At 40.4% G+C, this 142415-nt stretch overlaps 9 protein-coding genes and 1 long non-coding RNA gene across 15 annotated transcripts; 4 read left to right on the top strand and 6 right to left on the bottom strand.

Annotated features, from left to right (window-relative positions):
- Positions 1-12477: 12477 nt before the first annotated feature.
- ssr2 (signal sequence receptor, beta) lies at positions 12478-15555 on the bottom strand. Its single transcript, XM_003459806.5, has 6 exons — positions 15425-15555; positions 14711-14871; positions 14365-14463; positions 13853-13961; positions 13682-13759; positions 12478-13318 (listed from the first exon to the last, which is right to left on the bottom strand). The coding sequence occupies exons 2-6, from the start codon at positions 14869-14871 to the stop codon at positions 13208-13210; spliced, it is 558 nt and encodes a 185-aa protein (XP_003459854.1). The 5' UTR covers positions 15425-15555; the 3' UTR covers positions 12478-13207.
- Positions 15556-17044: 1489 nt separating this feature from the next.
- On the bottom strand, positions 17045-17526 carry LOC112843522 (uncharacterized). The gene is made up of 2 exons (XR_003215927.1): positions 17318-17526; positions 17045-17238 (listed from the first exon to the last, which is right to left on the bottom strand). It is a non-coding gene; the product is annotated as an uncharacterized LOC112843522 (long non-coding RNA).
- Positions 17527-19902: 2376 nt separating this feature from the next.
- LOC100694302 (sclerostin domain-containing protein 1-like) lies at positions 19903-26096 on the top strand. The gene is made up of 2 exons (XM_005465586.4): positions 19903-20153; positions 24486-26096. The coding sequence occupies exons 1-2, from the start codon at positions 19958-19960 to the stop codon at positions 24908-24910; spliced, it is 621 nt and encodes a 206-aa protein (XP_005465643.1). The 5' UTR covers positions 19903-19957; the 3' UTR covers positions 24911-26096.
- A 29181-nt stretch (positions 26097-55277) lies between these two features.
- tspan13b (tetraspanin 13b) lies at positions 55278-68285 on the top strand. Its single transcript, XM_003459807.5, has 7 exons — positions 55278-55367; positions 55538-55737; positions 57447-57614; positions 59138-59218; positions 60208-60321; positions 62713-62823; positions 67555-68285. Exons 2-7 carry the CDS (start codon positions 55675-55677, stop codon positions 67627-67629), a joined length of 612 nt encoding a protein of 203 aa, XP_003459855.1. The 5' UTR covers positions 55278-55367; positions 55538-55674; the 3' UTR covers positions 67630-68285.
- Positions 68286-70829: 2544 nt separating this feature from the next.
- agr2 (anterior gradient 2) lies at positions 70830-72948 on the bottom strand. Its single transcript, XM_003459808.4, has 8 exons — positions 72840-72948; positions 72364-72488; positions 72212-72275; positions 72072-72124; positions 71787-71863; positions 71566-71629; positions 71171-71254; positions 70830-71075 (listed from the first exon to the last, which is right to left on the bottom strand). Exons 2-8 carry the CDS (start codon positions 72473-72475, stop codon positions 71026-71028), a joined length of 504 nt encoding a protein of 167 aa, XP_003459856.1. The 5' UTR covers positions 72476-72488; positions 72840-72948; the 3' UTR covers positions 70830-71025.
- Positions 72949-76938: 3990 nt separating this feature from the next.
- On the bottom strand, positions 76939-87656 carry ppp1r10 (protein phosphatase 1, regulatory subunit 10). The gene is given in 21 exon segments (XM_003459814.5): positions 76939-78259; positions 78475-78657; positions 78660-78712; positions 78714-78834; positions 78973-79108; positions 79272-79478; positions 79586-79661; positions 80029-80275; positions 80368-80511; positions 80640-80796; positions 81102-81229; positions 81324-81427; positions 81572-81680; positions 82418-82543; positions 82625-82714; positions 82801-82852; positions 82938-83073; positions 83524-83610; positions 83713-83821; positions 86929-87210; positions 87383-87656. Coding segments are annotated over 19 exon segments (2424 nt in total). The 5' UTR covers positions 83820-83821; positions 86929-87210; positions 87383-87656; the 3' UTR covers positions 76939-78098.
- A 140-nt stretch (positions 87657-87796) lies between these two features.
- Positions 87797-90489, top strand: mrps18b (mitochondrial ribosomal protein S18B). The gene is made up of 7 exons (XM_003459809.3): positions 87797-88026; positions 88519-88687; positions 88789-88886; positions 88977-89045; positions 89596-89662; positions 89748-89807; positions 90171-90489. The coding sequence occupies exons 1-7, from the start codon at positions 87946-87948 to the stop codon at positions 90365-90367; spliced, it is 741 nt and encodes a 246-aa protein (XP_003459857.1). The 5' UTR covers positions 87797-87945; the 3' UTR covers positions 90368-90489.
- abcf1 (ATP-binding cassette, sub-family F (GCN20), member 1) lies at positions 90485-107711 on the bottom strand. Its single transcript, XM_003459810.3, has 25 exons — positions 107445-107711; positions 104945-104991; positions 104781-104858; positions 104316-104433; positions 104202-104233; positions 104017-104106; positions 102940-103011; positions 102094-102174; positions 101919-102014; positions 100341-100463; positions 99630-99730; positions 97324-97409; positions 97091-97230; positions 96343-96491; positions 96184-96267; positions 95423-95547; positions 95186-95298; positions 94692-94866; positions 93546-93620; positions 93047-93117; positions 92930-92962; positions 92293-92461; positions 92137-92201; positions 91974-92046; positions 90485-90876 (listed from the first exon to the last, which is right to left on the bottom strand). Exons 1-25 carry the CDS (start codon positions 107503-107505, stop codon positions 90710-90712), a joined length of 2424 nt encoding a protein of 807 aa, XP_003459858.1. The 5' UTR covers positions 107506-107711; the 3' UTR covers positions 90485-90709.
- Positions 107712-112193: 4482 nt separating this feature from the next.
- Positions 112194-120723, top strand: lg22h6orf136 (linkage group 22 C6orf136 homolog). Of its 4 annotated transcripts, none has more exons than XM_003459811.4 (7): positions 112194-112340; positions 113905-114122; positions 114843-115487; positions 119160-119248; positions 119356-119556; positions 119939-120008; positions 120426-120579. In XM_003459811.4, the coding sequence occupies exons 2-7, from the start codon at positions 114024-114026 to the stop codon at positions 120567-120569; spliced, it is 1248 nt and encodes a 415-aa protein (XP_003459859.1). In that variant the 5' UTR covers positions 112194-112340; positions 113905-114023; the 3' UTR covers positions 120570-120579. The 4 variants fall into 4 exon arrangements, with proteins under 4 accessions (XP_003459859.1, XP_005465647.1, XP_005465648.1 ...); XM_005465590.4 differs by having other exon boundaries at positions 112208-112340; positions 113902-114122; XM_005465591.4 differs by having other exon boundaries at positions 112239-112463; positions 113902-114122.
- A 1412-nt stretch (positions 120724-122135) lies between these two features.
- On the bottom strand, positions 122136-141138 carry bag6l (BCL2 associated athanogene 6, like). 3 transcript variants are annotated; one of them, XR_003215842.1, is made up of 17 exons: positions 140903-141138; positions 140418-140480; positions 139952-140247; positions 139659-139737; positions 138849-139153; positions 130909-131158; positions 130659-130828; positions 130249-130302; positions 130052-130154; positions 129553-129683; positions 129330-129464; positions 128802-128864; positions 126497-126682; positions 124330-124437; positions 123983-124129; positions 123200-123370; positions 122136-123166 (listed from the first exon to the last, which is right to left on the bottom strand). XR_003215842.1 is itself a non-coding variant. In XM_019355866.2 (16 exons), exons 1-16 carry the CDS (start codon positions 141093-141095, stop codon positions 123272-123274), a joined length of 2382 nt encoding a protein of 793 aa, XP_019211411.1. In that variant the 5' UTR covers positions 141096-141138; the 3' UTR covers positions 122243-123271. The 3 variants fall into 3 exon arrangements, 2 of the variants coding, with proteins under 2 accessions (XP_019211411.1, XP_003459863.4); XM_019355866.2 differs by having other exon boundaries at positions 122243-123370; XM_003459815.5 differs by having other exon boundaries at positions 122243-123370; positions 129559-129683.
- Between the last annotated feature and the right edge of the window lie 1277 nt (positions 141139-142415).

Genomic DNA, 142415 nt, shown 5'->3' with positions numbered 1-142415 from the left:
CGATGGAACCAGTACAGATTGGAATGATATTGATATGGTAACAGTAAAGAGAGTTATTGATGGTATAGTAAAACCATTAAAATATATATTCAACTTGTCTTTTCAAAAATGGGTTTTTCCACAAAAAATGAAAGTTGCTAAAGTTATTCCAATTTACAAAGCAGGTGAAAAGTATCATTTTACAAATTATAGACCAGTGTCAATACTCTCCCAGTTCTCTAAGATACTGGAAAAACTTTTCATAAAAAGATTTGACAGCTTTGTGGAAAAACATGAATTACTGACAGATAGTCAGTATGGGTTCAGAAACAACAGATCAACAACTTTGGCATTGATAGATTTAATGAAAGAGATAACAGAATGTATAGATAATAAGAGGTACGCACTCGGAGTTTTCTTAGATCTAAAGAAGGCGTTTGATACTGTTAATCCTGAAATTCTATTAAAAAAAACTGGAAAGGTACGGGTTTAGGGGAGTGGTTTTGGACTGGTTAAAAAGCTATTTAGGCAATAGGCAACAATATGTACAAATAAATGAATATAAATCTAATTTGATGCATATTGCTTGTGGAGTACCTCAAGGTTCAGTATTGGGTCCAAAAATGTTTATGTACATAAATGATATTTGCAGAGTCTCGCAGAATTTAAAGTTTGTAATATTTGCAGATGACACAAATATATTTTGTTCAGGTGTGGAATTGCCACAGGTTTTGGAGATGATCACACAGGAATTAACGATATTAAAGAAGCGGTTTGATATAAATAAATTATCATTGAATCTAGATAAAACCAAATTTATGTTGTTTGGAAACAACATAAATTTGGAAACCAATTTTTCATAAATTTGTAGTTTTCTTTTGGAAACCAAAAGAAAAATACAAATTGACATTCTCGTCAATTTGTAAAAACAGAGATGCAACTCTGTTGCAATATGTTGAAATATGTGTTGACAATGTATATTTAGAAAGAGTAAATGAAATAAAATTTCTTGGTGTGATCACTGACCACAAGGTCTGTTGAAAACCACATATTACTCATGTTCGAGGGAAACTGGCACGGGGCATTGCCGTCCTGGGGAAAGCAAAGCAAATATTGGATCAGAAAGCACTGCATATATTATACTGTGCTTTACTACTGCCGTATATGAGCTACTGTGTAGAGGTCTGGGGAAACACATACAAAAGTAATACACAAACAATAACTATAATACAGAAAAGGGCCATCAGATTAATCAATAATGCAGGGTACAGGGATCATACAAATGGACTATTTTTCAAAATGCAAGCTATTAAATTCCAAGACTTGGTGGAGTTTAGAACAGCGCAAAAAATATATAGCGAGCAATAAAATGCTTCCAAAAGAAATCTGTAAATTGTTTATAGAAAGAGAAGGTGGGTATCACTTAAGAGGGAAATGGAATTTAAAAATACAAAGTGTCAGAACAACTTTAAAAAGTATGTCTATCTCTATAGCAGGAATTAAATTATGGAACAGTCTAACAGAAGAAATTAAAGAAAGTAACAACATAAACCAGTTTAAAATGAAATATAAAAAACACATTTTTAACAAATATAAGAATGAAGAAAACAGGGTTAACCCAGGGCGGTAATGTTGTTCGTAATAGTGTTCATTTGTTTATCTTATAATTTGTGAATCTGCAAACATTCCCACTCAGTCCTTATCAGTGTTGGTCAAGTTACTTGAAAAAAGTAATCAGTTACTAATTACTGATTACTTCCCCCCAAAAGTAATCCCGTTACTTTACTGATTACTTATTTTCAAAAGTAATTAATTACTTAGTTACTTAGTTACTTTTTAAAAACACAATTTACAACCTGAATAGGTGATAAAGCGATAGATCTTTCAGCCCAATTCTACTTTTTCTGCATAATCCATCATACAAAATGTAATTAAAAACTTAATTATATGCAACATTCTCTTACTGGAAGAAATTTGTTTAACATTTAAACCTATTTTCTGCACATTCCAGCACATAAAATAAAATGTTTTTTTGTGTTTACACTCACTCTTTCAAATAGATGCAAGTAAAACACAGCAGAAAATAAATAAAATCAAAGACTCAGCGGTCCTGTTGCTTTATTTTCACCTGTTTAGCAGGAGTGGGGCGGGTGGAGGTTTGCCTGGTGCCACAGCGGTCATGTCAGTGGAGGGAACCGGGACTTTCTCTGTGAATTTCACATTCCCGTGGCAGCGCTTTTTATGGAATCAAACTCAAAATAAGGTCAGTACTTCCACGCTTTAAACGCTGCATGCTACACTCTGTCCCACACTCGATATATTATGATGTGCACACAGCTGTTGTCACGAACGTCGCACTCGCTTACGTCACTGTCATGGGACGTTCTCGCAAAAAATCACGGTTTTAGTAACGCAGTAACGCAGCGTTCCTACGTGAAAGTAACGGTAATCTAATTACCGTTTTTGCAATAGTAATCCCTTACATTACTCGTTACTTGAAAAAAGTAATCAGATTACAGTAACGCGTTACTGCCCATCTCTGGTCCTTATTTATATGAAAGTAGCTATATTGTGGTGGTTGTTTGTTTGTTTGTTTTGTCTTTGCTTTACTTTTACTTTATATGTTGTTTGTTTAATTTAAGGCTAAAAGAAAATTAAATCAATGAGAGGTAAAATTTGAGGGGGTAGGGACTAATGAGTGTATACTTCTGCCTACTCCTTTTCAAACAAAAGAATGGAATTATATTTTGTAATGATTGTGAATGCACATGTTTGAAATAAAAATGAACTGAACTGATGTTAAAATGACTTTACTTCACTTTACTTATTTCATTAGTCATATCATCCAATAAATTCTGCAGATCATCACCAGAGCAAAAAATTACAGATGATTTACAGATGATTAGGGAAAGTTTTGGATCACAAGCTGTTCCACATCTTGATGCATGCTCAATCATCCAGGTAAGTAAATCCCCAAAAGTCGTTCATCTGGACGTAGCATTTTCAGTGGGAGAAACATTTCGTCACTCATCCAAGTAACTTCTTCAGTCTCAGTTGACTGCAGGTCTGTTTATAAGAAGGGAAACTTGCAGTCAGCTGAGACTGAAGAAGTAACTTGTAGGTGAAGAATTTGTCTGGCAGACAGCTCACCCAAACAGAGAAAAAACATCCTTGCTAAAGGGTTGAATTTTGCTGTGACCAAGACAAATCCCACTATTGGAACTCTTTTCAGCCACAGAAACAGCAATTCGAAACAACAATATTGCAGACATGGAAGCAGGGCAACTACGGACAAAAGTTTCAGCCTGTTCCAGCATCCAACATCAGCATGGAGGAGAGGAAGGCACTCACATTGACAACAACATTATCATCCTTCCGGCAGACAAGGGTAGGTGCACAGTTTTGCTAAACCAGAAAGACTATCATGAGAAAATTTTGTCATTGCTCAGTGACAATAATACGTATGAGCCCCTGAAACGAGATCCAGGAAGTGGTTACAGGAAGAGGTTGATAGACTGTCTGAAGCAGTTAGAATAAGACAATGCTATTGACGGGACCTCATACCACAGGCTATACCCAGACGAATCTACACCAAGTCAGTGTGGTTTACTGAAGATACATAAACAGGGTGGACCTTTAAGACTGATTGTCTGTATGATCAACTCAGTCACCTATAACATCTCTAAGTTTCTGGCTTCGATCCTCAACCCATTGGTAGGCAGCTCTGAACACCACATCCAGAACACCTTGGATTTTGTTGAGAAGGTGAAAGATGTCATTATGGAGGCAGATGAAACAATGGTCTCATACGATGTTACATCTCTCTTCACTTGCATCCCAGTCATGGAAGCGTTGGAGGTAGTTCGTAAAAGATTACAGGATGACCCCAACCTCAGCAACAGAACCAATCTCAGCACCGACCAAGCGTGTTTGCTTTTGAAACTGTGTCTTCATTCCAACTATTTCACATACAAGGATCAGTAGTAGGGTAGTCTCTGTGGCTTTTAAACCCCAGAACACGCTGCGCCAAAAATTGGTCCACCCCAAGGATCGGGTCCTCCAACACAAACAGAGTAATATAGTACACTGTTACGTGCCAGGAGTATTGCCAGGATTTATACATCGGGGAAACCAAGCAACCTCTGGCGAAGCGGATGGCACAACACAGAAGAGCCACCTCGTCAGGCCAGAACTCTGCAGTCTATTTACACCTACAGGCCAGTGGACGCTCTTTCAATGATAAGGATGCACACATTCTGGACAGGGAGGAACGCTGGTTTGAGCACGGAGTCAAGAAGGCCATTTATGTGAAAAGGGAAAGACCATCTCTGAATCAAGGAGGGGGCCTAAGGGTACATCTTTCACCATCTTACAATGCTGTGATTACAGCCATCCCCCAACTGTCTGTGAATAGTACCCATGGCCATTGATTTGTGATCTTTGATCAATGAGCTTTGATCAGTGGTTGTTGATCAATGGTCATGAGAATTTGCATAATTATGATGAAGCAACTGACCTCCCAGCCCTTTGTTCCCCCAGTGGTGCTGGTTTCAGTCATTATGCAAATGTACTGTTTTTAATATTGGGGAAACCTGCAGTCAGCTGAGACTGAAGAAGTCACTTGGATGAGTGACGAAACGTTTCTCCCACTGAAAACGCTACGTCCAGATGAACAGAATCAACTTTTGGGAAGCTGTTCCACATCTTCTTGAGATACATTTAGTAGATATTGGGAAGTTCACCTTAATGCACAGGTTGGGTACTGGAGCTTGATCTTGGTTTCATCTGTCCAAAGAATGTTTTTCCAGATCTGTGCTGGCTTTTTATTTTAATGTTTTTTAAGTAATCTCCAATCTAGCCTTTCTATTCTTGAGGCTTATGAGTGGCTTGCACTTTGCAGTAAACCTGCATGAAAGTAAGCCCTGTATTACCTTTCATGCAGTCTTCTCTTTATGGTAGACTTGGATATTGATACCTCCTGGAGAGTGTTGTTCACATGGTTGGCTGTTGTGAAGGGTTTTCTCTTCACTATGGAAATGATTCTGTGATCATCCACCGCTGTTGTCCTCTGTGGACATCCAGGTCTTTTTGCATTGCTGAGTTCACCAGTGCTTTCTTCTTTTTTTTCCCCCTTTCTTTACCAAAATTTAGATTTTGCCACTTCTACTATTGTAGCAATTTCTTGGATGGATTTTTTTCTGTTTTTGGAGGTTATGGTGGCTTGTTTCACCCACGTGAAGAGGTTCTTTTGACAGCTGTTCACAGCCTATCACAGACTGTCTGTCAGCAAGGTCTTCCAAATGCAAGCACCACACACCTCAGATCAACTCAGGCCTTTTATCTGCTTAACTGATAATGACATAATGAAGGAACTGCCCATGTAAGACAATTGTCCAATTACTTTTGGTCCATTTAAAAAGAGGGTGGCACAGCTGAAACTCCTAAACCTCTCATCCAATTTAAATGTAGATACCCTCAAATGAAGGTGAGAGTTTACAGTCGTGGCCAAAAGTTTTGAGAATGACACAAATATTAGTTTTCACAAAGTTTGCTGCTAAACTGCTTTTAGATCTTTGCCTCAGTTGTACCTGTGATGTACTGAAATATAATAACAAGCACTTCATACATTTCAAAGGCTTTTATCGACAATTACATGACATTTATGCAAAGAGTCAGTATTTGCAGTGTTGGCCCTTCTTTTTCAGGACCTCTGCAATTCGACTGGGCATGCTCTCAATCAACTTCTGGGTCAAATCCTGACTGACTCCATTCTGACCCATTCTGCCATAATCACTTCTTGGAGTTTGTCAGAATTAGTGGGTTTTTGTTTTTCCACCCGCCTCTTGATTGACCACATATCTCAATGGGATTAAGATCTGGCGAGTTTCCAGGCCATGGACCCAAAATTTCAACGTTTTGTTCCCCGAGCCACTTAGTTATCACTTTTGCCTTATGGCATGGTGCTCCATCGTGCTGGAAAATGCATTGTTCTTCCCAAACTGTTGTTGGATTGTTGGAAGAAGTTGCTGCTGGAGGGTGTTTTGGTACCATTCTTTATTCATGGCTGTGTTTTTGGGCAAAATTGTGAGTGAGCCCACTCCCTTGGATGAGAAGCAACCCCACACATGAATGGTCTCAGGATGCTTCACTGTTGGCATGACACAGGACTGATGGTAGTGCTCACCTTTTCTTCTCCGAACAAGCCTTTTTCCTGATGCCCCAAACAATCGGAAAGAGGCCTCATTGTAGAATATGACTTTGTCCCAGTCCTCAGCAGTCCATTCACCATACTTTCTGCAGAAGATCAATCTGTCCCTGATGGTTTTTTTGGAGAGAAGTGGCTTCTTTGCTGCCCTTCTTGACACCAGGCCATCTTCCAACAGTCTTCGCCTCACTGTGCATACAGATGCGCTCACACCTGCCTGCTGCCATTCCTGAGCAAGCTCTGCACTGGTGGCACTCCGATCCCGCAGCTGAATCCTCTTTAGGAGACGATCCTGGCGCTTGCTGGACTTTCTTGGACGCCCTGAAGCCTTCTTAACAAGAATTGAACCTCTTTCCTTGAAGTTCTTGATGATCCTATAAATTGTTGATTTAGGTGCAATCTTAGTAGCCACCATTTTTATGCAACGCAATGATGGCTGCACGCGTTTCTTTGCAGGTCACCATGGTTAACAATGGAAGAACAATTATTTCAAGCATCCCCCTCCTTTTTTTTTTTTTCAGGAGAGTGAGAATAAAAGCATGAACTGTAGCTGCCAAATCTTTCACAAGCAGGAAAGAATTTAATTTTGTGAGCAAGATGGAAGAGGGTTTTTTGCCATGCGGTTTTATTTTCAGAGGCAAACTGGATGTAGTGATTGAGTTGTGTGCAGTGTCAAACATTAAAATGCTCGTTTTCATTCTGATTTAGCTAAAAGAAAGTTTATGTTTGATCCTCAGGTTTGAGCGCGGCATTAAGAGCATAAACATGGAAGGAGATATTATACTTTACAGGCTTCTGTCTAGACTAGTAGAGAAACAAACTGCCTTATCAGCTGAAAAGCTGATATTTTTTTTCTCCCTTTGTGGTAGGAGACATACCATGAACAGCACACTTCCTGCATGCCAACAACATCCTTGAGCCAGCCTAGGATGATGGAGCGATCAGCTGTGTCAAAGAAAGAAATGTAAGAATTCAGGACGTGTAGTTTCCTCTTGTAGAGATAAGAATAAATCAGTCTTACTTTTAATCATCACTGGAATCAAAATAGTTTATGAATCACATCTAAAGGCCTTTACACATCGAGTATATTGCATAAAATGACATGAAATACCAAATTTCTCAGATTGCAAAGTTGTTGTGTAACGTATAAACAGTGTGATGTTTTTGAGATTCTTTGTCCTCAAAAAATACACTGTGAAGAAAATCAAGTCCTCATCAAGCCATGATGGGCTGGTCTTGATGTTTCTAAAGGAAGAAACTGGGATTATGGGTTCATCCAGTTTTCAAGAGAAAGCAGCAGCAGGGAGAATTTCATAAAAGAGAAATAATTTCAGCGAGCCGATTGAGCTGGAGCAGTTTCTAGATGTGTGTCCGAGGTAAACTTGGTACAAAAAATGAGGGAATTTGTGTTTGTGTGGTTATTTTTTGTTGTTGTCACAATGCTTCTTGGCAATAAATCTTAGACTCATGGAAAATCTGTTTATTCCGCCTTAAATAAGGTAATAATAATAATAATAATAATAATAATAATAATAATAATGAGGACACCATTTACCAAACAGGGGCCTCAGTACTTTGTGGAGGAAGAATACAGTCACAGCAGCCTTTTCCTCTTCATGTTGTCTTTTTTTTTTTTTTTTTTTTTTTTTTTAACCTGTCCCGTTTGGTTCTTTTGCCATCAGAATTATTGTCTAATCAGAATTATTGTCTAAATCCCCCTCCTTTTAACATGTCAGGGGTCCGTTCTTCGTACCTCGCTTACTACATCCAAGATCAAATGACACATCCAAGATCAAATCATCGCGCTAACTTTGAGCTCGCTAATCCGGTTCTCCGAACACACCTGTTGTTGACGATTAGTATAGCTGGATGAAGTAATCTGAGATCACTGGGTGGCTTAAAAGGGGCTACGCATCGATAGTAGAAACATTGATCGGCAACCCTGTGATTGGTCGGCGAAGATGTCGAAGGAGTGCGCTCAGTATTTCACGGCAGCAGACCAAGAACTCTTGATTGAGGGATTTCAGGAGTTTCAGAGTCTAATTAAAACGCAGGGGAACACTGCAAAGGCTGCAAAAGCAAGGAGAGAGGGCTGGCAGAAAGTTGCTGACAAATTAAACTCGTAAGTGATCCATGATATTACATTATATCATGTGATATTATATTATAGCACATTATATTATATTACATCATATCCTCTTTCACATTAGAGCCACAACAGGACCCACTAACATGGGAACAAGTAAAAGTGAAATATAAGAATACTCTACAGAATGGTAATATTTATCACTTATATTGCTTTTAGTCTCTTGAAAAGAGACCCTGAAATAATCTGTTTGTTTGTTTATAACAGCAACCAAGAAAAGGGCAGAGCAAATAAAGACAGGTGGTGGTCCTGCACCCCCTCGTCACACCCCGGCTTTTTGTACTGTGACATTTATTGACATTGTGGGGTTTTTTGTGTGTAGTTTTATATAACACTCCATCACTTTTACCTGTTCCCATGCAAGGGGTGACTGAAGCATGCACAGTAAGTTGGGAGATATATATATATATACATATATACATATATATATATAGAGAGAGAGAGAGAGAGAGAAAGAAAGAAAGAAAATAATACCCTCACGGGAAAATCGATATCTCTCTATGAGCACACTGTCGCGCTGAGCTAAAGGATCCTGTCTATCCCGCAATATCCGCTGAATTCTGAAAACTCTCCTTATCAATCTTGCACCTTCCGCAATGGGTTGCTCGCGTACAAACGGACAGGACATGGCTGCAACAGACTTCCCAAATCCACCTTCGCTTTTATAGCCGTGGTCTCTCATCTTGATTACACGAAGTAATTTACTATTACTACTCTAAAATATGAATTACATCTGAAATAATCAAATACATGAAATAGAATGATTACTAGTACATTTCGCTTTTTTTAGGAAATGACCTGTATGTATCTGTATGAAATCAATAAAAGAATCAAATACTGCATTATCTTTAGTTACATTGATAATATTTATTTATGGAAAAACAGTGGAGAAATATCGCTGTTGCTTTCGTATAAATGAAGCGGACATACCGGAGTGGCCGCGATCTAATCCTGTTTACATAAAGTAAGCCTGCTCCCAAGCAGGTTTACGCTTACGGATCTGTTGCTATGACAGCAAGTCCCGGATGAGCTTCGGAGAACCGAATGATCCAAGATCACGTGAAATTGTCAACAATCAAATCCAGCTAACTTACTTAGCGAGGTACGAAGAACGGACCCCAGGTCTGCCATTCTAACCCAATCAGCCTGACATAATGATCTCCAGCCTTGTGCTCATCAACATTCTCACCTGAGTTAACAAGACGATTAACTCAGGCATGGGGCGATCGTGGCTCAAGAGTTGGGAGTTTGCCTTGTAATCGGAAGGTTGCCGGTTCGTTGTGTCCTTGGACAAGACACTTCACCCGTTGCCTACTGGTGGTGGTCAGAGGGCCCGGTGGCGCCAGTGTCCGGCAGCCTCGCCTCTGTCAGTGCGCCCCAGGGTGGCTGTGGCTACAATGTAGCTTACCATCACCAGTGTGTGAATGGGTGGATGACTGGTTGTGTAAAGCGCTTTGGGGTCCTTAGGGACTAGTAAAGCGCTATACAAATATAGGCCATTTACCATTTACCATTACTGAAATGACGTCAGCAGGTCCTTTAATGACAGCAATGGAATGCAGTGGAAAGGTTTTTTGGGGATTAAGTTAATTTTCATGGCAAAGAAGGACTATGCAATTCATCTGATCACTCTTCATAACATTCTGGAGTATATGCAAATTGCTATTATACAAACTTAAGCAGCAACTTTTTCAATTTCCAATATTTATGTAATTCTCAAAACTTTTGGCCATAAGTGTACACATTATGTCCATGTCCATTATATAACTATACTTGGAATATGTTTCAGTAAACAGGTAAAAAACACTAAACTTAGTGTCTGTGTCCAAATATATATGGACCTAACTGTACACTCTGGCTGTTAGCAGTGGCTCATGGTCAAAGTAGCCATTCATTTTACTGAAGCCTTGAATCTTTCCCTTCCTAATTATGTCCCTCCATCTATTTTCATCTTCCTCTGTCTCTTCCTCTTCCACAGATGGTGCAGCAGCAGCCTCCTGTGACTGTGAGGCCTGATTACAAGTTGTTCCTGGCTGTTGCTGGCACTACTGTTCACGGTGCAGCAGCCCTGACAGCTAATGTATCATTAATGACACATTTTTTTTATAGTTTTCTCTCAGTTTTTCAGCTCCACATTTTTAGACTGGTCCATCAGCCCAAAAGTGTGTTGGCCCACTGGGAAAATGCCCAGTATGCCAGATTACCAGTCCAGCCCTGGGGCCCGTTCTTCGTACCTCGCTAAGTAAGTTAGCCGGATTTGAATGTTGACGATTTCGCGTGATCTTGGATCGTTCGGTTCTCCGAAGCTCATCTGGGACTTGCTGTCATAGCAACAGATCCGTAAGCGTAAACCTGCTCGGGAGCAGGTTTACTTTATGTAAACAGGATTAGATCGCGGCCACTCAGGTATGTCCGCTGCAGTTATATGAAAGCAAGAGCGATATTTCTCCACTGTTTTACCATAAATAAATATTATCAATGTAACTAAAGATAATGCAGCATTTGATCCTTTTATTGATTTCATACAGATACATACAGGTCATTTCCGAAAAAAAGGGAAATGTACTATTAATCATTCTATTACATATTTGATTATTTCAGATGTAATTCATATTTTAGAGTAGTAATAGTAAATTACTACGTGCAATCAAGATGAGAGACCACGACTATAAAAGCGAAGGTGGATTTGGGAAGTCTGTCGCAGCCATGTCCTGTCCATTTGTACGCGAGCAAGGAAGGTGCAAGATTGATAAGGAGAGTTTACAGAATTTAGCGTATATTGCGGGATAGACAGGATCCTTTAGCTCAGCGCGACGGTGTGCTCAGAGAGATATCGATTCTCCCGTGAGGGTATTATTTACTTTCTTCCTCTCTCTCTCTCTCTCTCTCTCTATATATATATATATATACTTACTGTACTGTATATACTTACTCCCGACTTACTGTGCATGCTTCAGTCACCCCTTGCATGGGAACAGGTAAAAGTGATGGAGTGTTATGTCAAACTACACACAAAAAAACCCACAATGTCAATATATGTCACAGTACAAAAAGGGGTGTGACGAGGGGGTGCAGGACCACCACCTGTCTTTATTTGCTCTGCCCTTTTCTTGGTTGCTGTTATAAACAAACAAACAGATTATTCCAGGGTCTCTTGTCATAGACTAAAAGCAATATAAGTGATAAATATTACCATTCTGTGGAATATTTTTATATTTCACTTTTACTTTTTCCCATGTTCTAGTGGGTCCTGTTGTGGCTCTAATGTGAAAGAGGATATGATGTAATATAATATAATGTGGTATAATATAATATCACATGATATAATGTAATATCATGGATCACTTACGAGTTTAATTTGTCAGCAACTTTCTGCCAGCCCTCTCTCCTTGCTTTTGCAGCCTTTGCAGTGTTCCCCTGCGTTTTAATTAAACTCTGAAACTCCTGATATCCCTCAATCAAGAGTTCTTGGTCTGCTGCCGTGAAATACTGAGCGCGCTCCTTCGACATCTTCGCCGACCAATCACAGGGTTGCCGATCAATGTTTCTACTATCGATGCGTAGCCCCTTTTAAGCCACCCAGTGATCTCAGATTACTTCATCCAGCTATACTAATCGTCAACAACAGGTGTGTTCGGAGAACCGGATTAGCGAGCTCAAAGTTAGCGCGATGATTTGATCTTGGATGTGTCATTTGATCTTGGATGTAGTAAGCGAGGTACGAAGAACGGGCCCCAGGTCTTCAGCATGTGCAGCAAAATGTTGGATAATCCTGACTACGCTCTGGACCACTTACTGCAAAGGAAGTAGACTACTTTGAGGTAGTCCAATTCCACACAAGGTTGGATATTTGAAATCTTTTTAACCATGTGCAATAATTTTTTATAATACATCTATCCAGGAGAGAAATATCTGCTCTTAAATTTTGACATTTGATATTTAAAATTGTACTTTAATTTTTTTACCTGTTATATATTTGATTGATGTAACAAAACAGAACGCAACAAAAACACTAACCTGAATTTTTTCATTTATTTATGGAAATGATATAAACTGGAAAAAGGGGATGCAAACCCCCAGAAATGAATCAGGCTCAGCTTTTCTTTTTTTTCTTTTTTTTTTTTTAAACAAAAAAAAAAAAATTATGTACCTTGTTTTCATTTATTTTGAACTTAAACAACGGGCTCCAAATGTCATATCAGCTCATTAGAAACACACACTGCAAAATACAAGGAGCTGTTTACAGTAGTAACCCCCATTAGCCAGTTTCCCATTGTATGAGTTTAGAACATGTGTGCTGAAGGATTCACCAGACTCATGAGGTGCAGTGCACTGACAGCAATGGAAGGAAAGGAATATGGTTACATAATTCCATGTTTGTGTAGTCTCCTTTAGGCCGACTGCTGAATTGCTCTTTTTTGTCTTAGTCTAGTCGGTGAATTTCATGTTGCTGAAGGCAATGTCTGACAGAGATTACTACTTGGCTAACTTGTGATTAAACTGGTAACCAGCCAGCCTTACTCTCAAGCCCTCCACAATAATATCCACCATTTCCTCCCAAAAAGGGTCATGAAAGACACCTAACAGGTCCTGTTCCTCAGATCAGCTCACTGGGAAAACAGCATAATGTAATCATTGTTTGTGTAATCATTGTTTCCGCACATGGACCATTTGTAGATAAAGAGATGCCACACATGATTTTCACCTTCTACTTCTTGCTCCAAAGTTCTCTTAAATATTCTGTTCGATCAAACCGAAATCAAGTCCATTGGTCCCCAAGTTTTAGTTTTCACCCCGAGTATGGGCAATGTTTTTCACAAAACCCTTTTATTTCCCTTCCCACCCCCAACCCCATTCTCGAACAGAGCAAAGATGTTTCAGTTCTTCTTGCTCTTGGGCGAATCATATTTCCTCTTGCTGGAGTACCAGAGAAGCAGAGGGATGCCGATGGAGGGTAGAGTCATCACACCAAATGCAGCCCAGTCCAGCTAAAGACAGACACACGGAGCAGTGAGTGAAGTGCTAGAGGACTATTCAAGGAAATGCAAATGCTCCTGCAAAAACTTCAGTCTATATGCGATGACTCAAGACACTATGTGAACAGTGGTATCAAGGAACTCTGTTGTTGGGGAGACTAATTTAGTTTATGAATGTGCACTAGTTGTATTTCTTGTACTATACACAAAACATTTGTCAGTGAAGATAAAGTATATTACAATTTTAGCCTAACTACCCAATAAAGATCCTTAGAGGTTTACAAAATTCCACCAGCCTCAATTTACTTTGATCAGGATAGGCCAGTGCATTCAGGTGCCATAATGAGCGAGCCTCAAACTGTTTTTAACACTTACATAGTGTGGAGAGAAGCGTCGGTCAAACTCTCTCTGAGCCAAGATTCCTCCCTGTCCAGGAGCGCTGGTGTAGCCAACCTGCAGGAAGGGAAGGAGGGGACACTTTAGCTTCCATAATATTACTATGGACTGTAAATGCTTTGACTCACTAAGGACTTTAACTGCTTTTACCACAACTTGTCCTCCCTCCTGAACCAGGTAGCTGACAGTAGCCGAGGTAAAATTAAAGTATCCAGCCTTCAAGGGCCGCAACACCACTGTGTGAGAGACGTTGCTGGCTCTAAAAATTTCAGAGTTAAGAATGATGACTTGGAAAAAGAGCCGATCTATGGTTATTTAAACCAAGTTAAATCAAATTCCTGCAGTCTAATCAAGTCTGTAGTCTGACATTTCAGGAAGTGATGTTTGTGTGCAAGAGGTCCATTAAGGCCTCCGTCTTATGAACTATGAAGAGTGAAAACTTCTTTAGGTTCAGCAGCCTGAAAAGCTATCATTTCACTATTTGGTCCTACTGTGTAAGATGAAATAACTGTGTTGCAAAAACAAGGCTGCCATCAGAGACACCCAGTAATTTATGTTTGATCAAGAATTTAAGATCACACTCCCATTAAGCTACAATTAATGCGTCAAAATTAGCTGAAGTTTGACGGTGCCAGTGAGAAGTCATTTTACTGCAAGGATACGGTGCGATCCTGTCCCATTTCACATTCAGCATTCCGGAAACAATTCCAAAATCTTCAGGAGGAAAAGAATCATCGGATAGCTCCACCTCTAGAGCTGCACTGTAGAGACAAACCAGATGATGACATTTAGTCTCACACAGTGTGCACCAAACATTTTATCAGGTCTTGACAGGCTCAAGCAGTTCACATTTCAACAATTCTGAAAACTTCTTGATAATGTTCAAACTTACTGATAAACAGAAGTTTGTTAAGAAACAACTGGATAAAGAATTCTGTGTCGTTTGATTTTCTGTGTGCATTTATTTGTACAGTTATCTAATTTACAGCAGCTGTCCAGGTATCTGACCTGGAACCCACGTTGTAGATGCTGTACTGGAGGGTCAGGTCGCGGCCCTCCACAGCATAGCGGTTCAGGAGGGATTTGGAGGCCAACAAACGGGCGCCCTCTTCTCCTGAGCCCAGAGCCAGCAGAGAAAGGATTACAAACACGTGCAGCATCCTGGTCATCTGGTCAAACCAAACAAACAAACAAACCAAAAACAGGAAAATAAACTGGGGTTAGGAGGAGAAGACGATGGACTACAAAGTATTTTGAAACTATAGCCAGGAGTCCAGGCTGGTTTTGAAATAAACAATATGCGGTAATGTCCAGGTATCTAACTAAATATAGCATAAACAAAAAAAGAAAGGGGAAAAACATCTGCATAGTCAGTCTTTAAACGGAGACTACTTCCCATTTATCTTAGGTTTGACTTACAAAAGACGAAAGAAAAAACGCGAGTGGGAGGTAATTTTTAAAAGGCTGTTAAGATATGTCACTAATGAAGTGTCCGGCTTCAACTCAGAGTGCTCAACACTAACCGGTGCAGACGCTTACGTGGACCAAAGGAGTCACATCTTCATTTGCGTTAGTAAGAAAACAATAGTAAGTAACAACGCTTTATGTCTAACAGCCGTTTCATAGATTCATTGTATAATAACCATATGACCGTTCCTAAGATAAAACATTAGTAAATTATAACTCCGAAGCTTTAAAGAAAAACAGGAAGAGATTTCTTACCTTCCTCTAGTTCTCTTCAAATGGCAGAAAGTAAAGAAGATAGCCAAGCGCATGCTCAGAAGCTTAAAGCCTGTGTTTGCATGACGTGTACCGAGGGGGAGTTAAAGAAGGCTGCAAACTGCAGCGCCCCTGGTGTCCGGGAGGGAGATAGGAGTCATTCAAAAAGAACGTAGCTCATTATCCAGAAGTAGCTGGACTGCCTGTTCCAGCCCTGTACAAGTACATGTTGATCAGTTGAATTTTCATACTCATAAAACGGTTTGTGTAAAAAATATAATCAATTGAGAATAAAATTCTCACTGATCTTAATCTTAACAAACATGCCTGTATCCCCGACCTGAGGAATCATCTGAAAACTGTTCCAGTAAGGTCTTCTGGCTGCCTGCTGGGTTCTCCATATGTGATGGCTGAAAAAAGCCCTGGCTATCACATGGGACATTGTTTTGAGGGTCTGGGACCACCCTCAGTCAGTGTTTTTAACCCACTGAGATGGGGTTGGCAGCTTCCGCAGGCGATGCCTAACCGTTGCTATGGGGTTTGGTAGGTGGAAAGCCTGCAATTTGGTGATGCAACGGTTACAGACTTGATTAATTGTTTTGGTTATCGTAACAGGTAGAACCATTTGACAAACCACGGGTTTGTATTTATGGGAGGGGGTGTTACGGCCCTAGCAGGGCCTCCTGAAGTTGCCTGTGTGGGCGTGTCCTACCATCTCTCTTGCCACCTTTTTCTTTTGTACAGCTGCCTCCCATCAGCAATTAAAGGTATTTAAGCCCAGAGAAAGGTGAGCTTTGGTGCCAGAGAGCCATGTTGGTGTTTGCAGCTAGTGAGCTGTGTTTTGTGACTGTTTGCGCCTGCTCGGTGGAGAGAAGTGTATTTGGTGACTAACCCTTTTTTCTTTGACTTACTTTTCAGTAGTACTGACCGACATCTGAGTTTTGGTTTGTTTCTTCAAATGGTGATAGCGGCTTGTCTGTCTCTTTTAGTTGAGTTATTAATAGAAACCGTAATAAAACTCTTTAATTTAACCATTTTGCCTCTGTCTCCTTTTTCTGACCCAGACACTTTTTGTTACTTCCCCTTATCGCCTGGACCCTTTTAGGGGAACGTAACACTCACAGAGAAGACCCTCCATGAACACATGCATTACATTATATTTGCATATAGAAATGAAAAATGAAAATACGCAAATCAAAAACAAATGCAGGCATTCATCATGCCTTTGAATTCTATTTGTCAAACTTTCATGTTATTCATTCATTTGAAAATGTACTCATTTTTGTATCTTCAGTTGTGCTCTGCTGTGCTACCATGCCAACAGAATCTGGTGGTAATGGTCGGTGTCAATATTCGCATCAAGATGTTCCTTTCCAGCCACTCTGCTTTCATCTATTATCAGATGATAGCAGATGCTTATCTGATACCGTATCAGCATTTCCTGTAACACTCGAAGATGCCACCAAAAGTTTTCCAGAACTATCTTCTCCCTTGCCTTTAGATGCTAAATATATGAGTGTATACATTACAAATTTTCCATTACGTAAGAATACAGAAATTTTAAATACACAACATTTCTGGTTTTTGTCAGGCTCAGGAGAGACTCGGAGGCAGACTGTCACTAAAGTTCACAATTTATTTACACACAGACACCAGGTGCGGATATATACAGGTGAGGGGGCACAGGAAGGGGGTCTCCGGGGAACACAGGCACGGGAAGGGAACGGGCTATGTACACAATCCTTCACTGAAGCTCAGGTTAGCTCGGACTCCGGCTTTTAGCTCACCAAACGGCGGTCCTCAGGCTGGCGAGAAATCTGGCACAGGGAGGAAGAACAGGTGAGTTGCGGCACGAAAGAAACTCGGGAAAAAGCTCAGACTTGCAATGACACTGACGAGTGTTACACAATAATCAAGCACTCTCAGCAGCCGCCTTAAGAAGTGAGCGTGGTGATGAGTCGATTGCTTGCAGGTGTCCGAGCCAGTGGCTGGAGCCGTCATGACTCCGCCCCGGTAGAGCGCAGTGCGCGGGAGGGGAGAGAGAGACGCAACACAACAAAAACACTTGTAGCCATACAGAGTCAGCCGAGAAGGCACAGGGTCATGACAGTTTTTATGCAAGAATAAAATAAAATACAGTTGTTTGAGTTTAAAATTAAAATGAAATCATGTATATTTTATCAGATTTTGTATGTATGTAGTTTACACAAAAAACATGTAGTTACATGTGTAAAAAAAAATATGGACAATTTTTTTTTTTTTTAACCTAATAACACCTAGTATGGAAAAAAATATTATTGGGATTTATCATGTGAGTTTATTTGAAAACTCTTGTAATTTTATTCCATAATTAATGTAATAATGTTTTATCATCCATTCAACAAAAGTCAAAATACAAAATACTTTTGACTCCCAGCCCATTGTTCCTTCACTGGGCTGGTTTCAGTCATTATGCAAATGTACTGTTTATAAGATTGGGGAAACCTGCAGTGAGCTGAGACTGAAGAAGTCACTTGGATGAGTGACGAAACGTTTCTCCCACAAAACGCTAAGTCCAGATGAACAGAAACAACTTTTGGAGATCAAAATACTTTTATTAAACTAGTAACTGGGTTTAAAAATAAATTTTTTAATACACCAAGTGAATAATCGTTTTTTACATGTATTCTAACATAAAGTTAATGGATTAACCCTTTTAAAGATTACCATATAATGTTTTGTAATATACTGTTAGTTGCAGAATTACAGATCAATAGATCACTTTGCTGTCAGACTGCAGGCTTTCTTTTTGTTCCTATATTTATGGGAAGCAGAGTGTTCAGCTTTCAGGACCCTTTTCTGTGGAACCAGCTCCATAGGATTCCAAAGACAGACACTCTCGGTACTTTTAAGATTAGGCTTAAAACCGTTTTTGTTTTGTTTTTTGCTTAAATATATAGTTATGCTGTAGTAGACTTAGGCTGCTGGAGCGTTTCTTCTTTTCTCACTTCTTTCACTCACCATGTGTTTACAGACCACTCTGGCTTTAATCATGAGTTATTAATAATCCCTGGCTGTCTTCCCCAGCATGTCTTTTGTCCTGTCTCCCTCCCTTCACCGCCAACAAGTTGCGCCTCCTTATGCCTGGTTCTGCTGGAGGTTTCTTCTGTTAAAAGGGAGTTTTTCCTTCCCACTGTCGCAACGTACTTTAGAGGTGACTGTTGTTTGGGATTTGGCGCTGTTTAAATAAATTTGAAATGAATTGAATAGATCTTATCAAGTACCTGCTGATGGATATGAATAATGAAAGAGTTGAGCTTAATAAAACACTAGCTTTACTTTATATAATAATGTCATAATGCTGCTGCAATACAACATTAATACAGCTCACTTTGTTGTATTTGTCCTTATTTTTTTTTTAAGTTAACAAAAAAAAGTCAAATGCTGCTGTAAGACCACTTTCTCGCTTTATATAAATGTTCTGCTTAAACTACACTGTGGTTGAATGACATAAATTAGGGAATAATACGATTTTTTTACACTAACAAGTCTAAAACAATTAGGACACACTTACTTCCTGTTTCCGTACTGTTACCATGGGACCGGCAGGACAGGAGAGGAGAGCACATTCCCCAGAGAATACCGGAACTGGCTCGTTTTCCACAGGCATTCCATTCTCTTCACAGATCACATTTATAGATCAGATAGACAGGAAAAAACAACACGAGCAGCTTCATTCACCCTTGTTTTTGATCTCATGAAGATGCACAATTTTGGGGGGCATTTATTCAAAGTATAATGAACTAAGGAGAAAGCACACCCACCATATAAAGGTGATCACTCACAACAAATATACTGATATTCCGTAACTGCTCATTGAACCCAAACCATGGCAGTAAATTGCCAGTAGCATAACAAAGTGATCTGATTCACTCGCAGTTCAGGTGAGGGTTCAGGTTTTTTGGCACATCTTTGAAAATTTTTATGAAACCTAATCTTAACTCACCACTAGGTGGAGATAAATGTCTTTGTAGCCTTTGAAAATAAGCCAGAGGGCCGGCTCTGTAGTCCAGATCAAATGTCCTGAGACATTTCCAGAGATCTGTGCATTAGTAAGATACATTAAATTTAATTTTTCAAAATAAATTTTACAGAATGAACCATTTGGCATACGTAGTCTCTTGAACACATAATTGCCACGGCCTCACTCACTCCAGAATATTTCAACCTATTAACCTGAAAAGCTCTATCCTTTTTTTGGCCATATGTTGGGGATTTTTGTTCTGCTGAATAATGAAACTTTGTCCGGTAAGCTCCGAAGTCACAGTTACACCTCTGCAATCCTGGTGTTTCCAACATCTGTGTGATCATACATAAATGCGCCAATTCAGTTTGCAAACATGCATGTGGTTTTTGGCTCTCGACCTGCATTTTTCTTTTCTTATCTTGCTGTGCGAGTGGGTGTGTTCAGCTCATTCATAAAATGTCGCTGCCATTGAAGATATATAAAGCGCAGCCCTGCAGGTTACTTATCCATCAGATCGCTCAGGTGCAGTCATGCTTCGTTCTGTCGGCGCGCTTCGGCTCCTTGAGCTCCTACTGGTGCTGCTGAGCATGAGTTCAGCTGTTGAAAATAACGCCACAGAGTCCGTCAGTCCTCAGCTGGTCCTTGAAACTCAGGACCCGCCGACCGATGAAGACACAAACCAGGCGAGGAATAGAGGGAGACGGCCTTCTGACTCTCTGCGGGATGGTGAGTCCAAATGGCTAAATTGTCCTAAAATTAAATAATGTGATAATAAAAAATCATAAAGTATTATGTGACAATAATACAACTAAAATTTAAAAGAAAAAAGGTGTAGTTTGGAATAATAACGTTTATTTATTTATTTATTTATTATTATGATGGTGCAATCACTTTACACCTAGGGAAAAGTCATCTTACAATAGAAAAAACTACAAGATATCCATGTCTGGGATGCAGGATTTATTAAAAAACTTTTTAAAAAAATACGAGGCATGCAGTGCCGTGCACGGTCCACAGGGAAGGCCAAAATCCATTTTCAATACAGACATTTATAGTCGAACCAACAAAGAAATCCTAGCTGCTGGTGTTGAGATTTTTCCAGGTGCATGCCAGTGCTGTAAATGACTGTCTGTTGTAGATTATATAACACCTGACAGAACACCTTTGGGATGAATTAGAATGGAGACTGTGAGCCAGGTCTTCTCTCTCAACATGAGTCTGACATGACAAATAAGCTTCTGGAAGAATGGTCAAAAATTCCCATAAACACATAAACACAAGCTGTTATAGCTGCAAAGGGTGGGCCAGCATCATTTCAAACCCTGTGGATTAAGAGTGGGATATCACTCAAGTTCATATGCATGCGAAGGCAGACAAGGGAATACTTTCAGCAATGTAGTGCAGGGGAGACCAGGTCAATTGTCACATTGCTTATTACTCTCACATTAGAGGGCACTGTGGAATTCTCTCGATATCCCACATCTGACCTGATGATGGGAGGAGATATTTTGTAATTTTCACTTGTCATGGTAATTTTCTATGTTGTTGTTGTGGTTTTTGTATTACAACACCAAACCGATATTAATCATTTAAAAAGTGGACTATTATTAAAAAGCTGAAAGTAATACTTTCGGGTTGATTCAGTTTTTCACTAGGTAGCTAAAGCCCTGTGATAGCTAGGTTAAAATGTTTATAAAGTTTGGGTTGGTTGTCATACATGTAACAACCAACATAGCCATAGTTATCTGTTGGAAAACATTGAACAAAAAGACTGTCTTTTAAAAGACATAAGGAACATTTGAGCTTTTTTAATGATATCAATGATACATCAGTTCAAAATACAGTCATTGAGTATAAAATTAATTCTCAGTTGTTTTTGTGGCGTTAATAAAGGCTACATTATTAAAGCACTGTAAATTCCACAAGTTCACGGCTCATAAATCACAATAAAAATGGTTTAGAATTGTGCAACAAAGACTTAAAAAAAAACTCCTCTGAAGTTTCATAATACTAATGCTAAGTGGACAGAGTGAGGATAAAGTGACTTAGTGCAGCAAATATATATTTGGAAGTTGGAACTTATAACTGAACAATTCTGCCTGTTTTATTTCTCTGTGAAAGAAGGCAGGTTCTATTTATATAGTTTAATGAGTTTACAGCACAGTGCCGCTCCCTGTCCTAAAAGTCAATAGAGCTCACCCATCAGTCTCTTTCTCACTCTCCCTCTTGTTAATGATCATAACAGAATAACATGACATTTATTTAATTCAACTCTTGATTCCTGTGTTTAAGTGGGTGGATAGCATATATAAGGCTTCACAATGTATAGCAAAAATAACACTGAGACAATGGATGTTCTTCTATACATGCACATGTGCCCACTTATAATAAGTGGAAGAAGAAGTATTAAAAACATGACTTTTAACCCCAAAAATTTTAAACCCCAAATTATGGCTAATTTGTGTTGCCTTTTCTCCAAGGACTAAGAGTCATCTTAGAATCTAGTATTGTAGCTCATATAATAGTTAAAGCAGCAGCTGTGTCAAGTATGGCTATGTGACAGGCAGAGTCGGATCCAACTGCAGGACTCAGGGGCAAACATAACACACAACAGGATGGGACGCTGGGAGAAACAGACATGGAAACATGATCACAAAACAGAGGCAAGACAGACTGGACACGAACGGGGAACTCACATTATGAAAATAAGAACTATAAACAACAATCTCAGAGGCTCTAGAAGAACAACATATTCATAATTAATTATATTTACAAAGGAATGAATAAGTCCAGAAAAAGACTCAGGACCATGACAAGCTGATAGGAAATGGAGGAAATGTAATTGAAAAGGAGAATGCAATTGCCATTTTAAATGTTGGAAAAAAGTGTTTTCCTAATTTCGCTGTTTGAATCCATTTACTTATTTGTTTTCAATTTAAATTTAGAATTTTTTACAAATTATTTTTTTTATTGAGAGCTGAGTGTCTTTTTCTGTAAATGCCTTTTTCCATATAGAAACATTCATTTTAAAGTTGTCTTTTATTATCAGTTAAATTATGAAATAACAATTGATTAATAATTATTAATGTCTAAATAACAAAAATAAATTCAGCAGTAGTTTGTAAATACAGAAATGCATAATACAATATTAAATCACAAAATGCTTTTTTTCGATGTGCATGACTCTTGGTCCTCGATATGAAACGGGCAGATACTGATTTAAAAAAAGACAAACTGTGTCATGAAGTGACTAACATGAACATGTCATAAACTGGTATCATGGGACAGTTAGTGGTGTGAATTTTAAATCATGTTAAATTCTTTCACAACAGAAATATGAGTAGCTGTTTTCCTTTAACTGGGTTTAAACCAATTCTTTACTTTTAGTTTAAAGACAAATCATCACATTTGTAAATATTTCAGCTGTCATTTACAAATTCATATTCAGCTCTGCTGTTATTTTTAGCTTGCTGAAAGTACCAGCAGGACCATTTGCACTGATTTGCACCATAGACCTCAAATGTGCAGATCGACTCAAAATTGACCCAAATTTAACACTGAGGATCATTGGGGTGAAAGCTTAGTTTAGAAATGCACACGTTTTCTGGCCACATGAATCTATAAATCAAATGTTTACTCATCATCCATCCTACTCACCAGATTTGCCGCCCTCATACTCTGTTCTGTCATACATACATCACAGTTTCAAAGATTTTTTTTCATGTGCACAGAGAAAGACGTTTCCCTGCACAATTAAGTTCTTCATTTGTTGTACACAACAGTTTAAAAAAACACATATAAAATAGATAGTTAGAATAAAAGATCATATATCTATACAAATAAAATAAGTTAATTTTGAATGCTACATCAACTGTATATGCAGCGGACACAGTGAGGGTGCAATTATATGTGTGCAAACTGAAAAATGTAGACAGTCGTAAACTGAGGTAGACCAAGGCAATACACTCCCGCCAGGTGTTTAGAAGTCTAATGGCATTGGAGAAGCGTTCTTTAGCCTACACTTCCTAGATTTCACACTTCTGTACCTTTGGCCTGATAATAAAAGTGTGAAATCTGCTGTTGGGGGTGGGTAGGGTCCTTGAGGATGAAGGCAGCTATCTCACGGACTCTGTTCTAAGGTGAGAGGACAGTGCAATCTTAATGATCTTCCTGGGCCACATCTACACTAATCCGGATAAATTGGAAAACAGCGTTTTCATCTAAAAACGCTCTGCGTCCACACTATCATTTTCAGTCGTTTTCATCCACACTGAAAACGCTACGTTCTTCTACTGCCCATACATGAAAAGTAAGATGATTGAGCTGTGTCATTTCCGTCTGCCGTTTATTTACTTTCCAGCTCTTTGAAAAGTGGCGGCAAAATGTTGAGGAAAAGTGACAAGTTTTATCTAGAGCTCTCTGGAGCATGTAGAAACTGATATTAATCTTTAATAGGGCTGTCAAAATTGAGAGCAAACAAAACAGCTCCTGTACAATGCCTTCCACCATCTTAGTTGAATTGGTCACATGACTGCAGCATATGACTAAAATGCGTCACCATTTTCAAAAGCCTTTTTTTTCAAAAGAGTTTTCAAATTTATCCACTTTGGAGAGCGTTTTCTGAAAGCTCAGTTTTCTTTGACCAAAACGAAGAGAAAAAGATGCATTTTCATGAAAACGTATTAGTGTGGACATGGCCTTGGCGTATTCACCAGTCTCTACAGGCATTTGCAGTTTGTACCATTTGTGTTGCCATACCACACAAGATACAAGATACTCTCAATCATGACTGTCACAAAAAGCATTGTGACGCAGGCATCCTTATTCTCTAAGTCACACAGAGAATAATATAGCACACTGCAATACTGTCTGAGGTGGGCCTGTTGGATCAGTAGGTATATGGCCTACTGATTATACCATGTGCTGTTCTGAATGTGGGCCAGCACTACCCACTCGAAACAAAACAAAAAAACAATTTTAAAAATATATATATACTTCAGAATAACAAGAAGACTGATATAAGCTATACATATATGTAACTGACTTTTCATGTCTTAGGGCTAGACCAGAGCCAGGTGGGCTGCAGGGAGTTGAGGTCCACAAAGTACATCTCTGATGGCCAGTGCACCAGTGTCAACCCTATTAAGGAGCTGGTGTGTGCTGGGGAGTGTCTGCCAGCTCAACTGCTGCCCAACTGGATTGGTGGAACTCACACTGGGAGGTACTGGAGCCGCCGCGATGCTCAGGAGTGGCGCTGTGTTATCGATCGAACCAGGACCCAGCGGATCCAGCTGCAGTGCCACGACGGGAGCACGAGGACCTACAAGATAACTGTGGTGACTTCCTGCAAATGCAAGCGCTACACCAGACAGCAGAACGATTCACGACACAAGGACACATCTGGGAATACTGGTAAACAGAGGAAGAATCAGGGGAGGCCTGGAGTCCTGGAGATGAATGCTGGGAGGGAGTCTGCTAACTAAAACCTGATTTCACAGCTACAAAAGGAAAAGCATTCAGACTCGTGTTGTCACTATAAATGTTTTTGTATGAACTATAAATGTGCAAATAGTAATTAAAAATTTAAGAGACAAGATAGATATAAACAAAGGTGAATAGTATAGTGTTATCTTCATATTTAGATTACTTTAATACAGTAATTAGTCTGTAGAACAAATTTAGCTCATTTGTTCACAGGGAATATGTTGTTATCATCATCCAAATGACAAATATAAATAATCTGGCTAAAATAATAACACACAAACAGTTTGACAGCTGCAACAGACATTTGGGTGCAACTATTCAGAAAGCACTCTAATACCTGAGCTACAGCTGGTGACATTTGTCTAATGTTTCTGGAGAGAAGTGTTGCCTGGGTTGTCTCATTTTTTTGTTTCGTTTATTTTTCGGACAGCAGTGATTTCGTCACACTGACAGTATTCTTATTATTCTTATAGTGTGAATATGAATACATGTTATATAGTTTAGCTGTAGTTAGTTAATTGTAGAGATTTAGATTTGCTGTCATTGTTTGGTTTTGCCTCATTGTAGCATTCTAGTGTTATATTAGCAGGAGAGCCTCTTCTAGGAAGGGTAGTACTGGTAGGAAAGTTGTTGTGATCGAAGCATGATGGCTGCTTCTTGAGGAGAGCATACTTTGTTAGTAGATAATTTCTTGTGCTATTATTTATAAGACAGGGACGGGGGGTGTCAACAACCTATTCTCAACCAAATAATTGAAACATGTGCCTCTAAACAACGTTTTTAGCCTTTACTGTGAATTATTGCTCATTGTGTCCAAAAATTATATGAAAAGTGATGAAGTTAAAAACTCATTTTAAAAGTAATAAATATAGAAGTGGTAATTCCAGGATTACAGCTTTTCATGCAGCACCTGAGAGTCTCAGATATTGTTTGTAATGTTCTGATAGCAGTGAAGGCACAGTGTAATTAAATAGTTTATCAGTCCAGGGTTTTGGTTTGTGTTGGAAGTATGTATGAAGATTTTTTTATTAAAAAAAACAGAAAACAGTAATAAATTCTATGATTCATGGTCTCAAAAGCTTCTGGGGATGTAAAGTTAGACCGATATAATATATTTTGTACCAGAACAGTTCTGTTTTACATCTCTTTTGCCATTTTCTGAAATAATAAAAAATTTGTTTCAGGGCTGTGGTTCTGATATAACGCTGCAGGCATGCTAGACAGGTTTACTGCAAACAGGAACTCGCTAACAACAGAGGCATTAGCCAGTGATGAATATCTATTTTAAACAGCAGCCTTTACTTTGTTTTATTGTGTAGGGGAAACCTTCCCCTTCAGGCTAGTGGAGGTTCTTACAGCTGTGGCAGACATTTTTAATGGTGTTTTATTGTCTCATCTATCCATTCATTTTCCCTCCATTAAGAACTGTAGCCAAAGATAGACAGTTAAAAGAATCACCTGCACTAGACGGCAACAGGATGTTTAATTTGTGTTTTCCCCACAGGGATAAGGATTGATGCCCCTTTGTCAGTTATATCCTGTAGGTAGAGACTTTTAAACCAGATCACGTCTGGAATGTTGTTCAGCAGCTAGGCGGAAAACATGTTTCAACTTTTTTCAGGTTATCTTTTAACAGAATTTAAATATTTAGTAGCAGAAACTGTTGTGGAGAAAATAAATACATTTACTCAAATACTGTGGAGTTTATACTTTTATTGTTTTTAATTTGTTTTTTAAATTGTTTCAGATTTGAAATGGAAAGATCTGGATGGCCTGTGATTGATAGAACCATAAATTCTGCTTCCTACTAAACAATCCTGAAGGAGAATGTCTGGCTATTAGCCCATCCAGTGCAGCTTAATCGCACTTGGGTTATGTAGTAGGACAATGATCCAAAAAACAGCAGCAAGTCTACCTCTGAATGGCTCAGAAGAAGAAGAAGAAGAAGAAGAAGAAGAAGAAGAAGAAGAAAAAGGTTGTTCATGCCTGTGCCTTTCAAAATTCACCCTGACAATTAACAGCAGTTGCCAGTTACTGCAAACTGATTGCTTGATTGTAGTTCTTACAAGGTTTAAGGTTATCAGGTTAAGGGGGCAAGTACTTTTTTCACAGGCAGCACAGTGTCATGGTGGTTAGCACTGTTGCCTCACAGCAAGAAGGTCCTCCGCCATCTGGCCGGTGCCTTTCGGTGTGGACTTTGCATGTCCTCACCGTGTTTGCGTGGGTTCTCTCAAGCTTCCTCCCACAGTCCAAATTGGTGTTTCTAAATTGCCCATAGGCGTGAATGTGAGTGTGAATTGGTGTCTTTCTGGTTGTCTGTCTGTATCTCTGTGTAAGCCCTGCGACAGCCTGGTGACTGGTCCAGGGTGTACCCCACCTCTTGCCCAAGAAACGAGATGTAGATGCACTACATCTACTCCTTTAGGTTTCACTGTTAGACCTGTCTCCCTCTCATTTACATTTATACGAATGTATAAATAAAAGTCAGCACGTTCTACTGACTTTTATTCCTTTTTCCTCTAAAAGCATACCTCCTCCTCTCCGGGCTCTCTTCCATCTGCTTCCAACCCCCACTACAGATTACAGTATTATCTGCAAATATGACAGTCCACTCCTGCCCTACTTCAATTGTCTGCTTGTCCATCACCATCTCAAGCAAGAAGGAGCTCAAAGCTGATCTCGTACAATATTCAATATGTGGCAGTACCAGAGTTCCTCTCTTCGCATCCTATCATATACTTTCACTATGCTAAACACAAAGTGCAAGTCCTTCTCCATCTTCCCCAGCATAGAGCCATACTGCTGTTCACAGACTCTCCTCTTACCTTAATGTAAATTCATCTCTTTCAAATATCTTCATAGGATGGCTCATTAACAACATCCACAAATTACCCCAGCTCTGCACATCATCTGTTTTTGAACACCGCCAACATTACACTTATCCATTCCTCAGGCATCCTCTCACGAAAATGTGCATAAACATGCTTATTTATTCCCAATATTGTCACAATTATATAATATATTGTCGATATATTAGATATGCAAACTTCCTGTCTCTGTACGTCTGACAATCAGCCAGCAAAACAAAAACTACCAGGACTTGAAGCTAACATTATGCCAGCAAATGTTAGGATAGTGCCCTATAAAGTGCACTTTTCCACTTATAAAAGGTCTGATTACATTCTCACATGACATGAGTGTTCATTCAATAAGTGTTCAAGTCCAACAATGTTAGATTAAGTCTGTTCATTTTGGTACTGGCTCTCGCTTGTGTCACGTCCTGTTCCTGTTACAACACACACTGATGTTTTGTGTAGCTTATCTACATGTATGATAAGGTCTTGTCACCCTCCTTTAGCAATAACAATGATTGCAAGAAGTGTAGCCTAACTGCAGCTCTGGAGGCCAGGCTCACTGAATTGGAGACCTGTCTCCATACCCTGGAAAATCCTTTAGCAGGTCAGGCACCGGTTTAGGCAAAGGTTACTTAGTCAATATTATGTCTCCCCCAGCAGATTGTCCCGAACAGCTAGGAAACCAGGGTGGCTGGGTGATGGTGGCAAGGATGCATAGTCCTAAAGGAAGCCCCAGTACACCACCAAACCAACTACATTTCAAATCGTTTTGATTTCAGGTCGTAGTGATAGATGAGCTATATCAAGTGATGGCAACATCAGGAAGAAGTACTTGTTAAAATTTGGTATATGATAGGTTTGTAGCATAAACCTATTCGCTGGAACGTTCAGGACAATTTGCTACACAGCAAAAACAAGACACAAGTAGGCAAAGTTCTTTGTAGTACTCATGCATGAGGGAGGCCTGCCTGGAGCCAAGTGTCGTTCCACCCACTTGACCTCCGTCAGACTCTCAGCCAGGTTCCCCATAGCACTCCTTTTATTGAGGTTACATGAATATGCATAGGTTCATTAACATATAACATCTCATATAGGTATACATGTGGACAAAGAATACCTTGTCTGTGTGTGTGTGTGTGTGTGTGTGTGTGTGTGTGTGTGTGTGGGTGGGGTCAAGATATGATCCCATGAAGACTCCCCAAAGCTGGTGCCAGGAGTCTAGCGGTACATCTGAACAAAAGGCTCTTAGACTCAAACAGATATACGTGTGTTTGCTATACCGTATATCAGCAGGAGAAGATACGACCTCTCCTAGGAGGTGTGTGATCTATGCCAGAACACTCTGAAGAGGAGTGAACACACTCCCCTCTTCATGCTACACAGCGTTGTTACAGACCTCCTGGGATGAGACATTCTTTCAATATGCCATCAACTATATACTTCTAAACACAAATGATTACATGTTTCTTAATACAAATGACAATAATAAAATATAAACCCAACAGTATACATATCCAAAAACGTTTGAGCAGTGTAGCAGAGCTCACCATCCAATGTTGTTCAGGGAGTAAGGAAAATGTGGGTAAAATAGAACAGATGAATGACACTCTGTACCTGTAAACTAGGCACTTTGCTATGTGACCCAGGTCACTTGAGGCGCTACAAACAAATGCTCCTGTTAGTTCAAACAGTGCAGTGAAACATGCCCTGAAGCTACAATTACATGGCTATTGATCCACCTCTTAACCACAGGATTATAACACTTTATTTGAACAGATTCCACATCCTGCCAAACCCCTGTACCTAGGTGTCAGGAAGCTGTGTCCTAACAATCTAGAACAAGCAGCAATTAATCAAAAGAAAACATTGTCTCATGATCAGTTTGGTCTCAGCGACACTATTGCTTACTAAGCCCCCTCTAACATAAGAGTTAATCTTCTTCTTTCCTACATTATTACATTTCAGAGGCATTTTTATATATTCTATACATCAAAGAGAGGGTGAGAACCACATCAAAGCTGCAGAAATTCATCTTCTGCAAACATGCAAAGTAAAAAGACCAAAATAGAATCATACAAAGGTCCGTTTCATTGAGCGTCCTGAAGCCTGAAGCTGTGAAAGGTACCTGCTGCTGAAAGTCTGCGTGTTCTGCACTCAATAGCCTCAAATAGTCAAAGAGAGGTTAATCTCTCTCCTGCAGACACACCTGTTTTCCATTCAGCCAGAATGTTATCTAAGCATTCCTTCATAGCCACAACACTCAGAAAACCCTGGCCAGACAAAGATGTCTGTGTTTGACATGCCTTCTCTCTCTAGTAGACCCAATAATAATAATACTTTTATTAGTGTTAGAGTGGCTGAGCAGGTATAGAAGAGACAGAAAGACGCAACAAAAACTATAAATAGATAGATAGATAGATAGATAGATAGATAGATAGATAGATAGATAGATAGATAGATAGATAGATAGGTGTAGGTAGACTGGACATGATTGCATTCCTATTTCACTTTCACACAGACTGTTTATCTGTTGCCAGCTTTTCACTAAAAATAACAAAATGATTGTGATGTGTCTATACATTCTGCAAATAAATATTTAGGTATGTGGGTTAGGATTAACATGTCCTTTCCACAGGCTTTGCCCTCAGTCCGTTTATTTCATGATGAAAAATATATTTTGGCAGTGAATATTTCACAACTAATGTAAATGGTAAATGGACTGATTCTTATCCCTCTCGAGGCAGGCGTTGCCGATTTGCAACAGTTAAAAACTAACAACCTGATTACCCCACATACATATTTTATGAGTTTTTTTTACTCAAAAGTACTCATCCGCCCACGTCGTTGGTACCTCCGCATCTTGTACTACTTGATTGACCTATCATTGGTCAATGGCTGGCTCCTCTATCGCCGTCATCTCACCCAGAAGCAGGAGAAGAAGTATATGCCACTTCTTGACTTCCATGTTCAAGTTGCAGATGCCCTCATCAAGGTTGGCAAACAGGCTGACTTGAACAGCAGGAAAAGAGGACGACCGTCATTGGAAGATGATCCAACATCCCATCAAGCTGCCCCACCTTCACCTCCACTTCAGCGGATCGTTGCACCATCGGCTGACGTCAGACTCGACCGATGCGATCATTTTCCCATTCATGCTGAGAAACGTGGACGTTGCAGACTATGCAAGAATGGCTACACGCAAATGGCCTGCCTGAAGTGCAAAGTACTTCTGTGCTTTACGAAAGACAAAAACTGTTTCTTGGAGTACCACACCACAAAGTGACATGCCAACATGGCCTACTCAATGAGGATTTGAGATTTTGGATTTGGATCCCATATTGTTTTTGTTGTTGTTCTGTTACTGAAAAGCACTTTGTTACATTGTTTTGAAAAGTTGTATACAAATAAAGTTAATGTTCATATCATATTCAGTCTTCAGTGTCAATTTACCACACCGGGCCAATGTTGTAAATCCGCAACATCCCAGAACTCCTTGGATGTGAAGGTCTCACAAAAAAAAAAAGTCAGGATTCTATTGTACTACCCATATGATAATTTTCCCCAAATATCAGATTTTTCCTGTAACTAAAACTTAATTTGAGCCTGAGAGGGTTATATACGCTTTTCTACTCTACCGTACTCAAAGCTCTTTATACAACATGCCACATTCACCCAATCACACATGTTCACACAAGCACTTCCTTCTATGCTTTTAAGTGCTTACTAACTAACATTCACACTCATTCACACTCCGATGGATGCATCAGAGAGCAACTTGGGGTTAGTATCTTGCCCAAGGATACTTGGCATGCAGACTGGGGAGCTAGGGAGCTATTAAAACACTAACCTTCCGATCAGTAGATGACCTCCTCTTCCGCCTGAGCTACAGCCACCCCAAATCTAATTTGTGTACTGCCTATAAATGCTTTCTGTGGGGTATCAGCTCATTATGCAAAAATGAAGATTTCATGATAATTTTGTCCATAAGGACAGTTGTAAGCTCTATTTTACATGTTGTATCACAGATCCTATTAATGACTGGCACAGTGTTGGAGTAGTTATCATTGTCGCTTCAGAGCAAGTTTGCAACTGTCATGATTCGGCTGTGTGGCAGGCAGGAAGTGGACCCAAACGCAAGCTCGCGGAGGCAGGAATAAACTCAAAACACAGCTTTATTGCTGGACAGGAAAACGGCGAAGCAAACTGACATGAAACTAAACTGGGAAACAATACACTGGTACACGGAGAAACACACGGCCATGAATGAGGGAGAACACGACACAGGACTGAGGGAGACGCGGACCTAAATACACAGAGGGTTAACAAGAGGAGTGGGCGCACACGGGGAACACAGGTGACACTGATAATCATAACGAGACAGGGCAGGAGTGAACACAACATGACGCATACTGACGAGGGACTGTCAAAGTAAAACAGGAAGTGCACAGAGGTTCAGACAGGCGGAGAGAGAGAGAGGACAGACATAACGGGCTGGGGAAGACATTGAATGAAACACAAGGAGGGGAAATGAGGGCTCACAGATACACAGAGGGGCACACACATTGGGCGTTTATCAATATGAGTACTTGTGCGTACTTGCGTTCTCGTGTACTCGTGATACGTCATCAGTCGGAGACCAAGTACTGTTCCAATTCGAAGTACGCATCACGCCGAGAACGCGAAAAAGTCCCGGATGTGTTCTCGATCCGCCCATTTTATCGAGCATGCATCGGTGTAGACTTGGGACAGCTATATATCCCAGAATGCATTTCGTCCAAAACTCAACAGCGGACTCCCGGCACATCGTCCCCCCCCTCCCTCCCCGCCCGCTCGCGGTCTTCTCACTACTCAGGTTAAAGAAACCCCAGCAGCTGTCTATAGTATTGAGTGTCCACTAGAATAGAAATAAAAGCGTTCTAACATCTCACCTGCTTGTTTTTATTAAGGTATGTACACGTATGTACATGTACACTATTTTTATTAATAGAGGTTTCACTACTGAGGTTAAAAATGATATATAAGTCACTTAGATCACTTCTAAATGTTAATGTTTGGTTTATTTCAGTGTTTTATTTGTTCCTGAGTAAACCGGTTTGGCTGTGATTAAAGTTAAGCTTCATAACATGTTACTCACAGTTAACTTAAGAGTCCAGTAAAGAGGCAGTAAAAACTCCGGACCTGTGACATCATCACGTACGCTGGTACAAATCACGAGTCCGTGCTCGCGTTCTCGGCGGGTACGTACTCCCGTGCGTTCTCAGCGAGTACGTACTCACCGAGAACGCGAGTACGTACTCGCGTACTTGGGCATTGATAAACGGCCATTGACTGTAGAAAACATGGACGACGCCACAGCTCCCCAAAAATGAAGCCAAAACGTCTCTATCGCCCCCTGGTGTCTGGCTGCAGTATAGGTCATAAACCCCGCCTCCTCCATGTTAGCGGATGGGACTGGGGTCAGACTAAAATAAATTTATTCTCCTTAGATAATTTTTTTCCAAAGATTCTTTCTTTTGTTATCAATAGTTCTCATCATGCTCATTGATGTCCAAGGGGTCTCCTTTCCCATAAGTTTGATTCTAATTCCTACCGCGGCGATGTTAAATTGGGGTGAAACGTCATCATAGCAGCTTTGACTGGCAGCTGCAGTCACGGAGAAACTTGCGTATCTCTGTTCGGGAATAGCAGATAGAGCGTAGACTCTGAGAGGAGGGCCAGCGTTTACGCTATGAAAACACGACCGAGTGTTTTAACCTGACAGCCTGAGATGCAGTGTTGCCAACTTAGCGACTTTGTCGCTATATTTAGCGAGTTTTCAGACCCCCTAGCGACTTTTTTTCTATAAAAAGTCGCTAAAAAAAGACGTGAAAGCGCGTATCGCTTTTACTCTCAACAAGCAGCGGGTGCTGTAACGCAGTCAGTTCTTCTTTTAATCTTTTACTCTTATGCTGTTTTGTGGATCACAAGGTTTAAAACTACTTATAAACACACACAAACACAAAGTAACTCCACCAGAGTGCCTATTTCGGGTCACTTTTGCCGGTCCAAGCCCGGGTAAAGGAGCAGGGTTGGAATTGTGACATTAAAAAAACAATAATTGCTAAAAGAAATTTAATTTGTAGTTCTAAATAAACTCTAAATGCATTTAGGACGTTTTTTACTCACTTTATGTCTCTTCCACGATGTTATTTCTCTCTCCAACAACATAGGTTACAATTATATTAGCGTGACCAATTATGCAAATTAGGTGATGACATCATTTAGCGACTTCTAGCGACTTTTAGGACAGCCAATAGCGATTTTCCTTACTGAGGAGTTGGCAACACTGCTGAGATGTTCTTCAGTAAACTGGACTACCCGACAGAAGGACCCGAGGCCCGGCTGCACTTTTTCGGTAAGTTAATCGTGTTTGTAAGCTAATCCGTAACTACCGTCCTTAGCTATGTCCCGAGACCTAGCTAGCTAAAATGAGCACTCGGCTGTCAGGGTTCGTTTAGCTAATCTGTGCAGGTGAATGAATTTACTAAAGACATCAAGAGAAACGTTCCGGGCTAATCAGTCACTAATTACTGTACTTTTATTACAAGTATTATACTGTAAAAGCAACAGGCTGCACCCTGCTTCAGCTCCTGTGCAGAACTGAATATTAAATATGTGCAAACAACAGCATGTTTTCAGTCTCTTGCCACATCTGTAAAGACAGTAACATCTTTTTTAAAAGCTTGTACTTCAGTAACTCCTCATTAATCAGGAACTATGGATTAAAGTACTGTAGTGTACTGTAATACTGAAAAAAATGTAAGAGAAGAACTTCAGATCCTGAGTGTGTGAGGACAGAAGAATCAGCTTTATTTCAATTTTGAGGGATAAAATTTATATTTGAGTTTGATGGTTCTGTTCTCTTTGTGATTACAGGAGCTGCCCTCAGATTCAGACCTCAGCACCACCCAGTGACAGCAGACAGATCATCCAACATGTAACTGCAAAATGAACTGATGAAAACAGTACAAAGGTTAAAGTACCACATGTGTTGTAGTGAAAGCTGCAGCTTTATTGATAAAGTTAAAGACAAAAAAACAAAAGGATTAATCACTCATGTAACTGTGTCACTATATATCAGCATTAACAGGACCTCAGTTTGTATCTCAGACCTGCACAGCTTCTGCTTTAAACACTTGATGTACTCAGCTGCATGAAGAGCATATGAGATTTTCTCTGGCACAATTAAATAAAACCTGATGAAGATCAAACGTCATCACTTGTATGTTGAACTACAAACTTGTCATCTGGAATTCTTTCACATTTTTTTGCAGATAATGTGTTATTTACCATAAAGTGATTCAGAGTTATTCATACCAGAGTAACCAGAGAGGATCATATATTTTTAAATATATAACATTCTACAGGACTGAATATAATATCTTTATGTAAAAGTCTGGAGCCTCTGGGGAGTATCCGAGTACTTATAACATTACACAAACCAAAGGTCTCCATCACAGTGTTCATGAAATGCTGGGTTTATCCATCTCCTGGATCGGGCCTACGGAGGAGTGCTGAAGATTTCCCTGTGAGGGAGCTGCTGGTGAAGATCATGAGTCCTGCTTGATCAATGCGATGAGCTTCAGTCTTCCTGGTGTTTCTTAAATGAAGCCTCTTTCAGTAGGTCAACAGCACCTTTGGCACAGGACAGCTGTGATGAAAGAAAAGGAAGAAGTTTCTCCAAACCTCTGGACCCAGGAAACCCAGCTTGGTCCTGATGGTCTCCCTCACTAGTTTCTCTCCAGGGTGAATGTAGCTGTTGATATAATATGGACTCTATTATTAAATGAAAAGAACAAATTAGACTACACTACTGAAACGTTCTGCTGATGTTTTTAAAGTCTCCATGTTACCAGGCTGTAGAGGGCTCTGAAGATTTAAACCGTTTTAGATCCATTACACTCACAGTCTTATGTTAAAATCTCAAAGGACAGCATTATATGTTTGATATTAACAGTAACTCTGGGCTTCTGTAGCGTGTGCAGATGATCTCATCGCTGTCTAAAAATGGATAACAAACATAAGAAGTGCTGAATCCTTCAATAACACAGACTATTAGAGTATTAGGTGTGTAGCATCGCTAACTAGCTAACAACAAGCCTCCAACACAGTGCGTATGCTAGCGGCTAATCTAGCAAACGAATTAACAACAAAGTGATTTTAGAACTATAAGATGATAAGCTGTGCGTCTTTTTTTATAACAGTGACATGGTTGTATTTACCTTAATTAAAGAGTCGTCAGTCGCGGTAAACCAGCAAAAAAACTCGAGCAGCCGGGCTACGTAAAAAGTGTAGGGGGGCGTGTTTGCGGTCATGTCCAGCGGGTGTGTGGGCGGGAGCGTTACACAGTCGCTCCACCTCAAGTCACTACTGCGCAGACTCTGGCTCCAAATTTGCAAGATGGCAGCCTCCACAAGCGGGATATTTTGGCTTCATTTTTGCACAATGGTAGGAGGCGGAGTCGCGTCGTCCATGTTTTCTACAGTCAATGGGCACACAGGGGGTAAAAGTCACAAGGGGAAATCAAATAAGAAACAACTTAACAGAGCAACCCAGGAACCATGGCCTAAATAAAGAACAAAATACAAAAATACATGAAAACTAAGAATGCTGGGCCAACATGGCCCAGGATCATGACAGCAACACAATTAGATTAGGAGTAGATGGACAGATAAATGATAAGATGGCCTATTATGAATACACATTAAGAATACAGAGTTTCCTATCCACAAAGCTGTCTTATTGTAACACATGCGGAACCCCTGCAGTCAGAAGAACATAAAAGCTGTGCTGTTGTTTTTTTTCAGGTATTAGGTGACTCCACAGAATGCGCAAGGAGCATTTGATAGCCTTGTTTCTATCCTGATGATCTCATCCCCTCTATTAGAATTAACATGCTCCTAAACTACAGCTCAAGACACTACTACATGAAATATCTGTTCATCTGAGATCACTAACAGAAAAGCTTCAGTATATAAAACAGTTTAAGACGTTAGAATTGAGGACATTTGACTTTCCTCCAGTGTATACCTGAACTGTCTTGTTTTAATTCTAATTTGAGTCTGATGAGGTGAATGTAAAAATGCATAAAAACAACAGCGAAAACAATTTATTTTATCCCAGATTAAACACAAGTGCCAAAGGATCTAAGTATGTAACAGAGCATTTGGCTTGTCATTCGTCCACCAAACTTTGGCGGCACATAAAATATGAACATGATGATGAATCTTAAAACTCTTCTTGATTTTATCACCAATTCACAACACTTATAATCTGAAGGCAGGTTATGCTTTGAAGACTAAACAACATTATAAAAAAGAAAGAAAGAAAAGAAAGCGCCAGCAGTTCCATATGAGCTTATGACTTGCCCCAAAGAGAATTTTACCTTGCATACGAGACTTCCATTGAAAAGCATTGGAAAGTTTACTTTTAAAGTGTGACAGGTTACAGAGGACATACAAAATAACTTAACTCATTAAATTATCTGGGAACAAATCACCAAATCATTCTCCCCCTGACACTATTGCAGTTAAATTTTTTCCTGCAGCTTTGCCAACATGTATTGCATGTGACATGCATTTTTTTAATAGGATAGAAAATGTCATCTTCAGCATTTTGACTACTGTGATTTTTATTTTCATTTTAAATTGTTGCATTTAACTATTATACAACACCAGTACCTTAATAAATCAATAAATAAAAATGCTCAAAATTAGTATTAGTACTTAATTAATTAATACTCAGAATTCTGAAATGAGAAAAATGAAGTAAAACAGAACACTCTAAATTTGTATACCTGCAAGATCTGGGACAGAAAAGTGAGACCAAGCCTTGCTTTTCAGGCTAAAAACATGTTTGTTCGTAATGATTGTGTTTGTGATATTTAATTTACACATTTTCACTGGGTTTCATGCGGCCAGAGCTGTGTAGATGAGCTCACCATCATGACATATGTGTATATCCATTGTCACCACACAAAGCCTCATCTCGACCTTCATCCTGATGAAATTTTGCCTTGAAGAATCAAGGTGTCTGCTTACAAGCCTTTCCCAGGGATCTGTGACAGTGACTTTACTCCAGCTTTTTTGTACCTCTTTGATACCACTGAAAAGAAAAATCCACTCCATAACTGTCCTGTTCATGCCATTACTGAAGTAGGGGTTTTTTTCATCCATTTTGCACAAAAAATGATCTCCAATTACTCCAAAACGTCACGTTGGTAATATCACATCGTCGGCTAAACAGAAGAACCTGGAGGGCTTAAAGGAAGCCCATTTGCTAAATTTTGCATCTCAGAAACTAGAAATTTGAGATTGATCTTTTATACTTTTCTTCAGCCCAGACTAAGTGTGAAATCCAAGAGAGGGTAGTGGGGTCCTTGACAGCAGTCATACTTGCTGCTTGTGTCTATGAGAACTGTGACAGGGTTAGTGTATTCCCATGGGAGCAGAGGTGTGGAAAATGAAGACAATGCAGCAGGGAATACAGAGCTCTAAAGAAACTGAGTAAACTGAACAGGCATGAGAAAGTGGGGTCTCTTCTTGTACAGTGTTTTTTAAAATAGTCTAGAGCATCATTTACATTTAGCTAATGGACTGCAAGTACAGCAACACAGACGTTTGGTAAAACTGTCCTCAGTCATCTTCTATCAAGAACCAAAGACCCATCAAAACCAAATAAAATTGGATTTAACAGCAAAATTAACTAAGTGAGACATTAATGAAGCACCTCTTTCATCCTGGGAAAAGGACTTTGGATGTTTGTCAACCAGCGAGGACCAGTCTTGATGCTAATGGATAGTGCACTATTACTTTAGGACATGAAGAAATATGCATGAAATCCAAATATAAAATCTACAAATAAGTAGTTGTGTGCCACTGTGTCACAAGAGTTCTACACAGTTCTTTATTTATTTGCTTTAGCAGTAAAGTGTTAAAAAGGCTTTATACCTCTTGAACATTTCTATATTTTGTCACATTACAGCCACTAAATTAAACGAACTATCTGAATTTAATAAATATGAATTTTATGTTATAGACCAAAACAAAATAGTGCATAAGTGGAAGAAAAATCACCTTTCTCTGTAACTGGACTATAGTGCTTTTCTACTCTACCTGAGCACTCTATGCAACACACCGCATTCACAAAAGGACTTCAGCTCTATGCTTAAGAGGTTTCTATCTAACATTCATAGTCCAATAGATGCATCTCTACCAAGGATATTTGACAGCCAGGAATTGTACCACCAACCTTCTGATTAGTAGATAATCTGGTGCATTACAGCTGAGCTACAGCCACCTGAGATTTATAGGTGCAAGTCTTTTGGGTTATGTCTTGTTGTGGAAGTTTTCCACTTAAATAAAGCCTGCAGATGAGCAGTGAGCGGTAGCTAACATTCTTTAATTAATCAAAACACACAGAACAGACAACCAAGTTTGATGGAGAGCCTGCATGACCACGGGGCAGGGTCAGCAGAGTCTCACTGAGCCTAGCATGGCTCTCAGTTAAATACCTTCTCCAGGAACAAAAGGCAGTACAGCTGTTTCACACCTTAAGGTTCACACTCCCTTGCTACCTCCCAGAGTCCTCGAAGAGACAAAAGACTCTTCCTGTGGAGTTGTCTGCTTCCCCCCAACTTCCTTCTTACAGTATGGGTGTCAGACATGTTAAATCCAGTGGCACCAAGGCATTATACAATAAAATAATGTGATTAGTACATAAGTGAAAGAAATTCCATTACAATCTGTACCAGCTTTACAGATCTATAGACTGCAATTCTTGCCAACTCTTTTTCTCTGGAGCAAATTACCTCCAGTTAAGTCAGATTGGAGAAGCATGTGGGCAGCAAATTTTATATCTTGCCACCAATTCTAAATAGGACTTTGAATACGCCATCAAAACAATTCCATTGTAGTTCTGACTCTATGTTTAGTGCCAGTGTCCTGCTGGAAGGTGAGCCTCTAGTGTCTCTTTAGTGTCTTTTCTCCTATCCCCCAGTCATGTCTGTTCCGTCCTTTAAAAGTTTTAAAAATAAAATAAATAAATAATGATAATAATTAAAAAAGAAGGTGAACCTCTACACCAGTCTCAAGTCTTCTGCAGTATCTAACACGTTTATTGTAGTTAGCTCCGTGTGACTTTCTGTGAAATGTTACATATGTATGGAGATCCGTTACATGTCAGATTAGTTCACACCATGTTGAATTAGCCTATCAGCACCAGATAAATCTGTCTGTTGTTCAAATAAGTCAGTTTTAAATCCTGAGATTGCTTTTTCTCTTTGCGACACTAACGTTTGGTTAGAACCAGCATTGACACAGTGGTTGGAAAAGATTATAACAGCACCATCATAGCGTTACATCTCAGTAAGGAATTTTGATTACACTAATGTTGCATAAATTGCTTCTAAAATGATATTTAGGAGTGGTGCTCAAGGATGTAAAATAAAGAAAATTAGACATAGAAAAAATAAGACAGGATTGAGTTTCTGACATCAAAGCTGTGTTTGTAAATACCCAGGTAATCTAACCTGCTGGCTAAACATAATAGATTTAGATGATGACTCTGAAGGCATTTTTTTCAGAACATGCTTGATTTTGTCAGCTACCCAAAGAGTAATTGCAAACATAATTAACAACCAAATAACCTATTTAACTGTATCTTTTAAATCATATTTGTGTGTGTGTGTGTGTGTGTGTGTGTGTGTGGTCCCGAATTTCCTTGGATTACGGTGTCTGGCTTTAGAGGATATTTTGGTCTATTCCACTTTGTCAGGTAGGTCTGCATTTTGTGTTTACTGGTGTTATCTTTGTCTAATATTTAAATTTGTTTGATGATCTGAAACATTTAAGCGTGACAAACATACACAAAAATAGTAGATAAGGAAGAGACAAACACTTTTTCACACGTTCCCATATGTTCTTTTAAAAATTCAACTGACACACAAGTTTTCCATATCCAGCAATGAGTAGTTTGGATTTGGAAAACCAATCTCAGTGTGTTAACTAAACGGAAACCCATCCGGTTGTTCAGTGATGACGTGACGAATCCTACTTCCGGGCCTAAAGTAGTCTGCGTTTAATATGCCTTTTGTGTTGTTAACATGGTTAATGTTTTGTATTTTCTTCTATTTAATCTCAAAAAGCTCCTAAAACAGTCAGTGATCACTGTTGACCTCCCTCGGCTTTTATTACCGCTAATCATTTATTTAAGCTCAGTTTTTAAAACCTTACGATGTAACTACAGCACAGCCTATGCAGCAGTATATGAATGACTAACCTCGTATTGTGGATGGATTATCTCACTTGTTCTCCTGGCTGAAGTTTAGTCCTTTTACAGCATCCTGCCATGCGATTACATTTGTTCCTGACCACCGAGAACCCTCACGTTAACTTTTATCGAGTGGAAAAAAAGTTAGCTTGTTTATATTATGCTAACATAGCTGTATCGCTAGCGGTCACGTAGCACATCATTATATACCAGCTAGCCAAACTTCAGTAACCCTACAAACGTCACTGCTGTTTAGTTTTCTGTCTTCCTTTATGTTGGAAGTGATAGCAGAGCTGTACGTTTGAATTTGTTTCCAAAACCCCGCAGTCAGGACATGCTATATTGTATTTAGATAGAAGCTAACGAGCTAACTTACTGCTAACTTCTAACGCCGTTAAATGTCATAAATTCCATTTTCATGGATGCCTGGATGTTAAACTCAATTGTTACACCTGGTAGAGCAGAACACTGATCATTTTATTAAAGATGAAAGACTTTAGACAGTTTTTCAACTCTCAGTAATGCCACAGTGATCGTTTGATATATGGACCTGCAGCGGAATTTAGGCCCAGACACGGCCAGTGACGTCAGACTGAACAACCGGATACAGAAGCCAGATGGAAACATTTGCGGTACTATAAATTAAAAATAATAATCTTGGCTTTAACCCTAAAACTAACTTTCTTTCAGCACTGCACAGCTATACCCAGTGTGAGTACACCCTCAGAGGGTTTGTAATTGTTGTAATTGTAATTTTCATTGTAATCAGCTGATGATGAAGTTGGAGAAAGATTCCACCCGTTCTCCACCCAACCCATCCTTCAAATTTGTGGAAAAGCAGGCCGCATTTGGAGGAGCCTTTGAATTAGGACAGTGTTCGTCACCTTGCTGTGACATAATGGGCTTTCAAATGTGCCTTTTGAAGGATGCAGCCCCTGTGCTCCCACTCTTGACATTTTTGGCAAAATGGGATTTTCAGTTTTTTTGGAAAGATATCTTATTTGGACTACATCAGGATAACAACATAAACTCTTCTATATTTGTAATTAATTTAATTCTTTTTGGGGCCAAATGTTTGGCCAGATTTCATATTTACAATGTTCTGAACAGAAAGCCCCATTTCCTTACTTTCATGATGGAATTTCATAACTATATGACATATGACACTATCAGATTTTCCTCTAATAATAAAGCAGTTAGGACATTGTTGCTATACTCTCAATTAAATATTCAAAAGGGTCCTTGATACAAAAGGAAGAAGAAGAGGAAAATAAATTGTGATTGCTTTTTTTTTCTTTTTCATCTGCTGCAGCAAGAGTCCTGACAGGGACTAGAAAGAGAGAGCATATTTCTCCTGTATTGACTTCCCTTCATTGGCTCCCTGTTAAATCCAGAATTCAAAATCCTGCTCCTCACATACAAGGTCTTAAATAATCAGGCCCCATCTTATCTTAATGACCTTGTAGTACCATATCACCCTATTAGAGCACTTCGCTCTCGCACTGCAGGCTTACTTGTTGTTCCTAGAGTGTTTAAAAGTAGAATGGGAGGCAGAGCCTTCAGTTTTCAGGCCCCTCTTCTGTGGAACCAGCTTCCAGTTTGGATTCAGGAGACAGACACTATCTCTACTTTCAAGATTAGGCTTCAAACATTCCTTTTTGATAAAGCATATAGTTAGGGCTGGACCAGGTGAACCTGAATCCTCCCTTAGTTATGCTGCAATAGGTGTAGGCTGCCGGGGGATTCCCATTGAGTTTTTCCTTTCCAGTCACCTTTCTCACTCAGTATGTGTTAATAGACCTCTCTGCATTGAATCATATCTGTTATTAATCTCTTTCTCTCTTCCACAGCATGTCTTTATCCTGTTTTCCTTCTCTCACCCCAACCAGTCGCAGCAGATGGCCCCGCCCCTCCCTGAGCCTGGTTCTGCCGGAGGTTTCTTCCTGTTAAAAGGGAGTTTTTCCTTCCCACTGTCGCCAAAGTGCTTGCTCATAGGGGGTCATATGATTGTTGGGTTTTTCTCTGTATTTATTATTATAGGGTATACTGTACAATATAAAGTGCCTTGAGGCGACTTTTGTTGTGATTTGGCGCTATATAAATAAAACTGAATTGAATTGAATTTTCATCTCCCTGACACATCTATTTCCTTCTTCTGTTCTTAAGTTCTGAAACAATTTTCTACAGTATATGTTTAATAATAATCTTTGTTCTACTGAGGTAGCTACTGCTCTTGTACCTTGTTCTTCTGTCTTTAAGAAGTGGATTTCACAGAGACATTTCCACTTGTCACCATCATTCTGTAAGAATTTACTTAATATCATGCTTCTTAAGGATGATTTTAGCTTAACAAAGAGGAAAACAAAAGGATTTTTGCGCTTAGATGCCAACATTTGAAATGTGGGGGGAAAAAGAAAACAAAGAAAAATAGACAGTAGAACAATGTTGCCAGTTCTGCTGCACTATGTGGATGGTTGGGTCAGAGTTTGGCACTAAACATTATGAAAGTAGAGGATACATCCTCCCTTTTATCAGTGGTTCAGCCTTGTGTTGGTGGTGTAATGGTGTGGGGGCCCCTAAGTACCAGGTAAGCATTGTTTAAATGCCACAGTCTGTTTGAGTATTGTTGTTGACTGTCCCTCCCTTTACGCCCACTGTGTACCCACAGAGTGGCTCAGGAGGTAGTGCTGGCATAGTCATCTACCAATCTGTGGTTTAATCCTTGACTGCGTCAGATACTGAACCCCAAATTGCTCTCCAATATGTCCATCAATGTGTATCTTAGACAGAAAAACAGTTGAAAAAAGGACTTCTGAATGGGTGAATGTGCGCTCTGAGCGCTAAAGTAGAGTAGAAAAGAGCTATAGAGGATCAGTCTATTCTTTTTTCTATTCTTGACCAGACTATTCTGCTTGTTACTCCCAGCACCATGTCACAAAGCTAAGATCATCTGAAAGTGGTTTCTTGAACAAGACAGCGAGCTCACTCCAATAGAGTACCTTTGAAATGTAGTGGAGTAAAGGATCTGGATCGTGCAGCCAATAAATGATGGATGTGCCCTATCCTGCTGTATCTCTGTTACGACGAATTAGTCCAGGGCTGTATCCCAATTCAGGGTCTGCAGCCTTAAAGGCTGCATTTTAAGGCCGATTACGTCACAGCGGCGCGCCGAAGGCTGTCCCAATTCAAAGGCTGCTCGAAATGCGGCCCTCAAATGCGTCCTTCATTTCCCTGAATTTTAAGGCTGTGGCGGTGTAGACTTCGTGGCCCAACATATCCCACAATTCATAGTGCGGCAGTCGGTGTGGATAATTTTGCTGCAGACGGCAGAAGCGGAGCGGCCGAAGAGTAAACTGTTAAACGTAAGTACTTATTTATGTGCAAATGTTTAATAACGAAGAACATTAAAACATTACTGTTGGCCACATGTCGGCAAAGTTATGTGACATTAGCGATGTTAGTACTTTCAGCGCTAACTTGGTTTTAAAACCTCTACTTCACAATATATATATGTATTGTGGCGAGCTCAGTCACGGAGGAGACAAAGGTTTCTTTGGGAGCACCCGTTTATTTACCCGGCCCAGAACACTGCCGCTATCCCCCTCCTCAGCGCGGCAACCAAAACATAAACAACAAAAAAAGGCACTCTCTCACCGGAAACAGTGGCCGAGAGAGCGCGTCACTCATCGCCATGACAACAGTAAACAGAACTATAATAACAAAACCTCAAAACAGCCCTGACCCGCTACAATATATATATATATATATATATATATATATATATATATGTATAGTTGACCTTAAAAGGCCCTGGGACCATTTTGTGGCTTTTGCATTTTTCGGTTCCAAGCCATTTGCACTGTGTTGAATGGAATATAGCCAAATTTTTCAAAAAAAAGTTTGTTATAATTTTATTTTAAAATTTCAGTCTGACTTCCTTAAATTAGCTTCAGTGGCTAAGCTACAAATGCACATCCTCTAAAGGCCCTAGTGGTCGATTTGTGCCCCATTGAAACCCATTATAAACGCTATTTTTCATTGCTCGATCATTACAACTAATTTAAGTGGCATCGTCCAACCTTCGGTGGGATTTTGCAGTCCGGGCCTTAAAATTGTAATTTTTTTATTTGTCCACCAGGTGGCGCCCTTTTTTCAATTTTGAGCATGGAACAAATTGAAGCAAAAAAATCAGGTTTTGAGCATGCCTTTCTGCTTTAAAAAGTGGAAAAAAAGAGTGGTGTTGTGTGTCACTATCGATGACCTTTAGATTTTTTTAAAAATATAAAGGTCTTTATGCCTAAAAAAAAAAAAAAAAAAAAAAAATTACAAACACACTTTTTTTCTTCAAATGTATTCAAAAGCTTTCAAAAGTATTTTCTCTTAGACGGCCACACTGCAATACAAACAAATTAAATATAAAATCATGGACCAAAAGCAGATTAGATTTTATTTTTCACTTCAAAATCATTTTTTAAATGCAGCTGCGGTTGAATGACCTCTGACCTGGAAGTAGTCATTGATTGTAAGCTAAGCTAAACTGCTTTGGAAATAGACGCGCATTGAGCAGAAAATGGAGCTTCTGTCATCTCACACTGTCAATCGATCATGTAGAGACACCAATTATCTGCAAATTGTGAGCGAAGGAAAGATCGATAGGAACAGCCATTGGATGATTTCGACAAATTGACGGACAATAGCTTTGCTCCTGAAGCCGCATACAGGGATGGACTCAGCGTGTGTCAATTGCGCACAGTGAACGCTCTGCTCACGCTTTCGGAGGTACGAAAAGTGCTGATGTTTTCGTTTGAAAAAGTGAAAAATAAGTATCGTTACATTACCATTGAGCTTGAGGGTTACAACAAAAATGTATATTTTTAAATCTTAAAGCGGGACGTTGACGTCACGACGACTTCCTTCCGGTCTATGCGCCTTGTTGTTGTACGTTGTTGTTTACCTCAATTTTAATCCTCAAATACTCTAGTTTTATAGTCAACGACAGCAGATCACTTCTAAACGTCGGTGATAAGGTTGCACTTGTAATCTTGGACACTTTTAAACCCGACCAGCCTGTCCGCCTGCCCGTGTATTGTTGTTACACACGGACATGCCGCTAATGGCGCTGCTAAGCACAGAAGCAGGTAGGGTGGATTCCCAGAACACCGAGTGAAACGCTGGCGTTCGGCTCTTTTTTTGATAGATTTCAGTGCATGTGGTAGTTGTACAACTATGCATGTGACAAAAAATAATAATAATCTTGAATCTTATTGTTCACACGTGCTATCCTGCTGTGTGACCTGCCGTGCCAAATTAGATCCACTAGATTTTGATTATGCGCAAGCAAAGTAGTATCTTTGGCTACGTTCACACTGCAGGCAAAAGCGCATCAAATCCGACTTTTTTGACCCTATGCGACCCATATCCGATCATGGTATGACAGTGTGAACGGCACAAATCCGATATTTTCAAATCCGACCTGAATCCGATACATATCTGATGTGTTAGAAAGCGACTGCTGTTTGAACGGTCATGTCGCATTAAATCTGTCTTTTATGTCACTGACACAAGACAGACGCCAATTATCAGCGCCGGAGAAGCGCCCGAGAAGACATCGTGAACGCTTCCTGGCCATCCAGTGTAGATGTTAGTGAAACTGATGGGAAGACAACGTTGGAGAAACGTGAACATTTTATTTGTACTGTATAATCTGCAGATTCTGACAGAAATCTGCAACTATCCTTTGAAGCACCGCTCCTCTGTAAAACTGCAATAAGGATAATTAATTATTAATTAGGCCATATGTCAATAACAAAATAACTTAAAGCAAAATTGGGAAACGTAGAGTATGAAACAAGTCTTTATATTAAGGGCCATCAGTCAAACAATATTGTTTGCTCTGGGTCTAAACAGAGCGTGTTGTGTGACGTCTTCTTTTGCGCATGCGGCCACTTTGAGCGTTCACACTAGAGCGCGTTTGCTGTCATATTTTATTTGTAGTGTGAACAAGCAGACAAAAAAATCGGATTTGATCAAAAAAATCGGAATTGAGCATTAAGACCTGCAGTGTGAACGTAGCCTTTGTGTCACGAATAACAAAAAGAGTGAAAAATTAGTAACGGTACATTCAGTGTGAAGGCTACAACAGAAAATTATATATTTGTTTTCACGTGGTATCGGACGTGTCGTGCTGGGGACACCGGGACCCAACCACTATGCCACGGGCAGTGGAGCAGCTTGCCTGCGGCTGCTCGAGCCACAGAGCCGCCGGCAGACGCACAACTTTCCCGATTACCAGCAACATAAATGTTCATGTTCATCCTTGTAAAATAAATGTTTTTCTGGTTCAAAGTGATCTTGTATTGTTATTTAGACAATTTTTTTTATTTTATTTTAGAACAAAACGAGGTAATAAGCATTTAGTGTAAGCAAAACATGATAAACCTGATATGGCACTATATGACATTTAGTGTGCTTCTGCCAAAAATAGTAATGTATTAAATTGAATGTCAGTGGTAATCTTTGGACCATCCAAAGGCCTAATTATATTAACAATCAAATATTACTTCAAATGTATTTTATGGAAAATATTTAGTTTTTTTGTTTTTTGGGGCTAAAAAAAGTGCGCTCATGTAATGAAACTGGGATTCAAAGGGTTAAAACAACGAAAATATAATTAAAACTTTATATGAATATTTCAGGGAGAAGTAGTTTTAAAAGACTGACCAATTTAAAGTGGAAAAAAATATGAATATATAATATTTTTATTGCACTTTTTGGGGCGGGACCGTTTTGTGGCCTTAGGGCCTTTAAAGGGTGCATTTTTTTAGGGCCTATCTTACAGAGAATGTGATGATTTTATGGATAATTAAAGTCAGTCATATATCCACAAACACAACAAGCTGAAAGTCAGTGATGCTGCTCGTTTTGCAGTCCTGAATATGACGGCACAAGCAGAATTCACTGCACTGTTAATGGTTAGCTATGTTATATTGCTGCCTCTGTTCGCTGGTGTCGAGCCAACCGGACTTTAACGTGTGTTTGAACGAGCTGACGGTTCACTCGTTAAGCTGAAAGAAAGATGCTTTAATCACAGCAGTCACACATGTGTCCACTGTAGCATCTGGGAGCTCTTCTTGTTTAGCACTCGTAATAACACAAACACTAAATCCTCCTTCTCTTGTGCTGTTTTGTAGCAGTGTGTACACCTGAGACTGTCACCTGTCTGTCTGTCCTGCACTCTCTCTCTTTTTCTTTCTCTCTGCTTGTGTAATAAAAGTATGAACATGTATTTATAAGTTACACTTGTGTTTGAATCTTGCAGCTTACCACATATTTGACTTCCATGTGTGACAACTGCAAGTGTCCAGAGTGAGGACAGACTGAGGGACCCACTGCTGCACATCATCTGTGAGGCTTTGCACCCCTGATGATCCACCAGGACAAACTCAGCAGTGTGTGAGGAAGAGGAGGAGGAAGAACCAGCAGCAGCTGACAGATGGAGAGAATAGACAGACTGTTCCCTGTTTGTGAAGGACTGCTAGGAAAGTTTAACATAACTAATTGTCTGTCCTGAATCAGTCTTATTAGGTAATGTTCAAATAATGTTATCATTCCAGTGTTTTCAGTGTGGGAGAAAGTACTCAGGGCCTTCAAGTTACACACTATGAAAGGCAGAAACAAGTTTAATATTCAGAAACCTGAAGTATGTATCAGCAGCAAAATGGACCTAAAACTAAATGTTTGTTTCAGTTCAATGAAGCTTTGAGTATTTTGGATTAGTAGCACTGCTGTGTTTGTTGCATCATATTGCTGTAATTGTTTATATGCTTTATATATTCTGAGGTAAGTTGATCTATAGTGTTACATCATATTCTATAAGGATGTTATGTGTTTGTATAGTTTCTGCCCAGTTTGACCCATTTAGCAGAAGTCAGCCTGTTTAAGGCTCTGATATCTATTCTGTATGACTTAAAGTAGTTATGACATGGTCTGATTTTCTCACCCAATAAAGGAATATTTAATATATCAGTCTACTCTTCATTCTGTCAGAAACAGTTATCACAGCTCGTACATTTTCTTTTTACACATATATGTAAGCATTGAGCCAAATTTAGTAATGTCAACATACTGAAGGAACAACATTTGTCTCTTATATATAATAAACCTATATATACACTGTCTTGAGTGAAGATTTAAGGTGATAAGAAATATAAACAACTGCAACTTGAATCTTTACTGAAGCTCAGTATTTGACACAGTTCACTCACATGTGCTGTACCAGTGTACCTGCACATGTGATGTGACAATAGAAGTGATTTGATTTGAGAGTTCAAACTCACTGCTGTAATAACTATAATATTGGCCATATCAAATTTACACTGACTTTAGTCTCATGAACAACATTAGCTAATTGTTATTTACTAGCTAATCTTAAAATGACTGTTCAGTACAGATATGAAGGCCAACAATCATGTTTTACAGACCTGTGGTCTCAACCTCAGATACTTATTAAATCACACAGAGCTCGTGTAGAAACAAACAAACAAATGAACAAAATATGTTCTCCTTCATTTCTGTCAACCACACGTTTCCAGCTATCATGGTTGCTAGGCAACCTGGGCAGCGCGACGGAGGCTAGACCGTCCCATTTCACAAGCCTACAAGCCTCGCACTTCCGGCCTTAGCGGTCTTTGAGTACGCGGCCCTTGAGGACCGTTGAGGCTGCGTACTTTAAGGCTGCAGACCCTGAATTGGGATACAGCCCAGGTCTGAAGGCAAAAAGGGCTGTGACCCGGTACTAGCATGGTCTACTTGCCCGGTGAGGTTTTCAGTAAGTCATTTGCGTTTGACTGGTGCTGGAGCGCCATCTAATGGTCATATAGGTTTATGATCGCTGAGTAGCTGCTTGGGCCACCTGCTACAGAGCACAGAGGAAGTGCGGAATGATTAGAACCATGTATCATGCGTCTGGGATTTTTTAATTCTACGGTGTAAATGATGAGATCTGATGTCAGACTTCAGTCTTATAAAACATAATAGGACATTTTGTCAGTGTTTCCTAGCTGGTGTTCGCCGGTCAGCAGATGATCTTGTTACTAGCATTACTCGTATGTATTTTCACTTTCTCCCATTGTTGTCCTGCCGGAACGCTGTGGTGCCGTGTGTTTAGCGTGCGTGCCTTTGACGGCTCAGTGAGACCCAGCAACGCTTGCACTGTGTTCAAGCAAAGAGTCGTTGGTGAACTATTAAGCTAAATGGCTCTTGACAACAATCTTTCTGGAATATTTTCAGAGGAAATTGCAGGACTTCTCTTTAGCCAATCAGTGGGTCGGATATTCCGCCCCCCCCGTCCCTTACTGAGTCACATGTGGACTAGGAGTCAAGTTAAAAAAGACTACACTCAAACTAGACTCCCGTGTATTTGTGACATTTTAATCCTTCATAATAAAAGCATGGAATTTCAGACTGAAATTAACAGACCATGCACATCCTTATTATACGATTAAAACACAGCTGATTGTAACTAGTGAAGTTGTTACACAATGTTTATACCCCAGATGAAGATACTTCAGGTGTCCATCAAAGGTTTATAGTGTTTTGTAGGTGAGGCTGGACACCAAGAAAAGAGATAAGGACTGGTTAGGGAGAGAGCTCGAGCTGTAAAGGGTGTGCAGCATGTTAAGACAGAGATTGAACTGTACCAACTGTGAAGTGAAGACAGTGTGCTGAGAAGATGAAAGGAGTACTTTAAGGATCTGATGAATGTGGAAAATGACAGAGAGGATGGATGAAAGAAAGTTAATGAATCAGGAAGTGTAGAGGATTAGTAAGGAGGAAGTGAGGGCAGCTATGAAGAGTGGAAAGGCTGCTGGTCCAGATGACATATCTGTTGAGGCATGGAGATATCTAGAAGAAAGGACAGTGGACCAGACTGTTGAACACAGTTGTGAAGAGTGAGAGGATGCCTGAAGAATGGAGATGAAATGTATTTGTACCAATTTTAACACACAAGAGTGATATGTAGAGCTGTAGTAACTACAGAGGGATAAAGCTGATGAGTACAGCAAAACAGCAGTGAGGATTGAGGTAGGAATGATAGAGTCCAAATTAGGGATAGGATCACATCAGGCTTCTGCTCTGAGCCCCTCCTTGTTTACAGTGGTAAGTGACAGAGTGACAGATGAGGTCAGGCTGAGTGTCTGTGAACTATGATGTTTGCAGAGGACATTGGGATCTGTAGTGAAAGCAAGCAAGCAATTTATTTATATAGCACTTTCAGATCAGCCCCCAGCTGAACACAAAGTGCTGTACACTTGACATGCCAAAAAGATACATTAAACATGTTAAAAAATAAGAAAAATAATAATATAAAATAAATAAAATATATATATATAAAAATGATTATTAAAATGACATTAAAATAAATAAAATTAGCACAAAATAGCAAAGACAATAATAAAATAGTATAAAAAATAATGATGAGAATTACATTTAAAACAATAAAATCAGCACATTAGATCAAAAACAATAAAATCAATAAAATCAGGGTCAGACTGTGTCATATGCCAAGGAGTAAAAATGGGTTTTAAGACGTGTTTTAAAAGTGGACAGTGAAGGGGCCTCTCTAATGTGCTGGGGCAGATTGTTCCACAGATTAGGAGCAGCAATAGAGAAGGCCCTGTCCCCTCTGAGCTTCCTCTTGGACCTGGGTACCTCCAGGAGCAGCTTGTCAGCTGACCTGAGAGACCTGGGGGGTGAGTAAGGATGCAGAAGCTCAGAGAGGTAAGTTGGGGCAAGACCGTTTAAACATTTAAACACAAACATGAGGATTTTAAAATGAACTTTAAGATATACAGGCAGCCAATGGAGTGAAGCCAGGATGGGAGTTATGTGCTCTCTTTTACGAGTTTTGGTTAAAAGTCGTGCAGCAGAATTCTGGACCAGCTGCAGACGAGAGAGAAGATGCTGACTAACTCCACAATACAGTGCATTACAGTAATCTAGACGACATGAAATAAAAGCATGGATTACCGTTTCAAGATGCGGCCTGGATAAAAATAGGTCTTATCTTTGCCAAGCGCCTTAAATGATAAAAACTGGACTTGACAGTAGCCCTAATTTGACTGTCTAATTTAAAATCACTGTCCATCTTAAAACCCAGGTTTGTAACAACAGATTTAAAATACTCTGCCAGGGGTCCCAAATCAATAGCAGAGGGTTCACAAGGTCCACTAGGACCAAACAGAATCACCTCAGTTTTGCTTGAATTACACCTTAGAAAGTTTAGGGACATCCAAGATTTAATGTCTTCTAGACATGCTAGAAGTGGCTTAATAGAGAAGGCCTCTTTCTGCTTCAGAGGCAGATAAATCTGACAGTCGTCAGCATAGCAGTGGAAGGATATTCCATGCCTTCTGAGGATGGTTCCCAGGGGCTGTAAATATAATGAAAAAAGCAGAGGCCCTAAAATTGAGCCCTGCGGGACCCCAGACTGAAAAGTGGCAGAGGAAGACTCATACCCTAAAAAGTTAACACTAAAAGTTCTGTCACAAAGATAAGACCTAAACCATTTCAAAGCAGTACCACGAATGCCTGCAAGATGGTGCAAGCGAGACAGTAAAATGTTGTGGTCTACAGTGTCAAAGGCAGCTGTTAGGTCAAGGAGGACAAGAACAACATCATTACCAGAGTCACAGGTAAGGAGGATATCATTAAAAACCTTTAAGAGTGCTGACTCCGTGCTATGAAAGTTTTTAAAACCTGATTGAAAGACCTCCAGGATACCGTTCTCATTTTAAAAATCCATCAATTGGCAATGTACAATTTTCTCTAAGATTTTAGACATAAAGGACAACTTGGAGATAGGTCTGTAGTTAGCCAATACAGTGTGGTCCCGGGCAGGTTTCTTAAGCAAGGGTTGTACTACCGCATGCTTAAAATTAGCAGGGACTACACCAGATATTAAACTGCTGTTTATAACAGTAAGAACAGCCTGGTCTATGCTAGGAAAAATATCCTTAAAAAACTGTGGTGGGACAGGATCATTTGGGGAACCAGAGGGCCTCAGGTGGCCAACCACATCCTCTAAATAAGAAAGGGACACAGGCTCAAACTGGTTAAAAACAGCAGAGCAAGGGATCAAGACAGAGGGGTCAGACTCAGGGGAAGAAATGAGAGCCTGCGTGGTTGCAACCTTCTTAATGAAAAAACACATAAAATCATTAGACAGTTTATGAGAGGCCTCCAAACAGCCGCTTTGTGGAGCATTTAAGACTGAGTCAATAGATTTAAATAACACACGTGGATTGTGACTGTTGGAGGAAATGATCTTAGAGAAATATTTTCTTTTAGCCTCTTTGACTGTATCCTGATAGAGGCGCCAGCAGTCCTTTAGGATTTGAAGAGACACCTGCAGTTTGTCCCTCTTCCATCTGCTTTCAGCTCTACGACACTCCCTCTTCACAGCCCGAGTGGCGTCATTAAACCAAGGGTCAGTTTTAGCCTTGGGCTTCCTGGTTTTTAATGGTCCCACAGAGTCCAGAATAGTAAGGCAAGAATATTGAAACCAGGAGCTGATGTTCTCTGTGTCCAAGGGAGTACGATCGGCGGGGATAGACAGCTGGTTAAAAGCAGTTGCGAACTGGGCAGCAGTGGAAGGGTTAATAATCCGACAGCGGCGAACAGGAGCGCTGGTTTGAACTGTAGTGCGTGAAAACACAGCATCAAATAATACAGCCATATGGTCAGAGAAAGCAGTGTCAGTCACTTCCACGTTAGACACAGGTAGACTGTGTGACAATACCAGGTCTAGTGTGTGTCCGTGTTCATGTGTGGGACCAGGTACAGACTGGACCAGATTAAAAGAGTCAATGAGGCTTAAAAACTCCTTCACCAGAGGTTTATCAGGGCAACAGACATGGATATTAAAATCTCCCACAATAAGAACATGATCGTAGTTGGGCATAATCCCAGCTAGAAATTCTGAAAAGTCATTTATGACATTCTTATTGTATTTAGGGGGACGATAAATAACAGCAAAGAGCACAGAGTTAGAGCGATTAACTTCAAAACACGTGAGCTCAAAGCTGTAAAACGAGGGCTGTAAAACACACTGTTTACATTTAAAATCCTTTTTAAAAACAACCGCCGTACCTCCTCCTCTCCCTGATGTCCTTGGTGTGTTAAAATAGGAACAACCCGCTGGTAAAAGTTCAGATAAAGTACTGGACTCACCAGTATTAAGCCAAGTCTCCGTGACACACATGAAGTCCAGTTTCCAGGAGATGAATGACTCATTCAGAATAAAAGATTTGTTCACCAGCGATCTGGCATTTACCAGCCCAATCCTGACAGGAGCCGGGGATGAGGTAAAAGCCCCAGTGGCACAGGGAGTCCGACACAGCGGCCTCAGATTGCGGAGGTTCGCCCGGCGCACGTTGAGCCGAGGAGGACAGGGGTCACGGAGGAGCGGCGCGTCATCCTGGCAGACCACGGGGATGAGGCAGGAATCCACGGGGTCCAGGAAACGTCGGTGCACAAAAGCTCCAGGAAATAATCTCTGTATTCCTTTGACGGTAGTGGGATGGTGCGCTAAAGAGATCTTGAGTTTAACCAGCCGACCACTGCGCCTACCCCGACGTCTTCGCCGGGGAGGTAGCATGACTGCACGGCATAGGCAAGTTGGGATATGTGACAGCAGCGGACACCATGAATTCTGACCTCCGTTTGAAAATGGAGCTGTATTTTGTCCAGAACTTCAGAGGTTCAGAAGCGATTGGCGATCGTACACCTGTAATGACCCGATTTCTTGAGTGACACACGAGGGAAAGTAGGGAGTGGATGGAAGAGAGCGTGGAGAGGTTCTGCTGTGCACTGAAGAAAATCAGAATCAGAGAATCAAAAAGACTTTATTAATCCCAGAGCACACATACAACAAATGTCAAGCACTCATATAAAATGAAGTGTTGAAACACAGATATTAATAGATACATATTAAAATAAATATAAATATAGATAAATATAGAGATACAGGTATAAATATAAAAGGACAAATATGTGTGCAAATATATGTCATTGGCGAATGAAAGAAGAATGAAAGTCAGTGGAAGCAAGTCAGAATACATTTGTGGATGAGGACAGGTGTAACACTGAAGGCAGGAGGCAAAGAGGAAAAGCACAGACATGATTCGTGGATGTAGTGAAGGAGGAGGATGCAAAGGGTTGGTGTGACGGAGAGGGATGCTGGGGACACTGTCAGATGAAGGCAGATGATTCGCTGTGGTGAAGAAGAAGTTAGGTACGAGACTAAATTGTAGGCTAAATCCAATTTTTTCTCAAAATAGTGATGTTTATCTATCTATCTAACCAATGTGAAACGGTCGGACTTTATTTGACTTTATTTTGAAGGGTCAGTATGTGACTTCCTCAGCAGTCATGTGTTAGTTGTAAACCTTTCTTTCCTTGCAGGTTGGACCGATCATCTATTGCTGCGGACTAGCGGAATAAGTAGCTCAGGGGGTCTTTGTCCTGGTTTCATTTCTTGTGTCGAGATATTTATTTAAACATCAGTTTCAAGGATTTATTGTGTTTATTTGCCGGTGAACATGGGCTGCGCTGGATTTACCTGCTCCAAACACTCCCTGTGTGCGCTCAACATCCTCTATGTTGTGAGTATCCACATCACAGCGTACCATATGGATAATTAAAGTGCCGTGTTCATCAATACAGGTAGCATTTTAATCACCCTCAGAGTGTGTAAATGGAGTGTAGGACACGTCCACTTCTAAACAATTCACTGATGAGGTCAGACGCTGCTCTAATCAATTATTCACTGTGGTGGGATCAGGTGGCCGTTCCATCCATCGGATGAACCAAATAACAGACGAGGAGTTTGGGTTAGCGCCCGGTTTTCTTTTTAAAATGGGAAGATCTACAGTTTCTACCTTTAACTGGTCTCTTGTTTTTTGGGCGGGGGGTTGTCACTGCAGAGGTCGCCCTGTCTGTGGAAGCCTTTCCTGCAGGTTTTGATAGCTCTTATCATGTCTGCTTTGAATTAAGGTGTGTATATGACGTTTGTTGGAGCCAACCAGCCGTTAGCTACACACTGGACCTGGAGCTTTGCAGTCCTCCATAGATTTTGCAATTCAGTGCAACGAGAGCCGATCTGAGCGTGTTCTGTAAGGGTGCAGGAGGCACTAATGATTTCACAGTTAGATAATCTGCCGTATCTGACACTGCAACTTTAGTATTATATCATCATATCAGTCTGATATGTTGGCCTTTACTTCTTGTTTAATCTCTCTTTGTGTAAGTGTAGTACAAATTGTTGCTTATCATGTAAAAGTAGAGAGGATAAGATATTCACATGCATTTGAGCTCACATTTAAAAAAAGAAGACGAAAATGCTCTTATTACTATTTTTTAAAGTAATAAAGCAGCAACATGTATCCATTCCCACGACTAGTGCTTTAAAGCCATCTAGCAGAGCAAGTAGGACCATGTTGGATGCTGGCTCTAGCCCCCTAACTTCTTGTTTGATGACAAGTCAAGTCATCCCAGCAAAATGTCCCTAAAGCATAACACTGCTACTAGATTTCCTCACAAAATCACATCAAGGATTGACATTTTTCCTCATCCACATAAATCGTTCTGTGCTATTGACTTAATATTTTTACTTTTTAAAATTAGTTACTATGTGCATGTGATGAAGGAAGAAGCACTTTTAAACTATAATGAACATGATTTACACTACACTGCTGACACTGTGTGTCACTGCTTCAGACAAAGATTTCTTGGCTGCAGGTTCATGAGCCACTCGGATTGTTTGTGGTCAAAGTCAATGCAGACAGCACATACTGGACAACAGAATAAAGTTCTCTTATAACTTAAAGCAGAATTTCAATAATTAACCCACGTGTGACAGTGTGTGATATTTACATGGCTGATTTTTGTTTTTTAAGCTGCCTGCTGCAGTTGACCTCATATGCTCAATTTAGCGCATATGGAAGTAGCTATATTCCATTCTCTTCCACTTATCCAAATAAAACCTATCGCAGCTCCCATAGGGCAGTTGGCAGGGTGCACCCTGGACAGATTGCCAGTCTGTCACTGAGCTAACACAGAGAGACAGACAACCATTCACACTCACATGCACACCTATGGGCAATTTAGAATCAGCAATTAACCTAACCTGTCTAACTGCATGTTTTTGGACTGTGGGAGGAAGCCAGAGTATGTAGTATGTACCATGTAGACATGGGGAGAACATGCAAACTCCTTACAGAACGGCCCCAGCCTGATGACAGATTAAAAAATGATGTTTAACTTTTCACACAAAGTGTCATTTTCACACTCAGCCAGTATGTCTGTCCTGCAGATGGTCAGTCTCCTGATGATTGGCATCGCAGCATGGGGAAAGTGGTTTGGTCTGGTCTCCAGTTTCCAGGTGGTGGGAGGCATCATTGGTGTGGGTGTCTTTCTCTTCTTTGTGGCTCTGGCTGGCCTCATTGGGGCAATGAAGCATCACCAAGTCCTGCTCTTCTTTGTATCCTTCACAAACTCATGCTATGGCTGTTCTTTCTGTACTTTCATTCACAACTTATATAAGATAAGATAAGATGACCTTTATTAGTCCCACAGGTGGGAAATTTGTTTTGTTACAGCAAAGTGCAAAGTTATGTAGCAGAAATTAGAAAACACTGGAAAGCAATAAAATACAATAAAATAAAATAAAATACCATATACAATAGAATAAAATAGAATAATATATACAATAGAATAAAATGGAAATACAAATACTATATACAACTGAGTAGGAAAATACAAAAATACAACTTCGTCAGAAGAAGAATTGCACATATAGCAGTCTTATTGCACATGTGTGGGTTTGTGTGTTTGATCAGCTGCAAAAGTCTTTATTGTGGAGTCTGACAGCAGTGGGGAGGAAAGACCTGCGAAATCTCTCCATCCCACACCGTGGGTGCCGCAGTCTCCCACTGAAGGAGCTGCTCAGTGCTGTCAGAGTCTCCTGCATGGGGTGGGAGATGTTGTCCAACAGGGATGACCGCTTAGCCGCCATTCTCCTGTCACTCACCACCTCCACTGGGTCCAGAGGGCATCCCAGAACAGAGCTGGCCCTTCGGATCAGCCTGTTCAGTCTCTTCCTGTCCCCGGCAGAGATGCTGCCGCCCCAGCAGACCACACCGTAAAAGATGGCTGAGGCCACCACAGAGTCATAGAAGGTCTTCAGGAGTGGGCCCTTCACTCCAAACGACCTGAGTCTCCACAGCAGGTACAGCCTGCTCTGCCCTTTCCTGTAGAGGGCGTCTGAGTTATGAGTCCAGTCCAGTTTGTTGTTCAGATGAACACCAAGGTACCTGTAGCTGTCCACAGCCTCAATGTCCATACCTTGGATGTTCAGTGGTTGCAGTGGAGGATGCTTGTGCCTGCGGAAGTCTACCACCAGCTCCTTGGTTTTACTGGCCTTTTTATACATATATAGTTCCAGTAGTGCCAGACAAAAGACAAAATAGAAACTATATATAATAATATTGTTGGTTTATCTTCTGTGGTCATTTTTTGTGGTATCATAGAATTTGTGCTAATTTAAAAAAAATCTAAAAATAATTATGTAATATTTAGATTTAGATATTTAAATTAGTTGGTAATGGACCAGAATTTCCCAGAATAAAAGAAAAGAACATTTACAGTTAAAATGTTTAGAGCTGTCTTTGTTGGTGCTGAACATCTTTGTCCTGTTTCTGACCAGCAAACTGTTTATCTCCTACAATATGTTGTCTTGACATTACTGGTTGGAAAATTCATTATACATTAATGAAGTTATGTGGAAGAAGATACCGAGCTGGATTGTATTTCACAGACAATTGTGAACCATCCGCACAGACTCTATTTTTCAGGCCTTACAGTTAGCAGATGTGTTTCCACAAATGAGCTCTTTCAACTGTATATGTAGTGCTTCAGTAACACTGACTATCAGCAGTATTATGCATGCCATGTTCAATGTCTGCAATGTGTCCACTGTTGTTGTTCTTTGACAGTGAAGCTCAGTACATGATCATCCTGTTCATGGTATTTATTGTACAGTTTTCTGTTTCCAGTGCTTGTCTGGCTATCAACAGAGAGCAACAGGTAAGAGCTTTGGTTTCTCCACAGAGTGTAGAGCAGCACAAATGATAACTATTCAGCTTGAACAACAGTTTTTTTCCAGGAAAACAAAATAATTGTTTCTGTGGCCGCATTACAACATATTTGCATTTGCATCCTTACATCTGTTTGTGTTCTCTGTGGCACATTAATTTGTTATTACTTGACTTTATATTCAGTACAGTTAGACAACTCACATTTTAAAAAGTTAACAGAGCTGCTGGGGAAGGTGGAGGACTTGAACAAGCAGGCAGCAGTGCCAGGCAGTACCCTCTCGTTCGTCCACCTGATATTTTGAAACAAAACTCACATTGCAGCTTTGAGAAAACCCCACATATGTTATATGGTTTTGTGCAGCTTGTTTAGGAATAGTGTGCTGTGACTTTTGGTAGAGATTTGTTGCACAGTTTTCGCAAAATTCCCCAAAAACTACAGAATTTTCCCCTATTCGTTTGAGTGGGAACACATCCAAAAAAGAAAGAAAGTGTGTGTAATAGGAGGAAAAAATCAAAGTATATTAAATTTAAAAAAATTAAAAGAAGTGTAAATTGTGGTCAGTAACTACTAATAATATTACTTCAATGGGAATCATATTTTATAGATGTTATCAGTAAGTAACATGTAAAAAGTGAAATGCATGCATCTAAAAGTAGATTTTACCTAAAACCTGCCTCTCTAAAAGTAGCTAACATAGAGCTTAAATGACAGTCAGATCATTTTCCTCTGAAAGTTTTGTTTCAGCATGCCCTTTTTGGCCACTACATTTTAATATAAGTGAATATACTATAAGGATTATTACTGATAAATTAAAAAAAATAAAAGCTTAGATATAAAAGTGAACCAGTGTGACCTCTACAATTAAAACTCAGAACTTGTCAGGCTGCACAGAATAAAATGCAGCTCATGAAGTAAGAAAATACTGACAGATAATGACAGATGTAATGCTTCGTGTTCCTTTTTACTCTGTGCTCAAGGACCACCTGCTGGAGGTGGGCTGGAACAACTCTGAGAGCACCCAGAGAGATGTGGAGAAGAGCCTCAACTGCTGTGGCTTCAAACATGTTGACCCTAACAGCATTTGTGATGCTGTGAGTTTGGATCAAGTTTTTTCCAAGTGTTTCCTGTTCCCTGTTAGATGTCATATATCTCAGCATGTGCAAAGAGGCTGATGATGGTACTGTTTTTTTAATGTACAATACATTTTGAACACATCACCAATTTTCAAGTAAATATATTTCTAAAGGTTCAGCTGACATGAAATTCTCACCATATGTTGATAACAACCCACCCACTTCACACATGCAAAGAAATCAAACCATAGACATATAAACTGTGTAATTACATTATGTGTAATAATAAAACACTTTGTTGAAAACATGAAGGGTGCAAATAGGCCTGGAAACTATCAGCTGGTTCAGTCCCAGCTGATCGTCTATAAAAAGGGGTCTCATTACCAAGGTGTCTCAAAAAAACATGGTGGGTAAAACCAATGAGCTCTGTCAAGACCTTTGGAACTTTATTGTTGCAAAAATGTTAGTGGCACTGGCTACAGAGGAATTTTACTGAAGGTCCCAGTAAGCACCATTGGGACCATAATTCAGAAGTGGAAAGAACATCATTTTACGATAAACTGACCACGACCACAACCTTGCTCCTTGCAAGGTTTCAGACAGAGGAGTGAAAAAAAATTATCAGAGGAGTTGTCCAAGAGCCAAGGAACAGTTCTGGGGCGATACAGAAAGACCTGGAATCAGCAGGTTCAATTGATTCAAAGCAAACAGGACGTAATGCACTCAACTGCCGTGGCAATATTTAGACAAGCCTATGAAATACTGGTTGAATTTAGTGTGGTCAGATGAGACCAAAAAGGAACTCTTAGGATGATGTGAGACTGTTTTTTTAGCATACAGCACTGGCACCCTTCATATATTAGAAGGAAGGACAAACAGAGACATTTTTGATAAAATTCTGCTGCCCAGGAGATTGAGGATGAAATAAGGATGGATGTTTCAGCAAGGCAGTGGTCCCAAACACACAGCCAAGGAAACTCTCAATGGGTTTCAGAGAAAGAAAAAAAGCTGCTGGAATGGCTCAGCCAGTTACTTCGCCTGAATCCAACTGAAAATCTATCCAGAAAACTAAAGTTTAGAGTTCACAGAAGGGATCCATGAAACTTCCAAGATTTGAAGGTTGGAGAACCTTCAATTACTAAAGGTTCTCCATACAGGTGCCATCTTGAAGCTGTCCTCACCCAACAAAGGCTTTTGTACAAAGTATTACATAAATTTCGCTAAGAATCACAATTAGAATACTTTACTGATCCCTAGGGGAAATTATGTTACAGTGCTCCAGTACAAACAGTAACAAAAACACTAAGTATTTGTTCAATACTTTTTTCCTGTGTCAATTCTCATTATTACACATAATTTATGGACACATATGGTTTGATTTCATTGCATGTGGGATGGGTTGTTACCAACATGTGGTGGGAATTTCATCTCTGTAGCACCGTTAAAAATATATTTACTTGGAAAATTGGTGACGTGTTCAATACTTGTTTCACCTGCTGTATAATTACCTCCTCCTGTGTGTGTCATCCTGTCTATAAACATGATAGCTTAAAAGGTTTTTGCTGAATTCTTACAAAACTTTGTGGACGTGTAGATGGCATCATGTTAACAGTTCTTTATGATTGGGATTATATCCACCAAGGTCTTCAAAGTCAATTTATTGATTAGTTGGCAAACTTAGAAACCGTTATTCTTTCAAGTCAGCAGATAGTAAGTATAAAGATTTAAAATATAAATCACATTTGACCAATGACCTATATTCCCCACAGTTAGTGGGGAATATAGGTCCCCTCAGTTACTCTGACCTCTCCTTCAAGCTCAAAACAGGTTCAACGTTCATCAAATGTTTTTATTCTACTGACTTTGTTTGTATTGGCAACATTAGGAAATGATACTGGTTAATTTAAATATCACATTATAGTTTGCATCCAAATATTATGTCACATTTCACCTCTGACCTCATTTTTACATTTCACAGCTGCCTGTCTTTCATATTAACCACAAATCTATTATATCTTTAAAAAAAAGTGTTGTCAAGAGAAAGAGAATAAGATGCCTAGTTAGATAGAAGTATACCAGAGGTAAAGTATTATATAATAAACTGAAGTTATTCATGTCCAGTTATGTACAAATCAATACGTATTATCCATTACCTACTGTTAAGTAAATATCTGCCATGCTACTCTTACCTGATTTTTACTGTACTACAAACATCATCAAGTACAAGAATACGAAAGAACAGGAAAAAGTGAAATTTATTCCCCTAAAAGTAAATACTGTTGAGAGTGAGCTCCCTTGGTCTTGTTTAAAAAGTAACAGCAGTAAAGTTAATTTGAAATAATGAAATACCCTAACTCTACTGTCAGAAGCATTGGTACGATTTTTAAACATGTGCTGTGTCTCTTGCAGGCTTGTTTCCCCAACAGCTTCTGTTCGCCTTGTGCAGACCAGATTAAGGAACATGCTGGAGATATTCTCCGATTTGTAGGAGGAATTGGCCTCTTTTTCAGCTTCACTGAGGTGAGCCATTACAGCCCAGCATCACTGCTGGGGCCCAGACATGCCCTATATTTCCAGAGAATTCTCATTCCCAACGCGTAACATACCGACGATTTGTCACGGCCCAAGATGAAAGGTACCATTCAGCGTCCTTATGAGATGCTTCGGAATCTCAGTTGAATCCAATAGAATGCTGGTTGTGGTGGTAACACACGCTTAGAGCAGAAGCTCCAGCTGTCCATTCAAGCCCTAACCCTAACCTTAAACATAACATTGGCCCTATCAGATAGTGTTTTCCAAAGTGATTCATGATCAGAACGTAAAACACATTTACATGTATAGATTCATTCCAAATGGCTCTCATACCTCCCAACGCGTAACATACCACCAATTTGTCGCATAGCGTCGGTATGTGACGCATTGGGATGAGAGCGTGCTGATATTTCAGGCCAGTATCAGGGAATACAGCAGGCTGCCCACGTTTCCCATGGTATAGTACCACCAGTTGGTATGGAATACGAAACAGAAACTCAAATTATAAAAGTTCTGTTGTAGAAAATGTAATTTGGCCTTCCAAACAAACAACCTTTATTTGTCACATACACAATTATACAGAGTACAACATGTAGTGAAATTCTTGTGTCCGAGCTGCAGACATAGCCGCGCCATTCCAGGGCTTGGTTTTTAGCATGAGGGGTCTAGCCAGGACTCTTACTGGATACCAGGTGGGAATTGAACTTGTGACTCCTGCTCTGAGGGTGTGTAATCTTACTACTACACTATCCATCTGCACTTCTGGACTTTCTCTAGTATATCAATGAGATCCAGTTTCAGTTAAATTTTACTAAGGTTTTCAATCTGTCATCTTCTTTCAGCTTCATATTTCATTTTCTGTGATTTCATCTTTTCCACAATAGTCATATTTTTCTGTATGGTGTTTCCTATCTTGAAGGTTGGGCGATTGGACGAATATATCGACGATAGGCTGAGCCTTTCGCCGATCGTTTTTACAAGAGCGATTTATTCATTTATTTATTTATTTATTTGCCCATTAGTAAGTTTGCTAATAATGTTAGTTGAAGCTAAGAGAAGCAGTCAACTGAAAAAATAATAGCGCTGTTTTAACGGCACCCTGTTCCAACTCTGACCAAATGCACCGTCCTCAGAGTGCCCCCAAATGTAGGGATTCATTTATTCAAACTCAGGGGCGATTTTAGCCCATTTTTGGGGGTGCTTCAGTACCCCCAAAATGAATCAAAGCACCCCCAAAGATTTCTTACTTTTTTTGGACAATATTTGCTGTTTGTGTGACACACTACTAAAAATATAAAAAGCATACAGTACTTAATTGAGATGGAACATTTTAACAACAAAAGTATAGATAACCCTACCCCCCTCCCAAAATGGTTTGTTCCAGCCAGCCTCCCTCCTTCTCTGGCTCTGGCACGTTGCTGCCAGAGTTATAGTGGCTGGGACCTGAGATACAGCAGAGCGGATGCATAAGTGCCTGGCTTAAAACAGGACATATTAGCTGCATTTAACCTTCAGTTACTCTTTATATAGTTAGGTAGGAGTCAGACCATGTTTCTTTTTAGCTGAAAAACATTACACCCAGCCAGGTAACCTGCTGTGTTGAAAACTTGTTTCCCGCCTATGTTTGCTACCCTGTCCTACTCTGTAGTAAATTCAGCGATATTTGACCGTCCTGTTGCTCCCATTGAAATTTATACAGCCTATTTAAAATCTAAAATTTAACATTATCCATAGCCCGCTGCTGTTACCACTGTCCTGTTTGAAATGTAATGAGAGAAACTGGTTATTTTATCATATGTGCATGTGTTGATATTGAACCCAAGGTGCTAACTAGCTAACTGACTGGATGTCCATTAACCTTATAGCTCCTGTTGTGTGTGTGTGTGTGTGTGTACAGAGAGACAGCCAGGTTCATAATGGATATATGAGGAATTTTTTTCCAAAACAGGAGCCACATTTAGGTAAAAGTGTAAAATCAAATGATCCCTCAATAAAGGATAATGTTGGATAAGTGTTTCAATATTTATATCTTTTATTAGATGTACATGTGCTTTGGTTATTTGCCCTTTGAAAGTACACTGAGAGAGGACTTTTTTTTATTAGTGATCTTAATAATATTTTTTAAAAATCTAATTGAATACAGTCTATTTGTGTGTGATTGTCAGTCCAAAGAGGGAGAGAGGAAAGTGGAGAACATGAGGAGAAAGTACAAGGTCAGGAAGAACCAGGTAAGAAAACAGACAGGGAGTACTAACAGGCAAAACAGAAACTGTTAAACTGGCAAAGGAAACAAAAACAAACTAATTTTACTCATACAATCTGGAAGTTGTGTTCTCCCTATATTAAAGCTGCTGTACAGAATCTGCAAAACAAACTGGGTGGTCAGCCCTGGCACTGCATTACTATATTGAACTTATATTGAACTTTTTGGCAACTCACGGTTGCCAAAAACTTTTTGAAGCTCAAGAGTGAGGCTGGTGCCATCCCAGATATGTTAACATTGTACAATCTAATGGATAATCAGATCTTCCCCAAACTGAAAACTGTTGTTCAGGTTGCCCTAACAAACCTAGTTAGCAGATGTAGCTGTGAAAGGTCTTTTAGTGTCTTGAGTCAGCTCCATACCTGGCTGAGAAGGACCATGGGTCAAAGCAGACTCCAGCACCTGGCTGTGATGTCAGTTGAGAAAGAGATGCTTGAGAGACTTGACCACCAAAATGTGATGGACAGATTTACCAACCTCAAGGTGAGGCGACATAGGTTAAAAGAAAAGAAAAAATCTGCAGGGCCATAGTAGAATCTGCAGTAAAGATCTTTTCATACACTGTATACATTGTACCATAGGCCAAGGTGTCTCAATTTTTCTAATTTTTTAATATTATAATAATATAGGACTTCTATTTTTGGAGTGTATTTTTATCTATCTGTATTATATTATATAAACACAATAAAAGTGAATCTCTGTCCAAAAAATGCACTCAGTTTACTTTTTACTCACTGTGAGCATCATTCATTATTCTCCCACAGTAATTAAGGGTAGAATATGTATTTTTTAAAATTCCAATCCATTCTTCTTTGGCAGCATTTAAATAACCTTTATCAGATTTGATGGTTTTGTTACAAACTTTTCAAAAAAGTGTTTTGCTTTTCTTTCACAAATGTGGGGATTAAATAGTGTTAAAATGTACAAAACAGTGATGTCATGTTTTGTAACGAGGACCCAGGCACAGAGAGACTTGATGAATTTAAGAATCTTATGATTTAATAAAGAAATTTGCAGACTTGCACAGAGAGGGTAAAATTATGACGACTAATAATGGAGATGAAGACAACAGACGACGAGGACAGGGAGGAACAGGGGTTTAAATGCACCAAGGAGACAGTCAGAGGGAACTCGGGACAACTGGAGACATTTAAGGATGTAGGGACTGACAGAGACGGGGAAGAAGTCTCATCGTGACTAGTAAAGTTTACCTTGCCTGGATGGGCAGCTCTCTGGGTGCTCAGCACCCCCAAAGCTCTGATTCTAGAATCGCCCCTGTTCAAACTCATAACAAAAAGACAGAAAGGCAAAAGCCTATATTCAGAAAAAAAACAAAAACATTTGACTGAAATGGGAAACAAAGAGAAGGTGGCTTCTTTTATCCACTATAACCGTGTTTACAAGCTGTTCCAGTGTTTATCTGTCTCACACACTCAACCAAACAACAAATGCAAACTTAAAAAGTAAGTTAAAAATCAAAATGTCTCTTCCAGCGAACATTAAAAAAATTTCCATCGTAAAGTTAAGACTTCTTTGTAATTTAACGCATCTCAAATAAATAAAAAAATAATAATCCAAAAGTAGCTATCTTAATACTGAAAGAAGGTAAAATATTCCAAACAAAACTTATAAATTCTAAATGCGCAAATCAGTCCTTGCATGATTCCTTTGCTCCGCCCATCAAAAATTCTGCCCCTGCGCGAATACATCGCCTATCGTCGGTTATTGGACTGATGATTGTCGGTTGGAAAATTTTTACATATAGCCCAACCTTACTGCGTACAACTCATTAGTGTAAAACTCTCAAACCCATACCTTAAAGCAGAAAACCCGTACGCGGGAGAGGAAATGGCATGTTACTAATTTAGAAGATCATCATTTAGCCTGGAAAAATAGTTTGTTGCTCTATTTTTAAAAAGCCCTCTATAAAGCTTATTTTCTTCAATCACTGATTGAATCACTTGTTTGAACCAGCAAAGACCGATGATTCATTTTCAGCATGGAGCAGGAATGGGATAACAGCTGTTTGTACAGGAATGACGGGAAAGTCTTTAAAACATTTGAACAAATAAGAAAGGAATATAATTAACAAAATAAGGACTTGGTTGGATAATGTTTTTTCTAAGATGAAGAACGGTGTTGAAGTAGAGTACAAAAAATGTACAGAATATAAAATAATAATAAAATACAATAATAAAGATTAGGCTAACAATACTGTGTAATCAGCACTCACACTAATAATTAATGAATAAAGTCACATGGATGGCAGCCTGACAGCATTTTGATTGTCAGACCTCCTTCAGTGAGTTTGTCCAGAAAAGATGGCAGCATTTCTACATAAATAACCGTGGATTTGAAATAATTCTCATGACATAATAGTGTTTTCGAAACAATTCCTTACATAGTATTGACTGACATAAGGAAATTTTTAACTTAGTGCTGTGTGTTTGTGTCAGATCTTGGGAGTGTGGCTCACATATTGCTACAGGAACCAGAAGGACCCACGAGCCAACCCTAGTGCTTTCCTGTGAGACAGCCAAAGCTTCAGCCACTGACCAACATCCACTCACCTCATCCCCAAACGACCTCTATGGACGTTCTGACTTGTGCATTTTGACTGATCACTGCAGTAAACCTGATGTGTTTCGTTTTCAAGAGCTAAGTTATGTGTGAGGAGCGGCGAACATGCTGCCTTCAGCATGACATTCCCGCAAAGGTGAAAATACGGATACAGTTAGTACACTGTGATATAAAAAGAAGGAATACTGGCCTGCTATATAATCCAGAAGTATTTATGCACCCTGCCTGAGAGTTAACTCTGAACACTTTTTGTCATTTTGTTTGTTTTATAAAACAGTCGATTCCACTGGAAGCAATAATATCAACCACTTCTCTGCACACTGACATTAAAGATTCTGATGTTTTACCATGTGTAGAAATGTGAATGTGTGAGGAGCGGCTATGTTTGGAACCTGCAGATGTTTTGCATATTTGAAAGTAAGTGTGTGCCTATGAGTTTTTCTCTGTTTGCTGTGGATTTGCCCTTTTGCATGACTCTGTCCATTAAAATGTGGGCTACTGTTTAAAAAAAACTGCAACAATGAGTCTGTAAGCAGTTCCTCTGAGCCTTTTTACTGTAAACCACACTATGATACTAATCTAATAAAAAGAATCAGTGTCTTCATCATATGCTTTCTGTGTCTGATACATAAAACTATAAGAAGTGATGCACCACTGCAAAGTATGTTGATGCTGATATTCATCGGGACCAGCAGCCTAATGAAGGAAGTCTGGGTTGGCTCTCTGATTAAAAAGCTTTCTCCCCTCTGGATCAAAACACTTGGAATATTTGGGTTGATGGGGGCTCTGTGCAGTAGGTTTCAACGGACTGTTACTTCTAAATGGCTGGAGTATCCTGAAAGAGCTATATACCCTAAAATGGGTTAATACTCAGGATTTTACCAGTACTGTTTCACAGAGGGCTAAAAAGGAAATGTCCACAATTTACTTTAACTGCAGAAAATTTAATAAAGCAATTTAGCAAGAGCAAAGTAAAATCAAATAATAATAATCACCAAATAATGATCAAATCACTTGAATTATACTTATCTAATTAACCTACTCTGAGCTAATGCGGATTTTATTGTTATCTTTGGGAAGAGAAAGGTTGGGGAGAATAAACTGAATCCGAGGATGCACTTATCTCACTTGTCCTGTGCTGACTGGAAATACAAATCTTCTTGATTCTATAATCTAACACGCCAAAACGAGCAGAGAAAAAGCCACAAAAATACCAACATGCAGGTTCACAGTCTGGGTAGCAACTGATCCCTCTGGTGTCTCTGCTGGAATTTTCTACTGTGAATGTCTTAGGTCCACTCTCTTAGCTGCTCATCTCCCAGAAGACAAAAGGTAAGAACCCTGAATATCTTTTTCACCTGTTGTCTCTTTCTCCCCTCTCTCCTACTGGACGTCACATCTGGCCTCACCAATGGTGACATCCAGTCAAGTTGTTGACATTTAATCACCCAATGACCAACCAAGCTGGCTCATGTCTATGCACACAAAATGTAAACATTAGAAAAGATATTTTCAATACTCAAACTACATTTTTCATTTAACATATTGATGAAACTTATCTTTTGATTATATCTTTGATGAAAAATGAAGACGATTTACTATAAGCAAAAAATAAAAAAGCACTGTGTTATAGACCTTCTCTAAGCTTTTCTCTTACCCTTTCTAAGTTGTGATGACAGGAGAAACCCCTGGGGGGCTTCAATCCCTCTCCGTCCACCTTTTCATGATGAACTGATGAAGCTCCATTTGACAGTACGTGCAGTCCAAACTAGTGCAATCATGAGGAATCATGGCTAACTTTAGCTTTAATTTTACAGGTACAATTATTTTACACTTATTCATGTTGTAGGCATTGTAAACATGATTTTTAAATTGTCATAAATATAGTCTTTATAGTTTATATGTAACTCTACAACAAACTCACCTAATCAAACAAACTTACAACCCTAGCTTCATAGCTATTGTTTTCCTTCTTTCATTCATTCATCGACTGACACATTAATTCTTTGTCCGAGCACCAACCACAACCTGATCAGAATATTAAATGACTTATCTAATTCCTCCTTTGCTTGTTATCATTGCCATCATTAGCAGAGGGGGCAAGAGAGACTCTCAATGAAACCTCTCTGGTTCTAGTTAAATTAGGGTTGGCATGGTTTGCGCCCTCAACTTAACCAAGCCCACAAGTCTTTAAATCCCTAAAAAAGTGGCCACCTCCTCAGGGCCTGGGAGTGTTTTTTGTTATGGGGGGGTAAACCCTCTGAGTCAGCTTCCACCTATAAGAGGTCAGGAAGGGACAAAATCAGACTTAACCAAAAACAGGATAAGCCTGATTGACTCTGATGAGCTATATGCAGCGCACACACAAACACACACTTACTTTCAAATATGCAAAACATCTGCAGATTCCAAACATAGCCAGTTCTTTGTAATTGAAAAGACTTGAGACTGGGTTACCCAGCAACACAAAAAAGCTTTCAGTGCTAGCAGTGTGGACCCGCCCATCCAGAATGTCAACTTTACTGAATACACAGTCTTCTTGAAGCGATTCCTTACCAGCTCTTTTGAATAAAACTGTCTGACTGACAGACATTGTGCTTACAGATCAGGGGTCATTACATGATTATTTCTTGTTGTCAAACAGAGTAGGCAAATCATGTCAGTCTCTGATCATCATGCTAATCAACTGATTGTCACCGATACATCACTGAATCAGAGTTGTGACAGAAACATTAACTGACCCCAAATCCACTGATTTAAAGTACCAGCACTTTCCAGTTCACAAGTGCTTTTTTCTATTTGCTTTTAACCTAACATTCACGGACTCCAACTGATGCATTTAGGTTCAGTATCTTGCCAGAGGAAAGTTTGATATGCAGGTTGGAGGAACCAGAGTTTATATTACCAAGCTTGTGGTTAGCATAGGACCTGCTCTGCCTCCTCAGCCATGGCTGCCTCTATGGTGCTGGGTATTATGGTCAGATATTACCACTTTGGTCTGATTTGGTCTGATGGAGACCTGATGCAGGCACTGAAAATAATGTGCTGAAGTTAACAGTCATTTCATTATTTTGTTGTCAGTATGATTACACATGGATTAAACATAAAGATCTGATTCCACACAGTCTGGCAAATAAGAAGGCAGACTATCTGTCAGTGAGAACAGCTTCATTTATTTACTCAATATTCCTGTCGTACAGTAATAATAACAAGCATTAGGAAGGAATTCAGGGAGAAAACATTTCAAGTGAAGGTGAAAAGAAGAATTTTTCCAGTGCGTGGTTTCTCATATGTAAACTGTGGAGAAAGCAGCTGTGGATCAGCATCACAGTGTGTCTTCCTGGTGCTCACAGCTCAGACTTCAGAAGCTTCTTAGCTTTCTGCATGTTGCTAACCACTGAGGAAGAGACAGGAAATGTTTAATTACACAGTGTAAATGGATTCAAGCAGACAAAAACTGCATCGTAATACAATACAGGCTGCCACACTTACAGAGTTTGATGTCACTTGGTTCATAGGCATACATGCGGTTGGCGTAGCGACCAGTGATGTCAGCCCTCACTGTCATTGAGGGGTCTGTGGAGAAATTGGCACTGGGTAAGTGAAAAAACGCCAGTTGTGTGCATCACACTATAATATCATAATATTTCACTATAAAATATCAGATTTTTAACATTTGATATGTTGTCTCTATAGAATATTCATTTACATAATAGGTTAGGATAGGCAAGGATTTTTCACAGCAACTGGCATATAATACAGGTAGTAATAGTTAATGCAATTTCCTTGAGAAACATTAAAAGGATTCAGTGCAATAAAACACACTGATAGATGTAATAGTAATTACCAGTATATATAAAGGATATGTCACAATCTCAAGCTCTTACCAACAAAAAGGAGCCTAGGAACATACTGGCCATCAGGGGACAGATGTTTGTCTGTGGTTTCATACTGTAGGAGAAGCAAAAGAACAGTTTTTTTTATGGGCACCGTAAACGTACGTGCCAGTGCTGAACCACAAAATGTAATATTGTTAATTGTGTCTTAAAATGTAATACAGACTGAAAGACTTTAAAATACTTCATTTTGGCCAGGTGTTGTAACCTACCACCAGATTAAGGACGATGAAGTCCTCATCAAGGATTTTTTGGACCTCGTTATCCTCAGAGAAGACTTTCTTCAGCGCTGTGAGAGAAAATTGACTTTAAGTTTTATAACTCGGATGTGTCGAGAACAGCACCAGGATGACCAAGGTGACATCACATATGAACAAACACACAAGGGCTCAGTCTTCAAACAGAACAGAACTCCTTCTCTCTCGAACAAACACAGTGAGTAACTTAATAAGTCAAACAATAGCAGCTACTTTCTCTTTTTCTCCAGAGCTACTCACCCTGGCTGTGTGGGCAGTCTTCAAGGTGAAAGATGACCAACAGGGGCTTGTTCCTAAAACACCAACCAGCCCATCATAAGCTTCAGCAAATTTTAGAGTTAAGCCAAAGTTTGGACTTTTATTTTGAAACTATGTCTTACTTTGACCTGGACCAGTAAAGACCCTCCTCATAAGTCTGAGCCCATATCAGCTGATCACCCCATCCTGCACAGACAAAGACACCATTAGAAATAAGTGCATCCTTTACCTCAGTAATAGTGGGCTTAATGCGTGAATGAAATGACTCACATACCTCTGGACAGAGTCTGTGGGACCCTCTTCCCACTCTTGGGGATATATTTTGCAGCAAAGGTAGAGGAAATGGCTAGCAGGACCAAGAGCACAGACAGCGCTGATTTAACCATCTTTAAAGTTTACCTGAAACAGCAAACAAAAACCAGTTACAAAATCTTTCCTCTAAGAAATGCATACCAGTTTTAGACTTGAAGCATCAGCATTTTTGCCAAAGGAACTGCATTCACACTTCTATCAGCACATTAGCTGTTAAAAGTTGCAGTAACAGAAAGGGAAGCAAAACTGAAGAGACACTTTTATAGAGAAGACTATTTTAACAAAAATCCAGATGCTTTTTTTTTGCTTTTTCTTTTCCTGTAATGAACATTCCTCAGTAAAGTTTTAGCTATGACATGGAATTATTTCACATAGTAGAGTATTCACAGAAAAAAAAGGTTAAGGTACAAAGCTACGGCGACAAGTTCTTTAGCTTACCTGTTCCGGAATAGTCAGGTAGAAAATGTGGGCAGCTCCTGGACTTGCACTGTCTCTAGCTTCACCTGTCCTGTATTTAAGCACCTGCTGGCTGAGAGCCCACCTTCTTCCCTCCCCCACTTCTCTGTGCAGGAATGCCAGAGTGACGCAAAAGTTTGTTTGCCAACCAACTTCATAGTGAAAGTGGATAATTTGCATTTTCCGTGTGTATGAACAAAGACATCCTGTTGTAAGAGTATGATTTAAACATTTTATGTTGGGACTCAACACACCGTTGTCAACCAGAAGAGAACATGATGGAGCAGCACCCTTTTAAATAATATTAAATCAAAATTTGAAAAGGAATAAGAGGATTTATTTACAAATTAAGATTATAAAAAGATATTCATGTGGCCATATTTGTCAGTAAGCAATATCTGAATTTTTTAGCAGATATAGGTATTCAGTTATTGTCAAATCATGGTTTGTGTTATCGTTGTAGGGTCTTTACCTTACAATATAAAGGCATGATTTTATTTAAATTTAAATAAAAACTGAATTGAATTAGAGCATTTCCTTTGGCTACTACAGTAATAATTAGTTTGATGCACATTTTGCACAGGTGTGATCAGGATGAGTTGGGCTGTTTGGCTTCGATCCAAGGCCAAGTCAGCATTAAACATAGAAAAGCGATCAGAGACTGAATGATGATTGGTCTGCATGTGATTGGTTCAGAGCACAAAGCAGCAACTTGATATCCTCTTTGCTGCAAAGTAGACTGCTGTTATAGTCGTGCAGAGCATGAATGATGCTTTGCATGAAAGAAAATTATGACCTGAGCTTTTAGTTTTTCAAAACTAGGACTTGTTAGCAGACAAGAACTAATTCACGATCGACAGAGGTTTGTATCCTGCCTGGGTTTTATCTCAGAGCATCTCAACCATCACCTGTGCACTGCAGCGGGGATCTCATGGTCACCTAGCTGCTGTCAATAGCAGCTTTGTTCAGGTTCCAGCCATTCTACCTCTCTGATTGAATCAGCCCTTTCACCACAGACCTGCCTGCAGTTTCTAACAGTCCACACACACTCGCTCTCCTCTGCTCAGTTCCAGGAAGCAGAGTAATACGTTCATTTGAGTTCAGCAACATCTTTCTTTATGGGCACTAACATATTCATAAAAGCAGAGTGTGGATGCTCTTGAGATAATTTGAGAAAATTTGATTTGCATTTTTACATTACAGTAACAGACATATTTGGGTTTTTGTTAAAATACTGAATATTTAAGCTTTTCCAATCTTGATAACTTTTTATCTAAGCAGCTTTTGTGTAGCTTAAAACAAATGGTTTCTATCTAAGCTGATAAAATAGGTATTCATAAGTCATTAATAGACGCAGTTCACGGGTTTCCAGGTTGATGAATATCCTCTTCTACCAGGATGTGCTCTTTATTCAATCAGGACCCACTGACCCGCTGCACTGACAATTTTAATCATTACACGATGACATGTACACGTACACATTTAGTTATTTATTTGTTTTGTAATGAGGTTAAACAACAGATGACAAAGGAACTGACCAAACAGATTTTATTAGTAACTTACATCAACTTTTGGTGTGATTAAGAAAAGGAAATGGATGTTTTCCCTGTTTTCCCTTCCCTCGTGTCTCTTTTTCCTGGTGCAATTTGTGTCAGTCTGTGTTGTGTGTGTTCTTCTGCCTGGGTGTGGTGGTCCTTTTCTGCTCCTTCAGCCAACTCACCTGTACATCTGAGACTCGTCAGCTAATCGTGACCTGCAGCATCTGTCTCAGCTTAGCTCTCCAGTTCCATTGTCCAGTTCACCTATTGAACTAACACAATGGCTAAATCTGGCCGCTCTGAGGGTCTTCGTGTTATTTGACCTTTTTTAGTAACTCCTTGTTTCACTGTCCCTCAGGTCCACGACCTGCACCAGCAATGTGAGAAAGACTCACATTTCTTTTTGTTACCAGTTGAACCTCATAATCATCATGGTGGCTTTTTTGCCGCTTGTCATAGTATCTTCTAAAAGCTCCAAATCCTCAGTTTCCTATTTAAACCACCATGAACATATCATCATGTCTGTTGTATTGGAATGGATGCTAGTTTATAGCTTTCCAGTTGCATCAAATCACCAAAGACAGATGTAATGCTGGAAGTGAACAGGGCCTATTTCCTAGCTTCCATGGAATACATTCCATATATTCAGTTCATAAATTCAGTTCTGCTTTTTGAACTGAACCTTTGAATCTTTTCTTATGTCTGTTGAATGTCTAACAACCTCTGAATACATTTTAGGAAGAGATTATTTTGCGCTTTTTTATATTATCATAGCAATGTTGAGATTAACTAAATCATACAATTTTAAGGCATGCAGTTTAATGAATAATCTATTGGTTGGTTCATAATAATCTTCCTGTGGCTGCAATGTAAGTACAATGTAAACTATTGGAGTAGTATGTAGTGATGGGATGGTAATATTACAAAAGAAGGATGAAATTATAAAAGGAATGTCAACCTTAGCTATGCTTTGGCTTCACTGATGTGACCTATGACACCAAATCCAGAAGCAAACAAGCTTATCTGTATCAGTGTTCACAGAAGTCTCTGGTGGTAGAGCAGATCATCTACTGATCAGAAGGTTGGCAGTTCAATCCCTGGCTGCTCCAGTCTGCATGCCAAATATCCTTGGGCAAGATACTAACCCCATGTTTGCCTGCTGGTGGTGGTCAGAGGGCCCGGTGGCGCCAGTGTCCGGCAGCCTCGCCTCTGTCAGTGCGACCTAGGGCAGCTGTGGCTACAATGTAGCTTGCCATCGCCAGTGTGTGAATGTGTGTGTGAATGGGTGAATGACTGAATGTAGTGTAAAGCGCTTTGGGGTCCTTAGGGACTGAGTAAAGCGCTATACAAATGCAGGCCATTTAGAAAGTGCTTTGAGAAGGCAGATGGGCTCTGCACAGTGTGGCAGGTTGGTGAAGAGAACCAGTTGCTGAAAGGGGGTGAGAAAAGTGAGGATGCTGGAGGCAGAGTAGAATTGGAGCTGGGTTGATGGCAGATTAAAAACAGGTCAAGGACCTCAGGCACAGGGAATCAGGGTGTTACTAAACAGGTCAAATAACACAAAAAGAGGGCTTGATGAAAGTATACATGGAAGTGAGTTTACTGAAAGAAGGGGAAACAGAGCCCACAGACCAGATCTGAGTATCCATAGTCATAGACCTTATTTCCAAATATAGATCCAAATTACAGATCTGTAGATAGTTCACAAACTTCAGAAAGTGTAACATTGCATTGGTGTTTAGAAAAAAAATCCCATTCAAATTCACCACTGTCTTTCATTATGATAGCTCCCACAGTCATTTATGTTTAAGTTTTACATTTCTGAAAATTGTGACCTCGCTTCCCTCAGTTTGGTCTCAAACGTCTTTTCTAGGATTACCATCTGCTAAACCTGTCCTAAAAAGACAGTCTCCAAGAAGTGCTTCAGAAAAAGTATTCCTCTTATGATATAGTGTCACTCAGTTTTTCCCCAGGTATACCTTTACAGGAAAGATTCACCTTTACTGCTTTGCAGCTTTATTTTGTGACATTCTACCTGCATGTGATTCTCTGCATTCATTTAGTGTTCTTCTTTGCTTTTACACTGACGGCAATCTTCTGTTGAAATCTTCTGTTCCTTGACATAGCACTAAATGTTTTTCGTGTTTCTTGCAACAGGATATGGAAGCAGCTTAGTGATGAGGTGTCCTTAATTCAGCTCCCTCTATTGCCTTTCACTCCTGTCTTTCTATCTTTGTGTGGTCTATATACCACGGTCAATATTTGCACTAAAGGGCAGGGTTAAAGGCCACTCCTCGTAACAATTCACTCACCAGATGCACTCAGCCCTACCCTGATAACACGGATCTGACGTCACCTGTATCCACACACACAGAGGATAGACCTGCTTGAACAGGATGTTTTCCTGATTTAAAATGAAGCACATGAAACACCTAAACTGACAAATATTCCCAAGGTGATTCTGTGCTGTACAGAAGCATTTCAGTCAAACTGTTTGTTGTTCACATTAGTCACACTTCAAGGGAAAACACAGCAACACTTGCTCAGTATTTAAACATTTATTCAATACAATGTGTACAAAAGAATTCAACTGAAAATGTGTATGAATTTATTCATACAGTTCATACCTTCAAAAAACAAACAAAAAACAACAAACAAACAAAAAAAAAAAACCTGAACCACGCTGTCAAATTTGTATAAAAAAATGTAGAGGGTGAAAAATAAAAAAACAAACAAAAAAAACCTCTTACAGTCCCACAAGAGACACAAATGACTGTTTTCACAGAAAACACATAATATAGGTGACCCACAGAGGGACTCATCATTCCCATCTTTAACACTGACAACACAAACCCCTCCTGGATTTAGATGAGTACAGAGGTGGCAGGCAGCGGTTCTTCTGACAATAGCATGGCATGTCGTGATTGCCCAACCACACGCACGTGGGCACATGACTGAACTGATGAGCTCAAAGCTTACATATGACACACTGCTGTTGGAGAAAAGAAAAAGCAAAGCAAAGCATCTACTCAGATCAGCAGAGTTCATAGCGGCATTTTTCTCAGGAGTAGGCAAACTTAGGCAACATAACACTCAGTTTAATCGTTATGTTCCTTTACAGGCCCAGCTTTCAAAAATCATAGATGAAACCAAGTTCAGCTGGTTTTTCTAAAGTTTTGTCTCATGCAGGAAGGGAAAACGTTTCCAGTTCTTCAGTACAAATCTTACTGATGATGCAACAAAACTAGAGAGCAACAAACTAATGTCACATGTGGTTATGAAGAACAGCCACTGTAAGAAGGAAATGAAGTTGTGTGCTGAGTTGGACATTTTCATTCAGCCAACTCTGTTAATGATTTGGAAAGTGACAAAGCAGACAGGCACCAAGCTGCAGCAATTCAGACATAGTGGTGACACATGGTAGCTCAATCTCACTGTTAAAAATGAACACGATAAAAACATCACATCAGTGATCATCTCAAAGCCTTCCAGTCATTCATTTACAATCTCTTGTCTTCTCTCTTCTTGTTCTGTCACAGACTCTTCAGTTACCAGGAACAAGACTTCAGACAGCTTACAGTTCAGGAGAGACCATCCTGGTCTTTCCGTAGTTGTCTAAAGACAGAAGTCCTGCATTAACTATATCGCCGTTAACAGCCAGTCTAGTGTCTTTCAGTTATTCCCAGGCTGACTGCAACATCACCTAGTGGCCATGCTGTGGGTGCTGATTATGTTGGTTGTTAGCAGGGTATTTGGGGGGCAGTGGTGGTCCATTAACACCAGGGTGGTAGAAAGCACAGCTGCCCTCATACCTGCAGCTTCCTTTCATCATGAAGTGACGACAAACAGGCCTCTTGGACATGTCTGCCAGGAGAAAACAGCATTAAACGGATGATAGATTTAAGGGTGACGTATGTGAAACAAAGAAGGTGAGAGCAGCAGATTGGTTACAATTATATGACTCTTCTTGTACTCAAGGTTACCACACTGAAGTGAAACATATTCTAAATACTTCTGCACAGTCTGCAAACTTTGTGCAGAATACAAACACATTAAAATAAGACTTGAAAATAAGGTACCATTCATATTGTTGTGTCCTCCTCCTCTGGGACCTCCTCGCCCTCTGCCTCTAAATCCTGGGTCTCCTCCTCCCCGACCACGGCCTCCTCGGTGAAAGTGCCCCCCTCTGTGGGGCCCTCCTCTCATTGAGTCATCTCCCCAGTAGTTGCCATCTCCTCTGCCCTGACCTGGTGGTGGTCCATCATGCGTGGGCCTCCACCGCCACTGAAAGGTGGTCCGTGGTTGTGAGGGGGGGGGATGGTTAAACCGAGGACCACCGGGTGAATTGTTGGGCGGGTAGCCACCATTCATGGGCATCTGCATGTGCATGGTGTTCATGCTGTTCATGCCTGGACCATGTCCCAGCAGACCCTGGTTGACTGCAGAAAAAAAAAGAATTAAAAAAAAGAAAAAAAAAGAAAGAAGTGAGAAACAAAAGCACCGCAGTGGGTCCTATGGTAACAGGAGAAAATATTTAATTTAACAGTTAAAGATGAAAATTAATTAAATTGATTCACCTGGTGGAGGTCCACTCTGGTTCTGGTTCTGGTTTTGATTCTGAGTCTGCTGGAGGGAGCCCAGTAGCTGTTTAATTTTATCAGAGAAGTCCGGTTGCTTTATCAATTCTTCAGTAGACTGGTTACCAGAGGGCCCCTGATGATAGACAGCTGTCATTAGCTACACTCGCCAGTAACAATAAAAAGAAAACTTAAACGAAGTGGCAGAGATATTTTACCAAAGCTGAGAAATTAAACCTGATTTAGATGTTCCGTAATTAGAAAAAAATGCCATTTTGTGATTATTGTCCTATATTTACCATTATGGATGACAGCAGCTCCTGTATATTGACAGAGGGAGGCACAGTGTTGCTGACAGTGTTGGAGGCTTGTGGGCTGCGGGAACTGTTGTTCAGGTTACCAATGAGATTGGCCAAGACAGGCGGCAGTTTGGCACTCTCACCAGATCCTGGTTGTGACGTTGTGTCCATAGGTTCTACGTAGCCTTCATCCATCATTGACGAGTCCTAGATTGGAAATCAGACTGACAGCTTAGTGGGCTGGTAGTACACATGTAGGAAATGTAAATGGCAAGAAACAGAATTGTAGAGAGTGTGTATTTTAGTGAGCCAACCTCATCGAGTGGGATGAGACGGGGGGGCATGGGTTCGTAAGGCTCTGGGTCTGGTTCGTGTGGACTGTCAGGCACACTGATGACAAGAAAGGATAGAAAACTGTAAACACCAAATTCTTGTTTAAATAAAAGGACAACTTAACTTTTTGGTATGAACATGGTAAGACTCATTTCTTAGAGTGACCTAAAGTGGCTTTTCCTCATTTTCTCTCATACCTCAAAAATGGCGGATGCCCATAGTAAGCAAAACCAAAGCTTCTAATATAAAGAAATGTATGTAAATAATGCTTGAAATGGTTATCTTAGGCACACAATAGAGGGCATAGCAGCACATATATTGTTTAAACGTCTTCTTCTACTTTCTCATCTTTTTGGTATTTGTAATGCACAAGTTGATCCTGGAAAAATGCACTTACTAACCACCACAAATACATATGCCCTACCTCTCTTTGCTGAGAAAGATCTCTTGCAGAATGCCCATTTCACGGTCTCTTTGGGTGAGTTTCTCTGTGCTGTTTGCACCTGGAGTGACAAGACTGCCAGCCAGTGTCAGGGGTCTTGGGGGTGTCCAGGGGACTCTTTCTTCCATGGTGTCATGGGAAAGCCGACGAGCCATTTCAAATGTCTGCCGGTCCATCATTAGCTCTCGTTTTGCCGCCTCACCAAAGTCCTTAATCTTGTTGACATTGACTGTGAATTAAGTATAATAGCATTAATAGTTAATATTTTAAGGACTTACAGACCCAATGTAAAATGTCAACATTCGAACCCTCCAGCTTTACCTCTTTCTGTCTCATCCAGATCAAAGTAAAAGTAGTGTTTGAGCTGCTCCTCTTCAGCCCAGTGAACAGTCTTCTTCTTCTTGCCTTTCTTGGTCAAGCTTTCTTCTTCTCCACGTGGTTCTGCCAGAGCATTTGGTTTCTCGCCTGTAAACAAGACCCAACAAGGAAAATATTTTATGCTCTTTTACAACAAAACAAGAAAACACATTGGATGCAATATAAAATGTGCTCATTACAAATTACCATCCTCATCATCATCTTCAATAACTTACCATTGTCAGAGGGTTCTGGGTCCTCAGAGGGAACAGGGGTCCCAGGCTGCTCAGGTTCCTGGTTTTCATCTGCAGGAGTGGTGGAAGCAGCACTTTCTGGAGATGCTGGTTTTGTAGAAGACGCAGAATATACAGGTTTGCTCTCAAATGGGCTTGCCTAAAGGAGGAAAGTCAACAGCAGTGAGTGTCTGGTGTGTGAGAAAAACCAATGATTCTGTGTGGTTTCTGTGTCTCACACAACAACAAACTAAAGAATTCTACACAAATTAACAGAAATACAGCAAAACAATGTCTATAATTTTCTGTCAAGCAAAACCAGACTCATTCTGGGGACTTTTACATAAAATACAACAATAATTTAAAAAAAAAATGACAAAATTAATTAAGAACAACAACAACGAGGAAACGAAATCTTGAATAAAATCCACAAAGAGGTCACACTGTCCTGAGATCCATCACTACCTTGTTAGTTGTGGGGGAGACCACCTTGGTACTAGCTGTAGTGTTAGCACTAGGTTTCTTTTTCTTGATCTTGATCCCGGGCACTGGGGCAGAGTTCAGAGCATCTAGGAAGCCAGTGCACTCCATTGCTGCAGGAAGAAAAGAATAAAAAACAACAAGATTACTGATACGTCACCATCATGTCCTTAAGAGCAAAAATTCTGTGGGTATACGTGAACTCACGTTGTGCGGGAATTATTTTGACTTTGATCTCCTTGGCGGAATTGGAGGGTGTATTTAGAGGTTTATACTTTTTCTCCTGAGGTGGAGCATCTCCTGAGCCAGAGCTGTAGGTGAAAAAATGAACACAAGAAGAAAAATGTTAGTATTACAGTGTTAGTACCACCTGAGGGCACCAGTGAGAAAGCTACAAGACTACGATGCAAGACGCTGCTTTGCTCATAGAACAGGCTGTTGTGGAGGTGCAATACCTGTGTCTTTTGAGAACTGGAGGCTTGATGTTGTACTTGCTACCCAACTGTGGGGCAGTTGGCGTCTTCTTAGGAGGGGCTGGGTTGGGAGGGTCTCCGATTTCCAGTCCTAAATAACATAAAACACTGATGATCACAAAGAACTTAAACAATTCAATTTTATTTATTTACTTAGTACAACTTCAGAACAATAGTCCCCTCAAGGTGCTTTATATTGTAAGGAAACCCAGTTTTAGAAAGAACCACAACAATAACACGGACATTTATAAGCAATCATTTGGCAACAGTGGTAAGTAGGGCTGGGCCATATCATACCGTTCACGGTAATACCGGTATAATGTTGGACAACGATAAGAAAATGAAATGTCATGATAGAATATGGGTAAAACACGCATGCACAGTGCCTTTGTTTTCATACGCACATGGCGGAAAAGCATGGCGGCGACGGAGAATAAGAAGGGCGAAAGCGGATCGTTGAATGAAACGGATGAACCAGAATTGGTTTGTAAAAATGCTGCAACTTCAGTGGTGTGGAACTGGTTTAGCTTTCATCCGTCAGATACACAACAAAGCACTATTTTTGGTAGAGCATGCTAGCGGGCCGTCGTTATTACCATGTTTTTTGGAAAATACGGCACACTTAAAATCAATCCTTTGATTTTTCTGAAAATCAACAGTGCCCCTTATAATCCCGTGTGCCTTATGTATGAATTCTGGTTGTGTTTACTGACCTCGAAACGATTTTATGTGGTACACGGCGCTCGAAAATCTGTCAAATGTTTTAGTACGACTTTGCTAAGCTACGAACACTATGGGAGAAAGAGCCAAACAGCTCTACACCTTTACCTATGGAGCGAATCTTAGTGTGGCTGGGTGCATGAGCTTTGGGTTTGTCCTTCTTCTCCTCATCTCCACCTTTTTCCTTCATGTCACGCACAGGCACCTTAGTCTCCTCTTTCTTCTTTTTCTTATCTAAAAAATAAAAAAAGTCTTAAAATCTGATGTGTATAGGATACACAAAAAAACAAAACAAAAAAACAAGTAGATCTGTACCTGCAGGAGAGGTGGTACTGCCTGAGACACTCTGGGAGCGGATTGTAGCCATCCAGCCATCCACGAGCACAGCAGCCAATTTCCTTAATTCTAAAAACAAAAGACAACGCAATAAATTGAAAATACACTGCTGCCTATATTTAAGAGGTTTCATTTCTGATGTAAAACTAACTCACCTTCAGTCTCCGCACTCTTGCTCAGCTGCTTCACCAACTTGGCAGTATTGTTCTGGGACAGATTAAAAGCAGGTTAGATGTTATTGTTTCTCTATAGAGCACAGGATGAGTGTTGAGACTACAACTATAAAAGGTACCTGTTTTAGGTGATCTACTTTAAGGGGTAACTTCTGCAGTGTTAGCAGGATAAGCTGAAGTAGAGGAGAGTTGTTGGTGGTTTTGGAGTAGGTGAGCCAGGCATTAAGCAGCTTGTAGCCACCAACTCTGATAAACCTGGATGAAAGAGCGAACAACAAATTATAGAGAAAGCATGCAAGGATAGACAGAATTTGAATAACAAGCAGGTTTTGCCACAACACTATTTACTGGGACGAATAATGTAAAACAACAGTTGGGTAAATTACACGATCAAGCAATTGTTCTATAAACTTCTTTCCCCCATTTTAAGCCTACACTCCAGAAAGTACTAAAACGAGTTCACACAGTTCTATTCATGCTACAAACAGGGATGTGTATGCTGACACAGTACATATGCAAACATTGACAGGCATGGTGGCACCTCGGGGCAGGGTGCTTGGTTGTGTTTGGATGAAAAATATAAGAAGTCAAAAAGAAATAGTGTGACTTGAACTGAAAGTTAACAGCTATCATGCTTTTATCAAGTCCTGTGAATGAGAGTAACAGAATCTAAACTGGGAACACAAAATGCAATTTACAGCATACCTGTTAAGAACATCATGAGATTTCGTCTGCAGCAGGATGTTCAGGTACATACATCTACTGACCATCTTAGTTGAAGCTTTCATCAGGCTGCATTGGAAAAAGGTGTTTAGAAATCATTAATTTTAAGTCCTGAACTCAAGGCATTGTTAACAGTGAATGCATATTCACATTTCAGTATCAGTTCTTTACCTAAACACTTTTGGGACTCCTTCCAGACTGCGGAGCTCTCCATCTTTGCCCAGCAGAGTTTCCACACCTTTCAAAATCTCTCTTGGGTCTACTGGTCCCCCTGCCATACCTTAAAACACAATACTATAGTAAATACACTCGTCAACTGTATTACATTTGTGTTATATGGAGATGTTTTGTCTGTCGTAATAAGTATCACATGAAGTGTGGGCTATTTGTCTGCCAGATAGAGAAACAGGGCACCGTCCAACAGAATTCCAACCAGACTGTCCTTTTGACTAAGACTACAACCCCCCACCCCCACACTGAGGGACACAAATTCACAACTGTATTAATCAGATCCCTTAAAATGTGTCAGAACAACAAAATTACAGCAGAGTCGACCACCAACCACTAAGACATTCAGATTCCACTTCAAAACCGGTCCTATAGCAGCTCAGAGGATGACAGCACCAACCGGTTCAAGGACATTCCATCAACAACACCCGAAGAACACACATGTGCCACCATATGCCAACAAGGCCTTATTATATCCACTGTACTGCACCATTCCAAAGGAGGCCTCTATGACCAACTATCTAACAAATAATTTAAGTGTTGGTGTATATGTGTGAGTAGAAAGACAACCTGAAACACAAATCACAAAGTACAGACAGTCAGTAACATTTTCTTGCAGCACATATAGCCATAAAGGCTATATGTCTTGTACTTGAGGTGTTTGGAGTACCAACTGCCGTAAAGTAGTGACCAGGCCGGGTCACTGCTACTTGCTCTTCAGTACCACAGGGGGTCTGCTCTCTGGGACTTTCACTTGCAGGACAGCACATAGCCATAATGCTTTCATTTTGTGTGCGAGGAAACCCTGTTCATTCCATTTCAAGATACAATTAAAGAAGCAGGAGCAACGCAGACAACTCTGCACATTTATAAAGTTCATGTACAAAGCATCACACCTGCCATTAATCGTTTCTTATTTATTTATTTCAATATTTCACTATTAAAATCAAAAAGAATATTGAAAACCTATTTACCTTGGTATTCATGTGCTTATTTCATCATACATTTCCACTTATGTTTCACAGCTATATAAAAATAGCTCAAAATATCCAAAGAGAGTACTTTTAAGTAATGCTGATTATGACTTATCAGTGCTTATTTTTAATAACATACATCTATCACAGTCATATTCATTTGTGCAAAAAATATAACTTTGTAAGAAAAAGGGAAAACAAACAAATACTTTATACAAACAAAATCTACTGTCATTAATTAATTATGACATCTAACGACAAGGTGAATGGTACAAAGATTACATTCAACGAAAAAATAAAATATGATTGAAAATAACTGCATGAAGAATGAAATGCTTGGAAACTGTGACATTAGTTTGTTAATCTTCACCTGTGGTCATGTGATCATAGTGTCAGTTTCTCTGTATTGGATTATTCTGTTTTAATGAGATAACTGACAGTTATCCCAGCCAGAGGGCACAAGTCTAGCAACTTACTGCCACCTATAGGTTAGTTTGTTTTTGCACATTGGCACTGCACTCTCTGTAGTAACAACACATTTTAAATGGAAACACTTGTTAAACATCACATGAAGCTGTCACAAATTAAAGTGACTGTAAAGCTGAAAGGTGTTGGGTGTTTACTTACTTTTCATCTTTGAAAAGTGCAATATGAGCCAAAAACAAACAGTGAACACTCAAGCACATATGAATGCTTCATTGTTTTAGATTATTATTGTGTTAATCTGAATAACCTTCAAATGATTCTTAATATAACTGCTCGAACTGACCTTTATAATAAGCATGCACTTTATTTTCTTTCAATGCATTTTGTAATGAAACATTTTGCCAATTTATGGAAATGTCATGATGTGAGGAATCAGTTAGGTCTTACCCGCGTAACTGTTGTAGTAGAAGTTTTATATAGTCTCAGACCTCCACAACACTGCAAATAACTCAAATCCTGTAAATGTCACAATTGTTACACATATACACACAATCAGTGGTTATACATGACCCTGGTTCCTGGTTCAGCAGTTTTGCACAGACACACTGTGGTGTTACTACACATCACCAATACCTTATGTAAAACAAATGTATGGCTGCTTTCTATGCCTATGCTTGGAACAAAAATATTGTCACTGTATCGTTCATGATTACTCAATAGACGGTAAATTGAATATATTCAATCAAGAAGCCTCAGAAGAAATCGAGCAACAGTCTAAAACGCCCTCTATTATATAAGGGCAACTGAAGCAGCCTATAAAAGGCTGCTTCTTAACCTGAAATCTGTCACAGGGGAGGGCAGGACTGCTCTTGCTCTCAGCTGCTTGACAAAGGGGAGGGAGGCGGAGGCTGTCTGCTAATAAGAGCACTCCCTCTGTTAACCACTTCGGCGACATACCAGCTGCTTCAAACAATCGCTGTCACAGCGAAGACCGTACTGATGGAAAAACACAGCGAGCACCATATGCGTATCAAAGTCAGACAATGCGATGGCGTATGAGCCTATACTTGATCTGCACAGTCGTTTGCCAAATACTCCAAATGTAGTTCCGAGGAAAACACGGCTAGCCCTCGGAGCTGTCCCGAGGACAAAAAGCAAAACGCAACTAGTCCACCACATTTGTCAATCCTGTTTGTTCGCCGGTCATCTTGCAATCTTTATCCTCAGATTGCCGAGTATCTGGTTTAGGCGTTTCGTGAACTCCCTGTGCTATAATTATCGTCATTTCAACACGCACGCACGCACACATACACACACACACACACACAGTGCTTCACAAAATGTCCACAATCCTCAAACTAACGCAATCTTTATGTATAGATTGCGGTGGGTGTTCGTTCCGTGGATCAGCCCCTACAAAACAAAATCTGGCAGGCAAAAAGTCCGGCTTCATGATCTGGAAAGTTCCCTTCTGTGCCTACGGCAATCTTTATGAACAGATTGCTTATGGTTATTTTACGAATTTTCGAGGTATATCTTTATTTGTATAATTACTCAATTCCGTCTCACACACGAAGAAACGGAGCGTTTTGCTTCCGTCCACGTTCCTGTGTGAGCTCATACTACAAGTCTATGCTCAAATTATTTGCTAAGAACCAAGCTAACATACGGTGCCTGCTAGCCAGCTACCGCTAGGTAGCCTATTGTCTACGACTAATTTCATTTGAGGAATTTCAATTCAACTTCAAAATCAACTTACTATTGATAATACAGATCCTCAGCGTCTCGGGTATATTATAGTGTGCTTTTAAGGCACTTATAGATCCTATTTAAATAATTTTATGTCTTCAACCTTCATGGTTTTAATATCAACTGAAAAACTTCTTGTGGGTGGGGCTGTGATAGCTAAATGCTAGCCTTTCCTTCAGGAACAAACTGGAGGCAAAAATAGTAATCAAATGTCCATTACTTGAAGAAAAAACATGAATTTGAGTTGTTCAAAGTCCTCGACGGCTCAGTCTTCGGGAAAGCAAATTCATACCTGCAAAACACACAGAAAGCGCACATTTAATTTCATTTGTTTAAAGAAATTCCATCCCTCATCAACATCAACGTCCTTGAATGTTTTGTTTTATACACTCCGCAGTAATTTCGCATTAACAGCTGAACAATGCGCCGAAAATAAGCCCCTCTGTTTTTCTGACTTCACTTACCTTTGACCAAATCCAGGAATAAGCGCGAGCAGGAGGGATTTACCTTTTATACTACGTGACGTTTTTAACGTCACAGGAAACGATTTTTTTACGTTTCCGTTGAAACAAAATGGTGGATAACGGTCATTCTTTGCCCAATCAAGGACAATATGGCGCATCTCACACTGTTGGAAATCTAATTTTGAATTACTCCCCGTAATCGCCAGTAATGGGTTAATTTTTTGTATAATCCAAAACAGACAAAGCTGCATCAACATATTTTATCGACAAACCCCAGTTTTACTGATTCTTTGATATATAAATTTAGTAAACAATATTCCTTCAAAATGGCGACTAGTCTTTTTGTTTGTCACGTGCTATAGATGTCACATGCTCATGCTAACGGGAACGCCTCATTTTCAAAATACTCGTCCTTATTCAACTAATTAAAATGAAAATGGCAGGGTTGAGTTTTGCATCAACTAAGATTGATTTATTACCGAAATGATTTAGATTTAGATTATATACTTGAGAAAGCAACTTAACCTTTCACCTTTCACCTGTAACCCGGGTAGGATCTGAAAATGGCTACCTCCATGAAGTACATCGCGACGTTTATATGTCGTGTGTCGCCTTCAATTTCACATTCTGTTCGTCAGTATCAGGTATTACATTTCATTAAAATGTTCAACGATGTGACGTATATGGTCGAATATTAAGTGGGGGAAATATGCTGGATGCTGCCTTGTTGTGCAGTACCGCTTTTGTTAGTGCTGTGGTCTTTCGACAGAGGTTTGGTCCATTGGTTCTAGGGATATGAGATGTTTGTTTTTAAGTGAGGCATAATAAACACTAACAGTGAAATATTTAAGTTCATGTTTTTTATCACGATAGTGTTTTAGCTGGTCTTTAGTTGGTGTATGCTCCAGTACAGATCTATATCACGCTGCTCCTGCCAAGAGGGGGGTATTTAAAAAAAAAAAAAAAAAAAAAAAATTACAGCTTAGTGACACTTCATTTGATTAAACTGGGGTTGATATACAAGTTCTTTAGAAGTAGAATCTAAAAAGTTTTTCAAAATTCTTGAATGGATTTAGGCTACATTTATGAAGAGGATGTTTTAGTGGTGTGATGAGGTAATTTTCTTGTGCTTTCAGTCCCGTCTACAGAGGCTACCTGCAAGGACATGTCTTTCTTTGTCTCCATTTATCCATCCCAGACACTCTTACTGCAAAGCAGCATCGCTTCAGGACGAGGCTGTTGCTCAGGCTACTGAGGCTTTAGCCCGCTACAAGGACAGGCCTTGGGATTACCTGGAGAGTGAAGGTAATTTAAGGGAAAATAAGTGTTGTCCGTATAGGTACTTCAACAGACGTGTTGCCTTCAGTCCAAATTTGTGATCTAATTGCTTTTCCTTACCCTGACAGAGTATATTGAAAGGTATGGAAGCAGTCCAGTGTGGGCTGACTACAGGAGGAACCACAAAGGAGGCATCCCCCCTCAGAAGACTCGCAAGACTTGCATTGTAATATTTCTGGTTTTTTGTCTTTTTTTAACCACAGATCACTCATGTTAAGTTTGTCATATAAAATAACCAGGGCACTTGTATCTCTAGAGAGGTGACAAGATATGTGGAAACCCGTGCCCAATTTGCCGTGATCCAAACATAATCATTCACCATCAGGTGGGTTACTCTTTTGGTCTCAAACACACAGACTAATGACTTGGAGAATATTGAAGTTTTCTGTATTGAGCCGGGGCTTTTGGGGCTTTTTAAAAAAATAATAATATTGTCATTATGATGTGAACAGTTTTTATCTCAGCGACAGGCCAATATCAGTAGTTTTATTATACAGCATCACTCTACCTTTGGTGCCAAAACACTGCGTTTTAACCCAACAGATTTCATGGACGTGGTTGGCAAAAATAAATTGCATGTCTGATTTGTCTGCAGATCAGTACCTTAGTTTTTTTTGACAGTAACGAAAAGAATGAAGCAGAATGAGAATATTTTGTCAGCTTCTTCTCTCAGTAATGAATGCCATGATCATGGAGTGTCTTTATGACAGTTTGGTCTTAACCATGCACATTAGCAGCCTGCTGGAGGTCATTTTGTAGGACAGTGGTCCTCATACAAACGAGTAGATACTGGTCCTGTGGCTGCGTTGTTACCCTGCTATGGTCCTCTCCAGCTCTTCATGTGTAACAGTGCATCATCTGTTGTTCTCTTGCAGAATGTGAAGTTGTTGCAGCAATTCATTAGTCCCCACACTGGAATGGTGTTGGATTCCACTCGAACTGGTAAGTCATAACACCACCAAAGTTAGGAAGTGTATTAATGCAGCAGGATGTTCCATTCATGTTCTGATGGTTCTGCCACCTTCAGGTGTGTGTATGAAACAGCAGAAGCAGCTAAATGAGGCTATTAACACAGCACAAGATCACGGTAGGTAAATCGTGATCGCCTTAGTTGCCACTCATCTCCGCCAGCTCCTGTTTGCATTTATAGCACTTTTTAAAATAAGCACACCTTCTTGCACTAAAGTGCACTAATATTTTTTAGTGCAATCATACAACTACCATCTTATGTGCAACCCAGCTGGATTTGTATCTTTAATTTCCAACTAAGCTACATGCTAGGTAATTGGCTCAGTCTTAAAGTATAGTTTCAGTCTGCAAGTTAAGAACTATGACCTCAAATGTAGTTTTATTTGCTGTTAGAAATAAAATGAAATGACATGAGTGGTAAGTTATAGCTAATGATGAGAGAACACATCCATAATTTTAAAATAACACTCTTCTCTTCTAGGCTTACTTTCTTTTCAGATTCCATATGTGGAATTTTCAGGGGAGGACTACTCCAATTCCCATGATGCTGTGGGCTCCACACCACCACCCCCATCCTTAACCTTGGGTGACAACTGGTATAAATGGTATGGGGAAATACTTCCTGATGAGAATGAAGTGGCTAAAGTCAAGAAGAAGTATAAGGCTTACTTAAAGTGATCGAGGCACTGATCATGCTGTCATAAAGAGACCTTTCGCAAAATTATTTTGTTTTTAGCCCCTGTGATGTTTGTTCTACAGGAGTGCACAAAGTTGTACAATAAACCACAATGAAAATTGAATCACTTCCTGTTTTATTTAAGTAGATTATAATTCCAGACATTTTATCACCTACATATTTATAATCCAGTATCTGTGCAACTTCAACCCCATAAAGATGTTACAGTCCACAGGAAGATAACACATGGGCCAGAAAATCCTTATTATGTGTGCTTACACACGCTCTACCAGCCCGTCCACACTGGAGTGCTCAGCAGGTGTGTGCCCTGGCATCAGCTCTGATCATGGATTGACCTTGCTGACCACGGTCTCTCCCAAAGCTTCCAGCACCTCCCGCTTATAGTCATCAAAGTCTCCGTCAATCTGGTTGATGGTACAGTCCTCCACCACCCAGAGCTGGCACTGTGTCTCTGTGATGAGCCGTGCATCGTGACTCACAATAATCACAGCTGGACAAGAAGGTCAAGATGTTAATGCTCCGATACACACTGGAGTCTAAAGATTTATTGATAAAACCCAAGCTCATTCATTCTTTTGAGTAAGAGGCAGAAATGCAGTACAAATATATTTTAACTCACTACACGTCTACATGTATCCCTAGCTGCCTACTCCATGATGTCGCAGAAGTCCCTACTTTTTCCATTTACGACTTTGGTGCTGGTTAAGAAACAGTTGTAATTACTTTTCCATGTATATAATTATTCTGAACGTCCACACAGTGACCGTGTGGATGCATAACTTTGTGAATGTGATAACTTCAAATTGATATGGGTATGTCTGCTAGGAGGCCTTTATTGCAGCGGTCCCCAACCTCCTTGTCACGAGTCGTTTGGTACCAGGCTGCGAGAGTTGAGGTTCGGGTGTGAAATTTATGGTTTTCATGGTTTTTATCGTTAACTCTGTTTCCCTGGGTTTTTTCCCGTGTTGTAGTTGTGTCTTATTTTGAAAGAAATATTTACGCGTTACCATAGTGACTAGAGACCATTAGGGGTAAAGAGGAGGATGTTACTCTCAATGTTGTTGGTGCATTTCAGGAGGACGCTGCTAATAAAGTTACACAATTACACAGTGATTTCACGTTTATTATTATATTTACAAAATACCACAGTTTTTGTCTTGGTCGTATCATTTTATTTTGTTGTATTTATCCGTGACTCCTTAAAGGCCGGTTCATGAATATATTGTCTGACATTAAACTGGTCTGTGGCGCAAAAAAGGTTGGGGACCGTTGCGTTATTGTACTCATAAACCCCTCGTAGCAGACACACCCATATCATTTCGAAAGGTACTGCCCAAGTCAGGAGTATGAGGAGTAATCAGAGGGATGAAGTAATTTAAAATAAAAATATTTCCCAAATATGGGATAAATAAAGAGTTTCTTAATTGTTCCACATACACCTTCCTTAGTCCTGCTTTTCATCTAGCACTTTTCATCAAGCATTTGAAATAATGTGTGAATTATGTGAGCACTTATTCTTGAGGTTAATCCACGAAGAACTGGTAAGAATAGCCATTTTTACTGAACTAATCGAGCAACCAGTCTTACCTCCTTTGTATTCATTGATAGCTTCTGATAAAGCATCGATTGATTCAATGTCCAAATTGTTGGTAGGTTCGTCCTGTGAGATGAGAAGACGAGAAGCGGTTAATCAACAAGATAGTAGATAGTATTGATCAACAGGGAGCGCAAAAGACTGAACAATGCTTACCAAGATCAGTACGTCAGGCTGACGACAGGCTAGTTCAGCAAACACTACTCTGGCTTTCTGACCACCTGACGAAGACAAAATTCAGACACTATTAGAAAATATTTCCTTCACAAGACAGTACAATAAACATTCTCGTTCACTCGTTTATGTTTATACCAGAGAGTTTGGAGATCTGAATGGTGTGGGCGTGGCTCTCGAGGCCAAAACGTCCCAGGCACTTCCTGCCATCCTGGTAGGGAAGATTGAAGTTCCTCATCAAGTACTCTGTGGCCGTTTCCTCCATGTTAAGCTGATCTGCATACTGCTGGTTAAAGAAGCCCACTTTCTGCACACAGAAAAAAAAAGTCTACATGTTAGCTGAATAAAACAGTATTTCAGGTTTTCACACGGGCTATAGCTTCAGTATTTTCTAGTAAAACAGAAGGCAAAGTTTTGTGGTCTACAAACTGAGAGCAGCAGGACTTCTCTTCACATCATTTTGGGCAAAGTTAACCATGGTTTCATCTATCCGAACAGTTTTTTCTCAACTTTCCAGCCTCTTTGTAGATTTTTGTAACCTGACATGTGCTACAGCAGCCACAGCTGGGTTTTAGACATATGCTCCCACTGAATTTAAACACAGTGGGAGCAGATCAGGCGAAAGAAGACAGCAGAGTAAGACAGGACTAAAAGCCAAAGTACGGGAGAGAATGTCCAGTTACATCTGAGCTGCTGAAAGTGGGGTACTATATATCTAAATGGTTGCAACTGTTAAAAAGTAAAACCCTTAAAGCATCAGTAGGAAGTTACTCACCAGCCGATGATTCTTCCTCATCTCACCTTTAGTCTGAAAAGTGAAACATCCAGTTAAGTCAGCAGATTGTAAGTTTTTGTAAATTAGAATATTACAGCTTTACATCTCCAGCCTTACAGGATTTAATTTGCCAGTAAGCAGTAACAGCAGGGTACTCTTTCCAACACCATTGGGTCCAACTATACAAACTACAGCAGGAAGAGAAGAGAGAAATAAAACTTAATACATGACAGAACACTGTACAACATAAAACAAACTCATGTATAACCACGTATCTTTTCATGTCACAATCTCATTCACAACAACACAGTGAGCTCCTTTAGTGCATCCACATTTAGTTTAGAAGATGCTAGGTAACAGGTAGTGATGTAATCCTTACTGTATAGAAATGTGTATCACAAGCCTACAAGCAATAACATGGTATACAATCTGGATAAAACAGAAAGACGCGAGTCAAAATCTGAATGTCTTTGATCTGAAAGTTTTGGGGTTTTTTCAAGCTTTATTTTCAGTTATCTTAAATGCCATTTATGTGTAGACGACAGGCTAAAACTCTCAAGTTTACCAAAATACCCGATTACTTACTGAAAGTGTTCTTATGAAGCGGAATACTTACTCCTCGATTCCATGTCGATACCAAAGTCCACATTTTTGAACAGCAGCTTCTGACCCTCGTAGCCAAAGTCTACACCTGCAGGTGGCACAAATGTTTTCATCAACAAGATGAAATTAAAACAAGCTACAGGAAATCTTCTATATTATTGCTTTTCAGTCCTAAAGATAGCATCATTTAAAGTATTTACTGAACACACATAGAGTACACTAGTTAACTGCTTTATGTTAACATTTATGTTAACAGGACCCATGGATGGAACCAAAATCACAGTAGGTAACCTGTCAGAGGAAAGAGTAACAAATAAAGACATGAGTGCTTTCATCTACTCACTATACTGGTGAAGTAAGTAGATGAACTAACCTTGAAAATGCTAAAAATAAAAGACAAAACATTTTTTTTATTTATCCTTTTTCATTTCATTCAAGTGTATTATTTTGGCTTAGCTCAATTTTTTTAATGAAAAAAATGAAAGAAGCACTTGCAGAAGTTTAGGTACTGACTACATGGTCAGCAGTAACCATGGCCATAAAAACATGGATAGATATATATACGAATGAAGTGTTTACACAGTTTGGGTAAAGACTTATTAGGCGATCATTGTGTGGTTTCACTAAAGAATGTCCAATACGGTGGGAGCAGTAGCAACTGTTGCCTGGGATACACAGATGGACCAGAAAACTGTGGACAGACCAATACCTCATGATATGGATGGATGAGCTAAAGAAGAAACCTTGTTTAATTCTTTTCTGCATAAAAACACTTAATGATGAGGTTAGAAATTCCAGTTTTTCAAATGTAACAGAGACTCAAAGGAACCAACACCAACCCATACCAGGCCAAACAATAGGATTGAACAATACGTTTTCCATGTTTTTTTCAAAGTTAGTTTACACAGTGGAACTGTAACCACAGGAAAAAAAAACACACACACACACACTATGGCAAGATGGCAGTGGAACAGTGAGGAAGATTTCTACATTAACTTCCTGCCCATCTCTTACTAATTTGTTTACAAAGATTTGGTTTATGGGTGCCCAGACCACAGTAAGCTCTGTTTCACATGTCGCTTGTCCTGAAACATTTCCTGTATAGCTGGGAATCAGAGTGAATAGACTGAATGCCTGGAGCATATGCGCATGTTCTTACTATGCAGTCCCAGTATGGGCGGTGACAGAGGAGGTGGGTTGGGGAAGGTGAACTTTACGGTGTACTCTTTGGGTCTTTTCAGCAGCTCTGTGGCCTCCTGGCTCTCCTCCTCCTGACCTCCCTTCTTCTTGCCTTTTAGCTGCTTTCTGGTCAGGGCCTCCTTAGTCTGTTTCTCCTGAAATGGAACAACATAAGTGATGTCAGCAGGGAAATTAGCCTTACAATAGATGGATAAAAGTGTCACCTGGAAATTGATTAGTATTTTGCTGAGTCTAGACCTTGCAGGCATATTATAGCAGCATTAACTGCGACAGAATGATCAGCTGATCATAGTACCAATTAAAAACACCACAACTTGGTTCCCCTGACACAGCCTAAACGGTTGGATTTTGTTTAAATTTTAAATTCTTCTTTCCCTAGTTGAAAAGACTGTACTTTTGTAACTAATTTATTTGGTGCTCAATTTGTTTGAGTGAAGAGAAAGCCATACTCACAGCCTGTTTGGTAGACTTGCCACCAGCCTTCAGCTCTTTGAGTTTCTTCTCCTGTTTCTCGTACTGTTTCTGCAGTTCTTTCTGCTTCTGCACGTACATCTTCTTGAAGGTCACTTAAAAATATGAAGAAGAACTGAGGTGAAGCTGTTCTAATGTCTTTAACTAAATCACATAGTTTCGCACAAACTTCTCTCTCTGCAAGTAATTAGTGACTAGTGATGATACATTGTCACTTACAATAGTTCCCTCTGTAATAGTAAAGTTTCTGGTTGTCTAAGTGGACGATATCTGTACACACATCGTCAAGAAAACTCTGGTCATGGGAAACTATGAGGAGAGTCTTCTTCCAGCCTTGAAGGTAGCTGCAGGTGGGAAAGAGAATAGTCAATAATAACAAATGAGTCACATTACTAATACTGAAGCTACTTTCATAGCTGATGGAAGCTGTAGACTGTAGGAAAGAAAAATGTGTTTTTTCTGTACAGCAATTTAAATAAATTAACAACAAACATGGCAATGTTGTTTAATTCATTTTTCACATGAACCAAATTTAAATGAGTTAAGAAATAATTAAGATAAGACCTACTTGTCCAAAATTATGCAATAATAATAATAATAATAATAATAATGATAATAATAACAACAATAATAATAATAACGATAATAATAACAACAATAATAATAATAACAATAATAATAATAACAACAATAATAATAATAATAATAATAATGGTTAAATGTCAATTAATTCGCTGAAATCGGAGTAAGAAAAAGGGAACAACGAGGGAAGGACAGAAGAACAGGAAGTTCTTTCCAACACCACTGGTTCCAACGATACAAGTTGGAAACTGAATGGAACTACACCATAATTAGAGACTTGAGTCTCTTTCACAGTGAGAAGTATGCTAACATGTTTCATGTGCTCTAATAAGAGGATACACAAATTTAAAATTGTTACATTTAAATTATCTGTTATTAGTTAGAAAGATGACTCGTACTTGTTAAGCCAGATAACGGCATTCAGGTCCAAGTGGTTGGTGGGTTCATCCAACATCAGTAAAGTGGGTTCCATGAACAGGGCTCTGTGGGCACAGAAGTTAAGTTTGAGACAGGTTTATGCAACACCAGTTCCAGTGAGGATGTTTGCTACAGCGTACCTGGCCAGGGAAACTCTCATTCTCCAGCCTCCAGAAAACCTCTTGGTGGGTCTGTTCTGCATCTCAGGAGTGAATGACAGACCAGCCAATATCCTTCTCGCCTTGGCCTCAGCTGCTGCAGCACCTATTGCCCTCAACTCTTCATAGACCTGTGGAGAGAAAAGTCAGATAATCAGATTGGTGATCCTTACTGACCTGTGTGCCACCAAAGGACTCTTAATATGTGTCCCTTATTAAATGGGAAGGCTGTCGACAATTAAGGGAAGCACCGTCTGCCAGAACATTGTGAAGAATTATTTTACTGTTGGTTGGTTTTCCCAGTAATTCTGTTTAAGCTGGTTAGTTCATTTCTAACCTGACAGTATTTTTTGTATATCACAGTTGCTACAAAGGGGATCTCTTTTAATTTTACAGTGGCTGTTTTCCCCATTTTGACTTCATTTATTTAACTGATATATTAAAGAATTTGATATCACAATCTCAAATAATTTTAAACAAATAAATGTCAAATGTTACATCTCTACCTAGCCTTTGGCTCAGCAATGAAAGAACTGAAATACATTGGCATGCCCAAGGGTGTCTCTGCTGACAGTGCTGTATTAACTTACTGTTAATGCATTTAAAGTTGAAGGTTAACTTATGGCCACCATAAATTAAGCAGCCTTTGTTAGTTTGTAAAATATGGTAACAGGACTATGTTAATAAGATGTATACTGTATCAGGTCTGGTAGTACACATGGACACCAACCTTATCCAGCCTCTCGGCTACACTATCCTCTCCCTTTTCCAGACGAGCTTGGAGCTGTTTCTCCTCTTCGAGAAGCTTCAGGCGGCGGGTGTCCGCCTTTAGCACCGCCTGAACTGCTGGCGTGTCATCGGCTACCACCTCTAACAAACAAAAGCATTCCACAGAGTCAGTGGGTTATAACAAAGGGCACACGGCAGAAAAACGACAGAGCACAAGAGGGACTTATCACCTACCCTGTTCACACAGCAGTACATCAATGTTAGGAGGAATACTGAGAGCTCTATTAGCTATATGCTTCAGTAGAGTGGTCTTTCCTTTTCTGAAAGAGAAAATGAACACCAAGTAAAAAAAAAACAAAAAACATTGAAGCACACATATATATTTAAAAAATTCCCCTCTCGCCTCTGCAGGCGGTCCCTGTTGCTGTCATTCGGTATCACTACATCTATCACTATGGCTGTCTTCTTCCGCTTGTCTACCACCACTATGTCCGGTTGGCTATCCATCACCATTTTGTCCGTCTGTATCTGAAAGTCCCACAGGATCTTAGCTCGGTCATTCTTCACCACCCTGGGGGTGTTTTGACTTCGGAACTTCTAGGCCGTATTCGGCACAGATGTTCCTGTATACTATGCCGGCCACTTGGTTATGGCGTTCCATGTATGCCCTGCCTGCTAGCATCTTGCACCCTGCTGTTATGTGCTGGATTGTCTCAGGGGCATCTTTACGCAGCCTGCAGCTGGGGTCTTGCCTGGTGTGATAGACCCCAGCCTCTATGGATCTTGTGCTCAGAGCTTCTTCCTGTGCTGCCATGATTAGTCCATCTGTGCTGTCTTTCAGTCCAGCCTTGTCCAGCCACTGGTAGGATTTCTGGATGGCAGCCACCTCCGCTATCTGCTGGTGGTACATACCGTGCAGGGGCCTGTCCTTCCATGATGGTTCCTCCTCCTTCTTGGGTTTCTGCTGCTTGAGGTATTCACTTAGCACGCGGTCGGTTGGGGCCATCTTACTGATGTATTCATGGATGTTTGTTGTCTCATCCTGGACTGTGGTCCTGATGCTCACCAGTCCCCAGACTCCTTTCTTCTGCTTAGCGTACAGCCTCGGGGTGCTGCACTTGGGGTAAAACTTGCAGGTACTTAGTGGTTGGAGCTATATAATTTGTGAAGTGCTCAACCAATGGCCCCTCATGTGTCGACACTGTGTGGCACTTTGGCCGATTGTGCCCCTCTTAGTTTTGTGCCCCTCCATTTTAATGGTATTCCAATATAGAAGCCCAGAGACATGCAGGTATACAGAGGAAGACGTTGGAACAGTTTAAAAACTTGAGTGTTTGTGGAACAAACCCATTCAAAGTCTTGGCTTATAGTTTTCACTTCTTTCTTTCTACATCAGCGCTTATGTGGTGATATTGTCTGAGTGGCGACACCTATCGTTCAGGAGAATACTGCAGCGGCTTAACGGCGGTTATAAATATAAGTGACTGTGAGACGAGGTTGCGGCAGCGAGCAAAGTGACCATTGTGACGGTAGCTGCTCTGCACTTTACACCACATCCTCAACCAAACTTCAATATAGCATTTTTTAAAAGTAATCTACGGTGATTAAATGTATTGCCCACTGTGGGTGCATCGTGAAATCGTAAAATTAAATGTTATATATAAAAAAGGGTTTTCAGGAAATATTTTTTAATCTTCATTTCGATGCCATATGTCAAGACAAAGTGGGATTAAAACAATGCTTTTTAATTATCCAGAAAATGTCCCTCTAAACAAGACATTCAGAGAGGCAGCCTATTAAGATGTCAAAACCAGATATTAGTCACTCAACCAATTTTAAATTCCAAATGAGCAGTGTGCCAAATGGTTTTTGTTCGTTAGAGCTGCTTCTGCAAACACTAAAAGAGGAAAATGTCAATCATGTATATTTAATCTCTGTTATATTCTGGATATTTATATCAGAGCTATTTCATATATTTTTTAACTTTGTGATATATTGTATTATTTAATTGAGTTCAGTCTGTTACTGTTCTTATTGTCTTGGAGCGACTGTAACCACAGTATTCTCATTGTGATTGTGAAAATATCATACAGCCAAGACAACCACGTTTCTTGTTGACCGTAAGAGTGAGAGAGTCTTCGCATCTGAAAGATTAATAGACATTGTCCCCACCACAACAATAGAAAAATCCCTACTGTTTGTAAACTGTGCAGCTAAAGTAGCTAATGTTACTATCATGGTTGAAAACACACCCACAAGGCAGAGCTATGTGAAAAAAATTCTGAAAATGAAAAGATTCAAAGTGATCTGAAAAAAATAAGATAGCTAAATAAAATAAGATATTCTGTGCAATAGTGCAATTTGAGTGGCTTCATATAATTTCATCCATTTGCTTTTCTTCTCTTCCATCCAAATACTGTACATTAATATAGCCAAATTCCCAAAAGTTAGTTATGAAATGACAGAGCAAGTTTGAAACTGGTACTGAAAAGTGTCTGTGCTGTACACTGCTAAAGTACTAATGACAAAAAGATATTTACCCATTTGGTCCAACTAAACCATATCTTCTTCCTGCCACAATCAGAAGGTCAGCATTGACGAAGAGCTCCTTGCCATGAGCAGATATGCTGAACCTCTCCAGCTAAAATACACAAAGCAGACTGTCACTGACAGAGATCAGAAAGAATCCTTTAGGAACAGTCTGAAAACAATCTGTCATTCAGAAATTTAAAAAAGCAAAATGAAGAAAACAAAAATAAATGAGCAATTCCTATACCTAGTTAATTTTTACCCTTTTCAGTACACAGGCATATGAAATGAAAGTTTTCAAGGAGGCTAATTGCAGAACTGGGAAAAACTAAGTACATCCTAAGTAAAGATAATCCACTTTGACCGGAATTAAAAGGACCACCTGTACAAACAGGTTCAGTTCTGAAGTTTTGTTTGTTGGTCTGGTGTGTGTTAACACAATCTTTCTTGCAGATTCACCCCAAGTTCAGATCGTGCAATGCTTCGAGAAATGTAAAAGAACCCAGCGGAATTTACAGGCCTGAGTTAGCATGTGAAATATTAAAGTTCATGATAGCACAATGAGGAAAAAGACAAATGGCTTGTTTGGAGGGGCTTTCAGGAAAGGTGCTTAGACAAGCTAATAAATCATGGGGTGTACTTAGTTTTTCAAAGAACTTTACAGAACAGAATTTCAGACAGTAGTCGTAGAACACTGCAAGTATCAGGAAAACTATAATAACCTTGATATCCGAGGCGTTCTCCAGCATGGCCTGTCTGGAAGACATCTCAGCCTGGGAAATGGAGAAATCTCCTTCCAGTGCATTCTGAGCACGGACACTGGCCACCTGACGCTCATACTCCATCTGAAAGGACAGGCGGACACACGGATGCACAAACACACAAATGAGAACAACAGCAAGGCACAAAATATGCTAATTACATCAGATCCACAGAGATTATACCCGTGACCCCACAGTGATGCCATAGCATCCTATGGTGCCTACAAAAATGTGTACGATTCTGCAAGTGTTGCTCTTATAATTTCATTTCAGACTGACTGAGCATAAACAATGATGATGAAGTCTTCTAACTCTGAAAGGCAGTTGCACTATATAGGCCTTCACATGCATTTGAACTTAGTCACATTCCATTCTTCATCCATTGGGTTTAATATGATGTTAGACTAGCCTTTACAGCTTTAACAACTTCAGCTCTTCTGGGAAAGCTTTGCACAAGGTCTAGGAATGTTTATGGGAATTTTTGACCATTCTTCCAGAAGAACATTTATGAGGTCAGACAGTGCTGAAGGCTTTGTTCACAGTCTCCATTCTAATTCATCCTAAAGGTGCTCTTCCAGGTGCATTTTGTTGCCTTGTACTTGTGACATGTGCAATGACAATAAAGTTGAATTCTATTCTATTCTAGGTCAGAACTCTGTGAATGACAGTCTAGTTCTTCCACACCAAACTCATCCGTGTCTTTATGGACCTTGCCCTGTGCACTGGTGCGCTCTCATGTTGGAAAAGGAAGGGGCCGTCCCCAAACCTAACAGAGCTGAGAGTATAAATTTGTCTAAAATGTCGGTATACTGAAACATGGAGAGTTCCTTTTACTGGAAGTAACTCCTGAAAAATAACCCCACAACATAACCCCTTCTCCACCAAACTTTACACTTGGCTCTATGCAGTCAGACAAGTACCGTTCTCCTGGTAACCTCTTACTCATCCATCAGATTGCCAGATGAAGAAGCTTGATTCATCAGTCCAGAGGACATGTCTCCACTGCTCCATTCCACTCACTTGGTGATGTAAGGCTTGTATATGCTGCATATACAAGCCTTACATCACCAAGTGGTGGCCATGAAAACTGATTCCATGAAGCTTCCTGTTCTTGAGCTGATCTCTGAGCAAAGTTTGGAGGTCTGCAGTGATCGACTCTGCAGAAAGTTGGTGACGTTTACGCACTATATCCTTCAGCATCTGCTGACCCCGCTCTGTCATTTTATGCGGCCGAGTTGCTGTCATTTCCGATCACTTCCAATTTGTTATAATACCACTCAGATTGACTGTGGAATATTTAGTATGCAGGAAATTTCACAACTGGACTTGTTGCACAGATGGTATCCTATCATGTCACCCTGCTGGAATTCACTGAGCTCCTGAGAGCGAACCATTCTTCACAAATGTTTGTAGAAGCAGCAATGCTTGATTTTACACACCCGTGACCATGGAAGCAATTGAAATACATGAATTCAATTAATTATATAGGTTTGGCAGTTCTCTTAACAATTCTGACACAACAGCATAGAGAGTAATTACCTGTTTTTTCTTCTTCTTCTTCTCCTTTTTGGTGAGATTAGCATATAGGTCATCCTCTGGCTTCTTGGCCTGCTCTGCGATGACATCCTCTGCACTCTGAGGATAATAGTCAGAAAAGGTTTATCCACTAAGCAAAGAAGAGAAGAGAAGACAACACCCTTGGAGAAAGACTTACCATTGTGGTGTCACCTCTGTTACTACCCTCCTCTTCCATATCTTCATCCATGCTACGTGGTCTCTGAGCAGTTTTCTCTTTCTACGTGAACAGATTGAAAACCCATCATTAGGAAAAAAAGCAAACCAACTCCAACATCTCCATCATTATTCAACAGATGTCATTCCTCTTGTGCTGTTGTCCAACTTCTTCATGTTACAGTGACTCTAAGATTTTAAAATAGTAACTGACTGGTACTTGTTTGGTTCTAGGTGTTGCACCTTTTAATTTTTGTAATGTCTCACGGCTGCTGCCAAGAAGACATTTGTATATGATTGTGTTGGTTCTTAAACTCTGTTTTAATAATGTATCAGTACAGATACTCACAGATTATACAAAGGGAGATATTACAACAGTCTGAAAAGATGAAAAGTTTCTCGACAAGTTCTGTTTACATGTCTCTTCCTTTTAATAAGGGAATTCTTCTTTCTCACTACGTGCTTAGGCAGGCAATCACCTTAAAGGTTTCTCACTTATATTGTGGGGGGTTCATACTTTTAAAATTTCTCATTTCAAGTCTTTGAACTGTGATGGCTGAAATGACAACTACTGCAAATAAATTTTATACCGAGCAGTTAAGGCTAATAAAATGCAATATAAAAATGTAGTCCACTGACATTTAATAAACTAAGGCCAAAGCTAAGAAGCAAACAGAAGAGAGATGAACAGACAGAGATGCTACAGATTCAAATAAAACTGTGATTAATGCCACTGTAACCCTCGGCACAAACATAAAGTTTGCCATATAGACATTATTTGCTCAGCAAGACACACATTGACAGAGGTATGGATGTGAGCAGGACTCACCTTGGACTTAACTTCAGCCTTCTTGGTCTTCTTTGTAGGTTTCTCTTCAACATCCTCCTCATCAGACCCTGACTGACAGTAAAATAATCAGAAACTGCTGTTTAGTAAAGTGTGAAATGTCTGCAGACCAATATTACAGACAAGACATATTAAATGTCCAGCAGTAGACCGATGCAAACATGCATTTTTCAAAAAGAAAACAAAGGGGGGCAAAGGGATGGAGATCCAGTTTCACCATCCGTGAAGACAGGTCATGTGTGGCATCGACAGAAACCTCCGAATCTCAGCTAAAAGCACAAAAGCACATCTACAACCACCAAACACAGCAAAAACAACAAACAACAGAACAGAACAGTTACGGCAAAATGACCATAAAAACAAACTAACAAACTACCAACCCATGAGTTCACGCGACTTTAACCAAGTAAACAACACATTTTCTAAAGGCCGAGATCACACAGATTCCAAAACTGCAAAGTTCGTCACGCTCCGACCAAAATTCACTGAGCCAGCCCCAAAAGAAGACAACAAACATGTTTTCACGTTTGATAAACAATAACATGAAATGAGAATCAATTCATGGACATAAACAGTCTATCTGAACTAGGAAGAACCCAGCTTATGTTGTGATTTTAATGCTTTTATCTTTTAATGCAGACTGTAGCAGACTGCTGGATATATCAACAGATGGCTTATGTCTCTATTGCATTGTCATTAACTTGTGTCCACAGTTTGAGTTTTATCCTTGTGTTTCTATGCTCTCCTTCTTTCTCTTCTCCTTCCTGCACCACCCAACCAGTTGCAGCAGAGGGCTTCTTTTGTTTGGTTTCTTGCTAGAAAGGAGTTCTTCCTGTGCTTGTTCACAGGGGATCGTCTGATTGTTAATACTGCAACGTTCTTCTCTTATATTATAAAGCCCCTTGAGGCAACTGCTGTCTGTTGTCTGCATTGGTAATATATATATTTATAAAATTAAATGCCTGCACTTACATAAAGCTACCGCATTATGCTCACAGACATACTGACAAGAGTACTAACTCTTAACACTCTTAACCCACATGAAATGGAGTACTGCACCTTTTTTGCAGGTTTTTCATCTTCATCCAAATCACTGTCCTCATCCTCATCACTCTGTCCTTGGCTAAGAGCAGCAAAGATGTTCCCACCCTGAAAGAGACCAGTGATGCTTTACAGTGTCTGCGTGTGAATATTGATGATGGTAGAGGTCAAGCAGAGTGTTCGTGAGTAGAGTGCTGACAAACCTTTTTCTTACTTCCTTTACTGGAGACAGTGACTGTGGAATCAAACGATAAGTACATTGAAACATTACCATACACTTTATGAGGAAAAACAATGATATTGTTTTAGAAATATACCTGAATCATGTTCCTCATCACTTGCTTCCACTGAGAGTTTTGACAGTGTCAACATGACATTTTCATCATCTGCATCGTCACCTTTTCCTTTCCGACGATCTTTCTTTTTTTTCTGAGGCTTGAAAAAAATTCAAATGTCAAAATCTTAAAGACACTACTTTTGGTGCTTTATTTAGAATTCAAGACCGGTTTGAGCTTAGTGAGACCATTGGTTTTTCAGCAGGGGCTGTTTGACCTATAGGCAGAAAGATGGATTGCTCCATCACATGCTTTTGAATGAGCTGGAATTCAATGTGAAAAAGGGTGGAGGGGAAGGGGGGCAAACAAAAAAAACACCCTACACAATACAATTTCCAATTCTTTCCAAAGCTGCTTCTGTCTTTTTGCCTGTGTTAAGATACAGAAAGTGAATGCTGTTCTTGTCACTTTTTCAGTTGAACACCTACATGTCATTTTGATGATTACCTGTTTTCCATGCATGTCTTTCACAGGCACCACATCCACCTTTTCAGCTTTGCCATCTGTGGCAAGTTCCTCAAAAAACTGGAGAAAAACACATCCAATGAGACATATTGTCTAAAAAACAATAATGCAACAGGTCCTAAGTATTATATTAAACATGTACTCACAGACTTTTTACCCTTTTTATCTTTCTTCCCCTTTTTCACAGTTTTTTCTGTTGAAAGAAAACCAATTTGAAATTTTACAGAAACACAACTGGGCATCAGTGATGTAAGAAATTCTATGTATAAAGCTAGAATAGTAACTGTCATAGCCTAGTAGAATGGATGAGGGAATTTACCAACAGTGTGAGGCAGTCTTAAGCATGGTATAATACTGTTCCATGTGTCACTGAGTGCAAATGTTTGCAGGGACAGTTAGTCGCCCACAGGTGGCCGTAACTCTGTTTTTGATTAATACTTGCAACCAAACATAGCATGTAGATTTATTTACGCAGCACTGGTTTTACAGCAGGGTAATTTCAAGTTTATACAGTAGAAGAGTTTCTAAAACTCAGCCCTCCTCTAGCTAAATACTCCAAATTCACTTGAGCTGTCAATTCGATTTACCCAGATATAACTCTGCAAAACACCTGTCTCAATCTACAGTGGTCCCCCGTTTATCGCGGTAGTTACGTTCTAAAAATAACCACGGTGAAATCCAAGAAGTAGCGAGCTTTATTTTTTTAAATTATTATAGATGTTTTAAGGCTGGAAAACCCCTCACTACACACTTTATACACTTTTCTCAGACAGGCATGAACATTTTCACACTTTTCTCTCTTGTTTAAACACTCTCAAAGTTCAAACCTTAAGTCTAGTATTATAGAATGAAACCAAAGGCACCCGCAGGCGCCTTTGACGGTGCAAACCGCTTCATCGACATTGCTGTGTTTGTTGGGGAGAAAACTTACAAACATACAGTACAGCACTTCAGAGTCACAGTGCTAGCGATTGAAGAATCATTATTTAAATGATCAGCATCTGTGCTCAGAAATGTACTTTTTTTATAGTCGATTCTTCACTCCTTTCAGAGCAATTGGATCTGTAGATGAATGATGATGAGATTGTCGTCTGTTTTAACAATAGTTTCTCAACAGAAGGCTGGAGATTACGCAGCCAAATCTCCTGGGAAACAGAATGGCATTGCTATACCAATCTTATCACTTAAAACTTTGCAGCTACATCTGCAGTTATCTTACACGCACACCTAGAAACCAATACAGAACAACCAATGTCCTTAACATAAATGACTGTGGGAAGAAACGCTAGGCATGTACAATGAACATGCCATCTCTATTTATATAAAGACCTTCAGGAAGGGTTAGACCACAGGATTTACTATATGCTGTCAAATCAGTTGTATTTATGTAGTATCAAATCCAAACGCAATGCCTTTCAGGCAGTTTACCATACTGAAGGCCTTAAGCATCTATGTTAAATCTAGATCGTAGGTATGTCGTAATTGCAAACCCTCTAAAATGCTGCAACATTAGCCAATGTGCACCTCTCTAGCAATTTAACTAAATCTGTGCTGACACAGCCCACAGCTATTGTGATTGGCCTGTTCACTACTGTCGATTCCTCCTGTGCATTTCCAGGTACATTTTCTCTGCAGGTTTAAAATGAATCAATGAGACAATAACAATCAGAGCCTTAATACAAGGAAATGTAAAAACCTAAGGGACAAATATCTTCGCTTAAAAAAAAAAGGACCACAACTCTTTATTGTGGCAGGCAATGTATACAAAACAGTTGGACACAACATGGTCTTTAACACATAAAACACTACGCAAAAGCTAGAAGGATAAAACAGACTGAATGCTGGTAAGACACTGACCACTTACATGGGTTACATAGACTCTACAAAGATTAATTACAATAATCAAAATAAGCTGTGATTTCACACTAAAGTCTGCATCAACACTCAAAAGAGGGTTGGGGAAGACTTGCCCTTTTTTCCCTCATTCTATGGATCCAAATACTTAGATGCTATGCAACATCAATTTTCTTGATATGTATATCCTGATTATTTATGCCTCACATGTTGACAAATTATGTCATTCTTTTAAAGGTTGCTTTTGTGACCAGGACAATGCAATTTTAAATGTAATTACATATTAGTTAGTGGTCACAAAAGTAAACTTTGAAAAGACTAATTCATATATTCTCTCTTTTTTTTGTTAGCTAGTACAGTCTATGTCAGACCACTTGGTAAGGATAGCGACATACCTGTCGTTCAGGTAAGGTAGAATAGTAATATCAACTTTTACTATTGGCATGTTGTTTGCTTTAAGCTGATCCACAGCAGTCTGGCATCAGGTTGTTTCCAAAGCCTGTACTCTACAATCACCAAAATGTGCTTAGAATCGACCGGTGCTGTGCCTCTGCGTGACCATATTTAAGCTAAACAGCGACTGGGTAAAAGTTGGGCTTCAACAGAATAGACAATAATCAAGATTCATGACAGTTGCGGTTATTTATGAGACAGTGACTGTTGCCAGCGTGCAGTTTTAAATGGAGACTGTAGGTTTTCGGTAGTGTTTCTGACCCTTTATCTGTGCTACTTATCGTTAACTTAGCTGTAATGCTACTTAGCCTATTGGCTAGCCTCTCACGCGTCTCTCACCAGATGCCGGGGCTGCTTCATCGTCCACCCACTCTGCTTCTTCTTTCACTTTTTTGGGCATTTTGTTATTTTAGCTACAATTTTCTGAAATTACTGCTGACAAAATTTTTCGTTTGTTTCTCTTCTTTTTTAAGCCAGTAAGCTTTCACAGCCTCACACACATGTGACACAGCGACCTGATGACGTGAAGATGTTGGCTCACCAACAACGTTAAAATTCTTCTTCGCCAAATTACTCAGTTACCACCACACTTTATCGCCACCATTGTGCTGGAAGGCCACTTCCAGAATATTTCTTTAAATACAACCGTGTTTGTTTATTTGACTAGTTTCACTTATACATTTAGATTAGGCTATTTTATTTGCAGAAAAGCACATATGAAGAATAAAGAATACAAATATGATATACCCGGGTTTAAGTAATGAAATGAATTGAAATTAGGGTTTCCTGTTCCAGAAAGAGAATTAACTTTAACACTGAGTCAATTACCATATAAACTGTAGATGATCATGTTAAATGTTAGATGGGACTCTAATCTGCTCGCTAACAGGTTTTCTTCAACAAACTCTGAATTTCTCACTGACCTTTCCCCTCCTGCTGCCCCCGAACCAGCTGACTGACACACCGATTCATTTCCTCATTCATAGAGGAGCGAATTAATTTGTACAAGTTTACAGTTTTACAAAAATTGAATTCAGATTTACGTTAGTTTGCTATTTTGTGTAATTAACTAGAACGTTTTTACAGCCATTCAGTCATGAATATACAATTGAGACAGCGTTTACATTTATTTATCAACTCAGAATAAAATCTATAGTCTCCATCTTGACTCCATCTGGACAGTGATGCTGTCAGACTGTCAGCTTCCTTTTACATTTACAGCCTACTGTATGTCACACATTTATCAACCATAAATCATCTGTCACCCTGACCGAAAAATGTGTGTCACAGTTGAGCCTTGGAGATAATATGAGTATATATGATATTTGAGTGAAGATGAGGCTGAAATGACTTTATGACTAAACACTGAACTAAATTTATTTAAAGTAACATGAAATGCAGCTGACAGTCTATGTTCTGACTACATTTCATGTTGAATTGTGTTCAGAAAGAAAAGTTACAGAAAGTCTTGAGTGAGTAGTGCATATGTGCATATGACCTGAATGATATAACAGTGGGTTAAGTCACAATGTTCATCAGTGTGACAGCCAGGGGAAAGAAGCTGTTTGTGGTGTCTGGTTTTAGTAAATAGCACTTTCTGGAGCCTCCCTGAAGGCTGCACTTTAAACAGTTTTTATCTGGGATGTGAGGGATCTGCGGACATGTTTTCTGCCTGCTTCCTAACCCTGGACCTTTACAGGTCCTGGATGAAGAAAAGATCAGCATCAATGACCCTCTTTGCAGACCTGATTGTCTGCTGCAGACTGGCCCTGTACTGCTTCATGACTGAGCCGAGCCAGACAATAACTGATGTACATAGGACAGACTGGATGATGGCTTACAAACCCAGAGTACAGCAGGACAAACCAGTGGTCAGAGAAGTTAGAATTTGGCCACCACAAGCAAATTCTGCACTGACAGACTGTTTTGCAACCACCCAGTGGGAAATCTTCAGAGAGGCTGCAACATATAACAACATCACTGACCTCCAGGAATACTCTGTGACCGTCGTCGACTACATCAATAAGTGTATAGATGATGGTCAAAACCATCAGGAAGCAAGCCAACCAAAAACCATGGCTAACCGGGGAGGTTCGCTCTTTGCTAAGGGCTCAGAACAAAGCCTTCAAATCTGGGAATACTGCAGCTTACAATCTAGCAAGGAAGAACCTGTCAAAGGGGATTAAAGAAGCAAAGAGGCTTTATGCACAAAAACTGGACAGCCACTTCAGGAGCGACAAAGACCCACGACGGCTGTGGCAGGGCTTCTAACACATTACAGACTACAAGCCCCCTAAATATTAGGTCTCTCTCCTAAAAGTCTCTGTTATCTCACCCCAACCGGTCGCAGCAGATGGCTGCCCCTACCTGAGCCTGGTTCTGCCGGAGGTTTCTTCCTGTTAAAAAGGAGTTTTTCCTTCCCATTGTCGCCAAAGTGCTTGCTCATAGGGGGTCATATGATTGTTGGGTTTTTCTCTGTATCTATGAAGCACCTTGAGGCGACTTTTGTTGTGATTTGGCGCTATATAAACAAAATTGAATTGTATTGTATTGAAGTAAACTTAATGTGATAAATTAGGAATTATGTTGTGTTTCTTACAACACACAAAAAGGGGGAGAACTGTCAGCAAATCAATATCCTTAGTATCCTTATTTTCCTATTATATTGTTTTATGTACTTTAATAATGAAGGCTTGTAGAGCAAGGCCACCTTTGACTCACAAACTAAGTGCTCAGCCAGACTGAAAAACAGGAAGTTTTAGTGCACAGGCATATTAATAGATAAGACAGAAAAAGAAATATCAATATTTTAACACACTATGAGTCGGTTTTCTCTGTTCTATCATGGGGACAAAAGGATCGGGGTTTAATAGGATCTTGTTATCTGGTTTCCCCATAACAACATACTTGAAACACTTGTCAATATGCTGTTGCAAACCTTCCAGGTCTTCCTTGTGGTTCTTCACAATGGTGAAGATGCTTGACATGTAAGTATAATTCCTATTTTTGTAACTTTAAAAGCTGTCAAGGAATAAGATAAGATAAGATAAGATAAGATAACATAACCTTTATTAGTCCCACATGTGGGAAATTTGTTTTGTCACAGCAGAAAGTGGACAGTGCAAAGTTATATAGCAATAATTAGAGAACACTGGAATACAATAAGAATAAGATACTGTACACAACTGAACAGAATAGAATAGAATAAAATAAAATACTATATACAGTAGAATAAAATAAAATAAAATAATATATACAATAGGATAAAAATAGAATACAAATGCTATATATAACTGAGTAAAAATACAACTTTGTCAGAAAAAGAGTATTGCACTTAGTCTTATTGCACATGTGTGGGTTTGATCAGCTGCAAAAGTCTTTGTTGTGGAGTCTGACAGCAGTGGGGAGGAAAGACCTGCGAAATCTCTCCGTCCCACATTGTGGGTCCCGCAGCCTGCCACTGAAGGAGCTGCTCAGTGCTGTCACAGTCTCCTGCATGGGGTGGGAGATGTTGTCCAACAGTGAAGACAGCTCAGCCACCATTCTCCTGTCACTCACCACCTCCACTGGGTCCAGAGGGCATCCTAGAACAGAGCTGGCCCTTTTGATCAGCCTGTTCAGTCTCTTCCTGTCCCCGGCAGAGATGCTGCCGCCCCAGCAGAACAGGCTGAACAGGCTGAACAGGCTGATCAAAAGGGCCAGCTCTGTTCTAGGATGCCCTCTGGACCCAGTGGAGGTGGTGAGTGACACCGTAAAAGATGGCTGAGGCCACCACAGAGTCATAGAAGGTCTTCAGGAGTGGGCCCTTCACTCCAAACGACCTGAGTCTCCGCAGCAGGTACAGCCTGCTCTGTCCTTTCCTGTAGCGGGTGTCTGAATTATGAGTCCAGTCCAGTTTGTTGTTCAGATGAACACCAAGGTACCTGTAGCTGTCCACAGCCTCGATGTCCATACCTTGGATGTTCAGTGGTTGCAGTGGAGAATGCTTGTGCCTGCGGAGGTCTGCCACCAGCTCCTTGGTTTTACTAGTGTTGATCTGGAGGTAGTTCAGCTGGCACCAGTCCACAAAGTCATGGGTCAGTTCTCTGTACTCCCTGTCGTCCCCATCAGTGATGAGGCCGACTATTGCAGAGTCATCAGAGAACTTCTGCAGGAAGCACTGGGTGGAGTTGTGGGAGAAGTCTGCAGTGTAGATGGTGAGCCAGAACCGTTCCCTGTGGTGCCCCCATACTGCAGACGACCCTGTCCGACACACAGCCCTGAGTTCTCACATAGTGTGGTCAGTCAGTGAGGTACTGCAAAATCCAGGTAGTGAGGTGGTGGTCCACTCCTGTGTTTTCCAGCTTGTCCTTCAGGACCGTGGGCAGAGTGGTGTTGAAGGCACTGGAGAAATCAAAGAACATGATTCTCACAGTGCTCCCAGCAGTCTCCAGGTGAGAGAGGGAACGATGTAGGAGGTGAATGACGGCATCATCCGCTCCAATGCCAGGTTGGTAGGCAAACTGAAGTGGGTCCAGCTCACCAGGCGTTATTGTTCTTCCTTTTTTTTTTCTTTTTTTTTTGAAAGAAAAAAAAAACTTCTTCTAGGTTTATTGGAGAGCAGTAAACCAGCTTAAATGAACATTACCTCCACCTACTGGACTGGAGTCTTGACGGGAAAAATTGAGCAAAGCCTTCTGCAAGAATGTATTGCTGCCATTTATTAAGAAATGTTTAGTTAAAAACACAATGTTCTTATTTCATAAATGTCTTTTGAATGTGAGCTTCCACTTAGATGGTGGAAGGAATGCTTTTTATATTCCGTGTGTAACAAAACTATTATATAATCCACTGTGTCACATATAATGATAATGAGATTTTAGCAATAAAAAATGAAATATAACTACAGTTATATGTTTTACAGTTATAAATATACTGGTAGAAAGCCATCGGGCTATACATTTTTTTAGATTCAGGAACGAAAACGTCACATGATGTGGAAGCTAGTGTGTTTAAAACACTTTTTTTATAAGTCAGAGAGAAAAACAAACCACAAACAAGAGGAATTTTCTTTAGTTAACGCGACTGAAAATGTAGACGTTACACTTGACATTTTTTATGCTACATTGTTTGATCGTTTGTGGCGCTTAGAGCCAGTGGCCGTTTTTCCAATAGACTTGAAAGCAGCATCACGACTGGCTGCGTGAGGTGTGTTTGGCCGGGCAAGGACACTTAGAGGGTTGGAATGACATTTGTGTAAGTTATCAGCGGAATGTTACTAGTTTGCTAACTGATTCTGCGGCGACTGTTGTACAGAATCTAACCGGAGACTTACAACATTTGGACGGACTAGGGGCTTCGTCTGGAACAGAATACATTGTGAGGATCTTTTCCAAACCGGTGGCTAGCTCATTGCTAGCTGTTGACTAGTTAGCCTTGAAAGCTAACTGCTATTATTTGACTGTCACTGTATATAACCAGCACTAGCTGAAGTCTCCGAGTTAATATTCGCATTGCAGGGATATATGTTATTGTTTGGGAGAAAATCCAGATGTGACCATACAGGAATGTCTGACAACTTAAAACGCAGCTGTGCCCCATTTAACCTCCAGAGAATATGTCAAAACAAAACAATCAGGAGATTTTATTACACATTCATTTTAGTTATTTAAGTTATTTAAAAGAACAATTTGTACTGCAGTAATTGGATTGTGTCACAGTCTAAAACAAAATAGTCCTGAAATTTTGAGCAATGTTATAAGGAGGAGTTGTAGTAATGCTGTTTTTAAACCTTTTCTGCTAAATGTTATAACCCAATAATTTCCTTTTACGAGTTATGATCTAAGAAGTCTCCACTCAAAAGCTGCTGTCAGCTGGAAGATATACAGACACTGAACTTAAAGAAACTGTTGAAACTGCTCTGTTCATTTTGGCTGCAGTGCATTTTAAGTTGTAAGGAAGAGGCCTGTATTGAAAGTGTTCACGTGTTTAATTGGATGTCATCTGTCACCAAGGAGTTTCTGATTATAAACGTGAGGTGTGCTTCAGGTCCCGTGCTCCTGGCAGTCTGGGAGAACCTTCAGTTGAATGCCTGAACTGTAGAATTTGTGTGATCTTGCTGCACCCATACCACAAGATTTATTATCGCATAATATCTGCCTAATATCTGCAGATGTCGGAACCAGCTAACATAAAATTATTGATTTAACAAAAGATTATTTCTTTTAAAGATTAATCATTTGACTAGTAAAACGTTACAGCTTTAGTCCCAGTGATTGCTTGATAACAGAAAAAATGTATGTATTTGATTTGCAAAAGCCACATGAGGTGCTGCAGCAAAAGCTGAGACGAGTCCTCTGCCAGTGTCCTCTGCACTCCCTGCTGTACTGATGCAGCTTATTTGAATAACTAGTGTATGGTGCAGTGCTAACTGTCAGAGAAGCTGCAGAACCTAGCTGAGCATTCAGGAGTTAGTGGTGCCAAAAACAGAGCTATAAGTTGTAGGACTTGCATCTGCTAGGTGGACAAAAGATCATTCAACAGAATATTAGCTGTTAGTCAAGCACGTGGTTTAGAAAAGAAGGTGCAGTACAGCTGTTGTTGTTGTTTTTGGAGCCAAATATGAAGAAACCTTTTTCCAAGTGTTTCTGAGAGACAGTTCGGTACAAATTACAGTGAAAACATAGAAAACTGCCTTTGCATTTTTGCTTGAAAATCAACTAATAATTTTGTCAGCAGGTGAATATTTATTTTATTATAATGTCATGTAGCTGTGTGAACAGCTAACTTGATCTATTCTCTCTTCTGTGGTCTCAAGTAGGTGAGGTAGAGGGCCTCCTGGAGTAGTTGGGAATCTTCCAGTCATAAAGTCTTTGTGCTGTTGTGTGTGCGGTGGGTGATGGTCATCTGGTGACCAGGGTTGCCCTGACCCTGTGGTGAATGTCTGTGAGCAGAGGAGGCGTGGCCTTCTGGGTGGGTTGTATCCGCAGCCAAGGGAGAAGGCAGCCCATCCAAAAATGGAGCTGGAGTTTCAGACAGGTAATTTACTGGATTTCTTGTTATGCATCAGTTGACAAATACTCCAGTACAGATGTATTCGTGAGCTTTATTTTAGGCTGTTAATAGTTTGTTTTACTTGGGCCTGTACTACAAAACAAGTTGAACATACCTAGAATAGCATGTGTGAAAATTTCATGTAAGGTCCACAAGTACAAATAGGTTCCCTGTAAAACATTATTAAAAAAATAACTTAAGGTCACAGAGTGAAATAAATATTCAGTTGGCTCTGTGCTCATGTGACACACATTTCAATAAATCAATTACAGATCTCAATTCATTATATGTATAAAGCATAGCTTCATACATATAATGCTAATTTACACCACAGAGCCTACTCTAAAAGCTGTCCTATATTGGATTTATGTATAAAACATGTTTAAAGTTTTAGAGCTTGTTTAGTACCATGTTTAGGGTGGCTATAGCTCACGAGCTAGAGCAGGTCATCTACTAATTGGAAGGTTGGTGGTTCAATTCCTGCTGGTCCAGTCTGCATGTCAAATGTCCCTGTGCAAGATACTAATCCCAAATTGCTCTCAATCCAGAATAAATGTGTGTGAATAAAAATGGAAAAAACAAGGATATACTGAGATTAAACTGTTTACAATCTAATCTAACTCAAAATCTCAGACTGCTCTTAACATGAAATATCACGTTCTATATGCTTACAATAATAACACTAAGTCTTTGTTGCTTCTTTAGGTGGTGGATTGCCAGACCCGCCCCCTGAGCAGTGTAGCATGGGCCCTTGCCCCACCCAACAGCCTGAGATATCAGAACTTTAGGCAGCCGGTGCTGTCTAATCCAATACATCATGCAAGCCAGCCTCAAACACTGGGCTACGGCGAGGAGGACTGGGAGGACTCTCTCAGTGTTTGTGTGCTGGTGCGACAGGGCGAGTCACATGGCCTCCACACCCTTCTGGAGATCCCTCTGTTTGGTCACAATAAAATGGGAAGGCCCCTCACGTCTTCAGAGTTCTTGTTTCCACTGACCACAGTGGATGGTAGCAGAGAGGATGACATTAACGTAGAGACCTTCAAAAGTAACAACACTGATGCTGTAAAGAGAGAACACGGCTGCTTCAGAAGCCTGTTTGAAACTGAGGGATGTCCTGCACCATTCATGTCTGGCTCCAAGTTTTACTGTTTTCATTGCCCTGGCACACACTTGGTGCCTAACAATGTGCTAAAATACAGCCAGGACAGCGGACTTGACAAGAAGACGGTGGAGCTGCCCTCTATATCTCTGTGTAGCCATACAGGCAGAGCAGAGGGGGAGCATATTGAGAGTGACAGGGAAGGAGAGGAAAAACTGGCCATGATGTATGAAAGGCTGAGGATAGAGGTAAGAACCATTAAAGTATGATAGCTGTCATTGGTTATGTTGTTAGCTGTATCTGACTAAATGTTTGCCTGGCAATCAGGCAGATGTAGGCTAGACAAAGAACCTTAAATGTTTTCACTTCCTGAAATATAAATAGCCCCACATTTAAAAAGTCTCATACTCTTATTGACCATTCAAAGTATTTAGTACTACCATCTCTACTGACTGTTTAATACACAGTCATATATAACTTAGACGGAACACTTGAGGCTTGAGGTATATAAATGAATCTAATTTGTACACTGAAATACAGATTATTTTACATTCTCATTGTGATAAAATGTACAGTTTTTGAATTAATTAATTTTTTGAATTAATTGATTATCGTCAGTAACTTTAGGTTACTTGCATAACCCCAGTAGCTTGAGTGAAATGGCCACTATGTGATTCACTTCCTGGTGTAATCCTCAGAAGCATTTATCTCATTCTCCCTGTCGAACTGAACAAAAGTGAGGGGTGTGGACCAGCTTCCTACTGCTGCACAAATGTCCTGGACTGATAACCCCAGGATGCTGCTCCCTCCTACATCCAACACCACACAGCACATCCAAAACCACTGTTAAATCTCTAGGGGGTGTCCGGTCTCCTTGGAGACGGGGAGGAGCCTTTCATAAAATGGTACACCAAGGGGTACTGTTTTGTCCCCAGACCCTTACATGCAGGATTAGCCTTTTCCACAGTTAAAATACACTTTAACTTGTCAGTCAGATCCTGTAAGAATAATAAAATCACACCAACACAGAATGTATCCCTTATTGCTAAACCAATTCTCAACCACTTCCATTTACAGTCATAAAAGCAGCTAGTGGAGGACGCCCTAGAATTTTGAACAGCGTTATAGTTATATGTTGCACTGGAGACAAAACACTGTTTTCGGTGTTTGTTATAAAGCCCAAGTTAGTTGATGCTTCATGCCAACAGATATAATTGTGTCATATCTTCCTGCGTGACCATGCAAAAGGTAGCCAGCCATCTAAATATGTAGCAAGATGACTGTCCTACTGTTGCAGCAAGTTCAGTACAGCCTACAAACACTCCGAGCCTCAGACAGGAGGGACGGTAACACTCTGCACAGATGTACTGAAAAACAAACCTCACTTATCTCCTGGGAGTGGGATAGAGAAAAATATACATCCTTCAGGCCAATTGATGTAACCAGTAGCTCCCTGATCCCCCAAACTGGTAACCAAAAAATATCTGCAGCAATAGCTGCTTTACTCTGTTCAGAGAGCACTACATATATTTTTTTTTTCTGACAACAAGTGAAGTTTCTCCTGAAGAATGCAAATTGAGTCTACATCTCTCCAGAGAGAACATTTTTGCAGGGAATTAAGAGGAGTGACAGTAAACTGAAGCCAGGAGCCCTGTCATATTGTTTTCAGCAACTAGGCTGAAGTTGTGAATGCTGGCCATCTCTATCTTTAGGGAGAGAAAAGTGTCAGTCTCCTGGGTTTAAGGCATCCTGTCAGGCCCCAAAACTTGTGTTGTGGGCCCATCTAGTGGCAGGGTGCAGTTGTGGCAGCTGGTTAACAGACTATATGTGCAGGGTGCTAAACACTCTACAGCATCCCAAACAGTAGATTCTGTTCAACTGTATTCAGTGGGAGAAATGTTTCGTCACTCATCCCGACTCCTGCTGAAAAAGTCCAGATGAACAGGATCAACTGATGATTGGGCATGCATCAAGACTTTACAGCAACATTTGCGCCATGCTTCCTGAGGGGGTAGTAGCCTTCACTCAAGACAGCAGTGGCACTCAGCAGTTTACCTATGTGTGCATGTAATAATTTATTCTTTAACACATTCCACCATAGGTCTGGATGTGACAGTGGGGCACACTTTATTAAATAGGAACAAAATTGTTTGCTTGTGTGACTTAGAAGAGGAACAACCTGTTGTCTCTTTGCCCGTGTGGATTGTGTGGTCCAAATGCAAGCAGCGACAGGGAATTGTGGGGAGTTGTATCTCAGGGCAGTGTAACTATAGTGTAAAATTAATTAATGACAACTAAAATACTCGTTTGTACTTTTGTTCACAGGTCAGAAATGTCATCAAATCAACAAAAAATAAATTTTTCTTCCTTATAAATGCATCTCATGCAGTATTTAGACGTGTAACTATTGTTTGTTAATAATAAAGTCTTACTTTTAATCACTAGTATCCTGCTACACCTCAACAGTGATAATACTGCAAACCAAGAAATTCTATTTTAAAAACACTGCAATGTAGCAGTTATCCACATCATTTTTCCATTATCCTACATTATATGGACGCACTCATCTGCTGCATTTTCTCAGTCATACAGAAAACCAAGTAGGTCACTGCTTGGGAAAAATACCATATACCGTATTTTGAGTATAGCTGTAATAATGTGTGATGGGATGATGATCACCTGCTGGACATTTCCTGTCTTTAATGGTGGTGCCATAAGTATGAGCATATTAGCACATTGATAAGAGTCAGACTGTCATTAAAGCATGTGATATGTCTGTGAAGGTTCTCAGTCATCCAGGTCATCGTAGTCTAAGGAGCTTGGAAAGAAAAGCGTCTGGACTTCTTTGAGTTGCTTGAAGACATTTCACCTCTCATCCGAGAAGCTTCTTCAGTTCTAAGGGTCAATTGGTGGGGAGTCCCAGATTTAAACCCAGTGGGAGTTTCCCCCCCAAAGAGGGACAAAGGACCCCCTGATGATCCTCTACCTAATCACACCAGCCAAGGTGTGAAAGCGGGTGGGGGTCCTAATCAGCCAGGGTTTTGGGTGAGCTCATTGTGAAACCTGGCCCCACCCTATCATGTGATTTCCTGAGGTCAGATGGCCCAAGATGTGAGTGGGCGTTAAGGCGTCTGGGAAGGGATCTTAAAACTGGATTATAGATGGCAGACAGTTGGTGTCGTAAACCACCACCTCTGTTCAAAGATGGTCGCTCACAGTGGACGTAAATGGCTTCTTCCACTCCTCCTTCCATGGTTTGAAAGAGGAGTGAAAGAAGCCATTTACATCTTATAACCCTTAGAACTGAAGAAGCTTCTTGGATGAGAGGTGAAACGTCTTCAAGCAACTCAAAGAAGTCCAGACGCTTTTCTTTCCAAGCTCCTTAGACTAAAGCATGTGATGTTTCACATTCAGATTGGATAATGTTTACCTGAGATTTACAATTTCGGATCACATGGTGAATAATCAAGCTTTGGCGTGCTGCCACAAACGGGCCTTTTTATGTAAACTTGGCTTTGCAATTTAACACCACCAAGATCATTTGAACACACATTTGTGTATCCACATTGTTTCCATAGCACAAAGGGGCAAATGAATAACGAAAAACAAACACAAGAATGTACATTTCATTTTCTGATACAAGATGGAGTACCGGGGACACGGATATGAAAAAACTTTTTTTGGGGGGGGGGGGGGTGTCAACTTTACTTGCCGCTGCTGTGACCATTGAAACAACTCTATATGCTTCAGCTTCTCCAATTTCCTCACAAACTGGAGCCTGCTTATTGTAAAACCACAAATCTGTTTTTAGACACATTTTAGACATAAACTAATAGAATTGGAGAATATCTTGTTGTAGTGTTTGTCTTTAACATCAGCACATAAACTTAGAAATTGATCTTCATCTGTTTGTTTTGCAGCTTCCAAGATTCTTTATGACAAACCATGACTACTCCATGTACTCAAATGATGTGGAATTCCTCAACGGCCTCATAAATATCAAGACCAGGTGAATGTGCTCTTTAGTGTGGGCTGATGGTGATATGTTATGAGAGATGCTCTTATCCTTTGACCAAACTCTTGATAAGTGTCTCTGATTGTGTGTGTGTTGTGTAGGGGCCGTGTGATGTACCGGCTCACGCTCTCCCTGTGGCGCCTACTGTGTCTGTGCTACTACGCTGAAGCTCGACTGGATGTACTGAAGCTTACCAAACACATGGAGGACGGGACCATTAAGGCTCGCTGGAGGATCAGAGGTCTTCCTTTCCACTCTCTGCTGCTGCGCTTCTATCGCAAAGACAAATCGCACCTGTACAGGTAACAGCACATCCAGAACTGGGTGCACGGGAGTTACAAGGTTAAGTGGATAAAGGGATTTCTGTCTCAGTGTGTTATTTTAAAGCTCCCAAAAATGTAACGAAGTATTCTTTCCATAAAATAGATTACCGTTCTGATATACTCGCCTTTTTGTGTTACGTATATAATTAACGTTTCCTTGTTTTTGAATGGAGTGTTTTTGGAAAGAGGAAACAGATTTTCAGGCAGGTTACAATGTTCACTATAATCACTATCATGTTTTTAACATTAAAAACATTAAGACTAGGAATCATGAATAATTGATTCTTCCGTTCACACGTTTACATAAAAATGGGTGCATATTTTGTCCAACCTTAATCCACATGTCGTCTCTTACACACAGGTCCTATGATGCATTCTCTACGTTCTACATTGGACATGACGGATTTATTCACTGTCACAAAGTTGAGAAGGTAAGGAAGCTAACAGCTTTTTGCCACAAAGCACCCACAGCAAAAAGCCTTTGGTGCTATAGATTAACTACTCCCAACGATTATCTGAGAGTGAAAAAGATTTGTTTTTGGATGCAGGTTTTCCCAGCACCACTGCTGATAAACTTTCTGACCAGGCAACATGTACTTCCTTTAACCTCCTTTAACCTTAGTGTGCTTTAAAATACACAAAGGTGGAGCATTAAAGCCAGGCCTCTCATTACTGTCAGTATTGGCATAGATACAGAACATAGACACGCGGGTCAGGTAAAGACATTCATCAGCATGTGAATGTTGGATAGAAAGCAGTGAAAGGTTAGATTAACATGATGATAGTGAGACCTGCTATGATGTATGGTGTGGATATATTTTATATTTATTGTTCTCTTTGTCCTGCAGGTGATGCCAGCTCAGCCCCCTGTCCTGCCCAGAGTAACTTCCCTCTTGACAGGGGTTCTGGTGGCACTGGGAGTGCAGGAACATCGACCTGCTCTCAATTTGTTACCCCTGCTTCTGTCATCACTGCGACAAAGCAGAAACTGACCCAGAACAAGCATTAGTGGAAAACCAGTGTCTCTATAGCCATGTGACCCTGAAAAGCTAAAGTCGTCTTCACATAGGAACACATGAAAATTGAAAGTTATGCTTGCTGTTCAAAAATTTTGTTGTCCCTGAATTAAAACAACATCGAGTCTTTTTTCTGCTTCTCCTTTTCTAATGCTAGATCAGGGAATTGTAGATATTTACACTACCAAAAAAGTCAATCAGCTTTTTCCTTTTTACTCTGAATATTGAAGTGGTCAACAGTGCTGATGTTTCTTGACAGCATAACAGCAGGAATAAGAATACATATCTTGGCACCCTGGAGTAACAGAGTTTAGTTTAATACTAGTTTAATACTACTGGCGGCTGCTGCACCAAACCTTTCATATGGTGCACTTTTGTGCAAATGTACCCTTCGAGATTTTTATACTATATACATATGTATTGAAATCTGCTTTTTGGGTCATTAATCCAACTAGCTGCCTGTTCAGTTGTGGTAACCGGCTTGTTGAATGAGTGGCACAACAATCTTAACCAGTTAAGAGAGCTGCCTTTTTAGATAAGCACAAGTTTGACTTAGCTAATATGCCATCATTTGTCTAGAAAGGTTTTCGGTCATTAACGGTGGATTGTGTCTGCTTGCCTCTATGGAACAACTCTAGGAGATGTAGGAATAAAATGATACAAATACACAATATACTGTTATTTCACATGTTAGGAATGGGAGCTAGAAAGCAGATGAAGGAGAAGAATTTGAGCTTAATACAGTGAGCATCAGATTTGGGCTTCTTACTGTTAAACAGGATTGCTTCAACTCAATTAATGGTGAATAAAAAAAAAATTGCAAAAAGGAACTAGAGATGCTGTTACTGATAGAGCTGAGATTAGCTGCACCACATCCTTTGGTGACTATGCACCTAGTCAGCACTATGTATGAATGATAATATTAACCAAGGGTGCAAAAATGATCAAGAATCAATGTCTGATTTTAAATTTAACACACTTTCAATTATTGTTTGCCATCTGGGTTGTGTTGTGAGTGCCATACTAAGTTCAATTCAGTAGTATTTTTCACAGCTTCAAATCACAACAACAACTAAAGTAATTTTGTAAGGTAAAATCCTACAATAATACAGAGAACTCAATGATCACATGACCCCTTTTATGTCTTTAAAACATTCCTGCAGTTTAACTAGTTGGTGTGTGTTACTTGGCTTCATTGATAGACAAAGCTGGGTGGTTAGATGGATGCTATATCCTCCAATAATACCGCCTGGGGGTAGTATGGAACTCCGTAATTAACCTGTGTGTGTGAAGAGGACCTCCCATTTCCATGAACAAATTGAGTCTATTACATAGATATGATTCAAACCACTGCAGCACAGTATCTGTAATACCTACGCCTGCTCTGATGGCTGTGATGAAATATTATGGTCAACAGTATTGAACGCTGCACTGAGGTCTAGCAGGACAAGCACAGAGATGAGTCCACTGTCAGAGGCCACAAGCAGAAAGACATTTCAAGCCAATAATCCAGATGGATAAATACTAAAAATGGATAAAGACTGATTTAAAAGTGGATTTATTGTAGTGACGTTATCAAGCAGGTAGTAACAGTTGACAGTTTGACAAAGCTTTTCTAACATCAGACAAATATCACCGAACGGGCTGTATCCTGTATTACTCAACAACAGAGTCAATTACACGTAATGCTCTAAAATACAAAAAAATAAAATGTGCAAGCCTGTGATTCACTGACATTGATAAGATGTGAAAATAATACAAAGCTGACATGGAAATACTAACAACAATCACGATTCTTTATATGGTAAGGTAAAGTGCAACTGACAAAGCTCTATGCTACTATGCATTTATAACACAGGGCAGAACTGCTCAGTATTACAGTGTATCAGGACCACTGCTGTTTGACAGCAGAATAGTTTAAGAAGTTCATACAACATGTGATTCTTTTTTAGCATAAATTTGTGCTCACCTGTTTTTTTTTTGCCTCATACAAGTTTTTTCCACCATCACTGTTTACTATAACAATAAATACACTTTATCTCATAAAATATTTTTTTCGTTAACAACATTGTAACACTTTTTCTCCTAATATTAAGCACGATGCCTTTACCTCAATATTTGATATCTTTATAATTCTGACATTCTTTTACATGGTCAGATTACACATTCACTGTGCATCTGTTTCACAGATTAATGAAACTTTATTTTCAGAATATTCTGACTCTGTTCTTTCCTAACAGTGACACCAACACTAACTAATATACAGTAATATACTAATAATATCTCCAGCGTTGGTATGACGGCCCACACTGATTAGAAACTGCATACCACAGAGGATTAGTTCTGACATTAAGCTAGATCCTTTTGAATCCTGTGGATCGGTTTGCTTCTGCACTGATGTTAGGTCATTCTACCAGGTCCTTCTCAGAGGTGTCGGAGGTGGGGTGTTTTAGCAAGAGTCTGCAGATTTTCCCATTCTAAACAAACTACAGCAGCTTGTGTCTCCATGACACAGGAGAGGAGGAAGTGAAGTCAGCAGCTGTCTTCCTTGCTTATGCCACATTACATGTATTACATGTATGCCACATTACATGTATCCTACCCTGCAGGTCTCACGCTGCAGGGTAGGTTTCATCACCCCATCCCGCTCCTCTGTGGCACAAGCTGTTTGACTGGGACTAGGAGTCTTCTATAGAGAAAGCTCGATGTGTGTTGGGGAATCTCTGGCCGGTAAAGTCTGGATCATCTCTCACTCTTTCTGTGATGTCACACTTTACCTGGCAGGAGGATGCAGAAGGGGAAACAGCAGCTTACAGACAAAAGTAACTGGACATTTAGAACAGTGAAATACAAGATGTGTATTCCAGGGCTGGTGGTGCTGCCACGGTTTTTGTATCTCTTTTGAAACTTACCTATTTATCTACTGTATTGTTTTGTAAAAAGCTGGGTTCTCTCATTCTTTCCTTTGAATGGGGCAATAGACCTCCTCACTCTTCTAAAGTTCATTTACAGAAAAGCACTAAAAGCGGGAGCCTGGGTTTCCTGGTTTTGATTTTGATGATTTTTTTATTTGGCTGCTAATAAAGCTAAAGCTAATCCAGCCTGATGATGAAATTGTATCCTTATACATCTGCCAGTAACAACTTCATTTACAGAAACTCTCTGAAGACAATAAAAATTAAATGCAAAAAAGCCTCTGAGAAACATTTCTGTTCACTTCACAATAACAACCTACGATCTTTTCAAGCCAACATAGTTTTTCTAGACTGGAAAAACTATTGCATCACATTAGTGACCTTTTCATCAATCAGAGTGCTTCCTTCTCTCAACTTCAAATCAAGGTATTTCACATCATACTATCCCAGATCAGCTTTGCAGCAGCTGATTACCTGTTTGGTGTAAGCGGCCTGTATCTCTGGGCTCTCCAGCTCCACCTGCAGGCTGTTTGGGGCAGAGACAGGCAGGACTCCCACAGCACGAGCAGCTCGACTAACTGCCTCCGACAGGGACAGGTGCGGTCCTTCACACTGGCTCGTCTAAGGGTAGAAACACTAATGTCACCCTTCTCTGCCCAACAGCATTTTTCATTATCAAAAAAGCCTGCAGGTCTGCCATCATACAAAGAAAGAATGCAGTCTTTTTGTTAGAGTTGAGGTTGACAAAAGTGAGGAAGGAATCTGTGACACAATCAGACTTTTCTGTTCAGTGAGTTTGGAATGTGAACGGCAGTTCTCACCTTCCTTCTCTTAGCAGGCATCCCATGCAGGTACGCATCAGACAGTGGGGGCTGGGCTTTGATCTTCCTCTGAGACAGCATGTCATGTCTGATGATGGGAACCCATTCCTGACCAAGGTATTATTACACAACTGTAAGTGATGGTCACTTTGCTCATATATGTAGCTAAAAATCTGTGTAAAAGAAAATCACAGATTTGTAGAGGGCTTTGCCCTTCTCCAACAACTTTTCCCTGGATGTTAGAAGATGCAGGACTGCTTATTTAAATTTCCTAAGAATAACGAGCTGCCACAGATTCCTTTGTGAAGACCACACTGGAGAAAACAAATGCTAAGTGGCAAATAAATTCTGTAACTATAGTGACTGTCACTCATTTTTTAAACAGTGTGGTTTCATTAAAATAAATTAGGTCACTTTGCCAGCGTAGTGCCATCCATGTCTAAATTTCAGGGGACTGAGAATGGGTGCTTTTTTTTTTTGCTCTGAACTTTCTTTTTTCCAAGACTCTTTTTATTAGACAAAGTTTCAGTGCAATGCACAATATAGAATAGTTCAGAATATTAAACATTAAACAGCACATAATTGGCAGCCGGGTGCCCAACTAAACAAGATACACAGAAAACAAAAAGTGTGTGTCTGTGTGTGTCTGGGGGTGGGGTGGGGTGGGGGGATCTGTGGGCTACTCAGAGACAATAGTCGTGAGCCTTTCAAAGAAGTCCAGGGGGATTAACAGGATGATAGTGATAGGGGACCACAATTTATAATTTTTTTTTCCAAAAACTTTTCCAAAAACGGTCTAATTTTTTTCTAAATCCATGCAGGACGTTTTTTTTTATATCTTTTACCAACTGCGTGTGCAAGGGGGGAGAAGAATCTTTTCATCTGAGTAAAATAGCTTGTCTGGTTTAATACTGGAGTTTGACAATGTCAGGTTCGGAGCCGCACCAAAAATAGCACAGGTTGGATCTGGTTTAATTTAATGCTGCAGGACTTCAGACATAGTATGGAATACAGAGTTCTGATGAAGGACAGGACCAGTACATGTGAAGCAATGTACCAGGAGCACCCCTACACCCTCTACAGGTTGGGTCCACCTGTCGATATATGAGTGCCAACTTAGCCCTGGACCAGTCAGTGTCGAGCACATATTGTGAACTTGGTCAAGGATAGAATTCCACAGTTCATCTGTGATATGAAAGTTAAGGTCTTGTTCCCATTTAGATTGTATAGCAGCTACTGAAGAATATTACAAGTTGGAAATTAAATTGTACAGAACTGATATTATGCTCCTAGAGGTTGGTTTGTCCATTAAAGAATCATCTACAGGATTGTCTGGAGGTTTTGGGGGAATTGTGCTGTCATAGTGTCTGACCTGTAAAAAATGAAAAAACTGAGCAGCGTTTGGTAGATAGATGAGAACTTGCAAATTGTCCATCTACATATAAGTTTGCAAAAGAGTTTAGACCCTTTCTCTACCAGATGTGAAACACACTATCTCTCATTGAAGGAACAAATAGGTGGTTTGCTGCAATCAGGGTGCAATTGGGCTTTGAAGTGAGAAAGCTCGGAGACCAAGATTCTTCCGAAACAGACACCAAATTCTAAGAGACTGACTGACTACTCTATTATTACTAGGTAAAGACAAAGCAAGAGGAAGTGATGAGCCCAAAGTCACAGGTGAAGAAATCTTCCTGTTCGAATAAGACTCCATGGTGACCCAAACAGGTGATGATGGTTCAAGGTGGTAGTGTTTGCCAATAGGGCATACACCTGATATTTGTGGCCCAATAGTAGCACTGGAAATTAGGAAGGGCTAAGCCTTCCACCAGCTTGGGTCTTTGAAAAACAGCTTTCCTCAATTTTGGATGTTTACCATTCCAAATGAATGAAGTGATTAAGGAATCCAGAGTTTTTAAAAAAGATTTGGGAATCATGAAGGGGAGGGATTGAAATACATATAGAAATTTTGGAAGTAGCATCATCTTTACAGAGTTAATCCTGCCCATTAAGGACAAAGACAATGCAGACCATCTAGTCAATATATGCTTGCACTGCTAAAATAAAAAAGATAAGACTGTGGTTCCATTTCTGAGGTTTGTTAATGACCTGTGCTGGAATAACATAAGCATAAACTCTAAACAAAAACAGAACAAAACCTCATCCTTACAGGTGGAACAGCTGCTGCCCATGGCTCCATTTCAGGAGACACTTCGTCCTGTCCTGCTTGGGGCCCAGAGGAGCACTGAGATGAACCATCCACAGATGAACCAGATGGAGGTGCTTCTCCCTCTCCAGTGGAAACCATGGCCTCCTCTGCTGTAGTGGCTGCAGATGGAGACGAACTCTCCTCCATCTGACCGAGAGGTGAAGTGAGCACTAGGGCTGCAATGATTCGCCGACATAATTGATGACATCAACTACAAAAATTTGTCAACGCGGAATTTTATTGTCAACGCGTCATATACTGATACCACGTAAATGTGATTTGATAACTGCAATACACTACAGGAAGCTATGGGGGCAGTTTCACCTATATCGTCTGCCAAGACTGCGCTCAATACTAACGAGGAAGCGCGAACGGCAAAATGGAAATGGAGATTTAAAAAGTGTGAAAGCATTAACCAGAAGACAAATAAAGTTAAATGCACACTGTGGATAGCTTCCTTCCACGACAGCACTACTGCAGTGCATGAGCATCGAAAACGCGGCACCCTGGAGCTGTGACATCAACTCTGTTTTAGAAAGTTCAGTTAGTGCATCGCGTTGATACGTGTTTATGTTAATGTTTGTACAGCACTGTTTCTGTTACCTCACCTGTGGGAAACTTCTCAGGACGATGCTTGCTAAGCAAACACCATTTCAGTTTTGTTAGCTAATGAGTGAAAATGCCAATCAAAAAGGAGTAGCCACACTGTCTCCTATTTTATTTTCCCTCACATTAATATTAGCATTTATTCTGAATAGTAAAACTCAACGTTAGGTACATTTAATCTGTGGGTGGGGCCAATATATAATCAGTTAAACATCTTATTTGGCATTGAACACTACACCATCTGAGAAACCAAACTAACCACATTTGTGATTCGTAACAGTCTTTGCCCATGAAAGCACAGGCTGAGTATAGATGAGTGTGCTGTTTAGAGGCTCATGCCCCTCTGCATGGCTGAAGTCATGACAGAGAGCATCTTTAGCGGGTTATCAGCAGCTGGGAACATCATCTGTTTACTGAAACTTGTTATTCTGGACTGAAAAAAATGAAATATTTTTGACTTAATTTGAAGCTTTATTTGAACTTATGGACAGAAACCATTTTAGCCCTTTAATTTGTATCACTTGTATTTTTTATTTCATTTTTATTCTGATGGTCTTATTGAGTAATGTTAAAAATACATTTGATTATTTTCAAATTCATATGTTTCCTGGGTCATTACTATAATTTGCTGTGTGACGAGACAACAGGGTGATATTCACAGGTGAGCAGACTTGAGCAGGTGAAGCCTAGAACAGGAGGTTTGCTCACAGGAAGCGGAGATAAGAGTTACTAAAACAACCGTTGACTAATCGGCTAATCGAAGAAAAATTGGCAGATTGGCAGACCAAAATAATCTCTAGTTGCAGCCATAGTGAGCACATGAGCCTTTCATGTCATTCCATTAGACTGAATTACATTTGTACTTCTAAGACACAAACTGTGCTGCATGTGGCTAGAGTACATATCCCTAACAGAGAGAAAGTATAATGGTTGATTTAAACATTAATAAAAAACATTATATAATCCAGACTAAAATACAAGATTATTTTTCAGTTACTCATACCTACTCTAATTTTGACAGTTTCACAAGTACAAAATGTCTCCACATGAATCTTTATCATATGTTATGACTGAACTGATACAATGTCCAGTAATTAAAAAAAAAACAAAAAACTGCCCATCTTGGTGTAGTGGAAGTAATGGCAATTTGACAGTAATGAGAACCCTTTCATTTTCTGTAATTTTTATTACAAAAAAAAAATTCTAAAATTATAGGGTGATATTCTACATTTCTATTCTTATCATGTGCAAAGACAAACCAAGCCTAAAACTAATGACTAGTTTATGTACCAGATCCTGATATTTTCTTTCTACTGTCATTAATTAAAAAATACCTCAATGAACTCTACTAGCTGATATTTGCCTATTAACACAAACAGATATGCTAGTTGATTATCTGATATTACTATAAAATCAAATGTGGATTCAGCCGAATCCCCAACAAATGTCCTATTTCCTGCTGTTACAGTGATTAATGCCATCTTTAGAATGCAAATCAATAACTGTAAGGTTATCTTAGAGATCTACATCTTCAGTAGAAAGAGATGGCCTTACAGGCTGATGGGTAAATAGCAAGATACATGAAATGGATCCATTAAGAAGCAGTCAGACTCGCTGAAATTAGAAAAAAACAAAAAACCCAAAATAAGTAAAAACTCACCTCCACACTTGCACACTCTGATGGCTGTTCCACCTCAGTCTCCGTCCTCTGGCCCAACTCTTCCTGAAATAAAATTTCAGGAAATGTAACTTAATCAGATTCTAATTACTCAAATGACAGATTTAAACTTAGTAGTTTAGTCCGCTGTTGGAACAGGTCATATTGTAGACAGAGTCAAATTGGATTACATGGGTATTCAAATTTCTGTTTGATCATGACCCTTAATTTTAAAACTGTGTAATTTTAAAACTGTTTATATGCTGTATATTCTGTGTATTTATCATCTCACTCTTATTGCCTGTTTATGCCCTGTCCTTATCTTTAACGTCATGCTGCTCTGTTGTATCTTAATTCTCCCTTGGGGATAAATAAAGTCTTTCTAATTCTGATTACTTTTTCAGCTATGTTGGGACCTGACTGTGTCTGTATTGCTTGCACTGACAAAAACTATCTACATAGATAATGTGGCTTTAGTAGCAGCTGGATAAAGGACAAAAAAATCTGTTCCAGACTGTTTTTGTTAATTACCTGTAAATGGATAATGTAATGTTGGATTTGGTCCTCAGTAACTGGGTTGTGCTCCAGAATGATATGCAGCCTCATAGACATCATGCTGGTCAGCCAGTTCACCAGACTGGGATTGACTTCTGCAGACATCCTCCTCTGCACAAACACAGAAATACACAGTAATAGGCAGCTGCCAATCTGTGCCATGAGCAAAGCACATGATGATGTGTTACTGAAGATGTACACAAACAATGTGTTGGTTGATGACAGCAGTCAGAGCTCTGTGTTCTCCTCCCAGGCAATACAGGTTAAGAGCCAGGCACTCAAACAGGCTTTGAGTACACAGCAACAGCAGGCGGGGGCCAAACATGTGATCTGCGGCATGAAAAAAACAAAAAACCTAAATATAAAACCATTCATACTTCTGCATCTTTAAATCAGTGCAGTGAAGCATTCTAGCTACACAAAATACTAAGATAAGAAAATACTGTTGTGAACAGATGCCCCTCTTTGGAGGTGATACATTTGAGCAACTAGATCAAACATCAAAGGTTGAAATAAACTAAAGTTATTCCATAATGCACAACAAATTGGTCCCCAGCTTTCAGCCATTGAACGCACTCAATGCCACATATACCATGTCTGAAAAGGGTTTTAGTTCAAATCCTTCCATGTTCCATGTAAGCAGTTCTTAATGCCCTCTTTTCCCTACCTTTTCCCTCTTGCAATCTAAGTGAACTTACCGTTGCAGCGAAGAATATGTGTGGCCATTCGCGTGAACTGCTGTCTGAAGAAAGACAGGTTGGTCTGAATTATGTCCACTCCCTCACGCACTGTCACTGTGGCCTAGACGCAATACACAGCACTCACTTATGTGCACATGTCACAAGAAATTAGAGTCCATATTACTATGTTTGTGTGTAAAAGACATTGCCCTTACAAAGCTCTCAGCTATGTAATGCTCAAGTCCATTGATGAGGTCCTCAGCTGCTGCCTGGAGGGAGAATAATGTGTTACATTTTTTCATTCAATTTTAATTTTATGACACTACTTTTGTTAATGTGGAATTTGTATTAAAACATTTTGAAAGCCAGTTCCTTGACTTGCTTCATACTAGCCGCAGCCTTTTTTTTAATAATGTATTTTACATAGATTGAGCACAGTGGATCTTTCATGAGTGACATTAGGGCTGTGACTAAAGATTATTTGAGTTACACTGATTAAAATACGAGCTGTGTGAAATGCACATGACGTCATGATGGAAGTTTTTCCTGTACAGGAGAGGAACAACAGTACTATCACAATAAAGAAAGAACTGATGCCATTACATTAACTCTACATAGTACTCACAGCTATGTTGGCATCAGTAGGTTCTTGTTCCTGGAGATAGTGTTCAGTGAAGAAGTCTGTGAGCTGAGGCCGGATGCGACTCAGAGGTTGGGCGTTCCCATGAAGCAACAGCACCATATCCACCATAGAGAAACTCTGACACACCAGGGAGAGCAGGTCCCCAAAGAACCCTACCATGAGATAACAACCACCATGATTAGTGTGAACTGCAAGAACGTGTTAGGCACAATATCTTCATTCAAGGACTCACCCACTGCATCCCCAGAGCCAGGAACAAACAGGTTATTGGTCTGGGACAGTCTCTGGATGAACTGGGCAATGCTTTCTCCATTGCTCTGCTGTGCCCCAAGAGAGCTCATCATGGTGGACAGCACTCCCTGCATGATGCCAGAGAACAGCTCTGGGCTCAGAGAGTCTCCGGCTGGGCTGCTGCTGGTCTGAGAGGGAGCAGGACCAATGGTCTGATGAAGAAGTGAGGCCCTGGGGCCAGGGGCAGGTGGCTGTGCAGACACAACACCCGTTGCTCATTAACTGGTACAAACTGTCTTTATATTAAGGTTCGCATAAACAGATAGACATCACGAAGTTCTTTAGATGTTGTTACATCCTGTGAGGCTGTGGGAGTGTGTGGGCGTGGTGTTGTCTTCTCCCTCTCCTCCTCCTTCTTTCTTGCCCCTCCCCTTGTCTCCCTCTGCCCCTGCCTTCTCCTTTAGAACACACCTACTGCTCATCTGCCCTCGTTGACCACCAATTACCCTCAGAGGTGATATAAGCTGAAGGAGAGCAGTGTGGAGGTGGGAGAGGCTTCTGGTGGATTTTCCTCTGTGTTGGTCAGTGTGTGTTTCCAGCCTAGGTGTGGAAAAGGCCTGCTGTGTGTGTGTGTGTGTGTGTGTGTGTGTGTGTGTGTGTGTGTGTGTGTGTGTGTGTGTGAGTGAGTGAGAGAGTGTGTGTGAGAGACCAGCCCCACCATGCGTGGCTTGTTGTGAGTAGCTCAACTGGGCAGTGGTTTTGTTTGAGTGACGGCGGCCTCTATTACTTTGTTTGGCCTGCCTAGTTATTGCTAATAGCAGCGTTGCTGTCTTTTTCTGTTGAAGCCTTATAGTTGTTTTCTTTGTTGAAGTGGTCACCATTCTCTTTGGGTTGACCTGTCTGAGTTATCATTAAAGCAGCGGTGCTGTCTCTTTCTGTTGTTACCATTTATATGATTATTGAGTTAATTGATTATAATAAAGACTCATTTTGTGTTAAATACCTCTGCCTGGCGTTCTTTTCATTTCAGCCCGGATCCAACTGTTACTGTCCCCCACCCTCTTCGCCTAGCTTTCATGTGGGGACGTAACAAAGTGGGGGCTCGTCCGGGATCGGAATGAAAGGAGTTACGATTGTGAACAGGTGTTTGTGTGTTGTGTGAGGGTCATTTGACTAGCTGCTGCTCTCCCTGGCTAGAACAGGGGAGTGTCTAGCTGAGCGTTTGCTCTTCCTTCGGACACTCGTTTTTTGTTTTGCCTTTGTTATTTTCGGAGCAAACCCGGGTGGGGATTAATTCTCTGTTGGGGGTAGGCTTTTCGGTGCCTTCGGCACTTGATGATTTGCCTTTAAAGTGGCCTCGAGCCTGGTACGCTCCAGAAGCTAGGTGAGGCTAGATTCTGAGTAGGCAGGACTGGGGAGAGGGTTGGTAGTATTTTAGTTAATGGTTGACTTGACACAACACATTTTGTTTTGCCTGGTTTTTTTGGTTGGGTAGTAAAGGGGTTGTGTGGCCCTTGGGTGGTTATCTTATGTGTTTTGGGCCAATTTAAGTTTTCATGGCCACTTTTGATATTGCTGGGTTTACGGCAAAGCCGTCGCTCGCTGTGCTGGATGTTTGTAGGAAGAGGGATCTGCAGGAGGTGGCAACACATTACGGGATCAGTGTCTCCACTGGTCTACACAAAGCGGAGCTGAAGGCCGCTCTGGTGTCCGGGTTGTTGGGGAAGGGGGTGGTTGTAATGCAACCCCGAGCACACCCGGTCCGGCTGGACCAAGTGCAGCGCCTCATGTTCCAAGCCAGGTCGTAGAACCATCAGTGTCTACACCTGTGGGCCAGGGGCTGCCCGAGGGCGGGCCAATGACGCTGCCCCGTTTTGATCCACTCTCCACCCAGTCATCAGAGGGTTCTAAGCAGGATGCTAGGCACAAAGTCCGTCTGGCTCGTCTCCAGCTGGAAAAGGAGCAGCTCAAGAGAGAGTTCCAGCTGAAAAGGGAAATAGAGCTTAGGCGTTTGGACGCGGAACTGGCTAGGGCCAGGGAGGTTGAGTTGAAGAAGGTGGAGGCGGAGACTAAGGTCAAGCTGCGACAGCTGGAACTCCAGCAGGCCTCCTCCCCTCCTGTGGCGGCCTCGCTGTCACAGACAGAGGTGCAGTTTGATGTAGGCAGGAATAGTCGTCTGGTCCCTGTGTTTCGTGACACTGAGGTGGAGGTTTACTTTGAATCATTTGAGCGGATAGCAACAGCCTTGCGTTGGCCGCGGGATGCGTGGGCCATCCTGCTGCAGTGCAAGCTGGTGGGCAAGGCACAGGAGGTTTGTTCCTCGTTGTCCGCTGAATGCAGTTTGGATTACAACAAACTAAAAAGTGCTATCCTGTTAGCCTACGAACTAGTCCCCGAGGCTTATAGGCAGCGGTTTCGGGGGTTGAAAAAGGTGCAGGGTCAATCCTTCCTGGATTTCGCAAGGGAAAATAGTGTCCTCTTTGACCGATGGTGTATGGCCTGTAAAGCTGCAGACCTAGTTTCGGTACGGGAGTTAATTCTCATTGAGGAATTTAAAAACTGCGTCTCCGAGCGCACGGCAGTATATCTGAATGAACAGAAAGTCTCCACGTTGCAGCAGGCCGCGACACTGGCTGACGAGTTCGCACCAGTCCATAAAGCCAGTATCGTTAAGCAAGAGCGACGAGACACACTAGCGAAGGCTAGCGGTGCTAGTGGTGAGCAAGGCACAAGGGGGGAGGTGCCTGTGCCTCGTCCCAGGTCAGACCGGAAATGTTTTTACTGTTTTAAATCTGGCCATTTAATAGCAGACTGCAAGGCCTACAGGCGAAGGCAGCCAGCCTCAACACCACATAAGTCAAAAGGGATGGGGCTGATTAAAATCGCTTCTCCTGTTAACAGACCCCTTAGCACTGAGACTCCTGATGAATGCTTTAAACCCTTCATTTTTAAAGGAGCAGTGTCGCTCTCTGGTGAGCCTAAAGATGAGTGTACTGTGACCATCTTATGTGACACAGGTGGCTCACAGTCCCTCATACTGGCCAGTGCACTGGCCTTTGATGAAAAGACTGCCAGCGGTACTGATGTTATTGTTAGAGGCGTTGGGATGACTTAGGTGCCCGCCCCCCTCCATCATATTTGGGTGCAGAGTGGCCTAGTAAGTGGTGTTTTTCCTGTGGCTGTGTGTCCTTGCTTCCCGATTGATGGCGTGGATTTCATAATGGGCAATGACATTGCAGGTGGGAAGGTTTATCCTACCCCAGAGGTCACAAAGACCCCTGGCCCAAGTCCTTTGTCAGATGCTTTAAGCCGGCAGCACCCGGATGTATTTCCTGTAGGTGTTCTTACCCGGTCACACGCCCATCGGCAGGAAGAAGTGGTTGACTTGTCAGAGTCAGTGGTCGGCTCTATTTTGGAAAAGGATGTGATGCCCTCCGAGGAGGAGGTGGGTCCTGATGCCAAGGAACTGGCTCAAGAAGTAGCTGAGCCTGCTCCTGAACCTGCAGCCCCCCCTCTCCTCACGCAGGAGGCCCTTATGATCGCTCAGAAAAAGGACCCGTCATTAGCCAAATGTTTTGCCGCTGTAGATGAGAGTGATGGTCCGACAGGAGACAGGAAGCAGACATTTGTTGTTTGTGATGGATTGTTAATGCGCAGGTGGACCTCAAAGCCAGGGGAGGACTGGAGTGTAGTCCAACAGATAGTGGTCCCGGCTAGTTTGCGTCAGCATGTGCTACAATTAGCCCATGACCATTCATGGTCAGGACATTTGGGGATAACTAAAACATATGACCGTATTCTGCAGCAATTCCTCTGCGGAGGATCACCACTGCAAACATTACTAAGGCGCTAATCAAGTTTTTTACCACCTTTGGTCTCCCAAAAACAGTGCAAACGGACCAGGGAACTAACTTCTTATCCCGAGCATTTAAACAGACTTTAATCTCCCTTGGCATTTCTCATTCCGTGTCTAGTGCTTACCACCCAGAGACGCAGGGTGCACTTGAGCGTTGGCACCAAACACTTAAGGCCATGCTGAAAAAGTACTGCCATGACACGGGCAAAAGTTGGGATGAAGGCATCCCCTTTGTGCTGTTTGCGATACGCGATGCCAAGCAGGAGTCCTTAGGGGTCAGCCCGGCTACCCTTGTGTTTGGCCACGATGTGCGGGGCCCACTAAAGGTGTTGAAAGAGAAGTTCCTTAGTGGGGGTGTTCCAAAAACTAACGTGGTAGATTTTGTGAAGACGTGTGTCAAGAGAAAATTGTATATATGTGATCAGCTACATGAAATGTATCCTTTCATTATTTGTGATTAAGCACATGTTTAAATAACCTTTTGCCTAGTAACTTGTGTGCTGAACTTATGCAGATACTAACCGCATCCTGTTGTTCTGAACATTTAGATGTAGAGAAGACCAAGCTCAGCTCTTTTACGAGAACATGCAAATGAAGAGAAGGGGAAAAACCCGCTGCTCTAAATGACGTTGTTGCCTTTGTACACACACACACATACACACACACACACACTCACACAGAAAAGTATAAATAAAGGACGCGGACAGTCAATGGGCGCAGATCCTGTGTTCATGACTGCCCTCGCGAGTGAAAGAACTGCAGTGTTTGTGTTTTCTAAACTCAGGAGTCTTGGCTAAAGAAAGAGCGGCAGGGTGATTTAAAGAAATCCCCTGTCAACGTGTAGGGATCGATGGCAACAAGCTACCTCATTAGCAAAAGAGGCCCTGTGTGCATCCCAGGCAAGCATGAAGAAATGGTATGACAGAAAAGCTGTAAAAAGACATTTTCAGGCTGGAGACAAAGTCCTAGTGTTGCTACCGATGCCTGGTTCTGCTCTTTCGGCCCGTTTTGCGGGACCGTATGTTATAGTGAGGAAGGTGTCCGAGACAGATTATGTCCTCAGTACCCCAGAACGCAGGTGGAAAACTCGCCTGTGTCACATTAACATGTTGAAGCCCTACCATGATAGGGAAACCCACGAGACTGTTGCCAGCACAGCAACCCCCAGTTCTGTCTCTGCTGCCGTGCTGAGCGTAGAGGCGAGTGCTGACGATGATCTGCAAATGCTATCTGAGGGACAACAGTGTGGGCGGTTGGCGAATTCGGCTTATTTAGCCGAGGTAACGGCCCACTTGTCTCATCTTTCACCTTCACAGTGCAACGATGTGCTTAGCCTACTGCACTCCTACCCTTCTCTCTTTGGTGATGTGCCCTCGCGTACTAGTGTCTGTGAACATGATATCAACGTTGGTGATGCAACCCCCAATCAAACAGCATGCGTACCGCTGCCCCATGGGAAAGCGCGAGGTGATGAAGAAGGAAGTCAGTTATTTAGTAGACAACGGTTTGGCACAACCAAGCCACAGCCCTTGGAGCTCCCCGTGTTTGCTTACGCCTAAGTCTGATGGCACCCCACGTTTCTGCACCGACTACAAGGTAAATGCAGTGACCGTCTCTGATTCTTTTCCCCTTCCTTGTATGGAGGATTGCATTGACAATATAGGTCCTGCCAAATACATTTCCAAACTGGACCTTCTTAAAGGGTATTGGCAGGTGCCTCTGACCCCCAGAGCCTCTGACATTTCTGCATTTGTCACACCCGACCATTTCATGCAGTACACCGTGATGGCGTTTGGCATGAAAAATGCTCCGGCCACATTTCAGCGTTTAATGCAGCTGGTGTTGGGGGATGTGCCTCGGTGTAAAGTGTACTTGGATGATGTAGTGATATACACGGACACGTGGGAAGAGCATGTGGCCATCCTGCAATCACTGTTTCAGCGATTGGCCGAAGCCACGCTAACTCTAAATCTCGCTAAGTGCGAATTTGCCAAAGCAACAGTCACGTACCTGGGAAAGCAGGTGGGTTTAGGCAGGTTCGCCCGGTGGAGGCGAAAGTCGAGGCTGTCCTCAGCTACCCGGCCCCAACCACTAGGCGGGAGCTAAAGCGGTTCTTGGGCTTGACTGGATACTATCGCTGTTTTTGCAAGAACTTTGCAGTAGTTGTGGCCCCTTTGACAAGGCTATGTAGCCCCAAAATCCCTTTTGAGTGGTCAGGGGAATGCCAGCATGCATTTGAGGCTGCAAAATCTCTCCTTTGCAGTGCCCCGGTCTTGGCAGCCCCCAACTTCTCTCAGCCTTTCAAACTGGAAGTTGACGCCAGTGCCACCGGAGCTGGTGCGGTGCTGTTACAGGACGACGCAGAGGGTGTGTGTCACCCGGTCTGCTACTATTATGTAAAGTTCAAGCGCCATCAGCTAAACTACTCCACCATAGAGAAGGAAGCCCTAGCGCTGCTGATGGCCTTGCAGCACTTCATGTGGGGACGTAACAGATGTGCAGATATAAGAATCATTATTGTGAAATTAACATTGATGACACTCGTTTTGTTTGTTTCACCCTTTTGCCATCAGGTACTGCAAATCTGCAACACCACATTCCGTCTTCGTAAGAATCATGTGACCTCTGATTGGCTAAAAGACCGCACACGGGCAGCACAGTGGTGCATTGGTTAGGACTGTGGGGTCAAAGCAAGAAATTCCTGGGTTTGAATCTACCACCTGGTGCCTTTCTGTGTAGAGTTTGGATGTTCTACCATCGAGGTACTCTGGCTTATTCCCCACAGTCAAATCCTACATCCATATTGGATTAATGGGTGAAATTAGCTGTAGGTGTGAAAAGGGCAAAGAAAGAGCTTTCTGAAGACAGAAAGTTAGCATTTAAAAGTTAAAAAATATTTACATAAAGATCGTCTAATTGGAAAACCCTGAATTCTCAGGACAAACAAGTCTGCTTATTAAGGAGGTTTTATCTGAAAGTGAACTGGGCAGTGTGGGATTATAATATTACCTTATGCCATGTTATACCCCTAATTAAAGATGGTGAAAATATTATGTAGTTTTAGATTGCATTATTCTCCTGAATTAGAAGAAGGTGATAACTATTACATTTGTTAAACTGATTTGTATTACATTGGACTGCTGATTTATTGTGAATGAATGATATTGTTTTATGATGCATTATACTGCTGAGTTAGAAGAAATATTGTGTTTAGAGAGTCATGGCCTTATTCGTCTGATTAGAAGAGAACAGAACATACCGGAGAGGTTTTCTGCCCCATCTCAGCAGGAGCAGATAAACAGGGAGCCAAGGTCATAACTTAGGCGCCGTGTGAGAGAAAGAATGTGAATGTTTAGGCTTTTATGACTAGGTGGGGGCCACTAGAGGCTATAAGAGTTTGAGCAATGCTCCACCATTTTGAGATTTACAGCTGATGTTGCAGCGTACATCTCCCACGCGCGTGTGTTCATTAAAAATCATTGTTTGACCGACTCTTCTGGACCATGGTTGTTTTTGTGCCCATCCTCAATATCTGAACCCGTAACAGGAGCCACCAAGCACTTCTGAAAATTTATATTAACTTGTTTACTACACTTTAGTTATAGACATAATATCTCCAAAAGTTGAATCTGTTCATCTGGACGTAGCGTTTTGTGGGAGAAACGTTTCGTCACTCATCCAAGTGACTTCTTCAGTCTCAGCTGACTGCAGGTTTCCCCAAACCAAAATGTACTGTTTATAAGGTTTGGGGAAACCTGCAGTCAGCTGAGACTGAAGAAGTCACTTGGATGAGTGACGAAACGTTTCTCCCACAAAACGCTACGTCCAGATGAACAGATTCAACTTTTGGAGATTTACTTTCCTGGATGATTGAGAATGCATCAAGACGATATAGACATAATACTTGTATAAAATAAAAGCAGTTGAGTTATAATGTATTCATTTTATACACAATTGCCATAATGTACCAATGTGTACATGTTAAAGTCAGTTTCTTTATACTATTTTTACTTTATAAGAAAGTAACTGTGCATCCTACTCAGAAATGTTTAATTCTAGTTTTCTGTCATTATATCTGAACTCACTGGTGCCAAGTCTGACACGCTCTCGCTCTGGAAGAAGCCAGGAACCCCTGGTAGTGTCACAGTGATGGATGGAGCCAATCCAGAGCCAGGACCACCCAACCCTGCTGCTCCCAGTAGAGATCCCAAGAGCTGAGCCATATTTCCCTCTGGGCTGGGCTCTCCTGGCTGACCGACTGAGGTAGTACTTGTGGTGCGGGTGGCTGTCTGTCCAGATGTGTTAGCTGAGGGAAAGGGAGGAGAAGCAGTGCTGGAAACAAACATGGAAGAGGTAGACAGGGAGGACTGAGAGTTCGCTGAAGGATCACCTAGAGAGTTAGAAAAACACAAAAAAATAATATTACATTTTTGAGGCCAATACTGATAAAAGTCAATATTACTATTATTTTTATTGCTCCCCAAACTAGTCGTCACACAGTTTGTTTTAGAGACACTGTTTATATGCCCTTTATCCTACTTTTTTTACTGATTCTTTCCAAGGGTGTGAAGCCAGGTTATCAGTTATCCTGGCATTCAGAGCTGTAAACAGGCTACATTTATTAGAAGTATTGTTTTTAGTAAAGGATGCTGAGAAGTAACTAAACATCTGACACACTGAGCATGAAAGTGCAGGAAGGACAGGTGAAGAGCCCATGCTGCTAGTCAGTCAGCTATACGCTAAGCTAACCTAGTGAATCTCTAAAGACACAGTGAATGAATACTGTGAAAAAAAGCTTTTAATTAAACTGGCTACACAGATGAGCTACACAAAAATACCACTGTGCATTGTAACAGGAAAAGGAAGTGATGCCATGTGACACCAATGACACTGACCTGGATGCTCCAGCATCAGAAGCTGTCCAACCAGACCACTGATCATCTGGGTGAGAGAGGAGGGACCCAGAGCCATGCCCTGTTTACAAAAAGGCAAAGAGTGTAGAGCTATACCAGCGAATATATGCTTATCGCACAACAGTTATTCTACATAATTCAGTGCGTTGTAAGATGTATCGGAAGGTTCTAAAATTAGCTGACAGTCGATAATCAAATCATTTGTGTGTCACTTTTTAAGAACAATATGTTTGTGATGTTCAATCTGTATCTCCTCACACTCTGCGGTGGATTACCTGTCCTGGTTGCTGGCCACCTGTAGCCCTCAGGTTGATGGTATTTCCCACAGGCTGGTTGATGTGGGTGGACAAGGATGGCCTGGTGAGGACTACCCTACCCTGTACAGGGGTGTTGGGGAGCAGCGGTGAAGCAGCTGTCTGTGCACTGGGTGTTGAGTCAGAACCAGAAATCATGTGCACTGGGTGGCTTGATGAGGGCGCAGCAGCCATGGCAGTGGGTTGGTGAGAAAACTGGTGCACAATTGCCTGCATGAACTCAGGAGGTAATTCTGTGAAGTGGGCAGGTGCTGTGCCTGAGAACAAGGAGAGGACTAAACTTAATTGAGTGAGTGCACTTGAAGTCAACTTGGCCAAAGGTGTTACAAAAAGGGGGAAAACATCTATACTGCACTGTTTAAGCAACAACTCACCAACGAAATCAACATTCATTTGCCAAGAAAATGAATGTTGACATTTCACTCACCAGGTTGTCGAGTAGCTGCGGCATTTGGTTGTCCTGGTATCTGAGACCCTGCAGCTGATTCACCTATTCAACAACATCACAACTCTTTTAGCTTCACAGCAGGGGAACTGATACACTCATCAAAAATAACCACAGAGCACGCAATAGCTGTTTCAAATGTAATGTGCACACACTCATTTCAGCTAATGAAAGCAGCCATTAGAAGATCAATAGATCGACCCAGATTTCTAAATGATCCACAATAATGAAATTGTGACCCATCTGAAAATAATGTTTGCAGATTACTGTAATTGTTTGATTTAATTAGATAAGACCTATTTATCCAAATAAACAAATGTATACAGTAAATAACCAAAGAAAGAGTTTAACCTCTGTTTTAGAACAGTTTCATGTATAATACTGGCATCAGACAAATTGCAGAACTTCATGTGTACAGTCCTAGATTTTACAGTCCAGTTCCTATGAAGGAACTGGAGCACACGTACCATGAATGTTCATCTGCATCATGACTACAGGCTCCATCGTCTGATGTGTGATCCGGATCACTCTAGGTCCTCCTCGATTGGTCCCATTTGCCTGAAGAGGCAGAGTCTGGTCTGTAGCCTGCTGATCTGATTGGTCAGTGCCCTGAAAGGTTTGTTGCTGTCCATCAGTTGCTTGTCTACCATTAGACGTCATGGTCACTGTTGTCCCCAAATTTATCTGGTGAGAAATTTATTTCAACGTTTGTGACAAAGGCAGGGAAAAAATTTACAAGTTACACTGATGTATAAAGTTGCCTGAAGCCCTTTGATAAATTCCTTCTGCTTCGTAAACAAATGTTGACATTTGCGTTTTCAGGTCCAAACATTGCTTTACAAATCTGCACACTATTTTAATGCACATTTGCTTACATTGCAGTAATGTAATGCATTAAAGTTACTAATCAATCAATGATATTGTTGCTTCCTTGCTTGTGCAAGTAATAAGTCATTTTTTTATGAGTAATGAATCCAACCACTGAGAGGTACCAGATAACATTGCCCTGATAGTTGCACCTCCCTCATACTATCGGTCAACATACGAAATTCTGAAAAATAATGTAACACTTTAATAATAATATAATGTCCAAATATTATTTCTACCCTTCAGGTTTAAAAAGGAGTCTCTAGTATTAACATTTAGACATTACTAAAAATCTATTTTTATGGACACTCCCCACTCCTATGGTTAATATAAGAGCTAAACCTCAAAAATCAGTCACAGTGCATGGTGACAGTAATACTCATTCTAAAGTTCTGGATATTAATTTATAATAATATATATAAACATACACTTCTTTTAGTTGGTCACCAGGATTGCACAAATCTCAGGAGGGGTTTTGTCCCACTCATCTATATAGGAACTCTCTAAATTGTTTATATTTCTATAGGACGGAGGTCTGGAGACTGGATAGGCCACTCCACGATCTTAATATATAACTTTTATGTAATGTGTTTTTTCTGGATTGGTTGATATTTATCCTTTCCATTAAAATGAAACTACCATAAAAATATGTTTATATAATTTTGTAAAGCAGGTCTTTAAAGAACTAAAAACTAATAGACCTTTAAATAGGGTGACCAAACATCCTCTTTTCCCCGGACATGTCCACTTTTCACGTTCTGTCCGGGGGGATTTTCGAGGTTCATGAAAATGTCTGGGTTTTTCTACAGAGGACCCATATGTGTGACGTCATCCCCGAGCTGCGGCTTTGTGAGTTGTTGTTCTGTGCTCACAGACGGGTCAGACAGCGCACAGTAGTGCGCCTGGTGATGTTTAAAAGATGCCAACGCGCAACTGCAGCTTTTCAGATGAACTGCAAAAGAAATTTCCCTCGTACCGTCCCGGTACTGGTAATTTTTCTTATACAGATGAGGCCTTATCTCTGTACCATTATTTAATTCCAGAGGTTTTTAAGTTATTTTTTTGCCCTTGTTGACTTGTAAAAGCCTATATGACATTTTTGTTTCACCATTC

The sequence above is a fragment of the Oreochromis niloticus genome, linkage group LG22 (genome assembly GCF_001858045.2).
Source record: "Oreochromis niloticus isolate F11D_XX linkage group LG22, O_niloticus_UMD_NMBU, whole genome shotgun sequence".
NCBI classification, from domain to species: Eukaryota; Metazoa; Chordata; class Actinopteri; order Cichliformes; family Cichlidae; genus Oreochromis; species Oreochromis niloticus.
This window is presented reverse-complemented; position numbering and strand designations above follow the sequence as displayed.

Excerpts from the sequence above, each read along its gene's own strand:
- ssr2 (XM_003459806.5), bottom strand. The coding sequence starts at position 14,871 with ATGACCAGGATGCTGCACGTGTTTGTAATCCTTTCTCTGCTGGCTCTG. Across the intron at positions 14,464-14,710 it reads ATCTACAACGTGGGTTCCAG|TGCAGCTCTAGAGGTGGAGC; the intron begins GTCAGATACCTG and ends TTGTCTCTACAG. Across the intron at positions 13,962-14,364 it reads AAATGGGACAGGATCGCACC|AGCCAGCAACGTCTCTCACA; the intron begins GTATCCTTGCAG and ends TGAAATTTTTAG.
- LOC100694302 (XM_005465586.4), top strand. The coding sequence starts at position 19,958 with ATGCTTCGTTCTGTCGGCGCGCTTCGGCTCCTTGAGCTCCTACTGGTG. Across the intron at positions 20,154-24,485 it reads TTCTGACTCTCTGCGGGATG|GGCTAGACCAGAGCCAGGTG; the intron begins GTGAGTCCAAAT and ends TTCATGTCTTAG.
- tspan13b (XM_003459807.5), top strand. The coding sequence starts at position 55,675 with ATGGGCTGCGCTGGATTTACCTGCTCCAAACACTCCCTGTGTGCGCTC. Across the intron at positions 57,615-59,137 it reads ACCAAGTCCTGCTCTTCTTT|TACATGATCATCCTGTTCAT; the intron begins GTATCCTTCACA and ends AGTGAAGCTCAG. Across the intron at positions 59,219-60,207 it reads CTATCAACAGAGAGCAACAG|GACCACCTGCTGGAGGTGGG; the intron begins GTAAGAGCTTTG and ends TCTGTGCTCAAG.
- agr2 (XM_003459808.4), bottom strand. The coding sequence starts at position 72,475 with ATGGTTAAATCAGCGCTGTCTGTGCTCTTGGTCCTGCTAGCCATTTCC. Across the intron at positions 72,125-72,211 it reads CTTTACTGGTCCAGGTCAAA|GAACAAGCCCCTGTTGGTCA; the intron begins GTAAGACATAGT and ends TTGGTGTTTTAG. Across the intron at positions 71,864-72,071 it reads AGACTGCCCACACAGCCAGG|CGCTGAAGAAAGTCTTCTCT; the intron begins GTGAGTAGCTCT and ends TTTCTCTCACAG.
- mrps18b (XM_003459809.3), top strand. The coding sequence starts at position 87,946 with ATGGCTACCTCCATGAAGTACATCGCGACGTTTATATGTCGTGTGTCG. Across the intron at positions 88,027-88,518 it reads ATTCTGTTCGTCAGTATCAG|TCCCGTCTACAGAGGCTACC; the intron begins GTATTACATTTC and ends TTGTGCTTTCAG. Across the intron at positions 89,808-90,170 it reads TAACACAGCACAAGATCACG|GCTTACTTTCTTTTCAGATT; the intron begins GTAGGTAAATCG and ends CTTCTCTTCTAG.
- abcf1 (XM_003459810.3), bottom strand. The coding sequence starts at position 107,505 with ATGCCCAAAAAAGTGAAAGAAGAAGCAGAGTGGGTGGACGATGAAGCA. Across the intron at positions 102,015-102,093 it reads ACAGAGGTGACACCACAATG|AGTGCAGAGGATGTCATCGC; the intron begins GTAAGTCTTTCT and ends TATTATCCTCAG. Across the intron at positions 95,299-95,422 it reads CTATTACAGAGGGAACTATT|TGACCTTCAAGAAGATGTAC; the intron begins GTAAGTGACAAT and ends CATATTTTTAAG.
- lg22h6orf136 (XM_005465589.4), top strand. The coding sequence starts at position 114,024 with ATGTCTGTGAGCAGAGGAGGCGTGGCCTTCTGGGTGGGTTGTATCCGC. Across the intron at positions 114,123-114,842 it reads GGAGCTGGAGTTTCAGACAG|GTGGTGGATTGCCAGACCCG; the intron begins GTAATTTACTGG and ends TTGCTTCTTTAG. Across the intron at positions 119,557-119,938 it reads GACAAATCGCACCTGTACAG|GTCCTATGATGCATTCTCTA; the intron begins GTAACAGCACAT and ends TCTTACACACAG.
- bag6l (XM_019355866.2), bottom strand. The coding sequence starts at position 141,095 with ATGACGTCTAATGGTAGACAAGCAACTGATGGACAGCAACAAACCTTT. Across the intron at positions 139,154-139,658 it reads TCTGATGCTGGAGCATCCAG|GTGATCCTTCAGCGAACTCT; the intron begins GTCAGTGTCATT and ends CTAACTCTCTAG. Across the intron at positions 129,465-129,552 it reads TCAACCAACACATTGTTTGT|AGGAGGATGTCTGCAGAAGT; the intron begins GTACATCTTCAG and ends GTGTTTGTGCAG.